The sequence below is a fragment of the Nelumbo lutea genome, chromosome 6 (genome assembly GCF_056320005.1).
Source record: "Nelumbo lutea isolate HS-2025 chromosome 6, American lotus-T2T, whole genome shotgun sequence".
Lineage (NCBI taxonomy): Eukaryota > Viridiplantae > Streptophyta > Magnoliopsida > Proteales > Nelumbonaceae > Nelumbo > Nelumbo lutea.
In genome coordinates this window covers 31,262,938-31,388,811 of record NC_142689.1, presented here as the reverse complement: position 1 = coordinate 31,388,811, position 125,874 = coordinate 31,262,938, and the positions used below count along the sequence as shown (strand labels likewise).

General features: G+C 36.4%; 5 protein-coding genes and 1 pseudogene across 10 annotated transcripts in view; 5 read left to right on the top strand and 1 right to left on the bottom strand.

The window, feature by feature from the left end:
• The first annotated feature begins 12,956 nt into the window (after positions 1-12,956).
• Positions 12,957-14,791, top strand: LOC148848347 (ATP-dependent caseinolytic protease/crotonase family protein). Its single transcript, XM_088951201.1, has 4 exons — positions 12,957-13,131; positions 13,283-13,319; positions 13,442-13,719; positions 13,879-14,791. Exons 1-4 carry the CDS (start codon positions 13,060-13,062, stop codon positions 14,572-14,574), a joined length of 1,083 nt encoding a protein of 360 aa, XP_088807327.1. The 5' UTR covers positions 12,957-13,059; the 3' UTR covers positions 14,575-14,791.
• An 11,591-nt stretch (positions 14,792-26,382) lies between these two features.
• On the top strand, positions 26,383-32,412 carry LOC148848346 (ATP-dependent caseinolytic (Clp) protease/crotonase family protein). The gene is made up of 8 exons (XM_088950670.1): positions 26,383-27,573; positions 28,374-28,543; positions 29,115-29,189; positions 29,471-29,561; positions 29,667-29,718; positions 30,705-30,808; positions 30,898-30,974; positions 32,094-32,412. The coding sequence occupies exons 1-8, from the start codon at positions 27,354-27,356 to the stop codon at positions 32,268-32,270; spliced, it is 966 nt and encodes a 321-aa protein (XP_088806796.1). The 5' UTR covers positions 26,383-27,353; the 3' UTR covers positions 32,271-32,412.
• A 5,209-nt stretch (positions 32,413-37,621) lies between these two features.
• On the top strand, positions 37,622-86,246 carry LOC148848345 (protein VASCULAR ASSOCIATED DEATH 1, chloroplastic-like). Its single transcript, XM_088951651.1, has 18 exons — positions 37,622-37,999; positions 38,172-38,231; positions 41,727-41,777; positions 49,439-49,504; positions 67,492-67,587; positions 67,801-67,902; positions 68,419-68,516; positions 68,610-68,800; positions 78,328-78,368; positions 78,522-78,609; positions 79,236-79,319; positions 79,431-79,485; positions 81,691-81,757; positions 83,559-83,658; positions 85,055-85,116; positions 85,212-85,254; positions 85,334-85,632; positions 85,735-86,246. Exons 1-18 carry the CDS (start codon positions 37,805-37,807, stop codon positions 85,975-85,977), a joined length of 1,941 nt encoding a protein of 646 aa, XP_088807777.1. The 5' UTR covers positions 37,622-37,804; the 3' UTR covers positions 85,978-86,246.
• A 17,293-nt stretch (positions 86,247-103,539) lies between these two features.
• On the top strand, positions 103,540-111,751 carry LOC148848344 (serine/threonine-protein kinase D6PK-like). Of its 6 annotated transcripts, none has more exons than XM_088952227.1 (4): positions 103,805-104,039; positions 104,785-105,147; positions 105,220-106,289; positions 110,794-111,751. In XM_088952227.1, the coding sequence occupies exons 2-4, from the start codon at positions 105,040-105,042 to the stop codon at positions 111,671-111,673; spliced, it is 2,058 nt and encodes a 685-aa protein (XP_088808353.1). In that variant the 5' UTR covers positions 103,805-104,039; positions 104,785-105,039; the 3' UTR covers positions 111,674-111,751. The 6 variants fall into 6 exon arrangements, with proteins under 6 accessions (XP_088808349.1, XP_088808348.1, XP_088808353.1 ...); XM_088952226.1 differs by having other exon boundaries at positions 103,805-104,044; XM_088952225.1 differs by adding an exon at positions 104,520-104,665 and having other exon boundaries at positions 103,825-104,039; positions 104,785-106,289.
• Positions 111,752-114,586: 2,835 nt separating this feature from the next.
• Positions 114,587-115,573, top strand: LOC148848343 (AP2/ERF and B3 domain-containing transcription factor At1g50680 pseudogene; annotated as a pseudogene).
• A 7,460-nt stretch (positions 115,574-123,033) lies between these two features.
• LOC148848342 (nitrate regulatory gene2 protein-like) overlaps positions 123,034-125,874 on the bottom strand; it is a 6,340-nt gene continuing 3,499 nt past the window's right edge. Inside the window, exon 4 of the mRNA XM_088948429.1 lies at positions 123,034-124,128. Within this exon, the coding sequence (XP_088804555.1) occupies positions 123,279-124,128 (850 nt within the window). The 3' untranslated portion in view covers positions 123,034-123,278. The remainder of the gene's footprint in view (positions 124,129-125,874) is intronic.

Sequence of the window (125,874 nt, the reverse complement as noted above, 5' to 3'; positions counted from 1 at the left end):
AATGGTTACATAATTCTGTAAATCCACAATATAAAAAAGCTTCTAGGAATACTATTAGATCAGATGCTTTTAAAATTTTTTATTCATATAAACAAAATTTAATTTATATGTTATTAAATCTTAATTCAAAAGTTGCACTTACTTCTGATATTTGGACTTATAAATTTAACATAACTTATATTAGTGTTATCGGTCATTCTATTGATGAAAATTGGCTTATAAATAATTTTTTTTTAAAGTTTTACTAGGCTTGAACGGCCACATACTAGCCCAATTATTGCTTCATGTATTTTAAATACTATACAAGCTTATGAAATTAACAACAAATTATTTTCTATTAGTTTTGATAATGATAGTAATAATGATTCAGTAATAAATATTTTAAAATCTCAATTAAAATCATGTTTAAATAATAAATTATTTCATATTAGATGTGCATTTCACATCTTAAATTTATGTATTCAGAATGCTTTAAATATTATTTTTATTCGTATTTCAAAAGTTAGAAATTATATTATACATATTAAAAGTTTTGGAGCAAAAAAAATAAGAATTTAAATTTTTATGTCAAAATTATGGTTTAAAATGTAAACATTTTATATTAGATGTTAAACATAGATGGAATTCTACCTATGCTATGTTACAAAGTCGTATTTCTCACAAATAAATTCTTAGTGATTTTTATAATGCAAAAATGCCTACTAATATTATATTTGATGAAGATTAGGAAATGGCAATTTGTATAAGAAATTTTTTTTAAACATTTTTATGATGCAACTAATGAATTTTCGGGAATTTATTATCCAACTAGTTGTAATTTATCTTATCAATTAATGATAATTAGCTATTGTTTTGCAAAATATAGAAAGAATCCACAATTTAAAAGTATTGTTGAAATCAAGGTTCAAAAATGCCTACTAATATTATATTTGATGAAGACTAGGAAATGGCAATTTGTATAAAGAGATTTTTTAAAACATTTTTATGATGCAACTAATGAATTATCGGGAATTTATTATCCAATTAGTTGTAATTTAGCTAATCAATTAATGATGATTAGTTATTGTTTTGCAAAATACAGAAAGAATCCACAATTTAAAAGTATTGTTGAAATCAAGGTTCAAAGTATTGATGCGTATCGTATCGATAGCTTCTTGATACGCCCCTCTAGGGGTTGTATCGGGTTAGCCACTAGTTTAGAGGGTAATTGGGCTTGAAATCGACCCCTCTGAACCGATTTCAAAAAAAAAAAAGTAAATCCTAAAAGAAATACCAATACAAGTGTCGTATCGGCCTGTGTCAATACTTTGAACCTTGGTTGAAATAATGAAAAATAAATTTGAAAAATATTGGGAGAATGTTTCTCCTCTTTATTGCTTAGTTACAATATTAGATCATAGGATTAAGAAAGATGGTTTAGATATTGTACTTGAAACATAATGTAAAAATATGAATATTGAAATTGGAAATAAAAAAGAAGAAATTAATAGTTTATTATTTGAAATGTATACTTTATATGAATCTAAAGTAATAATGAATAATAAAAATTATACAACTTGTACAGCTGCATCTTCCACTTATGAACTTGAGTCTAGTAGTGGAAGAAAAACTTTTTTATTTAATAAGAGGTAGAGATCCACTGCTTCAATGACAAGTTCATTTACTAAACTTAATTTTTCATAAACAAATTTTTCTACTTTAGGTGGTTCTTCCTTCACTTCAGATGGAACAAATAATTTTGATATTTTATCCTGGTGGAGTGAACATGCAAAAGATTTCCTAGTTCTCGTCGCCATGGCACATGATCTTCTAACTCCTCTGATGTCTATAATTCCACCGAAGTCTTGTTTTAGTGCATGTATTGGGGTGTTGGACGACAATAAAAACTATATGAATGATGAAAGTCTAAAGATGTGCATTTACTTTAAAAGTTGGTTGGATGCTGACGATAGGTTACAAGACAAAGGAAGGCATGACACTACACCTGATGTTTCACCTGAAGTAGATGATCAAAGTCACGAACAATAGGAGAAAATTATGAAGTAAATGTTTTTTGTAAACTCAATAGTTGTATAGCATTTTTTAAGTTATTGTAAATTTTGTTTTAATTTTATTTAATTTATTTGATATTTTCTAATAACGTAATTTTTTATTTTCAATTTGTAACTATATTATATTTTTTATTTTATTAATTTATTTCATTTTCCAAGTTTCATATTTCATATTTCATTCATCCAAACAAGGTATGATTTGTACCATTCAAATTTAAATGAAATAAAATTCTTCTTTTTCTTTCAATTTGTTATTCACTGAATCTTTGTCTCTTTGACTTCTTATTAGGTTAAGTATTTTTTCATTTTTTTGTTAGATTTCTTATTTTTTCAAATAATTCCCAAAGGAAAGTTAAATATTTTAGTTTTACTTGGAAAAGAAATAAAAATAAATAAAAATGTCAAAAAACAAAAAACAAATAGTCCAGCTCGGTTCGGCCCACACCCAAGGCCCAACATGGTCTGTAGCCCACTCACCCAACCTAGGCCCGTGGCACAGCACAAGCTAGTATAGGCTTGGGCCATGCCGGGTTGACCCCCCAAATTATCCCTAGGGAGGGTGGCACAGCCCACACTTTACACAGGCCACATGGCCCGTTTTATACATCTGACTCTACCCTTACTGGTTTGACTATTGCCTTAAAGTATCATCACTATTTTTGACAATTGATTAGCTATACCCTTGTCATTAATATTTGTTAATGGTCAGTTAAAATCCATACACACATGACACCATGTGACGTATAAATATTTTTAAAATCCAATATTACCCTCCATCCTCTTCAACCTCAGAGATTTCCATCCTCGGCAACACTAGAGACTCCTTCTATTTTACCACCAGAAACATCAATAAGTCGGGAGAATCCATCTTCTGACAATAAGACCTAAGAACTTCTGCCAACCCAAATTTGTGGAGGTGAAGCAATTGATGTTGGGGCCACATGCATTTCCAACTTCTTTACATGTCTTTTGCAAGATTACAAACTCAAGTACCGTCGAAGCAGTTCTCAATCTATCACCACTAGACAACAGGTTTGGCCTTGAGAAACTGAACCAATCTTGGTCAGCCACGAGGGCATAATTGCATGGATTGAAATGAAAGCATCTCATGTGGTTATAGATGCTATGGAGACTTAAGGTAATATTGTTGGGTTCCATCGAAATTGGTGTCTAGTAGCACCCAATACCAGAGATCCGTTACGTTGTCAAGGTTGTTGCAAATAGAAATGCACCCAGTCACTAAGTTTTCATTGAGCGATGGTGTCACAACCTTAGCTATGAATTTATTGCACTTCTATGAGTGCATGAGCAGGTCGCCATGTTTGCAAGCGTCTCGACGATAGGGAGAGAGACAATATACCATGTTGAGAGAAACAGGGGAGCTACTAATACTAAGTTATTGCAAACCCAAAAGAAAGGTTTTGTCTGGTTGTCTCTCTGGTTTTCACTGCCCTTCTCGGCATCAACTTATTGTTCTATAGGTCACTTCGGTCACCATAACCGAAGAAACAATGTGTTCATTGCTCACACAAAAAAAAAAAAAGAAAAAGAAAAAACCATGTTCCCCTTTCCTTTTTAGTAGTTGGGTTTTGTTTTGAAAATTTGAGAAACAATGGGGAGCAAATTCAATATTTTATTTTTTCGTTATGATTTAACGATGATGACAATTGTTAGAAATAATAGGGGTATTTAAAATAATACTGGAACATAAGGGGTATAATTAGTCAATTTCCTAAACCTTAGGGGTAGTTTAAGAAATTTGCCTTCATTTGAAATAAACAGGATGGTGTCAAGGCATCACCACTTGGTCGACAACTAGAGAACTAATTTGAAGGTTAGAATCAAACCTATGTGTCTTATTATTTGTTCATTCTTTTTGTTGAAAATAATTTGGGCTACATTTGGAAACGATGCAAATATGTGTGAATGCAAATATGTGTAGTGTAAAACAGTCCATGTAAATTGCAAAGTTGGGTTAGTTTTGCACTAACAAATTTACCTTTTTACCAAATAGACTTTTAAGTGTAATGGATGCAAAGATGAACTCCAATAAAGCATATGCCTTTTTTATCAAATTCCCACTTGAATGCAAATGTACTTCTTTTTTATTTATGTACTTTACATATATCCATTGGAAAATGTGTTTTATGTCATTTGTCAATGCAAAAATGTGGTATTGTCAAAAACAAGCAAAAGTGAACCAGAGTGCAAATTTACCTTGAATCGGGATTTACACTCCATTTGCATCATTTCCGAACGTAGCCTTAGTATTCAATAAAGTTTATAAGAAGGGACTATTTTGGCACATTTGATTGAGGTTTTAATAGAACACTGTACTTATATAAGGCTATGTTAGGCCAACGCTCACACAAGTGAGCAAGGGATGAAATTCTCTCTCCCTCACATACACACACACACACACTTGCTCGCTTATTAATACTCAACTAGTGAATGACCCCGTACTAAGTAAGGGGAATCGGTAATATTAAATTTACATTATAAAATCAATAAGGTTATATTTATATTTATTAACATTTTAAATAATTATTAAAATAAAAAAAATGTTTATTTCAAAAAATAACTTTTCAATAATTATTAGAATATGGATAGTTTTATTCTGTTATGATACATAGAGGGTTAATGATTAACTAAGATTAATAGAATGTAGGCAAAAGTGGTTTTGGATAACCACTCTTGCATTTTCTACATTTTTTAGGAATGGATTGAAAATGGTGGTAGTGAGTTGTGGGCTTTAGCATCAAATTCTCAAAAAATGCCATGTGTCTAGCTTTCCAGAAAAATGAGAAGGCCATGTGTTTGAATGGTGATAGGTTGTAACCTAGTAGTGGGTTGTGAGATGTGTTTAGCTTTCTAGAAAATGAGAAGGTCACCTGTTGAATGGTGGTAGTGGATTATGAGTTTTAACAACTTCTTAGGAAATGCCATGTGTCCAAATTTGAAAAAGCCACATGTATGAATGATGGGGGTTGTAGCCTAAAAACCTTTCTTTAATATATATATATATATATATATATATATATATATATATATCAGATGTTTGGAATCGCATCCCTCTATTAAATTCCACTTTCCTCTTAAATCTCTTTGAATCCCTCTTAACTCTAATGAAGTAGAGTATGAGGATTAAGCTGGTTTTCGTGTCTACCCAATCCAATCCTAACCTTAAAGATATGGACGTCATGTCTAAATCTAAATCATGGTTAAAGCTTAAACATGCCAACCCAAATCTTACTTAAGCTAAATCTGACACAATATGCATGCGATGGGCTTGGGTTGGTTGTTACAACTTTTGTAAGCTATTTATTAGAAACTGGGCACAATTGTAAATATACAACTAGAGTTGGTTATGAGAATTTATGTTTTTCTTTTTCTTTAACTTTTTATTTATTTTAATGTAAACACTAGTGCGAACCCATGTGATGCATAGGATTTATCAAGGAAAGTGAAATAACCAAAACTTATAACAAATGAAAGAATGCAATGTTCTTTAAAATAATTGAATATTTATTTTAATAATTTGTTATAAAAATGTTTTACTAATTTAGTAATTTGAATAATTATATTAATATTTTTAACAAAAAATAAATTATTGCTAATTACTTAATAAAATAATTATTTTTTCATATTATTTGTTAGTGATCTATTTATTTATTTTACTTTATTAATAATTAAATTTTTAATTGTTTGTAAATATCACTTAAATATTTAAAATACATAAATATCAGTAAATATGTAAAATTATGTTATAGTCATAGTTAAATTAATCTACAGTTAACTGTTTTAGTCATAATTAAATTAATCTAAGCTCAAACTTAAGGTTTAAGACTTTGGATTAGACTTTGATTGATCCTAATCTTACCCAACCCACCCAAGTTTCATGCATCGTAACATTTGTAATTGGACTGAACCAAAATATTAAAAATCTTGGGCTAACTTTTGATAGTGCATTAGTAGTTTTTAAGGTTGTATGTCCTAGCCCAGCCCACAACTTAAGTGTAATACTATTTGTTTGAGCCTATAGGGTTGTCCGTGTTAATTATAAAACTATGATTTTGTTACAAATTAAAAATCTATATTTTTTATATTTTTACATATGTTAATATAAAATTTGTTATCTAAATATTATATAATAATATTTATCATATGTGCATATAATTTCCACATTGAGCTTATTACAGATTGTTTAGTTTGGGCCCTATCTGCATTGGATTTCGAAAGTTCATACTCAATTAGACTCCAAATCCAATTATCTTATATTTGGATGTTAGAACTTGCACCTAGTTAATAATTCAGTTGAATGTGGATTTAACCCGATCCAATTTGATTAAAATAGATGTCTAATAAAAAATGATTATTTTGTATATGTAGTATATTTATTGTATACACATAGATATTAGTATATATATATTTATACTTTAAAATTCAAAATCCAACATATTGATAATCAGATGTGGGTGCAAATCTAAAAATTTCATAATCGAATGTTGATGTGAATGTAGCTGAATTTGATTTGAATCTAATCCATTTATAACCCTACTATCCACGTTATGTGTGGATCTGGTGCATCTTTGAACTAGACCTAACTCAAAAAAAATGCTTGAGCATGGAAATTTATAAATCTAATCAAGTTAGGTTAAGTTATAAACGATTTGTTACTTATTATTATTAATTTTAATTATCCTATCATTAATAATTTTTATTAATTTCTTGATTTTATTAATTTTGCAACCCTACAACCTGCATTTTTTGCTTGAGCCCAAAGTTGGACTAAGTTATAAATGGTTTTCCCTAAGTAGGAGTCTTATGACATAATTAATTTTTACAATTTTTTTATGGAATGAAAATGGTTTATTTTTACTATTTTTCATAATTGTTTACTTTTGATTATTAATTTTAAATTATCATAACTTTTGATTGTTAATTGTTTACTTTTTATTATTAATTTTAATTATATTATTAATATTAATTATATTCAAATAGAATTAAGTTGTATTTTAGTTTTTTAATTTATGAACTAGTAATCTTTATTAATTTCTTAACTTTTAATAGTTTCTAGATAAAAACTTGTTAAATTATTATTATTATTATTATTATTATTATTATTATTATTATTATTATTATTATTGTTGTTGTTGTTGTTGTTGTTGTTGTTGTTGTTGTTGTTGTTGTTTATTTATTATATAGATAAATCGGAAGTTCGGAACTATTTTCGAAAATGGGTCAATATAAACTTGTTTAACTTGTCTTCTTTGTCTGAGTAATAAAACGGGTTCTACATTTTAAGTTTTCATTAAAATTTATAAGTCTCTTGTGTAGTATAGGCATTATGCATAGTAAAGGTCTCAACTCATAAAAATTATTAATTTTAATAATAATATTAATTAATTAATTAAAATGCATTAATACAAACAAAATACAACATTAGAACATGGGTTCTATTTGCAATATATCAAACCCATGTTTAAATCATAATATTATTAAAACTATAAATTAATATTTTTGTATTTAAATTTATTGTTTTTATTAGTATTTATTAAGTTTTAAGTGGAATTGAAATGTCTATTAGTTTTAAGTGAAAGATTAGTGGATTTTTAAATTAATAATTTTTAAGCATTATTTTTGTTACTATTCTCTCTCTCTCTCTCTCTCTCTCTCTCTCTCTCTCTCTCTCTATATATATATATATATATATATATATATATATATATATAAGAGTGTACAACTTTATTGATCTAATTAAAATAGACAATGATTACTTTTTTATATTTTCAAACAAAAAAATAGGAAAATACAAAAAATTAAGAAAATAGATAATATATATACCATTATTCCTCCTTAATTATTTTATATCTAATAATTACTTGAAAACTATAAACAATTGTTGAATACTATTTTAATAAACTTACCAAAAAAAATGAGATTTCAATACTTTTCCTTAAAATCTTTCATAATTCTCAAATACTTCTATATTAATTGGTTTGTATTCAACTCTATGCATTGCACTGGTTCAGTTGTTATGTATGTCAACTCTCAAGATGAAAATTCAAATTTGTGAAAAAGTCCAATAAATGGTTGGACTTGGATATAGGGGCAAACGTAAAAAATGCAAGAGGCACCCGACCCACTATTGTAGATTGTCTAGAGACATGGTTCAAAGTATTGATACGTGGAGTGTCTACAAATGTGGGAACACTTCCTTTATTTTTTTTTAAGGGTGTCAATGCACTGGTTTTGGATTGAACCCCGTCTAGTCCAAAATTAATTTGGACGAATTGGATGGACTAACAAGACATATTGGATTGAACCAATCTGGTCCAAAATATTTATTAAATTGGATTAGACCTGGTTCATTCATAATAAATTTATATTGGATTGGGTTGGATTAAGCCAACATCTAGTCCATTGATATAAGATAAGAATATGTGTCAATGGACTAGGTTTGGATTGAAACCAATGTAAATCAAAATAAATTTGAATAGATTGGACGGTCTAGACATTGAATTGGACCAGTCCAAATTGGTCCAAAACATTCATTGGATTAGATTGGACCCGGTCCATTTATAATGGACTGGCATTAGACTAGATCGGATTGGACCAAATCCAGTCCAATTGACACCCTTGGTTTTTATAATAGAGAATGACCGTATACTAAATACAAGGCTAATTTTTATTTTATTTAAGTAAAAGAATGTCTAACTTTTTATTACTATTTCTTTATTTTTTTAAAGATTATTTGTATTGTAATATTTAGTTAATTAATTATTGTTTTTCTTATTATGTATTTAATTAATGGTTTTATTATCATAATAACTATATAATTAAAATTTTTACTGTAAAAATTTATACATGAATCAAAATGTAATATTTTCTTAATTATTTAATTATAGATTAATATTATTTTTAATTAATAATGGTGATTATTATTTTCTTATATTCTTATCAACAATCAGTATTTTATTACTAATTATTATTGTTATAATAGATTTTCTAATTACACTAAATTTTGGTAATTTACATAACTTTAATGCAAAATCAGTTTTTGAACCGTAGGGATCTTAATTAAGATTAAAATTAAAATTTGTTTGTGATTGAGAACAAGCACTCTTACAGTTTTTTAGGAGTGGATGAACTTGCTCTCAAAATGGGAGATACCCACTTTTCAGATTTTTGTTTAGACTAGTTATTAAAGGTGTGAGAGTGGATAGCCTTTTGTATGAGTGGGAGAAACTAATTATTATGTGTGTAGTCAATCGATTTAATTCTTTTTGAGGAGTGGATTTTCTATTTCAAAACCATGTATAGACGAACAAGGTTCTAAATATCGATACAGGTTGATATGCTAGTTGGGACGTATAGGCACTCTGTATTATTGGGTGCTTTTCTATTTTTTTTTTTCTAAACCAGTTCAGCGGATCCAGTTTAAAGCCCATCTACCCCTTAAATCAGGTCAGACCTCGAAACACCTATTGTAGGGGCATATCAAGGGTCGCCGATACAATACATATCAGTCAACACACCTTGATACCTTGCAAAATTTAAATCCTTATAGACGAGCATGATTGACCCAAGTGATAAAACCTTTATGTCAAAGCTACAGGGTGGGGTGTCTTGGAGGAGCTGCCTGAAAGTCTATCTTGAAACATCTGGTGACTTTTCCCTTGATATTAGCCATCTTGATGTAGCCTTTATTAAAAAATTAGACAAATTTGTAGTCATCATTTGGTGTTTGGTCTTTCTCCCCTACAAGACTCTAATTACTACTTACTACTTGCGATTGATTTGAATATATGGATAATATTTACTATGTAGGATGAAAAAGAATGGATCCAATTGCTAGAAGAGAGGCCGCTGACCTAATAGTTAAGAAGATTAGTCGGCAGTCGGCACCCCTCCAACATAGGAGGCACTAGATTAAGCCCACGAAGCCACGGGCTTTTGGTGATATGGCTAGTGGGTCTTACATGCACCCTGCTCTATCCCCATACCTGATTCCCTTCTCTTTGTGGGACAAATGGAGAAGAGTAATTGATTTCAAATAGGAAAATGGTGAAAAGAAAGAGTCAAAGGACGTAGATTATCGCTATGTTTGGTGGAAATGTAGACAATGTAGAGTATAATTGTGTTGCTTTTGGTTATAAAGAAAATGGAATAAAGAATGCAAGGAACAAGAAAAACAATGGAGAGTGAGATGTAGCAAAACTCTCTCTTTGAAAGATTTTTTTTTCCTTATTTCTTTTTCTCATTCATGTTTTTTATTTTCTGCTGTTTGCTTTGCAAATGTATGAGCGCCACATTGGAAAATGGTGACACATCAGCATTACGTTGGAAAAATAGTGCTCCAGGAACCGCTTGTTTGTTTGGAATTGTTTTTTCATAAAAAATAGTACTCCAAACCACGCCTTGAAAATCGAGAATGCATGGTTTGGAGCAATACTGAATTTGGCATTTCCTAGAGCTGCAGCTCATTGCTGCCAATAGGGACATGAGGTGGCAGTGACAGGAACATGACATGGTACTAGATAATAGGTACCAGTGCTGAAAACATTTCTTAGAGTATTGTTACCAAACAGAAAACTTGCTGTTGCTCCAGGAAACATCATACTTGGCAGCAACATTTCCAAATAAGAAAAAAAAACACCATTTTTTTCAAAAAACAGTGCTTCCAACTCACATATCAGTAGAAACGGTTCTGCATCTACAACATCGATGCCAAACATATATATAGTGTTAGGGTTTTACTTGTTTCCTTGCAGTATCAAATGGATAATTACACAAAGGTACTATTGCATATATTTTGTTCTACACATATTACCAAGATAAAATTACATTTTATTATATGTACATTCATCTAATTAGCATATATGCTTACTCGCATATATGTAATTATGTACCAAATTCTTCAACCCTAATTTTTACATGATAGATAGATTAAATATGAATTTATTATTACACAAAATTTCATCGTATTATGTTTATATGCTCAAATGTTTGACCATATAAATTTATTTTCATTGTTGAATTATACACATTTTTCCTTACATTGTGGTTGGTTTGAAAGGAAGGGAAAAGTAGGGAAAGCCAGAATGGTAGTATACCTTTCCCTACCTTTTTCTTTCAAACCAAACACAGTATTAGGAATAAAGGTGCAAGATACTTGTAGCCAATCAACTGGTAGCATAAAGGTGCCAACTAAACAGATGTATTTCAACTTAACATGCAAGATAATTATTTATTAGACAATTTTACAAGTATTAATATATAAAGTTTTATTATATTTTGATTAAATGTAGAAAGATATAATTTGGATATAAAATTGTATTTAGATTTAAGGAATAATGAATATCAGGGAAATGATAGGACATGTTTATATAGTCTAAGTTCAATGGATAAATGATTTTAAAAACGAGTGTTAGTAAATTTTGTTTTTCTATTTAAGCATATTATATTTTATGTAAAACAATTGAAAAACAATGTTTTTTTTTAAGGAAAACAATGATGTTTATGGATAAATTTGACAATGGATTCATGGATCTAACCTGATTTATGTTTTACCCCTCTATGATATAGATGTTGAATGGGAAGCTTCTCACGTATCATTAAAAGAAAATCTTAGGAAAATATAAATGTACAGCAGTTTATTCTAAAACCATTGGAAAAAAAAAAAAAAAAAACTCATGAATCTCATAACAAAATTGATCCATAGATCAATGAGAAAATCATTAGATGCATGTAATATAAACAATTTCCAAAGAAAACCAATGCACTAATTTGAGATTCGTTGAAGAAAAATAGTGAGAACTACGGGTGTATTGGGCGGGTTGGGTCGGGTTGACCCAATTCTAGGCTTTGAACCTTGGGCTCAGGCCTGGACCAACCCGAGGTCGAGACTGAGTTTGCTAACCCAGGCCCAACACAAATCAAGCTGAGCTTGAGTTATTTTTAATCTCTTTTATGCATCTATTTTTATTAGCATTTATGAATAGAATAGATTAAAAATATTTATAGACGCCTTAATAAATATACGTGCATATGTTTAATTAAAAAATATGCTTTTATTATAAATAAAATGCATAAAATGAGTTTAAGAAAATCTTATACATATTATAACAAACTAAACATATATATTTTTTTGGGTAAATTACATATTGGTATCTTGTACTTTGGGGGTAGTGATAGATAACTATCCCGAACTTTCAATTGCAACACTTGAGTATTCTGAACTCTCAAAAATAGACATTTGGGTCCATCCATTAGTATTCTGTCAGTTAAACATTATATAGTATCAAAAATACCCTTCTTGTGCATTTTTTAGATCATTCTACAGAGTAAAATCATCACCAAAGAATGTCCTTGTCGGAAAATTTGAATCTATTATTTATCACCCATGTGAGAATGTCATCATGGGGAGATATTTGGTTACCTGAAAATGATCTTAGAAATACATGAGAAAGGTATTTTTGACACTATATAATGTTTAACCGAAAGAATACTAACAAATGGACTTAAGTGTCTATTTTTGAGAGTTCAGAGTACTCAAATGTACTCAAATGTTACAATTGGAAGTTTGAAGCACCTACTGTCACTACCCTCAAAGTACAGGATATCTATAATTTACCCTACTTTTTTTATAACCATGTCATACATGATACATCATCGGGCGGGCTCGGGTTGGATAGGGCTTAGATAGGGCCGGGTCAGGCCGAGACAAAGTTCGGCTCGTGCTACCGAGGCATCGACCCGAATTTAGGCCAGGCCCAAGATTTTTTGGCCCAGGCCCAGCCCGTGTAAAATCTCGGGTGTCGGGCTGTCGGCTGTCGGGTTGAACTGAACGAAATATCCGTACTCAATTGGTGTATCTCGCGCCCAATACACCCGGTAAATTTGAAAAGAAAAGGATGACCACTGCAGATCTCAGGGTTTTCTTGCTATATGACGAATATCTCAAACTTCTCACTGTATTTGCTAGTTTCGATTTTCGAACACTACCATGGCGGAGGAAATTGGAGAACTGAATATTCACAACTGCTCCAACTTTATCGTCAACTCCTTCGATTCCCAGGTAAGAACCCCATCCCCACCTGTATAAATCTTCCATTTCTCCCCTCTATCCCTCAGTTTTCTTCTTGCTTTTTGATGGGTCAATGCTCTGCGCTAAATGCTTCTTGTTTGTGCAACTTAATTTTTCTCGGGTTTTCTGTTGTTCATTGTAGATTCCAGGTTCCTCATACTCGCTTTCACTCCCTTCTGGTTCGTATTGAATATTTCATTTTTTTTTTGGGTTGCTTCCCATTTGCATATAAATTTGTGTATTGAAGTAATTGAGCCCGTTTTCTTTATCTGTGCTCTTCGTCTTTATTTTGATCTATCAGAGCCTCCCGACATCAGAAACTGGTTCTCGAGATATGTGTATGAATCTCCGGGTTCAATTAACGAGGATTTTAGTTATGAGGGGATTGGAAGTCAGAAAGATAAGGGTTTTGCTTTCGAGGAGACCAGCGGAGGGAAAGAGAATGGTTTGGGGAAATTTAAGAAGAGAGACGAAGAAGTTTCTGTAGAAGGTGAAGGTGGGTGGAAATGTTTAAATGGGTTTGCTGAATGCAGGAGATTAGTCAGGAATGACAAGCAGGAAAACCAATCAGCAAACAAGGTACTCTTCTTTCTATTTTTTTCAACTGTGTAGTATACATTCAGGAGTTTTTCTATTTGTCTTAGATCATTTGGCCAAGCTGTTCATCTAATAGCATCTGTGGAAATAGTCAATCTTCTAAGTGGATATGCTAGCTTAGTAATTTCCTTAAAATCACAGGGAAACCATTTGGTTGAAAGTACTACTGGCCTATTATTTAGCGAGATTGGTGAAGATGAAAAATTGAGCGACCAACAAGTGCACTCCCATAACTTTGGTGAAAGAGCAAGATTCAAAGGTGGGGATTCCCTGCAAAGGCTGCAAGGAAGATTAGAGGAAGAACACAGTCTTCTTTTATCGAATATCAACAAAAGTTCAAGCATAAACCATGGGAAATCTTCACGAGATTTGCTTGAGCGTAGGTACTCCAAAGAAGAAAGCTTGGGAGCCAAAGTTTCAACAGAACAACTCGGTTATATATCGTCAGAAGCTAATGTTAATGAGAGAGGAATTAGTGGAGCTTCTACCAAGGAATCAAATCCAACAAGCAGTGATAAAGAAAATCAAGGAACATATATTGCTAATGATGGTTTCATTTCAACAAGGAAGAACAGAAGTACAAGGCAAATTGATGGAAATTCTATGAAAAGGAAACAAGAAGTGAATGTTGAGTGTTCTAGAACTATGTCTATGGCGTCCCCAGTTGGTGGTGATCATTCCGAAGCAGGAAGAAAGCCTTTATCAGAAAGCACTAATTTTCAGAGTGATGCCGTGACCGGAATTGTTGGAAAATGGAGATGCCCCCAGGAAAGGAAGTCAAATCTTGGGCCTCCTTTGAAGCAGCTTCGACTTGAACAATGGGTTCGTCGTGTCTAAAAGCATTCACTGGAAATGAGTGACCTCAGAAATTTATCAAGGATTGATGAGAATCACTAGTTAATCGCTTAATTCAGCTAGTAAGCCGCACCCCATCAATCAAATGGTGCATATTTGGTTCCTGTAAGTTGTAAGCAAGCATATTGTAAGACAACGAGCTAAGGGAAATCTGTTGGGATTTAATGATCACAATCGGTCTGCTTCAGAAAAAGAAAAATGGAAATTTCAGAAAACAGATAATTCAAAATAATGTCTTCTCTTAACGTGGAGAGCAAACCAAAGACCTTTCAAGATGGAAGTGATTTTTCTCCAATGAACAAGACCATCTCTACCGTTTCTCTTCCATGTGACCCTCAACATGATATCATGATACCAACTTATCAAGGCACAACTCTGGAAGAGCTCATAAGAGAGCCTTTGAAAAAAAGCTTTGCATCCACATTCCGGGGCAACTTATGGGTTGTGCCTTGTTCCCTAGCATGGGATGGTCTCTAGCTTTCACAAACTGTCTGTCTGCTAGTCTGCAGCAATCCCCTCATGTCTACCAAAATTTCAGCCACTTCCTCCGTGGCTGCTACAGTTGTTCTTAGGCCTTAATTGGTACTACATCTCTCACTTCTTGGTTTGCTTTGGAGTTTGGCGGAAGAACACCTCCTTGAGGCGCAGAAAATAACCCTCTAGTAACCATGGCCAGATGAATTCACTCCTTTATATCCTTAGTCTAAATATTTTTTTGTTCATTGATACTCTCCTCAATCACCCCCTGTGGAACTGAATTTTGATGGTCTTGTCAAGGAGCTATCATACCAGGTCCAGGTCCTGCTAAGATTTCGAGCATTATATTTTTGGTGGAAGCATTTGTGAAGTTACTAGAAGCAAAAAAGCTGGATTTCTCTTATATTATTTGGGTGAAACTGGAAGTTGATTCCCAGTTGGGATCCCCTTTAGTGCGATGACTTTTGATGCAATGGCACATTAATCACATATTGGGATTTTTGCAAAATTGCAAATTGTAAGCTGTGAGTTTTGTGAAATTGTAAATCATAATTATTGCGATATGCAAAATTGCAAATTGTAGATTTTGCAAAATCTCAAGGTATGTGAAATCGCATCTGGTTTTAACCATATATAAAGGTGTATTTGGTTTTAAGGTTGAATAATGACCTTCGACGTTTTAAGTTAATCCAACGGCCATGACTTAATCGGGTGTGATTAAGAGACATTATTTAAACATTAATTATCACTAACCATTAACTAACTAAGAACAGTCACAAAGTTTGAAATCGTGATTGTACAAAGAGGCTCTTTAAACCTACGCACTCCTCTTCATAATGACTCTCCAAATTTTATATAAAGGATATAAACTAAGCAAATTAACACATAAGTTTTCAATCACTTCTCACTAGAATTCACCATTGTCTCTTTTAGTCCAATTTGCTACTGTCTCACAAAAGATTTCTTTAGAGATTCTTTAATTTTGTTAGTTGTAGTTTCTTATTCAAGGTTCTATTGTATCCAAAGAACAAATTTGCCTGTAACCTAATAGTAAACTTAGTAAAAATGAGTAAGGGTAAATAATGTTCTAAAGCTTCTCCTCCAAATCTTGTGACCCCATTAGGGGTGATCATGGGCTAGGGTTTCGGGCTTGAAACATAAGCCCTAGCCCAGGTCTATATGGGCTCAGGTGGGCCAATGTCACTCATATATAAAACATTACATATCTATATATTAAATGCCATAACATGCATATAAACTTATTTTATATATCATGTAATATAAAATATTACATATAATATAAATTATACATGTATTGTTATAATATTTATATATAAAATATATAACATAATGTAAAATAGCATGTATGCATATGTATACATTATACATAAAATGTGTAAGTTTAAATATATGCAAGCCAAACCAGGCCCGAGCCGAGCTTGAAATATTAAGCCCAAGCTCGGCCCTAAAATTTGTGGGCCTAATGTGGGCCCAGGCCCGGGCCAGACCTGAACACAAAACCCAGGCCTAAGCCCAAAATTTTTGGGCTGGACTTATGCAGGCTAGGCTGAAATGATCACCCCTAGACCCCATTTTCCCAACACAAAATACCACTATTTACTGAGAATCAACAAGAAAGCACAAAACAATATTGCCACCAACATTCAAGAATAAAGGATGAAGAATCCTAAATGTTGTGGACAACTCCCTATTGCAATATTCTTGACATTGCAACTTGCCACAAATAGTTGACATTGTCATTTGGACCAAAAGCTTTGATGGTTCTTGTTGCTCTTAATGGTTAGGACTCGGGAGTATAGGGTTTATCATCAATGATTGGGGACAATAGGGTTTGAAAATGTGAAGTTTTCTCTTGTCATTTTTACTTATCCCTTCAAGTCCAAGCCCATTGGACCGAGAGTGAATTTGTACATAGTAGAAACAGAAATAGAACATATTATGGAATAAGGTAATAAATCAATCATGAAACTAGGAGAAATTATAGCAGAAAAGGATAGTACAAAATGGGCTCTGATATGGTTTTCCATACTTCTAAGGCTTAACTAGTTTAGGATTCTGATGATGCACGATCCGATCGGTCCTAGCTGCCAGTAACCTTGCCTCTGACGGAGCAGGAGATGCCTGAAACAGGGAGGAAACAAGAGATTCCGGGGGAGGAACCCGGTGGGAATGCTCTGATGCTCAAGTTAGTACTCTTGAGAAGGCAAGGAGAATGAGAGATTCTGAGACCAGAAGGCACAAAAATATCACTTACCTTTACTCTGGGGGAAGAGGGACTTTTATAACCACCCTAGTGCACTCACTTTCAAACCTTTGCCAGATCAGGTATAACCGCCTCTGTGGGGGGTAGGCATAACCGCCACTGTCTTCTCTGTCAGGGCCATCTCTGCAACAACTGAGATGGCGGTAGCCGGTGGCCATTGGAGTGCACTTGTCATTTGTCAAATCTCTGATCAATTAGGCGCGATGCCTCAGAGTATGGGCTTCTTTGTCAGGTACGATTTATTCAGTCACGCGACCTGGAGCCGAGGTGTCGGAGTGGTGCACGACATGAAGTCTTGAGTCCAGATAGGAGTGTGGCCCGGACTGAACCGAGGTGGGTTAGTTTGGGCTTCACTCTTAGCAGGGTTCCTTGCAAGGCTCGGGACTTCTAGGGGGAGCTCGGGTTCCACCTCTTGGGAAGCGCGGGTTCCTTTCGGGGAGCTTGGGGTCCTCTCCTTGGGGAGCTCGGGCTTCTTTTGGGGATATGGTTATGTCGCTATGCCGAGCTGACACTCCTTCCAGGTCATACCCGATTGCTTCCACGTGTCGCACAACCAAGGGGTTGGGCCAAATCTACCTCCATTAGATTCAATGAAAGAATTTTCCATACTTTAAAGATTTGAATGAGGAGACTGAATTTTCCTACATAGAGTTAATATGGTTTCAGTCTATTGCAAGCTCACCTTATCTCAACAATCATTGACATGACAAAATTTTATTGGGTTCAAAGAGAAGATCCCTTCAAGTCCAAACACATTGGATTCGGAGTGAATTTGTTTATTGTAGAAGCAAAAACTGATCATATTATGGAATAAGCTAATAAATCAATCCTATATCGCTAGAAACAAACCTACTCAGATTTCGTGCATTTGGAGTTGAAAGGAGTTGCTCTTTGAGTACAATAATGGTTGCTGAGTTGGGTTGAACTTGCAACTGACTGAAACCTTTAATTTTTATACAATCCATATAAGTTTTCTCAGTTTCAATATAGTTTTACTAAATTCATATGGTTAATTAATATAAGATTCAATGAAAGAATGAAAGTTAATACTCTAAATATAAGACTTAATGAAAGGGTTTTAAATGAAAAGAAAAGTGGTTGTTCAAATGACATTTTTGTCATTACAATTAGAGAAGGACCAAATTCAAAAATTGGGATGTTTTAGTTAAACAAAAATTTTAATAAAAGAGTGGCACAAGTTTTCATTCTACCACCGGTTGACACCTCGTGCAAAGCCATTGCCTGCCACTATTGTTGTCGTTGTAGAGCCACCACCTTCCGTGGTTGTTAGCATTGTAAAACCACAGCTTGCCATAGTTGTTACCATTTTACCCATAACTGAAAAAACAAAGATTGTTTCTCTCCTCTCAGCCTCTTAGTTCTATATCCTTTACAGCCCCCAAAAGGGTTATTTCCAATTTGTCTATGTCGTACATGGATTCAACACCAAAATAGAGGTTTGGCCACCATTTATTTATCATATGTGAATAATAATATGGGTTTGACTATGATATGAAAAAGATATGATATTGAAAAAACAATTGACCAATAAATTGGAATCATAAACGTGGTAGTGAATCAGGTGTCATTTGTCAAAATTTATGGGTGGGTTTTGATTGGTCAAAACTCTTTCCATATCATATCTTTTTGGTATCATAGATTTTCCCTAATAATATATAGTATGCTAAAAATATAATATAATATAATGTGTGAAAGTACCTATAATATATTAATATGTTAAAAAGCATATATAATTACATGTTTTTTGTGTATAAAATATGTATTGCATTTTATACAATATAGAATATGGCCTATGATACAGAATCACTTGGTCATGTCAATCTTCTTTTTAAAGAATGTGACTGTGTTCAAAAAATTATCTTTCATAGTGTTAAAAAATGAGGATAATTTTTCTTTCTTTTTTTTTTTTTTTGCCAAAAGAAATATAAGGAGGTTCATTTCAAAATATCAGACATACAAACTAACATTTTTAACAAAGGAAAGATCCAATACGTGGACTAGAGAAGCCATTCCCCTTTACATTATTCTTGAAGAGCAAGAAAGTGAGCAATAGAATTTAGTTCCCTAGAAAGATGATAGATATAAATTTCATAAAAAAAAACAAGTTCCACCTTAACATCCAAAAGAAATTTAGACTTTCCAAGGAAGGAGAGAGAAATCATTTGCTATAGCCTGAACCAACGTGTAACTGTCGAATAAAATATGAAGGTACTTCATGTTTAACCTTCTAGCTAGATTAACACCAATGAGCAAAGCTTGAGCTTCAACAAAGATGGGTAAGCTTTGATCAACACTAGATGAGAGAGCACCCTTAAATCTGCCATATAAGTCAAAAAGAACTGCACAAATACTAGCATACCTCGAAGAAAAAAATGCAATGCCCACCATTAAGGTCTTAAAACGTACGTAGGTTGCAAATGGACAAAGAACACCATTAGTTAATCTCACGAACTTGCTCTGCACACCTTAGATTGGGAACTTGATTCTGCACTGCTAACTGGTTGAGATACTTGTTATTGGAGTACAAAGTAGATTGGGGATTCAGATTCTAGCCATTAAAAATGAAATAATTCCTATTATTCTAAATAACCTAGACAACTATTGCAAGGTTTAAACACAGTTTCTGCTTCTCCAACTTTGATAACTTTGCATCATTAAGTAGAGACAATAGAATGGATTTAAAATTGGTACATATTTCCTTCTAACAAGAAATGACAACCTAGCTGGGAACCGAACTAGATAATCCTAGCCATTTCACAATGGAGTAAAGCATGTCCCACTGATTAGCTACAACTAAAATAAACAGGGCACATGTTAGTTGGTCTGATACCTTTACTATGGAGATTAGTAAAGACCGGGATGCTATTGTGGAAAACCCTCCACAAGAATAGTTTAATCCTTGGGATAGTGTTTATACCCCTATAAAATGCTAGAACACACTATCATTGTTGTTAGTAGTGCCATCATTGACCAGACACCCATTTCTAACCAACACAAGACCTTCTTTATTTGCCACATGATTGGTCTTTTCAAAGATCCAAATCATCTTATACTCCATTTCTACAAAGGGATGTAGATCTTCACAACCTCTCAAGTAAACTGTTGAAGAAAGATGTAGTTCAAACTTAGAAAGATCCCAAGTTCAATTCCAATGGTCAATGAGATTTGAGACTAGCTCCAAATCACACCCAAGATGCTTTTCAATTGGGATTTTAAAATTCTATAAGAAAGGAATCTAAGGGTCCTTCCAAATGTTAATACTATCTCCACAACCAAGTTTCCAAATAACACCTTTTTCAAGAACTTTTCTACCCATGGTAATACTTTTCTATCCCCAAGATGCATTCGGTGAATCTAAGCACCAAGAGAGCCACTATTAGAGTAGTATTTTGTTTTTCTTAACTCGAGAGAACAAAGAAGTTGGGCTTTGAAGAAGGGACCACCCTTATTTTGCAAGAAGAGCTTGATTCATACTTCTCATATCTCTGAATCTAAGTCAACCTTCCTTTTTGGCTTGTAGAGGCTATCCTAATCGAATCCATTTCACTCTTCCACCATTAGTTGAACTATCCCACCAAAATCTTCTTTGAACATGTGTCACCTCCTCACGCAAGGACTTAGGTAGGAGAAAATCCAAAAAGGTATAGACTAGAATAGCATTTAGAACAGATTTAATAAGAACTTCTTTATCATTAAAGGAGAGAAGTTTCTCTTTCCACCCATGGGCTATATTGGTAATCCAATCCAAGAGAAAGCTAAAGGTTTCTTTTTTAAACTTGCCTAAACCAGGTGGAAGCCCCAAGTACACATTTGGTTTTGTTACCCTCCAAACTTTCAAAGTTTTTGAGAGCATTCTTTGGAATCTTAGAGGGGTATTTGAGCTAAAGAATGCCTTTGACTTGTTGAGATTAACTTTTTGTCCTAATGTCCACTCATAACTTTTCAAAAAACTTAGGATTTACTCCCTATTTACCAAATTAGCTTTACAAAATAGGTTGTTATCATTAGCAAACAGTAAGTGAGAGATCAAGGGACTTCTTCTATTGATTTTAATTCCAAAAAATCCTTCTAGAGAGTTTCGCTTTTGTCAAATTGGCTGAAAGAGATTCAATCACAAGAAGAAAAAGGAAGGGAGAGAGAGAGAGAGAGAGAGAGAGAGAGAGAGAGAGAGAGAGAGGAAGTGAATGACTCTCCCAAAGAAACCATTATCGATGACTCAATATGAAACAATGGAAAAACAATGCATGATCCACCTTTCCACTTAGGCTGTTATATCTACTTACTATTTGGTTGTATTTACATGCCTGATAGGATAGTTCATGAGCAACTATATGGAAAGATCTACTAATATGTTTAATACATATTATATCAAAAAATTTTAAGAGACAAATTTTCTCCTTGATCGACATTATAGTCTAGTCCACATTCTCAACATCATAGAAAGTATTCACAACTTCCATAGAATCAATCAACACAGTTAAATACTTTATATGAAGTCTGAGGGCTTCCTCTAACCCATGAAGGAGGGCTCACTACTCAGTTTGGAGGCAATGGCATGCTGCAACTTTGCTATTTCTTGCATAGATCATCACATGGTTAATTGAATAAATGGTACACCTCATGCCTACCCGTTGCAATTAAGAAATGAAAGAACCACCAATGTGCATGATGAATTTCATAGTGTCAAATAATATGTGCATGAAGAAAACATGCTTGGTGTTGAATGGATAAAGGATCTCTTGGCAAATAAATTTTGGCTCTACCTATCAGCTAGGCTGGGTCCAAGACCTTTCCATTGTGGGTTAAGGCATTCCTCATGTCCTAAATTAATCTAAATCGAATAAAAAATGAGATGTGAGGAGGGGTTGATCTTCTTGTGACAGTAGAAAGCGCTTTTCCTTTCTCCAATCTTCAAAGATTTTGTGCAACATTGTATTATGAGCTGCATCTGGGTTTATACTAATCTAGCCATGAATCCAAATGGCTCAAGCATAATGACTGTTGAAAAAAAGATATTCACATGTCTCTATTGCCTAATGATCACAAAGTGTACACTAATACATCTGTTTATGACTTGTGTTGGTTATAACCGACCTTGCTGACATGGACATCAAACTTTGTATCTATAAATAGATGTCAAGTCTAATAAGACAATACAATTCATTCTTTCTTTCCCATCTCGGCTTCATTTATCATGGTATTAGAGCCATGATGAGATGCGCTTCCGTTGGTGCATCGATCTTTGTTTCTCTCCAACCTATTTTTTCTCATTTCCAGATCACTGATCTTTGTTCTAGTTTCCTCTTTCTTTTTTTTTTTTTTTTGTTCTTGAATAGACTTCTTCATGAGCCAGGTCGGGTCGGGCTTTGCCTCTATATTAACAGAATATGTTCAGGCTCAAGCCCGAGCTCAGCCCGACCATCGGGCCTAGGTCTTGAGTCGAGTCTGACCCTGATATAAAGCCCAAAGCTAGGCCCAAACTTGAGCCCAACTAGAAATTTGGAAAAAAAAGATTTTTTTCCTTTTAAATTCAATTAAAAGCTATTTTATTTATACTAAAAGACCTCAAGACCTAAAAAAACAATGAAAAGTCTCATTATTACTTGAAAAAAGAGAAAAAAAATATATTATATATATGCTTTTTTATTATATAAAATATATTTTTATTAATATAATACATTATCAAGTTGGGTTCGGGCTCGAGCTTGGGCCAAGCTTTTTTGAGAAAGCCTGAGCCTGGCCCAAAAAAATGTCGGGCCCGATATTTTAGGCCTGAGCCTGAGCCCGCGAGCTTGAAATCTTGTCCAAGCCCAACTTAGATCTGGCCGGGTCGGCCCGTCGGGCTACCCGACCCATGAACATGTCTATTCTTGAATAAAATAATAGATTTCAGGTTTCTTGATCCCTATTCAAGAACCCAAGAATAGAGCAAGATCTAGCTTCACCACCATATTTTTTGTATTCTGTCATGTCAAATCAAGATCCATCTTTACCATAATTTCTTCATTCTTCAAACAATCCAGGAGCTGTATTGGTGTCACGTCCCCTTACAGGATACAATTATTTCACCTGGAAATGAGCTATGCAAAATGCATTGAGAGCTAAAACCAAGTATGGGTTTGTTGATGGCTTTGTTCAATGACTTGCTCCAAGTTCTATTGTAGAACGATCACAGATGAAATGGGACCTTTCATCGCTTCATCAAGGTGATTTATTTGTAGCCTCATATTTCACCAAATTCAAAGGCATCTAGGATGAATTAACAAATCTTTCTGTTATTCCTAATTGTTCATGTGGTGCAACAAAGGAGATGCATTCTAAACACAAGAGGAACAGATTACACTAGTTCTTGATGGGTTTAAATGAGACTTTCAATAGTGTTTGCTTCAGTATTTTAGCAACTGACCCACCTTTGAGTGTTAACTGTGCCTATGCATTCATGATTCAAGAAGAGAAACACCAAACCATGGTTAGTCAAAGGAGCATCTCAGTACCAGATGTTGAATCCTTTCACACCTCTATCTCAAAGTTTGGTAATAGGTGTCCTCACAATGGAAATTCTCATCCCAAGTACAAATGCGACCATTATAAATGGCAAGGCCACACCAAAGATCATTGTTATGATCTCATTGGCTACCTTGAAAGATGGGAGAAAGGTAAGAACAATCATATTAACAAAAACACAAGGCCCAATTTCACTACTTCTTGTGTTCAATCAAATCCACTTGGATCCCCCACTTTGGTCTTACATCAGAACAATATTTTCAACTCCTATGCCTCCTAAACAATATTTCCAATTAATTATCTTCCCTCTGCTCCTTTATAAGAGAAAACACTATATAAAGTGCTCTTTGGAAAACCCCCTACATATGGGCATTTTCGTACATTTGGGTGTTTATGTTATGCCCAATACCAACCACTTTTAGGTGATAAATTTGTTGCTCAGGTTGATCGTTGCTTATTCATTGGATATCCTAATGCTCAAAAGGGAAATCGTGTCATCCTAGACACCAAGGAGGTGTTCACATCTTGGGATGTAACCTTTTATGAAGATGTATTTCCTTTCTTATCTACCCCACCTAAGACCCAAAATGATGAAAGGCCTCAGCCCAACAACATCGTTGTTCCATTACCACAACTTGATGATGGGATTGATATGGTGACACAACCCAATAGCTCAGTTGTAACTGAATTCAATGTCATTGAATCACCCACTAGCTCACACCATACCGAGCCCAATCTCAATGAACACACAACTATTCAATCTCATGTCCTCATACAGCCCCAACGTGTTAAAAAGCCATCAGTTCATCTTCATGATTACATTTTTCATGGACCCACTGGCCCTTTTGCAAGTCAGACTGTGGGACAACAAAAACAAAATCCTACTTTGAAGCATCATGAGACCCAAACTGGTGTCAGGCCATGCAAGATGAAATTGCCATTTCGGAGCACAACCACACTTGGTCTATTGTTGATCTTCCACCAGGTAAAAGACCCATAGGTTCCAAATGGGTCTACGAACTCAAGTATAAGGCTGATGGCACAATTGAGTGATATAAGGCACATTTTTATGGCAAAAGGGTACACCCAAATTGAAGGGTATGATTATCATGACACCTATGCTCTCGTTGCAAAACTGGTTATGCTCCACTATATTCTTTCTTTGGCAACCGTTCAAGATTGGGAATTACATCAACTCGATGTTAACAATACTTTTCTACATGGAGATTTAGTTGAAGAAGTTTATATGGGCAATCCTCTTGGCTTTCCGAAGCAAGACAAAAATAAAGTTTGTCGACTACATAAATCCTTATATGGGTTGAAACAAGCTTCTTGTTATTGGTTTGAGAAGATCTCTTTTGCCCTCAAAAGAATTGGTTCTAGCATTCAACTGACGACTATTCTCTATTTACCTCCACCCAAGGAGAGTCTTATATTGCCATACTGGTCTATGTTGATGACCTATTGATAACTAGTAATGATCCTCCACGCATTTAGGCCCTCAAATCCTACCTTAACGAGTGTTTTTGTCTCAAGGGTCTTGGCCCCTTGCATTATTTTCTTGGCCTTGAAATAACCAGATCCTCATTTGGTATTTTTGTCTACCAACCTAAGTATGCCATGGATATTATTTCAGAGTCAGGCATGTTGTCACGCAAACATGTCTCTCATCCTATGGAGTAAAATCATCATTTCAATGATGAAACCAGCCCATTACTCATTAATCCTGGTATCCTACCACCTACAAACACCTATGGACCAACTAGTCTGTTTGACCATCACCAAGCGAGAATTGAGTTTCCCGTTCATGTTCTTACCCAACATCTCAGTGTTCCACGAGAAGAACACTTATAGGCTGCCAAGCGAGTTATTCGTTATGCTGCAGCTAAACCAAGTCAAGGTATCTTCTTTCTAACATCCAATGATTTGACTTTGCGGGTCTACCGTGACTTTGATTGGGCCTCATGTCCTACTACTCAGAAATCTATAACCAATTACATTACTATTCTTGGAGTTGCTCCTTTGTCATGGAAAACAAAAAAGCAAATCATTGTCGCATGATCTTCTTCTGAAGCTGAATACCGCGCTATGGCCATTGCATCTAGTGAGATTTTGTTGGCTTTGACGTGTTCTTCAAAACCTTGGTTTAACCATTTCTGCTCCAGTGCCACTCTATTGTGATAGTCAGGCTATTATGCACATAGCCACAAACCATGTCTTCCATGAAGGACAAAGCACATTCACATTGATTGTTGTTTTGTTGAGAGCATGTTCTATCAAAAGGCACTTCAGCTTCACCACATATCCACATCTTCTCAACCTGCCGATCTACTCACCAAAGCCTTAAGCGCTGAGCAATTCCATTTTCTGATCAGCAAGTTGGGCGTCAAAGACCCTAGGTGTTAACTAATACATGTGTTTATGACTGATGTCAGTTATAACTGGCCTTGCTGACGTGGACAACAAACTTTGTATTTATAAATAGATTTCAAGACTAATGAGAAAATACGATTCATTCTTTTTTTCCCGTCTGGCTTCATTTATCACAAAGAGAGAACATTGCTTCTTTTGACTCTTTCAGAAACATTAGTTTTTCTTTGGTTGAAAAACTGTTCCACCAAGCTTTCCACATGAAAAGCTGGAATAGTAGTGGGACTTTAGTTTGCCATAGAAGACTCCACTTTAGGGAAGGACCAGAAGGCCAGGGATGCTAACCCATGAAAAATTGATAACCAGACTTCACAATGTAAATTGCAGTCTTAGATCCCTTCCACAACAGGCGATCTAAAGGCAAAGTAGGTTAGATAATAGTCTAAGCAATATGATTAAAACTCTCATCAGTGAAGAGTTGTTGTAATTTTCGTCTATCCCAATCCCCAGAATTACTTAAGAGATCATGAACCTGCAGTGTCAACAACCTGCTTCCACCATCTAGAATCAGAGGGTTTTTTCTTCAGACTGAAGAGAGCCATAAGCCATATTCTCCAGTGAGCTATCTCGAGATTTGCTTAGAGAACAGAGCTAAATAGAATTCCTTCCATCTTCCTGAAATTTAAACCCCCCTCTTTTTCTTAGTCTACACAATTTGTCCCACGAAATTGTATGCTAGTATAGCCTGGAGGACAGTCTTAACCACTGTAGTTCTTCGAGCTTGTGAAAGAAATTTTGTTTTCCACATTCATCTTGTCCACCATGGCTAATTGATTCTTCTCTCGACATTTTCAAGATGGAGAGTAGCCCCTAGATATCTCTCTTGAAGTTTACAAGATGGAAGATGAAGTTGTTTCAGCAACAGCAACAGTTTTCTCATCTCCAGTCAATCGATAGTTAAAAAAGGTAAGGGTATATTTGTAATTATGGCTCCGGGTGCCGTTATAGTTGACGAGGGAACACCGGAGCAGTGGAACTGTACAAGCCTCGTCTCTAACGATCCACGCCTATCTCTGAGACTCTGACACAAACCCAATAATTCCATATGGGTCCTTTTCCGGTCCTTGTCCGGTCAGTCGTTCATCACGTAGGAAGGAAATCGAATCCCTTCTTGTCTCAGCTCTTTGGTCGAGGGAGTTATACTCGACGAGTGAGCCCGGTTTCGGGGAGTTCTTATCAATGGCTGAATCAGAGCTACAGAAGTCTTATTCTGCAGTCTGCTTCTGAATCTGTGAAGATAGAGAGACTCTCTGGTTCCGATTCCGGTAATCAAATTTCTGTTTCTTTTCATTTGATATCTCTTTTGTTAAATTTTCCCGATAAATATTGTAATTTTTGGTATTTGACATTAGTGGTTCATCCCAAGTGAGTTTCATAGTTTGTTAATCCAATTCCAGTAGAGCTTATGCTGAATTCTAACTAGAAAAAAAAATTTGCGTGAAAATCCGTATTTTATGCTTTCTCTATATGGAGCTCTACCCTTTTGGGGGTTCCTTGATGAAAACCAGTCCACTATGAAGGTTTGAGCTTTACGAGATACTAATTTTTTGAAAGATACCAAATATTAGTTAAAATGCAAATCGTGTGAAAAAAATCCATTTAAGATAGCTGTATTGCCTTTACTACCATCAAGTTGAAGGTGTTTCTCCTTGGAAAACCCTCTTATATATATATATATATATATATATATATATATATATATATATATATATATATATTGTAGTTTTTTAGAGTTGATAATGTTGAGAAACATCAGTCTCGTGCAGTGATCCTCAAAAATGGGAAATGAATGGTTTATACTACTAACTAATTGTGAATTCTAGAAGTATTTTTCCCCTTCTTTAAGGGAAAGAAAAGAACCACTTCTATGCATACTGTTAATTATAACTCTGACTATTAACTTCCTAATTGTGTCATATAGTATGCACATTTTATAAATTTATATATCTGTAACATCTCGGTAAGTTACTGTCTCTTTTGTCACAAAGAGTTTGCTCATCTTGAAATTTAGCACTTCTCTTTTTATCATTTTCTCAAATTGAAGTGTATTTCATTTTCCTTACAGGAATTATTGAGGTGAACTTGGATAGACCAGAGGCTAAAAATGCCATTGGAAAGGATTTACTGAAAGGCTTACAGCATACTTTCGAATCTATTAACAGGGATTCCTCTATTAATGTTGTGATGATTTGCAGTTCTGTTCCTAAAGTTTTCTGTGCAGGTGCTGATCTGAAGGTAGAGTGTGCCATCATTGTTCAGGTTCATTTATAATGTTGGTTAAACTTGCTGTAAAGTTCTAGACCAGAATTGATGTTTTAATGGGGAAAGTTCTAGACCAATGTCCAAAAGCCCTAGCAGACTGGGTGGAATAGATCTTGGCCTTTGAATGATGTCAAACAGAGATTTATATCAAACTGAATTTGCATTACACCAGAAAAACTTATTGGTTGAATTGCTGAAGGGAATGATAAATGGCCTTTGATTTTTTCCCCTTTGATTTTAACTCTATAGTTAACTCTCATTATGTTGATAAATGGTTCAATTGATTGACACCATTTGCCAACATGTCAAAAAGTGATATACACAGCTAATATAAAAACAAAAATTGTAGTGGTCTGTGGTCATGTTACATGGAGGTTTCAACTCTCAACTCCCAAGTAAATACACTACCTACTTACCAAGTGCAAGTTTGTCAAAAGGCACTCTCTTCTTATTATTCAATCTTCTTTATTTATGCCTCCCTGTATGCATATCCATGCGATGACTACAAAATACTGTTAACCATTTCCATGTGATAAATTGGCAGGAACGCAGGACGATGAATCCATCAGAGGTCCAATTTTTTGTTAATTCTTTGCGTTCAACATTCTCATATTTAGAGGTTAATGCTCAGAATCATGAAGTTCTATGTTTAAGCACTGTATTTTCTTCCAGGGAAATCAAAGCATGAAGTGTTTAAAAGACATTATCATCAGTTACAGAATGCTTCTTTTGACAGCTTGTGACAAGAACAAGAATTGATTTTGATCTTTCTTCCAAGTCATTCTTCCCCCCTTCTCTTTTTAGTTATCACCTTTAGATGGTGGTCTCGTTGCATGCATCCATTTCTTAATTTTTTCTTGTGTTTGACTAGTCTGCTGAACATGGCTTGATTTTGTTCAGGCACTTCACGTTCCTACAATTGCTGTCATCGAAGGGGCAGCATTGGGTGGTGGACTGGAAATGGCTCTTTCCTGTGATCTTCGGATTTGTGGTACCCTTCAATTGCACAGAATTTCCTATTGAACTCCCTTAGACTTCTTAGTCATGGATGTTATATAATTTCTGTAACTGATTTCTAAGACATTGAATAATTTAGGAGAAGATGCGGTATTTGGCTTGCCAGAGACAGGACTTGCCATCATTCCTGGGTATGTACTGAAATTCTATTTATATTTATAGAATGAGTGAACATTTATCCACAATTTGTTTGACTTATATATGACTAGTGTAAGGATATGTGCAAGTAAAGGGTAAAGATATAAGTAAACATTATATAATCAAATTTAACTTTTATGACCTGCACCAAAACCTAGGCAAGTATCTATTTTATATAGTACAAGTGTAAGAGCACATGCACGTGTGCAAGTGAAGGGTAAAGATGTAAATTAACACCATATAATCAAATTTAACTTTTATGGCCTGCACCAAAACCAACGCAAGTGTCCACTTTATATAGTATAAAGATAATATCAAGGTTTTAAAATTTGTCTACATCTTGAAATTTTGAGATTTTCTTTTGGTATCAACTGTGAGTGGAATGAAATATAGGTAGAATTTGGCATTATACAGTTTGAATGAAACAGAAAATAACTAAATAGATTTAGATAAGGAAAAGGAGAAAAGATAGGAAAACATATGCATGAGAGAAGAAATAGGAATAAAATGAGAAAAAATGGGGAAAATATCATATATTTGTGAATCAATATTATTTTTTCTCGTGTTTCATACAGAAGATTGAAATTCTGACAACATTTTGGAAAAAAAAATTATTTAGGAGGATGTCAAAACCCATCTAAAAATGATTTAGTACCTTGCACATTATTGCTTGATGTGTCTCTGCAACCAATTTGCTTTGTTAATGTTTGTTAATGTAATAATACTTGGACATAATGTAGTGCCCTGTTAGTAAAATGTGATTTTATAGATCAAGCTGCACCTACTTTTATTTGGAGTTCTCCTTTCACAATTCAACTGTAATTATAATATGCATGAATTCTTGGCTCCGATGTTTTCTACAATTTCTGAAGTGCAAGTGTTTTTAACCTACAAGGTCCAGTTCCATATCCTCGTAATTGAAAATCATTATATTAAATTGATCTTTTAGTTTCTTTAATGGAGTTCTAGTAATTTGCAGTGCTGGTGGAACCCAACGGCTTCCTAGACTTGTGGGAAAATCAGTTGCAAAAGAACTTATATTTACTTGTCGAAAAATTGGTGGAAAAGATGCAATGTTAATGGGTATAATTTTTTTGCATCCTGCACTGTCTAAAATTCTGGTATTCCATAATTAGCTATTCTGTCAACCATGAAGATGCACTGTGACACAGGTCTGGTTAATTACTGTGTTCCTGCTGGTGAGGCTCACCTAAAGGCTCTTGAAATTGCTCGACATATAAATCAGAAGGTATGATTTGTATCTCTTTGGATGTTTTTACCTATGTGTTTGTGTGTATCTTTCGTGGTTGTTCCACACTGGATTACTTTTCACTTTTGGTTGGTAATATATGTTTGAAGTTGAGCATACATTAAGTGTGGGGTTTTTTTTTATTTTCTTGTGTGTGTGTGTGTCTGGGGTAGCATACACTAAGTGAGGCTTTTTCAGTAGTTCTATGGACCAGCCATATAATGAATATATGTAAAATTTTGTTACTTTCATTGTATTTTTAAATAATCTAGGTATAGGTAAACTGATGGTGGAACAAATTGTTGCATTTATCTTTATTAGAAGAGGCATATAGCTTAGCACAAATTGATGTTTTGTTGGCCTTGTATTTGATGTACTTCAATTAGAGCAATTCATTCAGTGAAGCACCTCAAAGATAACCTACTAATTAAACCTATGGACCGGATGGCCAGGATTTGTAGACAAGTCTGGTTCATCTATGAGATCCCATAATCAAATGGTAGTACTTTTCTACTATTAATCAAACAATGGTTTTTGTTCATTGTTCAGGCACACACCATTCCTGTTACTTGTTTTTCTACAATACGAGGTTAGAGCTTCTTTCTTCTTTCCTTTCTTTTCTCTCCCCCCCCTTGCTGGATGGATGGGAGGGGCACTGAAAACTTCATCTTATGCTCATATCAGGACTTTCTAGCACCTTGTCATCAAGTTGGAGCATCCAACTGTTAGACCAGCATGTGGATTGGTGACAAACCAACTTCACATGGATCTAAGGATCCTTTTTCAATGTTGAAATATTTCAATTGCATTGTAAACTAGAGCTTTTTTCCAAAAATCATGGTTGTCTAAAAGATCTCAGTTAATGCTTGAATTTACATAACTCTGATCTTTCTAAATTTAGGACCTCGAAGGCACTTGATTCAAGTTTTCCATAGGCTGCTTGTTCTTTCATCCCCATCTCACCAATACTTCATCTGCAATTAAATATTACTCTTGCTATCCATTGGAAAAAAAAAGTTAAAAATCTTCCGTAATGCTTGTGTTCTATGTGCAAGGCTAAAAAGTGTGCCTTTGTGTCAAGACTGACAAATAATAAGAGTTTGAATTTATCTTTCACAGGGTCCATTGGCAATTAGGATGGCAAAGCGTGCTATTGATAGGGGTATTGAAATAGAGTTGCCATCAGGTTTGGAGTTAGAAGAAGGGTGCTATGAGCAGCTATTGAACACAAAAGATCGCTTGGAAGGTTTAGCAGCATTTGCTGAGAAAAGGAAACCAATATATAATGGCCAATAAGAATCAAGTATTCCTTTTTTTGTCACTTTGTAGTGTTCAACTCCATGTCTTCATTATTATGAAAATAAAATCAGAAAATGTTCTGAAAAATTGATTGTATTTTTACAAGTGTGTGCTATAGAGGAATTTTTTCAGTTCTAAATTGCATATCAGGTAGCACCACCGTAACTGGGTGCAATTTCCCATTGCATTGGGTTGAATTTGATGAGTTGGAGTGTCGAAAGCAGGCCTCCCTTGTACAGTTGGAACTGCTTCGGGCTTAGGACTACAGTGTGGGACTGCAGTGCCATTTTCAGAGCAACTATCTGAAAGGATAATCCATGGTTCAATACAGTTTCTTGTACCTGTTTGGCTCTTATGGAATCCTCTTACAGGCACAACTTAATCTCTCAACCTTATGCTGTGTTTAGTTTTGAAGGAAAAAGTAGGGAAAGGTAGGGAAAACTTTACAAACCGTATATAGGTTTCCCTACCTTTCCCTTCCTTTCCCTACCTTTTCCTTCAAACCTAACATAGCCTTAGTGAAAACTACTTGATGGAATTTCTTGTCTTTGTGATTAGAAAGTATCAAGGCTCCACTGTTAAAATTGTAGCCTATATGAACCAAGATTATGGATTTCAATACAATATAACGGTCTATGATCCTGAGGAATATATACGATTGACCACACAAGTTCCAAATTAACAGTTTTAGCCTATGGAGTTTCCAAAAAAAAGCCTTGAAAGGTTGATCTCAGCTGTTAATTTTCACAATGTTTAAGTTCCTGTATGAAATTATGAATGTAAAACTGACTATTAAATGTTATATTTTAAGGTTTTATGTTTTTATAATATAATGAAATTAAAGTAGTTCAGAAACATGATTATTTAAAAAATCCTAACATATTCATGCATATCCAAATCATTCTATCACATCCATGCATATCCAAAGCATATCACTATATCATGATATATATCCTAAAATCACCAGTGTTATTATGAACGATACAGCTTAGGGGCATTTTTCTTTGAAAAAAACCACATATCTTATGGAAAACAATATATTAAATATCAATTGATACCACTATTCTAACAATAGAGTTTCTCCATTCATCTATATCTGTATTGTTATGAAAAGTACGAATAAGGTTTTAGATTTTTGGATTCTTTTTCACTAAAATAACCCACTTGTCAAAGTATAGCCAGTTAGCCACTCTTTATTGTAGAGAGAGAAAAATGTAATTTGAATACTATTATTCAATTTATTCAATCCCCTTTAATTAAGTCCCACATTTAAGCTGTTAATTCCTATTCTCCCTCATTGAGCCATATATCTAAGGCATTTTATTTCTCATCATAAAATTCCATTTATCATATCCATCTATAATAGTTTTAATAGTATAAAAACTTATGTTTTTTAAAATTAACCCAAAACTGAAGTTGTATTTCGATCTAGGTGGTGGTAAGAAGTTCAACCATTTTGGGTCAAATGGGCTAATCCATGATGATATGATTAATAAAAGTAAAAATAGATAAAATACAAAAATAGAAAATAAAGAAAACTGGTAGAAAATTTTGGTCAAATCTTTACCATTATATATTCATCATATTAAACAAAAATAAATGATAAATAAGAAATATATTTATTAATGGTGGAAATGGAATATAAAATTTAAAGCCATAAAAAAATGAAACCATTTTCCTATTCTCTCTCATTAAGTCCCAAATCTAAGGTATTAACTCTTATTCTCTCATTAAATCCTATATTTAAGATATATTTGTTTCTCGTCATTAAATTATAATAATTAAATCAATAACATTAATTTTAAAATAGTGGTGGATAAGCAATTCAACCATTTTGGTAAAAATGAATTAACCAATGATGCCATAATTAAATAATAAAAATTAAAAATTGATGAAATATAAAAATATAGAAAATTATAAATATTTTGGCATATCTCTAATATTATATATTCATCATACAAAATAAAAATAAATATGACTTGTAAAAAGTGTTTTTTTATTTTTTATTAATATAGAAATGAAAAAAAAAATCTAAAATCAACCTAGAAATGAAATGATATCATAATCAAATAATAAAATTTTAAAAATAGAAAATACAGAAAATCATAAATACAGAAAGATTATAAAAATTTGAGCATATTTGATGTTAAACAAAAATAAGAATTAGACATAAACAATTTTATTAATGATGAAAATGAAATACAAATTTTAAAATCAACCTAGATTTTAAATGAATTAGCCCATAATGTGAAAGTCAAAAATTGTTTTTTTTTTTTAAATAGAAAAGTATAAAGAATCACAAAAAACAAAAATCAGATACATCTATAATATAATATTATACATTAATTATATCAAAGAAAAGCTAAGTAACAAGTAAGAATTGTTTTTATTAATTATGTAACTGAAATATATATTTGAAAACAAAGTTGTTTTCCTATCTAGATGGTGGGTTAATTATCCAACTTTTCGAGTCAACTCATGATGCCATAATTAAATAAATAAATAATTTAAAAAATATATAACACAAAAGAAATCAAAAAGTAAAGAATTTTGTAGAAAGAATTTGAGAACATCTTTAATGCTATATATTCATCATACTAATTAAATAAAAATAATTATGAAAATAAAAAGTATTTTTATTAATGATGGAAATGGAATGCAAAATTCAATACCATCCTAAAATCAAAATGGTTTTTTCCATCTAGGTGTGGGTGAGAAGTTCAATCATATTAGGCCGAATGAGCTAACCTATGATGTCATAATTCAAGTAATAAAAATTTTAAAAATAAGTAGAAAAACAAAAAATTTATAAAAAATAGAAATTTTGTAGTAAATGTGAATACTTTTTTATTAATGTATTTTTGTCCTATTAAAAAGTAAGTGTGATAAACGGTACTTATTTTTTTATCAATGACAAAAATAGAATAAAAACTAAAAGTAAAAGAGAATTAATATTTAATCTATTATCTATGAGCCCATTTAAAAGGTTAAATGGTTTGGTTAGCTATATCAACATGCCAATAGTTTTTTTTTTCCAATAGGTAAGTAGTTTGGTGATAAATGGACCTAAAATTTTGGTCTTTGAATAGTTGATTTGAGCACAATATAGAAAGCACTAATAAAAAATGAATGTTCTAAATCAATTGGATATGTATTTTCCCTCCTAATTTAACAAGTCAATATGAGATTCATATAACAATCTTTATAAATTTTATAAAATAATTGAGAATGCCGTTAATATTACATATTCATCATATTAAACAAAAATATGCGTGAAAAATGAAATCTATTACTATTAATTATGAAAGTTGATAAAAAAATTAATGTATTGCTCATAGCTTATTGAACTGGTAAAATAAGCACATAGTTTAACCAATAAGGTCATCTAGTTGCTAATGAAGTTAATGGTTCTTTTTTTATTTTATTTATTTATTTTTTGCAATAGTTGCATTGAAGCATATTCATTTGTTTGGTTCAACCAATAAGGTCATCTGTTTGGTTCAACCATGAGTTAAAACCATTAACATAAAATACAAACAAGAAGTTAAGTTTTAGTTAAAAGGCAACAAATCCACTAGTCATGTTTCCATTATTTGTCTTTGTTGCCACATGATCTGTTGTAAAAACAAGTGTATGAAGCTGGTTATATGGAATGACGGAAAATATACGGGAAAGATATGGTATGGGAAGAGTTTTGATCAATCAAAACCCACTCATGAGTTTTGATAAATAACACCTAATTGGCTACCACGTTTATGATACCAGTTGATTGATAAAAAAAAAAAAATCAAATATCATCTTTCTCATATCATAGTCGAAATGATGATGTTGTAATGTGCATCATAGTCACCTATTAAATGAATTTATACTATTATTAAAAATATGAATAGGGTCCCATATATTTAAAATTTCTTTTTGACTAAAATACCCTAATTTTAAATCTAGCTAGGAAAAAAATGTAATTTGCATTATCACTTTTTAGTTTATCCCATTAGAACTATATTTTAGGTATTAGTTAGTTCTTAATCTTTCTTGTTGAAATTTATATTTAAAGTATTTTTATTTCTTACTATTAAAACTTACGTTTTTAAAATTGTATAAAAAGGAAACTGCATTTCCATCTAGGTGTTGTTGGTGGTTCAACTAATAAGGCCATTTTATTGTTGATCAAACCATTAAGAAGATTTGAAGCCAAGTATTTAGGTTGGAAAGCAATAAATCTATTTGCACACCATATGTTAGTATATTATCATCATCATCTTCATTATTATTAGGGAAAATTACAAATAACGCCATATATATATATATAGGCAAGTAGGTCAACCAAACCCAGATTTGACACAAGTTAAAAGAACCAAAACCCTAACCGTACTCTATACTAAAATCAATAAACCTGACCCTAATCGGATCCTAGGATTGGGTTCAAAGGCAGATTTACCTAACCAACCCATTGACATCATTATCATTCCTCTTTCATCTTGCACATGCAGGACTATCATTTAATAAGGAGGAATCTATTTAGGTAGTGAGAAGTTGAGAATTTAGGAATAGGGATGGCAAATTTCCCCAATTCCCGCTGAGCACCGAGTGAGATCCCCACTAATATATATGTATATATGTTAATATATACGCATATGTTTATATATGTACATATGTACACATATATCTATATATTAGTATTTTTAAAAATATTGTAAAATTTAATTATTTTATTTTTATTTTTTAATAAAATAAAAAAACAAAAACAAAATGATTGCCATTATAAAAAATCATGAAGAGTGGGGGTCCCCATGAGACGGGGATGATGATAACTTTGTCCTTGGGGACAGGGATGGGGATTTTCACGTGAGATGGAAATGAGAAGAGACTCCCTATCCCCACCCCACCAGTTACCATATTCAGGAAGAAATACAAGGGGATTAAGTAAAGTGTTCATTGGCCGCTTATCTCAACATCATCATTAAGGCTATGTTTGGTTCGAAAGAATGTATCCTCAACCGAATAAAATATAGATCCGTTTAGATTCCTTCATATGTGCATCCGATTCATGCCCCAAATAAATAGATCTTGGCCAATAGAATTTCACTTTTATTATCTAAAAAATATAAATGGATCTATGTAGACCTATCTAATTAGGATCCAAATGCACATCTCAATTCTCAACCTATTTGTCTCATGGAATATGATTCTGGGTCTGGATGAGATCCGACCAGTCTCATGTCTTTCCCGGATACCGACATACACCAAATTCGGGCTCGGATTTGGGTTTTAAGTCCCCGGGGTCCCAGGCTCCCAGGTGGCAGTCTAGCAGGTATGCGTTTAAGTTAAACAAACCAACACGAATGAATGGGACTATGGGAGTTGAAATGCCGCATTCATTCATGAAATCATGACGCCTTTCTCTCTCATCTCATTTCATCAAACCGTAAAACCGGCAATGCTTGAATTCACGTCTATTTAAAGTCAGTTCATTTCAGACTCTCTCTCTGAACTCCACGTCTGTTTGGTCACCGACGCCCTAGATCTCTGCAATGGCCGTAGCATCTCCGAGCAAAGAGAAGGCCGAACCTTCTCAGTCAATTGAGTCCATTCCTTCTTCTCCATTGGTTTCGAAATCGGGTTCAGACTCGGGTTCTGAAACCTCGTCTTTAGGTGTTGTTGATCCCTCTGATCGTAACGAGCAATCTGATTCGTCGGTTAACCACCGTAAAGATGTTGAAATCCAGGTACTATTGATACTTTTTGACTGAGGTTTCCATCCAATTTCTGCTGTTTCGGATTGATTCTGCGGTTGATTGTGTCAACGATTGTCAAATTTCGAACTATTCAATTTCTTGCTTGAAGTTATAATAGCTATTGATTTTACTGTTCATTTCCGGTCCGTGTGTTTTGTTACAGTGTGCAGCATCTTTGAGAAGTGAAGAGTATCGGCAACTGTTTCGTCTTCCACCTGACGAAGTAAGCTACATTAAGATTAATATGGCAAAAAAATATTTGATTTTTTTTAGGAACTATAGGTTCTCTTATTAATGTTATTTACCTTTTTTCAATAGTTGATCATCTTATAACCATAATGGCTGCTTGATTTTTTTTTTCTTGTCGTGTATAATTATGATATTACTGAAAGGAGTTAATATCCATTGAATTAAGATTTATCGAATAAAAATTGACGCCAAAAAAACTATATGAAATCTCATTTTGACCATTTATGCCATTACCATGTTAGAGATCTTGGAGATGGTGAATTTAGATAAATGTCCATTCACCATTGAGTCGTCAAGTCAATACCAATTAAGTTATATATATATATATATATATATATATATATATACTTTTGAGGGTTATGTCAATTGGTGTGGGGTATAATTTTGAGGGAAATGTTATGAAAAGAATAAGGGATAGAAGCAAAGGATGTTGCATTCGATAGAATGAGCCTATCAGGAATTGACATCCAAAGCCCCACAATCAACCTTAGCCAGAAAAACACACACAAAAAAAACCCAAAATTCAATCTATTTCACAAAAATAGAGAAAGCCAGTGCACAATGATTCTGTAATTCCACCCCCAAAACAAAAGATAGCCAATAAAAGCATGTACCACTTGCAGACCCCAACACAACTCTAGTTGCATCTTGTTCCTTAGACACCCCAGTGCATGAATTAATGTGTCTCTTTTATGTCCATTCCCTTCTCTTACAGTACATTCTCTTCTTTTCCTACCCTAGTTACATTATCCATCACCTTCAAAGTAACTTCAACATGTGGGGCTATGGCAGTAAGATTATATTTCCTTCCAGTAGTATAGGATTAAAAAAATGAAACTAATAACTTGGATTTATTGCCCCTGCATACCTCTGCCTTTCTGGAGTACTTCTGCAGCACTCAACCTTGATCTTCTCTTGCATGAAGAAAAGGTAATTCTGCAGGAGCACTATATCAGCCCCCTAGTGACCAAGCATCCACTCTCCACTCTCCAGCCATACTATTACCATCAATCACATGAATGCTTACATTCAGCAATGTTGAATGTTCCAAAACTCCTCACACAAGAAAATGAATCACCTTCACAGGTATTAATTTGATTGGAACCATCAAAATAGAACTTGGTAAGGTTGCTCCTGGAGCCTGACATGGCGTTTCAACAGATTGGTTCATTTTAATGCCCTCCTCTCTCTTTTCATGGTTCTTTCACTCAAGTAGATAAATGGAGTCTCAATAATCAAGATCCTACCCAGAAATAATGATTTGACAGTGAATGGGTCCACATCTGATTTGTGAAACCAAAGCAAGCACCTGAAACACTCAAAACTTTGACATGGGATCCCTGGAAAGAAAACAAGCCATTGGGACTTTTCACTCCGTTTTCTTCCCAAAACAACCATCCCTTTGCAAACCTCTTTTTCTCAGCGTCCCCCTCCTGTAAATCACCAAACTACTTACCCTTGAATTGTAAATTACAAATTGTAAGTTCCTACTTTCCTTCTGTTCCTGTTGATATCACCTTGCAGGCCTTTGGCCATTTGACATTGTCTGCCTGGTCCAGATTCTAGTTTCCCACTCGCTGCATTCTGATCACCAGAAGGTAATTACTGTGGTCACTGTTGAGTTCACCCTCTTGGAAGACGCACCCAGTGATGATGTTCCACATGTATTCACTGATTATACCTTGATTGATCATCTCAGTGGACAAGTACCTGACTTGATTAATGCACTAGGTTATGTTGAGTTTCTATTCCTATGGAAGTCTTAAAAATCCATTCCTTCTGTTTCCAGTTTCAAGAATTTAGGATATCCTTTCAGGTTGACTCCAACATCTTTTTGTTTTTTTGGCTTTTTTACCTACTTCCAACTTAGGGATATGCAATTTAGCCTCTGTGAAACAGTGAAACCTCTACATGCATCATTTTAACTGCAAATGTTGCAATATCAACACATGTTGCAGCAGCAACCAGAAAACCATAACCTATTGTTTACATGCCCTGGAGTCTGCAGTCACTAGTCAGAGCAAAGCATCAGGCACCAGAGTCCCAGACACTGATTCTGAATTCAAGCCTATTGAAACCTCTTCATTCTTTTCTCACATGTGGTAAGCATCAATTTCCCTTATCAAATAAATATAGAAGAAAATTCCATCTTTTTTACACTATGGTTACCTTAGATGGTGTTCTGACAGAAAAAAATAATAAAATGAAACCAATTTTTGATTATCTACTGATTTTGTTCTGACAACCAATCAAATACCACTTGAGTTCTTATTATCCTAACTCTATATTTAAAATCAATATGTGGCACATGCCAAACAGTCCTTTATTCATGAGAAGTGATGCATACATATTATCATCATCATCCAAGCCTTATCCCAATTATATGGGGTTGGCGACATGAATCCTGTTTCACCATTCCATTCTGCTTAATTAAATTATGGGTGCAAATGATGGATAAACATATACTATTAAATTCTGTTTGTAGTTACAGTGAGGAGATATACTTTTTTTGATCAGCAACACAGAAAAGGATTCATTAAAATTAGATAAAATAGGTACAACAAGAAGTTGTGGAAAGATTCAACAGACTCAAGAGGACATTTTTAACCCAGAAAATTACAAGTGAGCCCAATACATAGACTGTCTCTGAACCCCTTGCTTAGCTAGCCCATCTGCCAAATGGTTTGCAGATCTTCTCACCCAGTTGACTTGAATCATCATTTCTTTATATAGCCATTTGAGCCTTCTATAACCATTCCTTAAATTCCAAATTATTCCTTCTCCCCTTTTCAGCCAACTTACAATTGTTCTTGAGTCCCCTTCAATAATCAGCCTTTCAATGCCCAACTCTTTTGCTTTCTCCACCCCATAAACTGCTGCCAAAAATTCTGATCTGAGTACATCACCTTGCCCAATTGGACCTGAGTACAATGAGAGTATAACTCCTTTCTCATCCCTAATTACACCACTAATGACTGAGCCAGTTAGACCCAGATTACCCACACAACTACCATCAAAATTTAGTTTCTTCCATCTGCAACTTGGTGGTGTCCATTGCACACAAACATTTTTTCTTCTAGAGGAAGAGTTGGCTATTGCACAGTGAGGAAATATACTTGTGTCTTTGCCAATATTGATTTCTTGTTGTTTATTATTAACTTCTGATATTATATTGAAAAAACATCAGTGATATTAACAACTGATTTTTTACTTCCATTTGCAAGGTTATGGGAGCTGTATTTTTATGCCTTTGCTAATACTGATTTCTTGTTGTTTGTTATCAGCACATTCTATTATATTTGGGAAAATCTTTAGAAACTGCCAATATTATATTTGCAAAGAGCTTTACCACTGCAAATATTGAATCTCATTATAGATAAGCACTGTAGAATTCTATAGTGCACGATTTTCGTATTATTCTAAAATGGACTCCATCTACTGTTTTTGCTTTTTTTGTCTTCTTATAAAGGTCCTTGTTCAAGACTTCAATTGTGCCCTCCAAGAGAATATCCTTCTTCAGGTAACTCTTGATTCTTGTGGAAGTGTAAGCATCCTTTTTTTGATAATAGCTCTGTCAAGAAATTTGCATCAAAATAGGTCATGTGTGGTTCAATTCTCATTCTTTCTCATTTTACCCAAGATGAAATTCTAAAATGGACAAGAATGGGTAAAAACAGGAAGAATGAGAAAATATTGCTATGAACCAAGTAGAAAGGTTTGGACAACCTGTTTTGATATAAAAACTGTAAAAGAAAAAAGAAAAGAAAGAGGAGAAAATGTTTCAGCTAAGGAAGAGAGAGATGAGAGATAGAAGAGAATGGGAGAAGCTTACGATTAGGTCTGGCCACCCCTTTCATTAGATTATATACTCATAAATAAAAGAGTACAAAAACAAGTATGCCCTTGGTAAGTCGGCTACTTGTGAGAACTTAAAAACACTCTTAACTTAAAACATAAACTAATGGGTCTAAGGCTCAATAACTCCCTAACTATGCTATGTAAATAAAATACATGTTATATCAATCCAAAACTCAACACTCCCCCTCAACAAGTTGGGAATAAATGTCGCACATTCCCAACTTGCGTAGATCATGTTCCAACTTGTTTCTTGCAACTCCTTTTGTAAGAACATCAGCAAGCTGCAAGTAGGGGTGAGCAAAAAATGCCAAAAAATTGAACCAATTGGAAAAGTCGACCAAAACCGAATCGAAAAATTGGTTAACCGAACCGGTCGGTTCGGTGTTTTTAAAAAACCGAAGGGTACCAGTTCAGTTTCGGTTAACCAATATAAAAAGACGACGGTTAACCAAACTGACCGATATACATATATTTCTATATATTTTATATATATTTATGTATATTATATATTATATATATTATATATGTTTTATATATACTATATATATAAATATATATTTATAATATATTATATTATTTAAAATATAATATTATATATATTTTTAAAATTTTATTATATATTTAATTATATTTTTATAATAAATATTGTAAAAATTTAAAAATTGAAAAATTGACAAATCGAACCGACGGTTAACCGAATTGGTCAACTGGTTAACTGACCGGCTTTGGTTCGGTTTCAGTTACCAGTTTTCCAAAAACCAGTAGTACTAGTTCGGTTTAAAAAAACACCCCATGGTTCGGTTAACCGAATTGTGAGCACCCCTAGCTGCAAGTTAGATGCAACATATGGCAAGAAAACTTCTCCGGATGTCACCCTTTCCCTTATAAAGTGTCTATCCACTTCTATATGCTTCGTCTTATCATGCTGAATTGGGTTGTGGGCAATGTTAATTGCTGCTTGATTGTCACAATATAGCATCATAGGTTCTTTGGCCTCAATTCCAATCTCCCTTAACAGGGAACAGATTGAGAGGAGTTATGAAACACCATGTGCCATGGCTATATATTCAACTTTTGCACTTGACCTTGCCACAACTGTCTGTTTACTCTTCTGTGAACTAAATTACCTCCAACAAGAGTAAAAATTCCTGATGTAGATCTCCTGTCATCTAGGCACCTTGCCTAATTAGCATCTGTGTGAGCCTCTAATTTCAACTGTCAATGGTTAGCAAATAATATTCCTCTACCTGGGTGTCCCTTCAAAAAGGAAAGTATCCTATCAATAGCCTCCTAATGCTAAACTCGTAGGGCATGCATGTATTGACTCACCACTCACTGCATAAGAGATGTCTGGTTGCGTCATACATAAGTATAGTAACCACCCCACTAACCTCTGAAGCATTTATCCTGTGGTTCTGATCAATAGGTGTATCGGTTACCTTTGCCCCAAGCTTTCTTGTCTCCTGTAGTAGATCTAGAACAGAATTTCTCTGTGAGATGAAGATCCCATGCTTGGACCTTGCCACTTCAATGCCCATAGAGTACTTCAGCTCCCTAAGATCCTTAGTCTCAAACTCTTTATGCAGATTCTTCTTCAAGGTATCAATCTCACTCAAATCATTTCCTGTAACTACAATGTCATCTACATCTACATACACTATCACAATTGACACAAGTGAACCCCTCCTCTTTACAAAAAGAGTATGATTAGATTGAGTTTGAGTATAGCCAAAAACAACCAATGCACTTGGTGATTGTTTTAATCCATATAGGGACTTCTTCAACCTACATACCTTTCATTTTTCCACATTATTGTAGAAGCCAGTTAGAAGGTCCATATACACCTCCTCCTACAAGTCCCCATTGAGAAAGGCATTCTTCACATCAAGTTGGAAGAGTGGCCAAGAGTATGTAGCTACTAGTGATAGAAGAATTCGAACTGAACTCATCTTTGCCACTGGTAAAAAGTTTCCAAGTAGTCTATGCCATAAGTCTAAGTATTCCTTTTGCAACTAGCTTCGCCTTGTAGCTTTCTATACTCCCATCAGCCTTGTACTTCATTGTATAAACCCATCTGCATCCAACAATCTCCTTGCCATCAGGCAAATCCATAATCTCCCATGTTTGGAGAGAGCCTCACTAACACTCTTGGGTATAGACATAGAGTCAAGGGAGGAAAGGAAGGCCCGATAGGAAGGGGATAATCCACTGTAGGAAAGATAGTGTGAGATGCAATGAGTAGTACACTTCCTCTTCCCTTTTCTGAGGGCAATAGGTAGATCAAGGTCATCTGCAATGGCGCTAGGAGCAAGGGTAGTAGTATTAATAGGAACTAAACCATCAGAGGAAACAAGAGGCATACTTGGGTCTGTGTTAGTCGAACCTAGAACCTCGAATGAGCCGATAGGGAGTGGCGTGGGTTCCTCTACTGTCGAATCAACCTCCCTGTGTTGTCGTAGGCGCTACACTGAGAGACAAGACACAATGGAGGTGGAAAAGTGGGTGAGATAAGTAGTTCAAACACTGGAGTAGACAAAGGTGTTGGAACATGAAGTTGTATAGATTGTTCACTTCCTTCTCCAAAACACTTCCCTTGAAAAGAATCCCTAAAAAAAATGGTGTGGACTTAAAAAATGTGACATCCATAGTAACATACCGACTCCCGGAGACTGGATCATAACAACAATACCCCTTCTAATTTCCTGCATTGCCCAAGGAAGACACACTTCTTTGCCTTAGGATCCAACTTTGAGCAGTGAGGACTAAGAACATGGATAGAGCACACACATCCAAACATCCTTAGGAATATGGAATGTCTCCCCCTTAGGAAAAAGAAGGCTGAATGGAGTGCTATATCCAAGAACACGAGAAGGCACTCGATTAATCAAGAACACTTCTGTAAGAACTGCATCACTCCAAAAATGAACTGGAATTGTAGAGCTCAACATCATGCTTCTTGCTACTTCCACAATGTGTCTGTTCTTCCTTTCTGCTACACCATTCTGTTGTGGAGTGTATGTACAACTACTCTGATGGATAACTCCATGCTCCAAAAGGTATGATGGCAAGTTTTTTTCAAAGTATTCCTTGGCATTGTCTGATCTAAACACTTTCTCTTGTACCCCAAACTGTGTCAGCACCATTTGATGGAATTGTTGAACCAAAGATGGTAGGTTCCTCATCACAGGATCTCATCAAATATATCTAAGAGTAATGAGAATAATCATCAACAAACAGAAGAAAACACCGATAGCCACCCATAGAGGAAACATGGTATGGCCCCTCACACATATCAGTATGACCAATATCAAAAACAGAAGAACATCTTTTATTACTTGCTTTAAAGGAATGTTTACAATGCTTTCCAAGTTGATAGCCCTCACACTCCAAACTGGACAAACTGACAGACAAACAATTTGGGAAACAAACACGCTAGGAAGCAAAAGACAAATGTCCTAATTGATTATGCCAAAGCATAACCTGACTCACTGACTCTAACTCAATACTCCTGCTGACATGACTCTAATGACTAGGAAGTGCATCAAGAAGATATATTCCATTCACCTCACAACCACTCCCAATTGTCCTCTTTGATTCTACATCTTGCAAAACACAATAACCAGGAGAAAAAAGCACAGAATAGTTCAAATTCTTTGTCAAGCTAATAACAGATAAAAGATTAGTGCTCAGTCTAGGAACATGAAGGACAGAAGGTAGGGTAGTGGTATCAGTTATCCTGACAGACCCTTTCCTAGCAACGGTAACATGTGATCCATCAACTGTGGAAATTCTATCTCTACCAGAGCAGAGGTGGTATGAAGTGAAAATGGTGGAAATGTTGTTCATATGTTTTGAGGCTCCTGAGTCTATAATCTAGGGAGGTCCCCCCTTACTTGTAGTGGATGCATAATTTGCAGTGGCATGTGAACTACCTGTGTGTGCAAACGAGGTAGAATGACTACCTCCTGATCCACTTTCACCTTTTGTCCACTTGATACTGACTTGGAACTGGTTGATTCTTCAAATTTAGGAATTGCCCATATCTCTCCAACTCGGCCCTCATTGCAGTTGCTGCAACAGATTCTAGAGAGGCTGTAGTAGGTGGCCCTGATAAATCACCAATCACTGCCATATTCACATTTCCTTTCTTATTTTTGAGCCAACTCGGTACAAGGTGTAGGTAAAGCTTCCAACAGGTATCTCTGGTATGTTTGGGTTTCTTATAGTAGTCAGATTAAATCCCTTTTGTCCTCCCTCAGTTCATTTCCGCCCTTATCCCCACTCGGCTTAGGCTTCACTGTGCTAACCATAGTTGATTGCTCAAGGTCTGGGTTCCTCATCATCACATTTCTCCTACTCTCCTCTCTAGACACAAAGGCATATGCTTGAGAGAGAGTTACACTATCTCGGGAATGAATATGTTGGCATGCAATATCATACTCAGGGTTAAGTCCAGCTAAAAAACTCAAAAACCTTATTCTTTTCTACTAGCTTTTGATAAGTTGTTACATCTTTGCTACTTTCCCAAACCACAGCCTCCAAATGATCTATCCCCTGCCATAAGGTTTTTAGGGTTGAAAAATAAATAGCAAAAGACTTATCTCCCTAGTTAGTAGTAATCACTTGGTTTCTCTGATAGGCTCTAGCAACATTTTCATTCTATGAATAGGTTTTTGCTACTCCATCCCAAATCTCCTTAGCTGTGTTAGCCCATAAAAATTTCTTACTTATATGGGGCATGGTCACATGGAATTACATAGCCAAGTCATCACCATGTAGTTTTCTTGTACCCATCGGGAATGGTTAGTTTCAGGTTTCTTTTCCTCACTGGTGACATACCCCAATTTCCCACAAGCAAGAATGGCTATCTTTGCAGATTGTGACTATTCTAAGTAGTTTGTACCATCAAACTTGACTGTAGTGATGGTTCCGGCTCCGAAGAGGTCTCCAACACCTCCCCCGGATCCCATTTCTTCTGAAAATTTGTTTTCAACTACACAACCCTCCATAACTCTCAGAATAGGTTAGGAAATCAATTTGAGATGGAAAAGAAGGTATTTATCTCCTTTAGAAACCTCAAACATCCTCTTGGAACCCTAGAAGCCTCTCTCTCCAAAGATTCCTTTTTCCGTGGGAGCGAGAGAAGAGAGAGAAGAGGCTGTTGCAACCTCTAGAGACCTCCAAAAAGGCTATGACTTGAACCTCCCCCTTCAAGAAACCTCAAGGAACCCTAGAAAACTAGAGTGCCACCTAGGTCAAAATTGAAGAGTCCTACTAAAATAGGACTCTTCCCCTTTCTCCAGTTCTTCCTGATTTTGGTGTAAAACCCTAAACCAGCGACAAGGGATTGCAATTCCTCCAGAAAATCCAAAAACTGGGCTTACTTAAAGTCTTCGATCATTCCTTTATCTTATCATGCAGTCAGTCGATCTAGGGCTGCATGATGGAGCAACTCAAGAAATGTTTAAACTTGCTCTGATACCATGTAGAAAGGTTTGGACAACCTGTTTTGATATAAAAACTGTAAAAGAAAGAAGAAAAGATAGAGGAGAAAAGGTTTCAACTAAGAAAGAGAGAGATGAGAGATAGTAGAGAATGGAAGAAGCTCAGAATTAGGTTTGCCCGCCCCTTTCATTAGATTTACTCATAAATAAAAGAGAGTACAAAGACAAGTATGCCCTTAGTAAGTCAGCTACTTGTGAGAACTTAAAAACACTCTTAACTTAAAACATAAATTAATGGGCCTAAGTCCCAAGAACTCCCTAACTATGCTATGCAAATAAAGAACATGTTATATCAGCCCAAAACCTAACAAACCAAACACTTTTTTTTTCCTAAAAATGAATTCTTTTTAGACTAACAAGTGTCCTATGTTGCTCATTTTCATTCTTCAAAAAAAAAAAAAAAACTGCTGGTATTCATAAACCGCCAGCTAGGGGTGCAAGTTGGGCGGGTTGGGCCGGGTTTATGGTCAACTTGGGACCAACCCTAAAATTTGGGCTTAAGGCCCGGGCCCAAGGTCAAGCCCGATTTTCCCAACCTGAGCCCAATCCGCACTGTAATTTGATGAACTCGGGTTGGGCTCGGGCTCGGGCCCAGGCCGGGCTTGGGTTGGTCAATAAACCCACTTTAAAATATACATATATATTTATGCAAACATGTATACATATATTTATGCATATATGTATGCAAAATATGTATGTAAATAGGTAAATAAGTATACAAATATATATATATATATATATATATATATATATATATATATATATATATATACACACACACACACACACAAATATGTATGTATATATATGTAAATATGTATGCAAAATTAACATATATATACATATGTGTATAGTTGGGCCCGGTTTGGGCTACCTAAGGACTAGGCCTAGGCCTGACCTGAAAAATAGAAAAGCCCGATTTCTTGAGCCCAAGCGCAGTCTGAGGACTGAAATTCCAAGCCAGCCCGTGTAAAATTTCGGGTTGGGTTAGTTTGGGCTCGGGCTAGGCCTGCCCAAGTTGCACCCCTACTACCAGCCTAGGTCTCCAAAACTGTTGGCATGGATGTTTACTGGTGGATGGTAGGCAGTTAATGTCTGTTGAGGTGAGTTTCCACGATAGTCCGCTAGTAAACATCTATGCAGTAGTTTTGTAGGCAGAGTTTCCTCAAAGAATGAAAACGAGCAAGATGGTGCATGATTGTTTTTCATGCTGCAGGCTACCTCAAATTCTGTGCTATGGGCTGATCTTTCATTCTAAAAAGAATGTGGCATGTAGCAAGAATTTTGTAACCAAACACATGTTATTCATTCTTGCTCATTCTTGCCCAAAATGAGCAAGAATTAAAATAATGGGGCCCATAGTAGTGAACCAAACACGGCCATATTTTCTGCACTCATTTGCTTCTCCTTATTGTGAATAATCTATAGTTGTTAGGAATTCCATGGTACCATAATTTTCTTTTGTGATTTTCTTAACTTTAAGACAGTAGTTAAGTCGTATGCCTAGAGATTTATAAAATTACACTATTATAATTTGCCCAAGGTTCAAAATATCGATACATCTGATACGCCGGTAGAGGCATATCGGACAGTATCGGTAGTTTTTTTTCAGTTTTTTTTTTTCAAATCCGGTTTAGAGGGGCCGGTTTAAGGTCTGTCCACCCTCTGGACTGGTCAAAACCCCGGTACACCCTCTATAGGGCGTATCGGGAAGCTCCCGATACGATATGTCTCAGCTGATACGGGCCGATACGTATCGATACTTTGAACCTTGAATTCACCCTTCTTTTAATTTCCCTAATTTTACTTTAATTTGCAGGGTCATATGTACTTGTTTGTTCATCATATTTGCTTTTATTCTAACATTTTTGGGTTTGAGACAAAGGTATGTTGCCAATATTGCTTTCTTTATTTTGTTCATTTGAGTCCTTATAGATTTAAATCCTTTTGTGGTTAAATGATATAGCTTCCCTTTGATGCACATAAGTTAGTAGCTCATTTCTCTAATATTTTCTCTATCCCTATGGTGTATATGTTCTTGAAGGTCTTATCAACTTAATTTTCTTGAACATGCACTTCAGATTTCAATTTAACCTTTCTCTTTTGTCTTCTTCCTGGCCAACTGATCATTATAATAGGAAAACAATCTTCAAAAGAATAGGATGAACTATGGTATTACTATCTGGTTATGAGACTCAAAAGGATGATACTCCATTAGTTCATTTAACAATACTACTGATGTATGGTAATCTTTACTTGCTGATCAAAATAAAAAAAAAACTACTGACATGGTGTTGCAAAATCCTCATTGATTGGTACAATTTGGTGGAGCCCACTTCCTCCAAAGGTAGAGATATTTGCATGGCTTGTTGCTCTTGGGACTGTTCTTATAGATGATATTCTATATGCAAGGGAGTAACAGATGGCTGTTGGATGTCTTTTGTCAGTAACAGAAGTATTTCATTATCATGTAGAAATTGAAATTTATAAAGGAGGATAAGATATCCTTGAAGGGAAAAATATGTCTTCAGAAAATAAAGAAATAACAAATTAATATTATAAATCTGATTTCTGCAGAAAACATATATTATTGACAAGAGGCTACCTTGGTGGAAGAGAAATATCTGTCTATGGGATGGGATGAGGGTAGGGATGGAAAATTTCCCCATTTCCCCGATCCCTGTGGAGACCCACCCTGAACGGGGCAGGGATGGGGATGATTTTCCCTCCGGGGATGGAGATGGGGAAATTTTCATCCCCGTTGGTGGGGATGGAGCAGGGATGGGGAGAGCACTCCCTGCCCCACGGGAACCCCAATCCCTGCTAATATATATGTATATATGTATGCATATGTCTATGTATGTATGTATTTATATTAATATTTTTAAAAAGATGGTTAAATATGTTTGAATCCTTTTTAAGAGTAGACCTATTCATGGGCCAGGCTTTGGGCTTGGCTTTTGCCAAATTTTGAATGGGGCCCGACCCGAAGTCCGAGCACAACAAAGTGTAAGTCAAGCCTGAAACCCGGCCCATGAACAGGTCTATTTAAAAGGATTGTAAATTATAATTATTTTATTTTTAATTTTTAAATAAAATAAAAACAAAAACAAAATAGTTGACATTATAAAAAATCACAGGGAGTGGGGATTCCTGCGGGGATGGGGATAACCTTGTCACCATTGGCGGAGACGGGGACGGGGGTGGGGATTTTTGTGGGGATGAGGATGGGGAGTGGCTTCCCATCCCTACCCCGCCCCGTTGCCATTTCTAGATGAGCATATAACTCTTACCATAAGTGTCTTTCAAGTCTTCCCATCTATTTATGCCATCCTTGTGAGTTAAGGCACTAGTAATTGTAGAAAGTCTAAAAAAAATTCCTATGAAAGGAAAGGGGAAGTTGAAGAGATTGGAAGGTATGGGTTTCAACCATGATTTAAAAGGCACGCCTAGGTGCATAGACAAGGCACATTTTAGGGTATGTGCCTTTCCTAGGTCCTAGGCGCAACACTTTCAAAGGTGTGCGCCTTTTAAAATTTGCACTTTTTGTTTCTTGAACCTAGCGGTTGGGTTAGAGGCTCCGCCCCTAGACCCCCAACCAAGCCCCTCGTGGCAAGCCCAAACAAGCCCATGTTAGGGTCTTATATTCTTAATCCTTACAGAAAAAATAACGATTTTATAATTTTAATTGCCTTTTAAGAAGATATTTTATTAGGATGAATGAATGAACAACATTAGCAATTGCCTTGAGGGGCTTGGTACAAAGGTGGCTTGTAGAATCAGGAATGCAATATGTTTTACATCACACTAGCTATTTGAAGTAACGCAATTGAGGAGAAAAAGAGATTGTGGGTTTTACATGCTTGAAAATGTTTATATGTTTGATTTTATTTAAAAATTTTTCATTTGAATACGCTTTGCATGTTATGTTTATTTATTTTTATTTTAGATAATAGGTTTTTTAAAACATTTATTCTAAAATTTAAGTTTATATTTTTATTAATATCATGTTGAATATATTTTTTAATTATTTTGGCATTTTTTTGTATTTTTGTGCCTTGCTTAAAGGCACATGCCTTGCCTTGCACCTTGTCCCTTGGGCACAAATTGACCCTTGTGCTTATTTTTGTGCCTTGCACTTTTTTTTGCACCTTGCACTTTTAAAACCCTGGGTTTTAGAGCACGAGACTTTGAATAATTCTGTTTTAGCCAAGGTTCCCTTGTGTTATCTTTGTATTATGCCAATCTTGTTTTGATGTGAGTTGTGTTGATTGTGTGGAGCTCTTTAGTGTCTGGAGCTCCAACAGGTGTCTTGTTGTATTATTATAGCTTTTAATCAAGAAAAATTTCCTTAAATCACTTCGAAGGAAATGGTTGTTGTGTTTTGATAATGAAGAAGTTGTCTGGTCTTTGAAACTAAGAAGAGAGCTTGCCTCAACACAATAGAGCAAATTGATAGGCCTGAAGGGGTAGGGCCAATCTTGGAGGCCTTGAGGCAGAAAAGAAGCCACGCAAAGTGATTTTTGACAAACTAGCCATAAAAGATCAAATTAAATGGAGGCAGAGGGCTAAAATTTGGTGGCCGAAGTCGGGGGACAGAGATACTCAATTCTTTCACAAAATGGCAAATGCTCAGTACAGGGCTTCTTTAATTAGTAAGTTGGAATGGGATGGAAACTTAGGAGAGTCGACTACTAAAGTTAAGCAGATTGCTACAAGCTTCTATAAGAGGTTGAATTGGTCTAGAAGACCCTTTCCATCAGGTCTTCCCTTCAAGCAACTGAATGATGATAAAAAGAAGTGGTTGGAGAGACCCTTCACAGAGGAGGAAGTTAAGGCTGCACTTGGTATGTTGGAGAATGTGAAATCCTCGAGTCTTGATGGGCTGACAAATCTTTTTACACAAGTAGTTGGGAGTTTGTTAAGCAAGATGTGATGAATGTTTTTTAGGCCTTCTATGAGAATGCTTCTTTGCGAAGGAGCTTGAATGCCACCTTTATTACTCTAATTCCGAAGGTAGAGGGCCACCTTTAGAGGACTATAAGAGATCCAGGAGAAGAGGTGTGGTGTATAAATTAGATCTGGAAAAGGCTTATGACTTGGTTGATTGGTCCTTCCTATTGGAGGTGATGATTAACTTTGGGTTTGGAGACATCTGGTGCAAATGGGTGATGGGTTGCATTAGGGATAGCCAATATTCCATTTTGGTGGGACTATTTCCCAGCTTTGAGGGGGATTAGACAAGGTGACCCCCTATCCCCTTTCTTGTTTATGTTGGTTGCTGAAGTGTTGGGGGGACCAATATCCAAAGCAGATTCTTGGGAGTTAATAAGAGGATGGAGAGTTCGAAGAGATAATATACCACTTACACCTACAATTTGCAAATGACACAATTCTGTTTTGTGAAGGAGGGGATATCAATTGGATTGGAAACTTGAAGTTCACTATACAACTTTTTGACCAAATGTCAAAACTTATAGTGAACTTTGAGAAAAGTTGTATAGTTGGAGTCAATATGGGGGAAGGGGAGATTGGTGAGTATGCAGACATTTTGGGATGTGTAGTTTCTAATTGGCCCTTAAGTTACCTTGGTTTACCTATGGGGGATAATCCTCAGAAAGGCGATTTTTGGGCCCCAATTGTGGATTTGAAAAGAGACTTGCCAACTGGAAGAAAATTTATTTGTCTCTTGGAGGGAGAATCACCTTAATTAGGTCTGCTCTAGCTAACCTTCCTGTCTATTTCTTGTTAGTCTTTAAGATTCCGGCTAAGGTGGCCAGTAGGCTGGAAAAACTAATGAGAGATTTTTTGTGGGATCCGGGGGAGGAGAAGAAGCACAATAGGGTCAGGTGGGAGGTGGTTTGTAGGGGTAAAAAGGAGGGAGGTTTGGGAATTGGGAACATTAGGACTAGGAACCTAGCATTACTAGGGAAATGGCTATGGAGATTCTCACTGGAGAAAGAAAGATTGTGGGTTAAGATAGTGGGAAGTATACATGGGCTGGTAGACAATGGATAGGATTCTGGAATTCTAGCTAGGACTACAAGAGCTTCTCCTTGGAAAGTGTTGAGTGGGCTGACTTGTGTTTAGTTTATTTTCTTTTAAATTAAGATGTTGTTGGGCCTTGGGCCCATTGGTTTTTATTTTTTAAAGAGCTGTAATTACTTAGTTTGAGTTGTCGCCCTACTAAGGGCATCCTTGTAATATCTCATACTTAAGTTAATTATAAATAGAATGAGGGGCTGGCGGCTAGGGTTATGTTAATCTATCCTAGTCGACCTTCTTCTCTTTTCTCCCCTTTCCTCTTTTGCTGAAATCCCCAACTTTCTACTCTTCCTTTCACAAGAAGCTTGGCTGAAATCAGCACATAAGGTTTTCTACTTGGTATCAGAGCAGGTTGAAGGTTCTTGAAGAGATTTATTCCTGCAGCCCTAGATCGGCCGACTGCATGGAGTTTTAAGAGGCTGATCGAAGCTTTCAGGTAAGCCCAGTTTTTGGATTTTCTTGATGGATTTGTATGCCCTGTAGCTGGTCTAGGGTTTCTCATCAGAATTAGGAAAAACTGGAGAAAGGGGAAGAGTCCTGATTTTGTTGGACTCTTCATTTTTGACCTAGGTACTGGCGCCTATTTTTCTAGGGTTCCTCTGGGTTTTTTTGTAAGGGGCGATTCAAGTTCCATGTGGTTTGGAGGCCTCTAGAGAGGGCGGTTGCTTCTTCTCTCTCTTCTCCCCATCCCATCGAAAAGGAATCTTTCGTGGGAAGAAAGTCCAGGACACCAAAGGAGTGTCGTTGGTTCCATAAGGTATTTTATTTATTCTTGTTGCATTTTTTAGCTGTTTTCTGGACCTCTTTGAGACACATGGAGGGACATAGAGTTGATTATAAGCTCGGGAATGAAATGAGACCAGTGGGAGGAGGTGCTGGAGACCCCTTCGGAGCCAGAACCATTACTACAGTTAGGTTGGATGGTACAAATTACTTAGAATGGTCCCAATTTGCAAAGATGGCCATTGGGGCTCATGGAATATTGGGGTATATTACTGGTGAAGAGGTAAAACCCGAAACTGGCAACTCCCGGTGGGTGCAAGAAAATTATATGGTAATGACATGGTTGTGTAATTCTATGTTGCCACATATAAGTAAAAACTTTTTATGGGCAAACACTGCTAAGGAGATATGGGATGGGGTTGCAGAGACCTATTCACAGAAGGAGAATGTTGCTAGGGCTTATCAACTGAGAAATCAGATTATTGCTACTAGGCAGGGGGATAGATCTGTGGCAGGATATTGACCATCTAGAGACCTTTGCTTGGGAAACCATCAAGGATGTAGCTACCTATCAAAAACACTTAGAGAAGTATAGGGTGTTTGAATTCCTTGCTGGCCTTAACCCTGAGTATGACATTGCATGACGGCATCTTCTTTCCAGGGACAGTGTCACTCTCTCCCAAGCATATGCATTTGTCTCAGGAGAGGAGTGCAGGAGGGATGTAATGATGAAGAATCTCATGTGTGATCAGTCTGCTATGGTAAGTGCTGTGAAACCTAAACAGAATGGCAATGAGAACAAGAAGGAAGACAAAAGGGACTTAGTCTGTGACTACTGTAAGAAACCAAAGCATACAAGAGATACTTGCTGGAAGCTTCACCCACATCTTGTGCCGACCAAATTGATGAATAAGAGAGGAAATGCACATATGGCAGTTACTGGTGACACTCTGGCCCCCCCTACTACAGCTGCCTTGGAGTCTGTTGCAGCTGCTGCAGTAAGGGCCGAGCTTGAGAGGTTTGGGTTACTTCTGAATCAGAGGGATATAGCTAGTTCCAATTCAACCGTAGCCGAGCAACAAGGTACAAGTAGCACAGGTAGAACTCACTCTACCTCCCTTGCCCACACAAGTAGTCCACATGTCACTGCAAACTCAATCCTAATTGTTTTTGGCTACACTCAAACTCAATCTGATCACACCTTGTTTGTGAAGCGCAGGGGATCCTTGGTGTCAATCCTAATTGTTTATGTGGATGATATTGTTGTCACTGGGAATTATCTGAGTGAGATTGATAGTCTGAAGAGGAACCTGCATAAGGAATTTGAGATTAAGGACCTTGGAGAACTGAGATACTTCTTAGGCATTGAAGTTGCAAGATCGAAACATGGAATTTTTATCTCTCAAAGGAAGTATATCTTGGACCTTCTCCAAGAAATAGGGAAACTTGGAAAAAAGGCAGCTAGCACCCCCATTGATCAGAACCATATAATCAGTGCATCAGAAGGTGAACCAGTAAAGGACCTTGGGAGGTACCAAAGACTTGTGGGTCGGCTACTATACTTGTGCATGACAAGACCGGACATCTCCTATGCAGTAAGTGTAGTGAGCCAATACATGCATGCTCCACGAGACCAGCACTGGAAGGCAGTTGACAGGATCCTTGCTTATCTGAAGGGACATCCAGGCAGAGGCATATTGTTTACTGATCATGGACAGCTCAAGCTAGAGACCTATACAGATGCGGACTGGGCAGGATGCCTCGATGACAGAAGATCAACTTCAGGAGTGTGCACCCTAGTTGGGGGTAACCTAGTCTCATGGAAGAGTAAAAAACAAACAGTTGTGGCAAGGTCAAGTGTAGAAGCCGAATATAGGGCCATGGCACATGGAGTTTCATAACTTCTCTGGATCCATTCTCTGTTGGAAGAAATTGGTGTTTAGGCAGAAGAACCTATGATGCTATACTGCGATAACCAGGCAGCAATTAATATTGCTCATAATCCAGTCCAGCATGACCGAACTAAGCACATTGAAGTAGATAGACATTTTATCAGAGAAAGGGTAACTTCTGGAGAAGTTTGTCTTCCATACATTTCTTCTAATCTGCAGCTTGCTGATGTCCTCACAAAAGGCGTTGCAAAGAATAAGCTGGAGCATGATCTATGCAAGTTGGGGATGTATGACATCTACTCCCAACTTGTCGGGGAGTGTTGAGTGGGCCGACTTGTGTTTAGTTTATTTTCTTTTAAATTAAGATGTTGTTGGGCCTTGGGCCCATTAGTTTTTATTTTTTAAAGAGCTGTAATTACTTAGTTTGAGTTGCCGCCCTACTAAGGGCATCCTTGTAATATCTCATACTTAAGTTAATTATAAATAGAATGAGGGGCTGGCGGCTAGGGTTATGTTAATCTATCCTAGTTTCTTATCTTTTCTCCCCTTTCCTCTCTTGCTGAAATCCCCAACTTTCTACTCTTCCTTTCACAAGAAGCTTGGCTGAAATCAGCACATAAGGTTTTCTTGTCTATTCAAGCCATCTTGCCATTGTTCTCTCCATGGATCAGGTACGACTTGCACTCAGGTAACCTCATTAAGTTTTGGGAACATGTTTGGGTTGGGGATTCCTCTTTGAAAGATCAATTTCTAGGCCTTTTTGCTATTTCTACCCTTAAAAATGAACCAGTCTCCTCCTTTCTTCTTCCTTCTAATTCACCTTCTGGGTTTGGATGGAACTTGAGTTTGAGAAGAGATGTCAGGGACATAGAGTTAGCCTGTACTTTAGCCTTACTATCCATTCTTGAAGGGATCTTCATCAGTTCATTGAGCCATCAAAGACAGATAGCAGAATAAGGAACACTCATTCCCTCGGGTTCCTACATTTGTGCTTCTTTCTTCAAAGCACTATTACCCTCTCCTCCTGTTGGATCATCTTTCCCTATTAAAGAAGTGTGGTGTCGACCTATATTTCCAAAGGTTGGGAGTTTCTGTTGGGAAGCCTTTCTAGAAAGAGTTAATACAAGGGATCTACTCCAAAGGAAAAGACCCAACAGTTGTTTGTATCCTCACTGGTGTGTTCTCTGTAAATCCGATGGTGAGTCTGGATAACGAATCCTGATCTCTTGCCCACGAGAACTCTGCCCACGTTCATCGGAGCCACACATGGAGAACATCTCATCCTCTGCATAGTATTATGTAGGGGGAGATGTTCCCAATTCACGGGGGGTAGTGTATTGTGGGTAGGCGTGGGCAGAGTTCTCATGGGCAGGTGATCCGGACTCCTGGATAACATTTACTAATTTCTTGTCAGTTTGTTATAGTTATTTGGGAATGGTTTACTTCTCTGTTTGGGTGCAGGTGGACTCCCCCTTTGAATGTGCAAAGCTTATTTAATTGGCCAACCAAAAGGGCCAAGATCATGTGGAGGTGTGGTAGGGCTGTGGTATGTTGGACTGTTTGGGAGGAGAGGAACTCAAGGATATTCTCAAATAAGGAGAGAAGTGTGGAAGAAATCATGGAGATTATCCACATTAGGATGATACATTGGTTGAGAACATTGGAATTGTTTAAAGTGTTCTCAGTTGATGAGATGATAAGGAGCTGGAAGGAGATTGCAGATTCAGGTTCAAGTAGAAAGAATTTAAACTCTTGCTGGACTCATCCACTTCATGGGTTTACCAAACTGAATTTCGATGGTAGCAGCATAGGCAATCTAGGACCTTCCGGAGTAGGGGGAGTGATAAGGAATGAAACAGGGAATTTGTTAGCCATGCACTCTGGTTCGATTGGGGTGGGAGATTCTGATTTTAGGAGCTATTGAAGGGATTCAAAGGGCCAAGGAAATGAATATTAAAAAGTTGATTATAGAAGGTGATTCTGAAATTGTGGTGAATTGGCTAAAAGAGGACAGTTCTGTGCTCTGGAAATACAGCAATGAAAAGAGGAAGTTCAAGTGGCTCACTAAGGACATGGAAATTCATTGTACATGGATAAAGAGAAGTGCAAATGCATTGGCAGATGGTCTAGCTAGGCAAGGGGTAAACAGAAACACTATATTTTGGGCTGTTTTGTAATTGCTGCATGGTCAGGAAGTTCCTTGGGTAGTTGGGACTTGGGAGTTAAGATTTTTTAGCTCTTTCCCTTGTAATTCTGATTCTCTCAATCATTAATAAAATTTCATTGTTATTGATAAAAAAAAAAAGAAAAAAATCTGAAGGTAGAGGGAGCTATAAATATAAAAGATTTCAGATCTGTAAGCCTTTTGAACAGTTTCTACAAAATCTTGGTAAATGTGTTGGCTGAGAGAATGAAAGCAGTTATGAGTAGTGTGATTTTAAGCAATCAAAGTGCCTTTGTTCCCGGAAGGTAGATGTTAGATTCAATCCTTATTGCCAATGAACTTACTGATTCTAGAAGAAGAGAAGACTCCCCTAGCCTGATTGTAAATTAGACATTGAGAAAGCTTATGACCATGTGAGCTGGAGTTGTCTGGACTTGGTGCTGGAAAAGATGAGTTTTGGTCAAAAGTGGAGAAATTGGACGAAGTTTGCATTTCTTCCCCCAAGTTCTCTATTTTGGTAAATGGTCAGACCGCAAGTTTTCTTTTGAAAGCTCTAGAGGGCTAAGGCAGGGTGATCCCCTCTCCCCTCTCCTCTTCATTTGCCTCATGGAAATTCTTACCCAATTTTCCAGAAGGGCTGCTGAGGCTGGGCTTTGGGAGGGTTTTGCAATTGCTCCAGGTGAGGAAAAAGTTAATATTCTCCAGTTTGCAGATGACACTTCGTTTTCTTGATGCTGTTCCTGAGCAGTTAGAGGTGTTACTTGGAATTCTGTGTTGGTTTGAAGTGATTTCGGGTCTAAAGGTCAATTTGAGTAAACGCATGACTAGTCCGGTGGGTCATGTTGCAAACTTGGAGGGCTGTGCTAGAGTGTTGGCTTGTAAAGTGGATCCCCTTCCTGTTAATTATTTGGGCCTCCCTTTGGGGGCAAATTGTACTAAAGCTGCATTGTGGGACCTTGTGGTTGATAGGTTAGAGAGGAAGCTTTCTTTATGGAAAGCTAAATATTTATTAGTGGGGGGCAGAGTGACTCTCATTAAAAGCACATTATCTAATCTACCCGCCTATTTTCTTTCCCTCTTCTCACTCCCAGCTAAGACTGCCAAAAAGATTGAAAGTCTTCAAAGAAACTTCCTCTGGAGGGGTTGGGAAGAAGAAAAGAAAATACACCTCATTAAGTGGAATCAAGTTTGTCTTCCTATTGAAGAAGGGGGACTGGGAATCCTGAAATTAAAAGTGTTCAATACAACTCTCCTTAGCAAGTGGATCTGGAGATTTGGTACTGAAAGGAACACTTGGTGGAAAAGCCTTATTGCAGCCAAGTTTGGTGTAAATTGGGGGGATGGGCACTCTCAAGATCCCCTCCAAATTGGGGTTTCTCTGTCTGGAAAGGAATAATGAAGTGCCTTCCCTATTTTTGTTAAGGGGTGAACTTTAAGATAGGGAGAGGGGGCAGGGTAAAATTCTGGAAAGACCCATGGTGTTTGGACAGCTCCTTGGCAGAGGCCTTCCCTCTTCTCTTTCAATGTGCATCCAACCAAGATGTATCTGTGGCTGATTCTTACATTTTATCTGAAGAATCTATAGTTTGGGCTCCTATTTTCAGAAGAGATCTGTTTGATTGGGAGTTAGGTGAAGTAGTGGAGCTGCTGAATCTGTTACAGAGACAGGAAGTTATCTGCAGCAGTGAAGATGAGTGGTTTTGGAAATGGAATGGTGATAGATGCTTCACAGTTAGATCTTTGGCCTTAAAGTTAAGCAGATCTGGTATTTCAGATTCCCCCTGGAAGCAGATTTGGAATCCTATCTCCCCCTCAAAAGTGAATTTTCTGGTCTGGGCAATGACTTAAAGTGTCTTACAGGGTCAAACTTGGAGAGAAGGGGATTGCAGATTTTGGATGTGTCTTGTGGGCTTTGTGGTCTTGTACCTGAAACCACAGATCATCTAAGTCTCCACTGTACTGTCACCTCTAAGGGGTGGGATCACTTTTTCAAGGCTGCTGGTCTGAGTTGGGTAATGCCGAAATCAGTTAAGGAGTTGCTGCACTGCTGGAATGTTCAAGGCCTGAAGAAGAAAGGAAAGATTGTGTGGAAAGCTATTCCTGCTGCTGTCCTTTGGTCCATCTGGGCTGAAAGAAACAATAGGATTTTCTGTAACAAAGTGAAGAACTCAGAGGGTCTTATTCACTTTGCTGTTTGCAAACTAATTTCTTGGGTCTCTGTGAATGCTGAGTTCAAGAATCTGAATGTATCTGAGTTGTTAAGAACACACTCCATTTGGAGTCTGTAATCTGTAACCTGATCAGCTTTCTTGGCCAAGCCTAGTGTGGCTTGGGAGCTGATGTAATGTTTGTGTGATGTTTTTAATAAAGCTTTACCTTACCTTTCAAAAAAAAGGAGTTGTAAGAGGGTGGGTGGTACACAATTTAGTCCATTTTACTAATTAAATATAAGTGCTGAATATTCCAACACAATAACAAAATTAATAACTCAGGGATGAATGTTCTAGAAACCAAAAAGTGCATTCTTGAATTAGAATAAACATGTGCATAATAAGCGAACATTCTAGAAATAAATCCATCTAAGCACATTCAAGAATGGAAATAGACATGTGATTTAAATGATAAAAGGGTAAAAATGGAAATGACAATTGACCAGATAATTCTAGAAATAGATTTAATCACATCTTCCAAAATAGGAAAAGCACAACTTAAGAAACTTTTGGAATGTGCACCCAAAACCTTCAAACAGATGCTTCCCATCCATTTCAAGGGCGGCCTTGGTATGCCACTCCTACTCCATCTCCTTGATGTTAGCCATTTCCCATCTCCCTATGCATCTATCCATCGTTCTCTCCCTTTTATCGCCGGAATTCCAGCACCAGTGAACTACATTGGTCTGATCCCTCGTTGGAGAGTATGTAGGCAGCCCCTCCGTGAGTCCGGCCACTTCCTTTTCTTCCCCTTTTCTTCCCCAATGTGTGAAATTCTGTATTTGTCCAAGAGTATACTGGTTAAATGAATAGAAGAATTTTACAATTTTTGAGCATGCAACTATTGAGTGCTATGAGGTTAGAAGCAGGTTTTGTAATTCAACCTTCAGGCAGCTGCTTCTTCAAAAGGAAATTGATTCATGCTCTAGTCAAACAAAAAGTGAAGAGTAAAGAACATGGTTGGGTCGGAGGACTCCAAAAGTATGCTTCAAGTTGCTCATCTAATAAGTTGATCAGAGTGGTAAGAGACATTGTTAGGAATAGGAAGAGTTAGGGAGAGTCTTGTCTTCCTAGGGTTGAGGCATTACTTGGCAGTTTTAAGGAAAAAACTAATGGTGGGCCAACTGAAGGAACAAGAACATCTGGAGCTTCCTTGTTGATATCTTAAAGTCAAAGTAGAGATCTTGTATTGAGTTGATATAGTCGTAGCCACCATTCTCATTCAAAGCTACAGGTTGAATTTTATAGAGAATGATGGATTTGGAATTCTTAGGGTATACTGAAAGTTGAATAGAAAAATCTTTAAAGTCTTACCAAGACCTTGGGAAGGCATTTGCAGGTTGTGAGGAGGTGGTATAACATGAAAGAACATGATTTTTTTCTTCGATCTTTTTTTAATATTCTTTACTAAGGATGTTTCATCCTCTGTTCTTGTACATCTCATCTCAGTACATCAATGAAATTGTTTTGTCATCAATAAAAAATAAAATATTTTTTGCAATATAGATGGGAACATTGACAAACAACATCCTTAAGGATGATTAAATCCTCCACAAATGATGGGATAGATGGAAGAAGGTAAAAGCTTAAGAAAAGAAGATAGCTAAAGAAGTTTCGCCTCTTTTTCTAATCAAGGTAGGAGTCATACTAAACTCAATACCAAGTTCTTGATATCTTCAAAGTATTAATATCAGTAAATGGATGTAGAAGAAATGTGAACGTTGACATGGATGAGTGGGAAAACTAGAAGGATAGGATCAGAAATGAACCATCTGGAGGAACCTTGGAGTAGCTCCACTAGGTGATAAAATGAGGGAAAGCAAGAGAGAGAACAATAACAGTTGCAAGACACATCATTTTACAAACTCACCTAGGTATCATGTGTAGGGAAGGTGACAGGACATGATTGATGGTGTGTTTGCAGAACTGAATCTTCACCAGATCAAGCTGAAGGATCTGGTATCTTCAAGTGATACAGAAAGTCTCAGCAGAAGTGATCTGTGTCCGAGCACTAAGGTCAATTGGCAGCATTGTGGGGTTCATGCATTGGGTGAGCCAGATGGCTTGGAGATTGGGGAGGTAGGAACTCTGATAACCAGAAAAGGATAGGCACAAATTGTGCTGGGCAACTGGACAAAGGGCAGGGGGCTTGGCTGGGCAATAAGGTCGTTAGAGTATCACATTGGATCAGTATCCTGACCACAGTTTTTTTTTTTTTTATTTGTGCAAGGTAAAAGGTAATTCATTAAAAAGAAAAAGAGGATTCAAATAGGAAGGTGATAAGTTATCACCTGAGAGAAAGAGAAGAACAGTAGGACATGACTTACAACATTGACATCAGACTACAAAACTCTAACAGAAACAAAGATCGAATAGCACCAGAACTCCCAATGACTCCACACTCCACCACCTCCTTTGAAACCAAGAAGAACCTTGCAAAGCCAAGATCCTAATCCTCCCCCTCAAACACTTCCTCCTGGCCATCATCATCCTCATCCCAAATCTCTCCTCCAATTACAACTTTCTTCATCCTCTCTTCTTTCTCCTCTCAAACTCCTCAAAGGCTTTCCTAGAAAACTCCTCACCACCCCAAAAAAATAAGCCAAGGATTTTGCCGACCACTACATCTTTCTCAACAATTTTCTCAATAGGTTAACCTCTAGACCTCCATCCTTTTTTTAAAGGCTTCTATCAATAACTCTCGCTGCAGAATTGAAACCATTGTCGATTTTTTTCTTGCTGGGAATTCCCCAATTGAACATCCAGTTTGGTGTAAACCCTAGAGTCCTCATCACAGCAATCCAAGTTTCAATTGAGAGAAAGCTTTGGTAACGTGAACAAATTTTGAATTCCTTGCTCCATGAATTTTTTTGGAGGCCACTACTTCAGCTGCATTGAAATCCTTCTCTACTACCCTCCACCTATCCAAATCCACACATATCCTTCCAATCACCACTTCTCAAATAAATGGTGATCAAACATCAGTACACTCGACTAGGGAAAGAGTCACCTGGTCGATTAGAAGGAAAGCATGAATTGAGTTTCTTATAAGGAAGGGCACAAGTTGACGAAAGGGCTAGTTAAAGACAAGAAGAGCAAGGGGGGCCAGCTTTGACCTCCGAAGAAAACTTTCCTCATTCTTTCAGCCCCAATTGTCTTCCTTGGTAAACCTGATTTCAAGGCCTCTCTCATCCTCTACAAAAATGGTCTTGGCCTCAGACTTGAAATTGTTTTGCCTCACAAAGATCAGAAGTGAAGTGGAAATCAGTGCATTCGGTTTGGACACCAATAGCATCAGTGTTCTGCAGAAACCATGGGGAAGGCCCAAATTGGCTTGACTTGGTTTGCACTGGCCTCTTAAAAGAACCCACATTGACACTATTGGACAGGTTAGATGGGTTAACAATTCACTGTTAGGGTTGACAGTAGACCTATTCATGGGCCAGGTAGCTTGATGGGCCAGCCGGTTCTTTGTCGGGCTTGGACATTATTTCAGGCCTATGGGCTTGACCTTAGGCCCAAAACACTAGGCTTGACTTTTTTTTGGGTCGGGATAGGGCTTTCTCAAAAAAGTTTGACCCGAGCCCAATAATATTTGATATTATAAAAATATATAATATGTTTTTTTCTTTGTTCTTCTCTTTTCTCAAGCCATGGTGAGATCTTTCAACATTCTAAGGTCATTTAATATAAATAAATCAGTTTTTTTTTTGAGTAAAAACAAAAAAAAAAATGTTTCCCAATTTATAGCTCAGGCTTCGGGCTTTATAATAGGGCCGGGCTCAGGCTCAAGATTTAGTCCCAATTGTCGGGCTGGGCTTGATTTCGGGCATGGATGTATTTTGCTAATAAAGAGGCAATGCCCAACCTGAACTTGGCCTGGCCCGTGAACAGGTCTAGTTGACAGTTCATTTAACTGAGTCATTTTTTTTCCATAATATAGAAGGCTAGATGTTGACCTGAATTGGGATTGTGGCAAGGAGTGATCATGGACTCAGCTGGGCCTGATTGTGGGCCTAAGACCTTTATGTATAAAATAAAATAAAGTATAATATGTATATATGTATATATATATTATGTCATATAACATGTGTATAAATACATTATAACATAAAATATTACATGTAATATGTATTATAGGTGCCATATTATAATATTTATATATAAAATATAACACAAAACATGTATGAATATTATATATGTAAATATGTGCAGGCTGGGCTGTGCTGAAAACGATCACCCCTAATTGTGACTGGGTCACCAATCTGATTGGCCGACTCAAGGATGGGTTTAAAACACTGGTTACATGTTGAAGGATCTAGAAGAGCTGGGGCCAGACCAAAACAGACATCTGTTGAAGTAGTTAGAAATGATTTAGGTTGTGTTTGTTATCATTGATGTTTCTACCTGAAATGTTTTGAGTTGATCAATACAAATTGGCATACAATTGTTATTTGAACTTAATAATTGAAACAGGCATACCTTTAAAATGCATATGTAGGACTGGTCATTGATGTTTATAGTTTAAATGTCAAATTGGCAAAGTCTTATCTTTCTAGCTGAAGTGACTCTCATATGTGATGTGACAAGATATTCTCAGTCAACCAGCTGTTGTTGGAAACAATTCAGCCAGTCTTGGTGGTCTCTGTGAAGAAACTCCCTGATGTACCATATTACTGTAGTTCCTATTGTATTTTATCTCTTATTTTCTCTTCAGCCCTGCAAGGCCCTCTTTGTAAATTCTCTAATATCAGAAAAACTTTAGCTGTTGGGCGCGAACAGCCTATGCTGTTGAGAGAATTTCTGGAAATGCCACGTTACCATGAGAATGGGTAAATTAGTAATTACATCTTAATTTATTTGATTAAAAACCAAAGCATGGGTGTGAATAGGGGAACTGCCAGGACGTGCCCAGCCTAGAAACTATCTCAACAGCCTATTCTGTTGGGCCCCAACAGCCAAAGTTAACCCCTCTAATATCTGTTGCCCTACAAGGGCCTCTCTGTAAATTCTCAAATTTCATTATCTATATAAAGGACCCTTGGGATAGGGTCGAAGTATCCATTTCTTCACCCCAGAATCCCATATTCTTCTCTGGGTTTGTTGGCAATCTCGAGATATAAGCCACCTGCCAATCTCTTCCAAATCATTCACTGAAACACCTCTGAATTCATCAGACTGAAATCCAATGAGCCACCCTAATCAAAATAAGTTTACATACCTCCTCTGGTGTCTTATATTTTTCTTCAAGAATTCTGACATTCCTCTCACTCCACAAACCCCAGATGTCTCCTCTTACACACTACCATAAATTTTTTTGCCTCCTAGTAGTATATCTCAACCAGCTTGGGTTGAAGAGGATATAGCTGTTTAACTGAAGTAATAGCCATTGCCCAAAGAAACTGGATATAGCTGTTTTTTCTTCCCTTTTCCTTTCTTTCTTTTTTCTATTTTTTTCTTCTCTTTCTTTTTCTTTCCCTTTTCTTTCTTTTTTTTTTCCTTTCCTTTCCTTTCCTTTCCTTTCCTTTCTTTTTTTTTTTCTTTTTTTCTTTTTTTCTTTTTTTCTTTTTTTCCTTCTTTTTCTTTTTTTTTTTCTGTCTTTTTATATGAAATGTGCATGAGGCACATGAGGTGTACACCTCTAGCATACCTCATGAAAAAGGTGTATGAGGTGTACGCTTCTTGCACCTGAGGTGTATGCCTCAGAGGTATCAGCGCCTCTGGCATACACCTCAGGGTGTTTTGGGGGTGCCTCGCCTGGAGGCACACCTCCAAGCGTGCACGCCTTTTAAAACACTGAATCCAACTTATAAACTAAATCTTTCTTCCCTGCTCTCTTGCACCTCCATTGCCTCATTGTCTATTAAAATTTGATCAATGATTTGTCTATCTTTGACAAAAGCCCCTTTTTCACTTTTTTACCATGAAGTGGATCACATTCTTTTAGTCTGAAGGACAAAACCTTAGCCACAATCTTATATAAACTAGTTGTTAGGTTTATTGGTCTAAACTCATCCTAAGAAACCGCCCCAGCACATTTAGGGATTAAGGTGAAAAAAGTGGCATTCATTCTCTTCCCAATCTTCCCTCTTCTATGAAACTCATCAAACACCTTTTTCAAGCCCTCTTTGACAATCTCCCAGCACTCGTGATAAAATGCCAAAGTAAATTCATCGAGACTAGGGAATTTATCTCCTTCTAGGAATGCAAGAGAGAGAATAAGGAAAAACTGAAACTGGTCAGAGATGCGGTGGCAATGCTAATGATAGCAACAAGCCTATTTGGCTTCTGTTGGACATCATTCCCTGTCCATGCCTTTTTCTCTTTGTCTTTGATTACTTTATTAATTTAAGGTTTAACCTTTCAGTGGATATTATGAAACTTCTTATATCATGGAAAATGTTTTAAGTTTTGGAGATTCTCCTCCAAAGCATTCACATTACGTTTCCATTGCACTCAACGGTTACAGAATTTCTGGCATTCTTCTACATATTGGCAATTATATTCTATAACTGTTTGCTACCATTAGCTGCAACTGCTACTTCTTAAATCTATACATTTTACTTTTTACATTCTTATTTATTGTCTTGTAAGTGCATCATATCTGATGTTTAAAATATAGTTTCCTTTGATTGTGGGCAATAATTTGTTGATAAGCAAGACCAGGTGAGCAGTAACATATATTAGTATTCATTCTTTTAACTTTGTTGGCTATTATTCTTTAAAGCTTATTGAATAACCTCTGTTATTTGTTATGTTTTCTCGAACAGATTAAAATATTGTGCTATGGATGATTCAAATGGAAATATTGTAACATGAAGTTATATCTTATATGCAGAAAATAATCACCTTCCATGAGGTCACATGTGTACGGAAAGCAAAGACAGCAGCAATCTTCCCTAATGCCATAGAAATTCTAGCTGGGGGGAAAAAGGTAAGCTCCCCAAGGTATCTAATTTCCTGCATGTACCAAAACTTTTTGGTAGTTCTCTAGAGAAACCACTAGGATGAATGTGCTGACCAACGATGAACCTTTTTCCCTTGTCCTATGTGGTTTCATTTTTGTTGATTGAATAGATTATCTTATGTTCTGCTTTTAAGGTACAGCACTTGCTGCAAGGTCTTATTTCTCTTCTTGCTTTGATAGTACTTCTTTGCATCTTTTCTGTCCCGCGATGAAGCTTATCGTCTGATTGTTGATGGATGGGCTCAACATAATGATCGCGTGAATGCCCAGATAGATTGCCAGGTATATAATTCTTTTACATATGAAATGGTCTCAAATAGGAATCCCACTATAGATATGTCTGCTGTTCTTAATTTTAATAACCAAATCCATTGAAGTTCAACTTTATAGTTGTTGATTCATTAGAAAGTTAAATAATAAGAGTTTCAAGTGTCATTAGAATTGGTGCATATGCAGAACTTGTGTTCTTAAAATCATAGATCTAAATAGATTGACGAGATTAGGCTTCTTAAGAAACCTTGTACTATTAAATAAAAAAAGTGCTTATGCAGATGTAAATGTATCATGAAATCAAACTGCATAAAAACATTTTATGGCTTTAATAACTTAGCTGGCCTGTGTTACTCTTCAGCTCAAATGAGCTGCATTCCTTGCTTCACTATCATTATCAGTTGCAACATGCTTTCCTTACCTTCCAAATCTGTCTTCTGAGAGCAAAGTGATGTATTCTTATGTGGAAAGAAATTGACGAATTTCTTGTTTTGTTGTCATTCCTAATGAGCTAATTTTTTATGTTAGGAGTCAAAATCTGACAATGGCAGCCAAGATGCCCTTGTTATATTTGAAAACTCCAAGAGCTTCAAACGACAAACTAACGACCTTCATTCCATGGACAGGTATTTTCATGTCTATCTTAAGAAATCTCAAGTTATACATTGTCTTATTAAGTAGGAATTTATTCTGGTCTTGGTTACTTGTATTTGAATCAGAAACAAAGATTCTCGGGTTCTAGAAGAATGTAACCGTCTATCCAATGGTGAGGATGATATATGTGTATCAACAAGACATTCAGAAACACTAGAGAATGGAGAAGAAGATCTAGAACCTGTTGCAAATGCTGAGACTTTGCTGTCTAGAAAGCCTTTTATATGGAAGCCTGAGGATGCCAATGCCCCTAAGAGTTAGTTGACTACTATCTTTTTTCTTAAATCATGGCTCTTTTTCTTTCACGTTTGTTTTCATAGGAGGTGAACTGTTGTTTTAGTACCCAGATGGAGGATCATCAAGTAATAGGGTCAGATTGTCTCAGTTGGACTTTACAGTTTTCCCGGGTTTATCACCATTCTCACATATTTAAATATAAGGCTATCACAAAATAAACAACATAGACATGGAACAAAGAGTTGAATGCAGTTCATCTGTATTTGTTGTATTCTTTTTGTTCCTTTTTGTTCTCCTCCTTTGTCTTAACCAGCAACACTCCTTTCTCTATATGTGTGATCTTTCATTAACATTGACAACGCCCTTTCAGATCACCTTATTTGACAACTCTCTAATCTCCTTGACAATGGCATGATTTCTCTTTTCCTAAGATGAGAATCCCCAAACCTGAATACCTGATTACCATGATGACTTATTGACTATCCTATTTTTTCTGCATATTGTACCTACGTAAAATCTCCTCTTTTCTTATAAATTGTTGTTCAAATCTCATTCTTTCACAAAAACACATTTTGTGTCTCAAAGTTCAAACTTTCTTTGCACTCTTCTTTTCGCCTCGTTCTTCTCTAATAATGTTTTGTTCAGTTACCGATGAAAATATAAATAAATAAATAAAAACAAAGGAAAAGAAAAGGATTCAGAGTAACAAAGATGGTTACGAGCTTTTTGCACATTGACTCATTATTCACCATTTAAACTATTATATTGGCTATTATAGCAATTAATATATTTTCCATTTATACTGTTCTATGTTTGGTTACTGATTGATAGATCAGTCGAACCAGGTTTAGAGAGAAAAGAGAAAAAGAGAAGAAGAAGAAAAGGAGTGAAGAAAAGAATTATCGATCTGAGAAGTCAAAAAGACTCTCCTAGCTGACTACATATATATATATTGTCGATACAGGTTACAATATCTAATATGCCCCTACTTAAGTATGGGACATGCAACTTAAAATAGTACCAAACCGGCAAAGCACAACTTAACTTATGATCAAATGACAGAAATACCCCTCAGCCAATTCTAGCACTCCCTCTCAAGCTGGAGAGTATATGTCATATAGTCATAGCTTGTTACATATATAATTCACTCTTCCTGAACTCAACCCATTTGTAAACAAGTCTGCCCATCGATCACCTGTCCTCACATGCTCTATGCTTATGGCACCAGTAAGAACTTTTTCTCTTACAAAATGGCAATCAACCTCTATGTGTTTATTCCTCTCATGAAAATTTGGATTAGATGAGATATGAATTGCAGCTTGGTTGTTATAGTATAGTTTCATGGGTTTTCTTATTGAGAACCCGACTTCCTGCAAAATATTTTTCAACCACACAAATTCACATGTAGTGTGTGCCATGGCCATGCATTCTGCTTCAGCACTACTCCTTGTCACAACAGTTTGTTTGTTGCTCTTCCACGTCACTAGATTTCCTCTAAGAAAGGTGCAATAACCTGTAGTGGATCTCCTATTAGATATTGAACATGCCCAATCTGCATCTGTATAGCCAACTATTTCAAGAATTCCTCTTGGCTTGTACAATAGTCCATGGCCTGGAACCCCAACTCGGGGGTTTTGCATGAATTGGCTTACCACACTGACAACAAAGAAGATATTTGGTCTAGTAATAGTTAAGTAATTCAATTTTCCCACTAGCCATCTATACCTTCCAGGATCATCAAATAATTCACTTGTATCACTTCCCAACTTCACACCCGGTTCCATGGGTGTTCCAGTTGGCTTACCACCTATAGTCCTGTTTCTTCCAATAGATCAAGATCAAATCTTGAGAGGAGATGAGTGCAGATTTTGGATCAGTCTTGTGGTCTTTGTGGCCTAGTACTTGAAACTATAGACCACCTAAGTCTTCATTGTACTAGCACCTCGAAGGTGTGGGATCATTTTCTCAAGGCTACTAGGCTAAGTTGGGTAATGCCAAAATCAGTTATGGAGTTATTGTGCTGCTAGGATGTTCAAGGTCTGAAGAAGAAAGGAAAGCTTGTGTGGAAATTTGTACTTGCTACTATTCTTTGGTCTATCTGGGCTGAAAGAAACAATAGAATTTTTTGTAACAAAGTGAAGAACTCAGAGGACCTTATTCACTTTGTTGTTTGCAAACTGATTTCTTGGATCTCTGTGAATGCTGATTTCAAAAATCTGAATGTAACCAAGTTGTTAAGGTCACATTCCATTTCTTGTCTGTAATCTGGTAAGCTGTACCGGCCAAACTTAGTGTAGCTTGGGAGCTATTGTCATATTTGTTTGATGATTTTAATAAAGCCTTATCTTACCTTTAAAAAAATATTTGTCCTTTGATACAAGTTTATACCTTGCTTCGATTTGGCAACTTCTATATCCAAGAAATACTTCAACTTCTCAAGATTTTTTGTCTGGAAATGATCTTGTAGAAAGACTTTCAGCCTATTAATCCCAAATCTATCATTGCCATTTATGACTATGTCATCCATGTAAACCACTAGTAAAATCTTCCCGACTTCAGAATCATAGTTGAACACTAAGTGGTCAACTTGACATTGTCTCATTTTCTGAATTCTTTCACTACTTAATTGAATTTGCCAAACCAAGCACGAGGGACTGTTTGAGCTCATAAATTGCCTTCTTGAGCTAACACACCTTACCATCCTCCCCCTGAGCAATAAACCCTAGTGGTTGCTCCATGTACACTTCCTCCAAAAGACCACCATGGAGGGAGGCATTTTTAATATCAAGCTGAAATAGGAGCCAATCATACATAGCTACTAATGAAATCAAGACACGGACTGAACCAATCTTAGCAACAGGAGAAAAAGTTTCCACGTAATCTACACCATGTAACTAAGAATACCCCTTAGCAACTAATCAGGCTTTCACCTTTCCACTCTCCCATTTGGTAGATATTTAACAACATACACCCATTTACAACCAACAACATGCTTACTTGGAGGAATATTGGTGAGTTCCCACATGTGATTGTGTTTAAGCACAAAGAGTTTCTCTTCCATAGCTTGACGCCACCCTGGTGAGGTAAGAGCTTCCTAAACATTTTTAAGTGTAGAAACAATTGACAGTAGAGTAACAAATTGGTAATATGAAGCGGAAAGGTGAGATAGAAACATAATTGGATATAGGATGCAAAGTACAACTATGTTTACCTTTCCACGATGCAATAGGAAGATCAAGGTCAGAAGGAGAAGGCAACACTGGTGTAGAAGAAACTGGATTCGGCGACGAAGTAGAAGCTAGAAGAGGTGCTGGTGTTTGTTGATGAGTATACACTTGCTGGATCAGTGGTTGTTCGGTACGGTTCTGCACTAGAGGAGGTGGAGACTCATTCACAGCGGGAACAACAAGAATGGGATCATCAACCGGAAGAGGAAGAGGGACCACCGAAGAAGGGAGGGACATATCAAGACCCGAGAAGAATGGCACAAACTCAAAAAATGTAACATTAGGGCAAACAAATGACCTCCGAATAATAGGATTGTAGAACTTATACCCTTTCTGAGTCCTAGAATAGCCAAGAATTAATGAAGAACGACCTCCAAGAATTAATGAAGGCATTTGATTAATGAGGAAACAAGTCGTAAACACCGCATCAGTCTAAAAATGTTTAGGAACATTCATATGATGAAGAAGGGACCAAGCTGTTTCAAGTAAATGTCGGTTCTTCCTCTTAGCCACCCCATTTTGTTGGGGGGTGGATGCACAAGAAGTTTGATGAATAATGCCATGTTTCTCCAAATAATGATGAAATGAGGTAAGGAAATACTCTCTGTCATTGTCTGAATGAAGAATTTTAATTGGAACACCAAACTGTGTACATATCTCAGTATGAAATTTTTAGGAAATAGAGAATAATTCACTCATTTCTTTCATTAAATTAATCCATGTCATTCTTGAACAATCATCAACAAAAATAACAAAATACTTGTAATCATTATGGGATTCAATTCCAATTGGACCCAAACATGTGAATGGACTAAAGCAAAAGGACTCAACATACGACTATCAACTTTAGGACTAAAGGAAACCCGATTGTGTTCCCATATTGACACGACTCACACTACAAAAAAGACAAACGACTCAATGAAGGAACAAGTAGCTTGAGAACTTTGAGAGATAGATGACCAAGTCTACAATGCCATTGGAGAGGAGTCAAGGAAGTCTAAAGTGCAATTGTAGATCCACCATTGTCAAGATAATACAATCCACCAGCTTCATGCCCTCCACCAATCTTCTTCCCCATCTTAAGATCCTAAAAAACACAAGAGGAAGGGTAAAAAGTGATAAAACAATTGAGAGACTTGGCTACTCTACTAATAAATATAAGATTGAATGGAAACTTGGGTACATAGAAAACAAAGGATAAGGAAAGAGAGATGCAATGTCAACATTACCAACACCACAAATGGGGGAAGTAAAACCATTGGTTAGGGTAATAGTATGTGATGTGGAGGTTTGAGAAGGGAGGAAAACACACTTGAAGTCTCGATCATGTGATTAGAGGCTCCAAAGTCAATGATCCAGTGAGAAGGTTTTGATGCCAAACAAGCCATACCTGAATGTGCATGGCAATATTCTGTTGTGAAGTAGCCTAAAGGAACTTCTCATACTCATCTTTTGGGACACTTATCATCTCCTTCTGGGAAGCAGTTGTAGATGTAGAAGGTGTTGTTGGATCAACATGCTGATTATCACTTCACTACCACCAACAACGCCATGATTAGCCAATGTGGAAGGTGGCCCATGTAGATCATAACAGAAATTAATTGTGTTAGTCCTTTCCATTGTGTATACACTTCCTATTAGTGCTAGGATTGGATTGGATTGGACCAATCCGGTCCATAATATTTATTACATTGGATTGGACCTGGTCCGTTCGTAACAAATTTATATTGGATTGGGTTGGATTAAGCCAAAATCTGGTCCATTGATATAAGATAAGAATATATGTGTCAATGGGCCAGGTTTGGGTTGAAACCAATCTAAATCAAAATGAATTTGAACAGATTGGACGGTCCAGACATTGAATTGGACCGGTTCAAATTGGTCCAAAACATTCATTGGATTGGACTGGACCTGGTCCATTTATAATGGACTCACATTGGACTGGATCGGATTGGACCAAATCCAGTCCAATTGACACCCCTACCTCATCCAACCACGACGACTCAGTACATGAGATACCACTTAAACACATTCAGCTACCTCTTTCAACACAAAAAAAAAAAAAATGATCATGACTTCTTCTAACACCACAACACTGCCATATGACTAGAAACCCCTCTTGAAACTGCTTAGTAGAGGGTTCAAACCACCACAGGCATCACCACACAACCACTAGGGCTGTCACACATGGTGACAGCAGTCTAGAAAACACCAATTAGGGCTGCCACACCTCTCTCTCACCTGTAATCCAGACCACAGTAATTCTGGGAGCACCAGAATAGGATACCACAGCCCTCTATAGATTGCTGCAGCCTTCTCTCACCTGTAATCCAGATTGTGCAGCCCAGAAAAAAAATAAAAGGACTGATTGCAGTACCAAGGACTTGAAGCTGTAGTCTTATTTCCTCCTGTTTATTGCTCTAATACCATGATTTGATAGATCAATTGAACCAGGTTCAGAGAGAAAAGAGAAAGAGAGAAGGAGAGAAGTACAGAACTGTCGATCTGAGAAGTCAAAAAGACTCTCCCAGCCAACTATATATATATTGTCAATACAGGTTACAATGTCTAATATGCCCCTACTTAAGTATGGGACATGTAACTTAAAATAGTACCAAACTGACAAAGCGCAACTTAACTTATGATAAAAAGACAGAACTACCCCTCCTTAGCTGACTCTAGCAGTTACTTGTATATATATTTTTTCGATTAGTAACAAATTCAACAAAACTATATTAATTAATTAAGAAAAAAAGTACTAATAGATAGAGAAAGAATACTTGAGATCAGTTCTTTTGAACCATTGTCGACCTGGATAATCAGACCGTTTGGCCCGGGAACCATCCAGGCAACTGGTTCCGTTTTACCCTTAACCCAGTCCTTGGCCAAAAACTGTTGACCTTGTTAGCGACCCATTGACCTGGGCAGTCAAATCGTCACCCCGTTTGATCCAGACAACGTTTTTTGCCTTTTTTTTAATTATTTATTTTTTAAGTTGGAATGGGTCGTCCCTTCGAACCGGATGGTCGAACCGCTGACCTGGAAACTGGTGGCCAAAGTGGTTCTGGTTCCGGGTCAGTTTTTAAAACCTTGCTTGAGATGATACTTAAATGTTAAAGTGGTGGCCCAAAGAAACTGGATATAGCTGTTTAACTGAAGTAATAGCCATTGTTTTATGGATGTTATTACATATTGAATACCACTACTAACATTAATAAGTGAAAACCATTGCCCTCTAGCCTTTCCAGGGCAAAGATGTGAACTTATTTTACTTGTATTTACATAAAGTTGTCAGCTATTCATCAATTTCCCCTATCCCCTGTTCAGTGGATGATAGGGAGTGTACTCTTAATATTATTTTCTTAAAAAATTTCTTTTTGGCTTTTACTGAGAGGGAAAAGAACTTCATCCCAACCCTATCCAAAGTGACTACTGTGAATCCATTTGCTAACTGACTAGATTTTAGTGGTTTGATGATTTGCCTGTTCATCCGGTCTCCATTCACCTCTTTAGCTGGCTGTAAGTGCATTTTCAGGTGAAGGGTCATGCTAAACCTTTTAGAATCATTATTGGGTTCAGCTGTCATGTCTTGATCTTCACACATCGAGATAACTTGTTCCTGCATTACAATATATTTCAAATGGATATTTTTATAATAAATTAATTTTTAATAGAAATAAAAAAGCCTATTAATAAAAAAAAAAGAGAATGTATAATTAAGATGTCTTGGCCCAATAGACTCAATACCCTGTATATGAGGTAGGAGACTATATATAGTACTGTTTCACAGTTTCAAGGACATTGTGAAAAACTGCTCCCAAAAGAAACTTCATCTAAACCCTTAGAAATGCAGCCCCTTCATTAACTCATGGAAGGGGCTGGATCATGTGTCAACCCAGTTGCATTGAAAACTTTAGCCCTACAGTTCACTAATCAGCAATGACTAATTCCTAGTACTAGCTGAGTTGAACCGTGCTCTTAAATAAGAGTAAGAAAACTCTCCATTGTCTGAAGCCACATTGCATCTTGGGAAAAAAGGTGTTTAGCATCCCCCAATTGCACGCATAACAGTACTCATCCTACTGCTGTATTCTCTCTTGAAATGATGAATTTTCTAAATTCTATCTAGTGATTATAAGTTAATCACCACAGAGATGCTTCAACTTTTAGAGGATATAGATTCACAATGCCAGTTTAGATTGCGCTATTCTAGGACATTGAAGGTTATTTATTCAAGTCCTAGCAATGCCACTTTGTTCATTTTTTAACCTTGAGTTTTTTGGTTTTCTGTTTATTACCACCTTCCAACTTACCAGCCTCTGATTCCTTCTTTTATAAGCCAAAAGAAGATTATTTGACAACATATTGTCACATTCCCTTGGCTGAAGGGATCAACACAAAGCTTGGCTGTTCCCTTACCGGAGAATCATTGATGGTTCAAATATGCATGTAGATACATGTTTTTTCATGTTAACAAAAATGTATGTACTTATCTACATACAGATGTGCATATGAATCAAATCATGCATGATATTTTATGGAAATCTTCCCTGATTTTGGAAAGTGTATCTTTGCTTAGGAGTGATTACAGGAATCCATATTTTCTTTTAAAAAAAGTAAACTATTCTATTAAGAAGGTGGGATCCCCTTTTATGAGACACAAGGGCAAAGGACTGAAGAATGTCTATTAGGTTGATAGGTTCCTTTGCAAAAGATTGAGGAAAATGGTTGAACTCCTTTGTAGCTAAAGCCCAAGAGTTGACAAAAAAATATGATTTCTTGGTGTTTCTGAGGAAGCGAATTTGCCTTAAAAAATTCCATTTATTTGCTCCTTTCACATACCCTCTGTTATGGTTGTTTCTTGTTTCTTGTTTATTCTGTCATGCACAGATCCATGGTAACTTTAATTGATATGTCAGATGAGAGAACTTACATCAGAGGCTCTACTTATAATAGAGCAGAAATGACTCACCTGGCTGTTGACCCCTTGCACAGCATCCCCTGCCAAACCAGAATTGGCAGACCCTCCAAACAGCTCCACCTGATTTACTCCTCTTGGCAGTTCATCCATTGTGTTTTCTGAAGTAGTGTCTTCATTTTCTTCTCTTTATTTTTGTTATATAAATGGAGGTAGCAACAAAAGCCAGATTATTTGTGCCCTTAAAAGCCTTCGGTATTCTATCCTAATCTTTAATCTATATTTGGAAATGTGCCCATTATGATGAATATATATTATGTATGTACATATGCTATACATGTATACTTAATGTTCCTTTTATCATTGTTACTCTCAACCCTAAACCTAATAATGCAGGAGCTAATCTTTAATTTATATTTGGAAATGTGCCCATTGTGATGAATATATATTATGTATGTATATATGTTATACACGTATACTTATGTTCCTTTTATCGTTGTTACTCTCAATCCTAAACCTAATAATGCTGGAGCTAAAATTAAAAGAAATCATGGTGCTTGTACAGTTAATTTCATTCTTCTAGAAATTTCCTATTCTTAGTATTTACTATTTTTATTAATTTCTGATTTCTTTGGATTAATTTAGCAGTATTTACCTCTTTTAAAGAGTTTGTGTGAGATTCTAAATTTCTTTTTTTATGTCCTTTTCTTTGTTATGAAGTGTTTGAGTTTGTTATGGAAAGCATAGGTTTAGCCTACCTAGAGCTTTATTGATATATTGTAAGTCTCCAATGAGTATGAATTTGATTTGAAGTTGTGTTTTGTAACTTGTGAGGTACATTAACCCCAATCCCCCTGGTTCTTTCTTTTCCACTTTTCTTGTCTCATGACCACAAGTACCTTGTGCTTCTCCCTGTTATACTTGTTTTCTCCTTTATCTGAGCACCTACAAAGAATTCAATTTTTCTCCATCATAAGATCACCAATTTCTTTCCTAAAATATACTATAATCATCCTAAATTTACTTCAAAGCATTCACTAGCATGTTTTCCTTTATAATCTAGAAATTCCATTGTTTCTCCTCTACTTATTCAGCCCATTGCAAATCTAACTTGTAGGACTTTCTCCTATCTGTCCTACATCACCCAAGATCCACCCCTAGTGATTGTTCCAACTTCTAAAGATACATTTTTAAAAGACAAAAGCATCCCTGTGATTTGCTTCTTATCATTATAAAAAAGGGTTGATTTGTATTTTCGTTAGGGATGTGCTCAGTTGATCATAAAATGGGATGTGCCAAATTACTCCCCAAGGAGAACTTCCTGTAGTTTACTCTTTTTAATGTGTTATGATTTACTGTTTCATCTACTTATTTTCTGAAATCTTAGTTCTTTCTCTGCAGTACCTGAGTGTTATACATTGGTTGCAGAGTCAAAATTTCCGGTAATATTATTTTTTATTACTTTTTTTGGCATATTTCTTTATTACTTGCATGGTTTTTCTTGACTGGTCCATGCTTCAGTGAAGCGATTTCACTGAGATATTGGCTTGTTGAAAAAGCCAAATTGATTTACATTAAAATTTTATGGGCCACAGATTCAGCTAGAGGAGTTTTTCAATCTCTTTTTCTCAGATGAAGCTGTTAATTTTCTTGAATCATTTCATACAAGATGCGGAGACAAAGGTATAGCATCTCATATGCCATAAAACCGTTAGGGGGTGTTCTACAACGTCAATTGTTTTTCTTGTTGCCGGTTCCAAAAAACAAATCAAAACCATCTTGTTTGAAAACATATTGTTTCTTAAAACAAAAACACAGAAAACATGTTCTTGGTTGTCTGTATGTTTTTTTGTTTTCAAAATTGAAACCAAAAACATGTTCTTAAATATGGCTTCAAAAACATGTTTTCATCTGATTATTCAACATCATGTTCCATAAATCATATAATTTTTATACTAGAAAAATTGTTTTTCTGTAAACCAATATTCTGTTGGTTCCAAAAACCTGTATTGTTTATTGAAACAAAACAACCTGTTTTTTTTTTCCCTTTGAAAACAAAAACAGAGTTCAAGAACATTTTTGTTTTGTTTTTTTCTTTTTTTTTTTCTGATGCAGCGATTCCAAAACCAAATGAAAACAAAAAATTCATGTTGCAGAACACCTTAATTTATGTTTTTCTTCATTTTGTTTAGCTAGCTGCTATTCATTTCAACCATTTCCATGATGACTAAACTAATGTGGACTTCCTTGTGATGTCCTACAATACTGTACATTTGTTTGTCTACATGCTTAATTCTTGTACCTTTCAGAGTTTAGGTGCACTTCATGGTATGAAGAGCAATTTGGATATGCACGTGATGTATCATTTCAGCATCCAATAAAACTGTATTTCGGTATGGCAATCTTATTTGCTATTCAGTTCCAGATGACTTGTACTTCTTTCCTATAGACATTACTCTGGATTGAGTTCTACTGGCATTTAATTTCTGCGTGTTGCATCTAAGGTGCGCGATATGGTCACTGCCAGGGGATACAGAAAGTTAGAGTTTACCGAGACAGGTTGGTAATCTATTTTCTTCATGGACCTATCTTAAGATTATGATAATATATTCTGCAATACCTTTTTATTAGTTCTATAACTTCCATTGTTCTTAGTTCTCTTTCTTTCTCTTTTTTAGTTTTATTTCATAAGAGAGCATTTTACAATTTATACTTAACCATGTGGTCCATGTCTTACAGTAAGTTGCTTTTTATTTCTTATCTTCACTGATTTACGTGGTGGAAACAGTTGTTAAACTAAAAGTTTATCATCTATGTATGCTAAAGAATTTAGAATCTTTTCTTTATTCATAAAAAAAAAATTGAAGAATGCTCCTTTACACTTATTTATAGGCCTTTCTAATCAAGATGAAAGCAAGCTACTTAATTATCTAAAGACCAAGCTACTAATAATTGTCAGCCAAGAACAAGAACACTTACGAAAAAAATGTCAACCAAGAAACTGACAAGGCATGGAGGGCTGCCTTGCCTAATAGCCTAACTATTTTGTACATGGTGCTATCATATACTTTTATATTCTTAATTTTTTGAGATTATAATAATAAAACATACATTTTTTATGAATAATGAGTGGATTTATTAATAGATTAAAAGCATAAAAGATACACAGAGAAAATTCCCAAGATGAGGCACGAGATACAGCCTCGATTAAAGCAAAAATTACTGTTTATCCCAAAACATCTGATTCCTATGCACCCCTTGTTTAGCTAATGAATCTGCTAACCCATTTGCTGATCTTCTTTCCCATTGGAATTGGACTGACATTTTTGTAGTTAGCCATTTGAATCTTCGTAAAGCTCCTTTATAGGACCAGGCTGCTGTTTCTGGTTCTTTTAACCACTGGATCACCAGCTTGGAATCACCTTCAATTAACAACTGTTCACAGTTCAGTTCCTTGGCAAATTCAATAAAACAGACATTATTAACCTAAATTGTTCAGTTTGTGAGTTAAAATACTATTTTTTATATTTTCTTATTTGTTAGGGTTCAATCAACACACATGTTGGTTTATGTTGTCTTGAACCTTTGCAGAATTCAAAACCTAAACAAATAAGCAAGGAATAACTTGAAATTTTGTCAACATCATCGTTTCTTTTCTTCTTTTTGTAGGACAAAAACAGGGGATCAATCCCTCTATTTTCTAAATTTTCTTCTCTTTCTTTTTTTTATCATGAATATGTTGATTTTTTATGTTTTAGTATTAAGGTTGAACATATTTTATGAAAATTATAGATTACTACTAGTAAAAGACGGTTGCTTGTTGCCATGGAACCTAGGGAATTACCCTAGATTGATGATTTTTACTTAAAAAATCCATTGAGTTTATAAAAAAATCAATCGCCTATGCAACTAGGCAACTAGGCACCTATTGCCTAGCCTCACCTTGGTGCCTTGAAAACTAAGTTAACAACTTGAACTTTTAACTAATTTAATACTTGTATTACATGGACTCAAGTGTGGGTTTGTGAGTAAGAGAACCTGTCTGATCCTAAAATCTTGAAGTACAGAGATATGGCTAAAATTTGCCTGTCAATTGATAAATATATGTGGACATATCATGCATTGGATACTAAATATTTAATATCCAATCATGCCAAGTCATCTTTAATATTTAGATGCATTCCATTACCATTATTCAACAAAGGCAGCATTAGAAAGAAAAGAGTCAATAAAGGATTTGATACCATGTTAATGACGTGGCATGTCTGAAAATCATGCTTTCCATAGTCAACTAACCTGTGGAAAGTTACTAGTAGCTTAATTACTTTTTAACTTGCTTGGGAACAATGTAAGATACATCAGCTGTATGTAAATGATGTGAGTCTTGGTTTTGTGTGGGAGAATGGCAAAAAGATTGGATGCAGCGACAGGCTAGATCCAAAATTCTGAGATTACTTTAGATGGCTTGCCTTCCTTTATTTTATTCAACTTTGTGTATTTTGATACTCTGCAAAACTTAATTATGTAACATTTTCTTATGAGTCCCATTATGGTACCAAAAAGGTATGGTACCTAAAAACTGATAGCTAATCAATTGGTATTCATCCAAGTGGTAACCAATTAACTAGTATTATCCACATTCACATGGGATTCTGATTGGTTAAAGTTTTCCAGGTACCATTACCTTTCCATCTCTACAGAAATTGCCTTTTTTAATATATGAAATTTTTACCTGCATTGGAATTGATTTTTTTTTTCTATCAGACATATGGTTGTTGAGACATCACAAGAAGTCAACGATGTACCTTATGGGGATTATTTCCGTGTTCAGGTAACAGATACAATCTTGATTGGTATAATAGACAGATACATTAAATTATTTTAAATGCCATTGCAGTTTCTAGCTATCTTTTTAAATGTACTATTAATTCTATGGTTGGATATGTAACTTGGTAATGTAGCACTGGATGACATTTTTAATCTTAGTTTCTGCTATATCACCTTTGGTACAAATTATAAGCTATAATATAATGTTAGGTTGGTTGTATTTTTGGGACAAAGAGGAAGTATGAATTGGCTTTTTAGACAGTATAATTAGTAGATAAATGTCATGCAACATATGGTTCTCAATTAGCTAATTTACAAGGGCAAGATATGCAAGACAGAATATCATTTGGGAACTATAATGCAGGATTTCTATTGTTTTAGTTAGCATTTCTAAGAAACATAAAAAAGGGGTGTGCATGTGTGTGTGTGTGTGTGTTATTGGCTGACTTATATAGTGTAATATGGGCAAAAAGCAAAAAACTTTTGACATAATTTTCTTCACCCATGCTTCTGGACATGATGTATACACTGATGGTTGCTTATACTTGCTTATATTGCCTTTGTTATGAATACTCCATTGGAAATTTTGAAAATATATAAACATATTCCTGTTTCTTCTCCCCTTTGATTTTATTTCTTAGAAGTTATCAATTTCTATTAAAGACTTTTTGTTGCCAATGTATCCCCCACAATTTTCCCCTTAATTATAACCTAAAGTCAACATAACGATTTTGGTACTTCATATTCTGATTCAAGGATTGGAGAATGTTAAGTTTTGATGTTGCAATCTTTCTTACCTTAGTGATCAAGAAATTCTTAAAAAAGTCAAGTATAGTATAGTCTGTAAAGATTATTATGATTTTCTTCAGGTTTTAGGAATTTTTTAGATGAAACTTTTGTTTCGAAGAGAATCAAATAGATATATGACATTCCTTTTTTTTTCTCTATCTTGTAGATAATGAGTTAATTTTAAATCCTTCAGGTTTTCTAACCACTCCATATGTGATGTTGTGAGCAGTTGTAAAGATTAGAGGCCATAACATTTTTTTATTCAGGTTCTGGTATGGTTTGGCCCTGCCCAAATTGAGTATTGCACATCGACATGAAAAGAAACTGCTAAAGAATTAATCCATGCATGCACCACAATTTTCTCTTAGCTAGGACTCCTTGATGAGGTAACAAATACAATTCAGTAATTTTGTTGAAAGGGGTGCATACAAAGAAAGGTCTTGTTACATGGTGAAAGAAAAGGGAAACTGTTTTGAAGAATAAGTTACACAAATCAGAACCCAACTAGAATGCCCCAAGAAGGTACCTTGTTTGAAGAACGAATTCATGCATCTAGAAAGAACTATTAAGGTTTTATCATATCTTCTATCTAAGCATTTACCATTTTGCCCCTAATTAGACCTAAACCAGATAATAACACGTAATAAAATGGTCTTTCTGTGTTCTAAAGATAATCTGTCTAGAATTGGTTTCTCTTTCAACCAGATAAATGTTTATTAACATCTTATCTTGTAACACAGATCTGTTGAACATTAGACAAATTTATCACCAATAAGTTCTCTTCCAGAGCATTCTTTAAGTGAAACATTGTTTTCATACAAAGATTGCCTATTGTAGTGCATTTTGGAGATAAACGAGGGAGATGTTCAAATTTTATTTTTTTGTCATAATTGTTTTATGGACCGTAAAGTTTTTTATGATGTCATTAGAAATCTATGCTCCACAGTTAGAGAATGCAATCTTCTTTTTCTTAGACAATCTGGTGGTATATATCACTATATATGTTTCAACCTCAGGGACTTTGGGATGTGAAGAGCACTGGTGATGAAGGAAATAGTTATTGTATTTTGCATGTCTACATAAATGTGGCATTTTCTAAGAAAACTATGTGGAGAGGTATGTCTTTGATTTTATTTGGAGCATTCTTTTTCTTTTTTCTGTGTGTCTTTCTTGATATGGACATTTATGAGGCATGCTAATCTGTATATTCACCATTATGAAGAGATATACTGTCTTAAGATTAAAACCAGTGTTGTTTAAAAAATTGGTGATCTGGATCATGTATCATCTGATCCAGACAGAAACTTCGCACCAGGTCTCCTAGGATCAGAACCTGGTACAGCCAATCCTGTCAGAGCCCTAACTTGGGCTGCTTTTTGGATTGCCAGATTTGACAATAGATGAGGCAGATTTGGTGATCCTGATTGCTTATCAGTCAAATAATGAAATAAATTAAATAGGGAAGGAAACCCTTGTTTGACAGGGAAGATGATTTGATCTTCCATTGTTGAATTTGATTTTGAAAGCCATCTTCTTTGTCTTTGAATATGTAAAAACATGCCAAAAACTGAAAAAGGGGATAGTTCTGTAACCCTGTGCAAAAATAGGATCTCTAGCTCTCTTTATCTATCTATAAAGAGGTGGATCTCTAAATAACCAGGCCTCTACTTGAATCTTTCTCCTTTCCTCTTTGAAGTTGAATTGTAACATAGGAACCCCACCTTTAATTTTATAGTTATCATCGCTCATCTTATTTCCATTATCATGGTTGCATTTTTACTCTTAGAGTTTAACCAAGTTTCCTGGTGTTGAAACACTCATCACCTAAGCCTTGCCCCAATTATATGGGGTTGGCTACAGGATTCCTGTTTTTCCATTCCATTCTGTTTAGTGCCATATCCTTTGTTAAATTATGAGCATAAGTTCAGTTAACATAACTTATTGTTTTGGTTGACCATGAATGATGTGAAAAAAAAAAAAATTCTAGAAAGGAACAAAGATTTAGGCATCAGATAATGCTATTAGCTTTGTAATGCTGAATGATCACCATTTTTTTTTGCCATCAGATCAAGAAAATAATGATTTTTTTTCTTTTGGTTGCCAATTTTTTGATCTTCTATTTTTAGTAAAAGTATAAAAACCATAAAGTACTAGCTTTCTTAGATGATTGTGGTAGCCTATGTATTGTTTGGGGATGGGTATGGGAAACAACAAAAAAATTTGAGATCCCAAGTATATTATTTCCTTGATTCAAGAAAACTATGGCATATCTTCCTTGTGTTTCTGTAAGTTAAAGATGGAAATTCAATTTATTATTTACTTTTGAGGAAAATCTCCTTCAATGTTTTATTGACAAGACTTTATTACCCATCTCTAACATATAGGTTGCCATGATGAGATTCTATTTATGTTTGTCCAAGTTTCTTCCACTCGTTGAAAATATCCATTATACATGCATACTCCTAAAACTTGGATACAATATTTATTGCCATGTGGACAAACACTGATGCAGGGAAAATAGAGCAGTCCACAGCAGATGAATGCCGAGATGCTTATTCAATTTGGATAAACAATGTATATCTTTTCACATCACACATCTAACTTTTTTTTTTCTGAATCTTGCAAGTTTTTGAGGTTAAAACTGACAGCCAATTGTCTAATTTTGCCAGGCACATGAATTGTTGAAGCAGAAGCACCTTACGAGACAAGAAGGTAGATTTGTTGAAAGGCTGAGTATACTTCAATTTTATTGATCATCTCATGATTTACTCTTCTATCTTCTTATATGTAGATCGGGCTGCTAATGGAGTTGAAACTGATGCTGCTCAAGTGGATAGGCACACTAAAATTGAAGAATCTTCAGAAGGGTTACATGATGCAAGGAATCATGCAGGGCACCCACAGTTGGCTTCTGAATCTATGGACAGTAGGCAATTTGGAAATCCATTGCAAGGAATTTTGAATGACACAACCTCCGTTTCATCTTTATCTAAAGAATTGTTGGCAACACTATGTTCCTATTTGAGAAGTCGAAGCCACCTTCCTCTAATTTTGGTTATCACCTCAGTTTTGATACTGCTTTTGATGCAGGTAGGCAAGATGTGTGAGCCATTAAACTTTTCATATTATATGTTGTTGGTTCTTGAAGGAATTAATGGTGTTTAAGGAAGATCTTTTGCTCCTTATTTGCAGCTTAGCATAGTTGTGCTATTAACTAGAGCCCCTCAAGTACATATTATTCCTCAAGTGGATTATATAAATTCTATTGGTAGTCGTGGCAATGGAGTGAAGGAAATTGCTTTGTTAGAGAAGCGGGTTCACCTCCTCAGCGATGAAATGGTTGTGGTTGGGACCCGATTAGAGAAGTTGCACCAGGAGTACCTAGAGTTGAAAGCACGCCTACATGACCTTAAACAGTTCAAGAAACAAAGATGAGTACCGCCATTGTGAAACTCAACTGTATATATAATATAAATCTTTCTGCATGTAAAATCCAATGGGAATTGTTCCTTTTCTTTTGTAAATCAACAGAAAGGGTGCTCCTCTAAAAGATCTCATTGATTATTGACAGAATCTTCTCTGATAGTATTCTATTTTCTCTTTAATTTTATTTCCATGGCCTCTATATTGTATTACAAATAATGAACCATTTTTCGGTCCATCATTCTCTACCCAAATGAACCTGATTTCATATCTGAGATCAATGATTTTGTTTATTTTTTTATCTCCTAGTTTCTTTCGTGTTTGCCTCTTTAATTCAGACACTTTCAACATCTAGATACAAGCGCCGTAAGTCGATTCATCTCTAGTCTGAAGACCAAGGTAACTCTACTCTAACACCAGTCACAGCTAAAAAGCTTTTTTTGGCACAAAATACCTCTCAGATTCGAACCCGTTTTCTCAGGGCTCAAAATTTTACCAAACTAAGTAATGGTCCCTAGACATGAGTCACACAGGTCTAATTTTTCAGAGTGCATTACCACTAATCGAGTGATAGAGTCTAAGTTTCAGGTAGCCAGGGGCGAAAAAGTAAAAACACGACGTGTGCAAGGCTGCAAAACGGTAAAGGTTATTAGTGGAACCCAGAAATCAGTTCCAGAACGAAAGCATTTTGAGTCGAATATGAATCAGAGAAAACAAATCAAATCAGAAAATGGATAGCCATTCGGCGAGTAGGGCGGAGGGCCTGAGGCAGTGAGGGGTTCCATAGACGCTTTTCTCCAGTTGATTGGTACAGTATTAGGGTTATGACAGACAAAGTGAGACTGCAGATCTGCAATTGCATTATGCGTTGCATGAAGTCCAATTTGCGTAGATTTTCTGCACGCGCTCTTCGGGAAGTGGGGCACCCCATTTATATGGTACACTCACTGCGTATCTCTGTCAATTTCAACCTGATTAGAGATGGAGTTCAAAGATACATTGATTGCATACAGACCCTGTCATGCAGGGAGCAATGTTTGTGTCTGAGTGTGACGAACATTGCTTATGGAAATGCTTTTTGAGTTTTATTTATTATTATTTTTAACAGGGTAACCCATCCCCAAAACCCATAAGGGATAATAACCACCCAACCCTGCTGGTGCAGGTTGTATATTCAATAAATCAAAAGACAAAATCTACTTCCAAGGTGAGCATGTTTTCTATCTTTCTTCTACCTTCTTTTAATTGATGCTTGATTTGATTGCCTAGATGGTTGGTACTGGACCTGTTTATGGGCCAGGCAGGGCCAGGATCGGGCTGGGTTTTCATTCTGTATTAACTGATTTTTCTAAGGCCCAAGTCCGAGTTCGGCTCTCATAAAAAGCCCGAAGCCTGGCCTTAGGCCCGAGTCCGAAATTTAGTCCATGTTACTACTGTTGAAGCGGCTAAATAGAGATAGAGAGAGAAGGAAAAATTATAAAGAAAAAAATGTATATATTAAATTATAAATATATACATTTCAATAAATATTATATTATTTATATATTTTATATAATATATAAAATACATATTATGTATTTTATAAAATATATAATGTTGAGTCGGGCCGGGTCGGGCTTTTTTGACAAATCCAAAGCCCGGCCCAAAACACAGTCAGGCTTACTGTGTTAGACCCGAGGTCAGGCCCATGGGCCTAATTACATGACCAAGCCCGACCGGGGGTGCGGGCCGGGCCATCGAGCTACCTGGCCCATGAACAGGTCTAGTTGGTACCTATATTGGGTAATGGCCTTTATTGATGCTTCATTTGATTGCCTTCGTAAAAGATGTGCAATGTGCAATGGTAGATGGAAGTCTAAAACCTTGAGTTACGGTTGATCATTTCAGCCTGGCTTAGAAATTCTAGGCTTGGGCCTAGGTTTTGTATTCAGGCTAGGTCTGGGCCCAACTTATGTATATTTAAATATATGTATTTTATATGTAATATATACAATGTATATAGTATGTATGTATGTGTGTGCTATTTTATGTTATACTATATATTTTAGATATAGATATTATAATATGATACTCACAATATATATTGTATAATATTTTATATTATATAATGTATAAAATAAATTTATAAGCATATTTAAAGTCAATAGATAGGGCATTTATGTTATGACTCTGAAAGTCTAATGCAAAGTTCAAAATTTCAATATGATATGCCTTGTATTGGCTGTATTGTATCGTATCGGTGACTTCATGATTAGACCTATTCATGGGTCGGGCTAGGCTGGGTTCAGGTCGGGCTTTGTTTCTTTATAAACAAAAAATTACTAGGCCCGAGCTTGAGCCCGACCCAACCATTGGGCCTAGATCTTGAGCCCGAGCTTGATCCTATGTAAAGCCCGAAGCCCAACTTTGATAGGTATTTTATAACATATTAATTATATTTTATTAATAGTTTATTATATATTATATAATATTTTATACATTTAATATATATAATACTTTTTTGCTATTAATTTTATTATTATATAATATATTATTATGTATTCTTAACATTTGTGTTATATTTCTGTTATATATTTAATATTATCAGGCCGGGCTTATTTGGGAAAGCTTGAGCCTGGTTCGAAAAATAGTTGGGCCCAATTTTTAGAGCCTGAGCCCGAGCCTGAGCCGGTGGGCTTAAAATTTTGTCCAAGCCCAGTTTAGGATGGGCTAGGCCAGGCCAGCCCGTCGGGCTACCCGGCCCATGAACAAGTCTATTCACGATATGTCTATTTATAGGTGTTTTGGGAATCCCTCTCTTTTTAATAAAAAATATGATTAAAAATAGGCCCAAAAACTAAAATTTGAAAAAATAAAATAAAAACATATTATTTTAAGTACCAATACATCTTATAGCCGATATACAAGGGCATATCAATATTTTGAACCTTCGTCTAATGAAATGATGGTTTAAACTAAGAGGAACATGGGATAAGGGGGAGAGAACGGCTCTCAAAAGAGCTGCCTATATACCCTTTGGCGAGGGATCAGATCGTTATAATTCACTAATGGTGAAATTCCGATCGAGAATAGTGGAGAGTAATATCAGTGATTACAGAGGAAACCGAGCTGGGGCTAGGCGAGAAAGGTTATGGCTCAAATGGAATCAGAAAGAGGAAAGACAAAGAATGGAAGGAGAAAGAGAATGTGTGGAAAAGAGAGAGAGAATCTCTTAGGCGAGATTAACCGAATAACCACCCTGCATTCGGGTACGAGACTTCTATTTATAGAGTTTTATTACTTACCCAAGTTCTAGAAAGCTCTTCCGTTGACCTTGTCTCTCTGAAATCTAGATTGCCTTAAGTATTAAAGCTTCTTTTGTCTAAGACAATTTGTTTTGGCCCGGGTTTGCTATGGGTTCATGCACTTATATAAATCAATTGGTTCATCCAATCCATTCAAATTAATTTTGATTTGGACGCATCCAACCCAAAATTGATCCATTGACACCCATTGGGGGCTTCTCTGGTGTGTGCTAAATTTATTTTGATATTACCTAGGAGGCACTAAGAAAAAAAAAGTAGACGTCCAGCTTCTTCATTTAGTGGAGTGAAGTAATAAGTAATAACCGTGCATGGCTGAAGACCCTCAAAGTGGTAAAGTGAGAAAGGAATCATGAAAGAGGGACCCTTTGAGTGTCCCTTTTTCTAACTCCAATACACACTCCTCAAAAGCTTAGACTGTGATAAGCTCTTTAGTTTTGAACTTTTGATAAAGCAAAGATAGGAAACCCATAGTTTTACCCAAAGAGAAAAGAAAATAGATATCTGGGTGGATAAGCTAGACCCCATAAGTAAAATATTGAACTAATCATTGCATTCACTACAGACCTAATCACACTGACCAAGATAAAATATATATTGTTTCCATCAACTTTCATGGTTTTAGAGGCGCATATGTATGCCAAAATTGTCCAATTGATCATCATCATAATTATTAATAATAATAATAATAATAGATAAAGGTAAGCTAGTTATGATCCACATCATCATCCATTAGCTTGCCATGTCATCTAAATTTTTTTTTGTTTCTCTACATGTTGTCAAGGCATTATTGGCCTTCCTTTTATATATGTCTACCAATACCAACTCTGAGTTTGTCATCATTGAGCTTTTCCTTTTTTTTACACCTTCTCCACTTCTTTATTTTATAATTCAGAAAATACTTTTCTAAATGTCTTGAGAGACTGAGGCCCTGACGGGTCAGATGGTCAGTCAAACCACTTGGACCCCTTCCCCGAAGTCTATGGTTGCCGGAACCAAATTCCTATCCATATGGGAAAAAACCAACATACCAACTGAGTTGGCCTGCCCCAAGATATTGGGGTTTAATGCAATTGAATTGAATGTGTTAAAATGTTCTTCTTAGGCTCAGTTTGGAAGGAGTACAGATACAAATATATAGAGTGTAAAATTTTATATTTTGTATTATTTTATATGTATTTATAGCGTACATATTTATATTTATACTCTTTTCAAATTGAGCTTTAATTTCTGTAACTTTTTTTTGTTCTATTTTTCTATTGTATTATTTGCATTGGTTGAATGATAGAAGGGAAATTGGAGCATTCAATTGTGTCTCAGTTTTATTAGCGGATTGATCTTCGGTCTGGGTTTCATAGATCATACCATTGCAAGGGAAGTGACAAACAGAAACAAACTAGAACAACTACTAAAACAGATAAGAGGAATTTATGATATGACATCGCTAGCTTGGAAGTTTTGCCCGTGGCTTCCATTTTGACCATTTGGGTGAGGGTGACCATCAGGCATTTAAGGTGGTGTCGGTACCATCAGAAAGACTTTGACTGTTGGGGGCCAACAGCCTATGCTGTTGAGAGAATTTCTGCAAATGCCATATTATCATGAAAATGGGTAAATTAATAATTATATCTTAATTTATTTTGATTAAAAATCAAAACATGGGCATGAATAGGTGAATTGTCCAGAACGTGTCCAGCCCAGAAACTGTTTTAACAGCCTCTACTGTTGAACCCCAACAGCCAAAGTTAACCCGGTATCATCTTATGTTTTATATTACAGCTAGTTCCACAACACGAGATTGATCTCGCACATGGCACCTCATACTGACTTTACAGATACATCTTACCATGCATTGGGAATATCTCCCTATTTATATGTTATAACGGGAGAATGACCGTTTAACACACCTCAAAAAAAAAAAAAAAAGCATCATACCACACTGGGGCCCAGTGGATTGAACACATCAAACCTATTTAAGAGTATGGTACATACAAAGCGCCTCCTAAGGGATTAATAGCATATAAGGCAACTTTTTGTCCTTAATATCAATAAAAAAATACTATTTTTATATATAACCAAAACCGTGTATCTTTTTTGGGAAAATATCAAACAAAGACAATGTTCTAACACACTGCATACATAGTAGATCCCCATCTTCTGAAATTGGGACCTACTCTTCATAGAGCTCTCCTCACACCAACCTCACAGTTACATCCGATCATGAATTGGGACCTACTCTTCTGAAGGGCTACACAATGAGGTAGTCCATCCCCAACACAGATTTTAGTGGGATTTAATCCTAAGTCTCCACTATGACCAACAAGAAACCTTACCAACCAACTGGTTGGCCCCTTGCGAAATAGAGGCAATATATTTTTTTTGGACCTCTCAATATCTCATGTTGCATTACACGTAAGGGGAAATTGACTTAATGGAGTATGGACATTGGACATGTGTGAAATACTTGAGAGACATACTTTGCTTTGCACATATGTGGTCTGTATATATAGGGATATATGCGCTCTTTCTAGAGATCATTTCTCCTCCCCACAAGGGGCCGCCCACAACACATCCCCACTGTGTATTGGGAACATCTCCCAATGATAATACTAGAATCGATGATGTTATCATCGGGAGATGTTCTCAATACACGGCGGGGATGTGTTGTGGGGCGTTGTGGGATGGCCCCTCGTGGGGAGGAGATGTGAACTCCTCTTTCTCTCTATACAAAAGACTCTTCAAGTGACTCTAACTAGATCTAATATTTATAAATAGGTGTAAATAATAGTAAAGTTTACACATCAAAGCTTATTTCTTAAATCATCTCTCTCGAGCCAAATTGCTATTGTTTCTTGGATTAATGTTTATTTGAATTCTTCATGAAGGCTCTATCGTATTTTGGGAGTGAATTTTTCTACAACATCAAAGGAAATTCAGTATGTTAGATATCATTTTTAAGACAATATCTTTAGATATGCCTTGTAGCTTTGACTACCATCTTATATTATTCATGAAAATTATATATTATTCCAACAATTATTTAGTTGAAACATAAATAGATGAACATGGAAAAATATCAAGTTCCATAGAAAATTGGATCAAATCCAACATGAGCTCACTTCAAATTAATTCTAACCTTACCCATTTCGAAGAAAGATATAGCAAGGTTTTTTAAATTGAATCAGACAATGAATCAGTCAGGGTTTGGTTCCTAGGTCGAATGGTTTGATCATTTGAACCGAATGGACAGCCCATTCTGACAAAAAATAAAAAATTTAAAAAAATAAAAACGGCCAAACCATTAGATGATTCAAATGGTCTGAATGGTTCAACCATTCGGGTCATCGGTTTGCTGACCAAATCAACGATTTTTGACGAAATAATGGTTCTGGGGTAAAACGGAACCAGCCACCTAACTGATTCCCAGTTTTTTCAGTCTGACCGTCCAGTTCAGTCCGATTTTGAAAACCATAAGATATAGAGAATGAAGTAGAATCATACTAAACCTTGATCTCACATGCATTAAAAATAGTATTTTTTATATTTTTTAAGCCACAATAAGGCAAATTCGAGATAGACTTCTATATATCAGAGCAAAGTTGTGCCCACACCATTCTTACAGCCATTTTCACCCTTGCATTGGGAATATCTCTTCATAAAATAAAGCATACGAAGCATGGAGATATTCTCAATGCAAGGCAGTAAAGGGTGCTCGAAGCTTTGCCCTGAAGCCAAAGTCGGCAAATTCATTGCATCGTATCTTCATCCAGTACTACAGGCCTTGAGAAAATCAGGAGGATGGGACCAGGTGATGGTCCTTAATGAATTACAACCATATTTTGATACTAAGGCTGTGTTTGTTTGCGTGCACTGATGCAAAATTATGGTGATGCAAATGATCTGTATGCAATTTTTGATTTATTTGTGTTTTAAATTTTATCTTATTTTGTTTGGTTGCATAAATGAAAGTAAAACATAAAACAAAATTAAACAAAATTCACAATTTTTTTCATTTGCACTTCTATACATTTGTATTAGTACAAATAAAATTGCATTGCAACCAAACACAGTATAAGACTTAATTTGAAAGAAATACAAATAAAAATATAAATAGCATAAAACTTTATATTTTGTATGTATTTACATCATACATATTTGCATTTATATTCTTTCCAAAATGTGAGAGCCTTAAATGAACAGCGATTATCCGTAGGAGGAATAAAGCAAATTAAACTTTGATCAAAAGAGTTCAAAAGGTCCCTGCAGTCGGCCACAACAGAATGGAGCCAGGGAACGTCAACATTGGCGTTCAACAGCAGATTGACAACCATTTGAGCATCTCCTTCAAGATAAATGTGAGAAGCACCCAAGTCATGGGCCATAAGTACACCAGCTCAGAAGGCATTGGCTTCTGTAAGGTCTGGGTCTGTACTCTCTATGGTGATAGCTCGAGCAAATAAAAAACCACCAGAGTTATTTCTTATCACCATGGTTTTCAAAACCAGACCGGAAAAATCAGAACCGGTCAGGTGATTAGTTTCATTTTACCCCAAAACCATTATTTCCTCAAAAACTATTAATTTAGTTAATAAATCGCTGACCTAAGTATTCGAACCGTTTTAATGATTTGGCCAGCTTTATTTTTTGTTAGAACAAGCCATTTATTTGGTTCAAATGATCAGACTGTTCAACCCAAAAATTAAAACCTTGACCGATTCGTTGTTCAATTCGATTTTAAAAACCTTATTTATCACTGTACCAAGAACAGAGGCAGAAGTCGCATTTGCTCCATCAACATTAACTTTGGAATTTAGATGAAGGAAGTTTTAGTGAATTGGATAACCAATCAAAACCATCCCATGAATTTGATGAATTTAGGAGATCTGGACTGAGCGTTGGTGCAACCCAACCTCGGTTATGCTTCTACAACCAAAACCAGCTTACTTGACCCAACCATGCATTCTAGATTTTAGGATATATACCACGTACAATTTCTCCAACCTTCAAACGAGTTGGGTAAACTGTAAACATAAACCTTGGCTGTCCACAATCCACAGCACACGCTGTTTACATGTATCTTCTCTCCAAGTGGCATTTAATCCATATAGTCATGCCTTTGACATTGTTATTATTGCATGCAGTTTATATATAAATACGTATCATGCAGAGAGAACCAACCTTATGGGAATAAACCTTCCGATTCCGACTGCAAATCAAATGGACCCTAATAATAACCTTTGACCTATAAAAGAGTTAGGCTGAAATAGAGAGTTTCAATATAGCAAAACTCTAGATATTTAATGTTTTTACATCTAGACTATCAATACTATGAAACTTGCACATATCATGATCCTACAAATAGCCAGCTCATTGACATAAAATGGCTCCACTAGCTAGCCAACCAGTTGGAAAGGGACTTCCTCATTAACACACCATGCCTTATTGAACAAATGACACACCCCCTCTTAAATAGGTTGTCCAGTGTGAGAGAGAGAAGAAAAAGAGGATGAAGAAGAAGAAATTATGAAAGTGATGAGGGGTCTAGGCAGCAAGGGGATTCTTGAGATATAAAGCCCATGAGATGAGACTTATCACAATTCACAACTCTTGCTTGTTCGTACAATATTGGAGTATTGTTTATTAGGGCTGATAATATTGACCTCAACCCATTTGACCCACCCACCTTGGAACCCACCCATTCTATTGCCGGGTCAATATGGGTTTAGTAACCCATTAGGATCAGTGGAAAAGGGTCAGGGTGGGTTGGATCAAGGGTACTCATTAGGGTCAGTATGGGTTGAGTCAAAGTCATGCGTCTATCTATACTCGCCAAATATATATTAAAAAAACAACAATTGAAGTGACTCGAATTCAAGCCTCCCAGCACATCCACAACTCATTACATTTCCAAACCACCATCCCACATTTCATTTTGTGATTAAAAGTGAAATAAAACAGATTTTATTAACTTTCGTGTTCAAATACAATTTTACACAAAAGCACTTTTACAAAAGTATTTCTACACTAAAGCACTTTTATAAAGTACTTTTACACGAAAACACTTTTATAAAAGTACTTTTACATGAAATCACTTCTATAAAAGTGCTTTTGTGAAAGCATAATAGTACTTTTATGAAAGCACTTTTATAAAAGTTATGCATTTTTTGTGTTTCTGTATTGTTTTGGTATTTTTCTGCATTTTTTGAAATTTTCTGGTATTTTCATGCATTTCTTGCAATTTTCTGGTTTTTTGCAAATTTTTAGTTTTTTTTTGCATTTATCTACAACTTTTGCATTTTCAAGTATACGAGTTGCCCTGACCCATTTCTGTCATGTGGCAATCTTGAGAGATGTTCCTCTCAAAAAATTGTTATTTTTCGGGTATACGGGTTGACCCGACCCATTTCTACCATGTGACAACCTTGAGAGAGAGAGAGAGATAGAGAAATGTTTCTCTTAAAAATTATTATTTTGAATATATGGGCTATCCCAACCAATTTTTGTATTTATAGGTGAGGGTGGTTAAGGGTCAATATGAATGGGCTAAGAGTGTCAAGGTTAGGGTGGGTTATGACCCTTTAACAATGATTGATGTTGGGTCATGGTGAGTTGGGGGTCAATATGAGTGGGTTGGTATTCAACCCTTACTTAACCCAACCCACCCATTTGCCACCCCTTGTTTACCTTCTCCAAAAGTTGGGTTCACTGGTGTGACCCTAACTAGCTAGCTCATTAATTACATACAATTCTCAAATGTTTGGTATTGCTTTCATGTGTGTTGTAGCAAGCCTGTGTTTTGGGGGTGGATGTGATGATCCTCATCACTACTCTTTCTCCTCTTTATTTAGGCCAACCATTGCATTAGGGTAGTCAACTCATCACTTATCCCTAGTCCTAGTTGGATCCTTATAATTTGATATAGATACGCTTTGTAAATGTATGAATGAGAACGAAAATTATGAAAACACTTGGATACACTAGGAAAACACATGAAAATTTCATAAATACATCAATAACACTAAATTTAAGGTCAAATAACAATAAATAATGTATAAATAAATAAATAAATAAATATATAGATAAGAAATATATATTTAATGTTGTACCAAAAATATATTACAATTAATATAATAGAATACACAAATATCATGCAATGCATTAATTAAGAGCCCAAAATGGACCTATTATATTTATCTTAATTATTATATCAATTATTTTCTATTTTATTATTTTTACTTTTTAACATAAAAAAATTAAATAAATATTAAATTCTCAAATATAAATTGAATTATCATTTAATAATTTATAAAAATATATAATTTGAACTTAAAATATAAAATCGGTTAAAATTTCTAAGATATATATCATATGCAAATTTTTTTTAATTATTAAAATAATTATTTCAATATTAAAATTTTTATTTTTATAATTTTTTTGAAATTAAAAATCATTTTTATATAAATGTAAATTAATTGAATTGATAGATTCAATTTAATATTATATTCTTGAATATCTTGTAAAATTTTTTTATTTTTTTGTAAGTAATAAATATATTATCATTTAATGTAAATTAAAATATTAATTAATAATTACAAAAAATATATAAAATTTGTAAGATATATATCATGTGCAAATTTATAAATTTTAATTAGTAAGGTAATTATTCTACTATTAGTATTTTATTTGTATAAATTTCTTAATATTAAAATCATCTTTTGATGTAAATATAGAATTGATATATTATTTATTGCATTTGGTTTTAAAATACAAATTTTAAATATTATTTATTTTAGTTTTTAGTTGGAGTTAATAAACATAACTATTGATTATTTGTTTGGATAAACATTAATAAAAATAATGTTATTTTGTTAAATATCATAATGGATGACTTGTCTTAGTGGTTAGAAGGTGGGTTTAAGACTTTTGGTGCCACGCTAATTTTAATAGAAGATGTGTATTAACCAATACAATGCGATACAGTCCATATGCACCCATATATCAGCCTCACATATATCTATCTATCTATCTATCTTCATGTTACTCCGGGGATGTATCTCCCCCAACCATTGTAGATTCCTTTTGTTGGAATTTAGTACAAAAAAACCCTACTCCCCTCTCTCTCTCTCTCTCTCTCTCTCTCTCTCTCTCTCTCTATATATATATATATATATATATATATCCTACATCAGTTGGAATAGAGAAATTACCTATACCTAACTTCTCATGATTGGCATTCCTAGAAAGAAATAGCATAGTACCAAACACCACCCAAGTGATCAAAACCATCCAAAACCCTGGGACCCGGTCAGTTGTCCATCTGAGTGACTGGTTCGACCGAGAGGTCAACATCAGATTCAACACAGTACTCCATCAATTTGCACGCAGGGATTCAGCATGGACTACTTCATCCTCTGCAGATGAGGTCATTGGTGGTCATCACTGTACTAATGGACCCCCAACCTCACACGGACCGGTCCAAACCTGATCCATGGTCCGACCCAATTGGGTTGCATGCCATGGTCACAACTCACACACACCGATGACCCACGAGAACAAAAACACGAGATATTCCTTCAATTCCAAAGGCTATAGGCCGACTGCTGCCCACTGTCGTGTATCCGATAGGGACCTCACAATGAACAGGTTTCACGGTACGCGTTTCTACGGTCCTGACGTGGCATGACGTGATTGGTCCAGTATTACAATTTGTAGCTCACATTGAGATATTGGTAGATTCGGATATTCCTGAAAATGTACAGACTACAGACTACAGAGTGGGGTGGGGCCCTCACACTCACAACATTGACCACATCAGAATCACGTAGCTCACAATGACCACGTAAATGATTGATTCTCCTTTGAGGGCCCCACAGGAAGGAAACCATATCTTATTGGCACTCCAGAAATCTCACCGTATGTTTTGGTCTCTGAACACGTGGCAACCATCCGCAGGGAAAGCGTCATATCGTAACTGTCACCATCGAATCCCTACACCGTGACCAACAAGGAGCCGACCACTCTCTGATCTCGATTCCTCCACTCTCCCACCCTCTCCGTCTTCACTCGCGCGATTTCTCTTTGCGACGCTTGAATATGTCGCGATAAATCGGCGTTTCTTTTGTTCGTTTTGTCCTTACTCGGCTGCGGACTCTGATTCACCACGCACGCGCGCCCTGTACAGCATCCGGGATATCTGTGATTCTACCGTTGGATGAGTGAGTCATGGATCTCAAGATCATCGGACGGTGAAGAAGAGGAACAGTACGGTAAAGAGAAGTCAGAGGAAGAGTGGTGTGGTGAGAATTGAAAACATAACGGTCATGTTTTTCTCCGGCAAAAGCAATAAAAAGGGAATATAGGTGCTGGTGGTGGTCGTTTTCTGTGTGTTGGAAAAGGACAAAAAAATATGAAGAAGAAATGATGGCTTGTCATTTTCTCGTGGAGACACCACTGAATGACTCACTGGCTATCTCATAAATCACTTATTTTATTTCCTTTTTTTATTTTTTTCAAGTTTATAAATAAACATGATAAAATGCATTAATAAAATAATAAATAAATATTTACGAGGGCACTAAAGTAAACCAAGCATGGTTTTAAAAGGCATACGCCTAACCTCAAGAGAGGCGGCCAAATTTCGCCTGTCCTCATCACTCTAGAGCAAGGGGCATAAGCCTCAGATTTAGTGAAGCGTAGGCCTTTGGTCTTTCTTTTTAATTTACAATAGCCGGTAGCCTTAAGTTAAAAAGGGTTTTGGGTGGAGAAAATTAGATTTTAATATGGACAATTTTTCTATTTTTGTTTTTCAATCGAATTCAAGAAGACCGAAACTGATTTCTCTTCTATTGTTTTCTGTTCTATCTTTTATATTTTATTTTTCGGGCCGAATTCAAGATTCAAGAAAACAAGAATATCGGACGAAATTAAATTGTGTAACTACATACAGGTCCTCCTCATTTTTCTTCTTCTTCTTCTTCTTCTTGAATCTTGATCTTGTGTAGTTCTCCTTCTCCTCCTTTTCACTTTTTTCCTTTTTTTTGTCTCAAACTATCAGCTAGGTGGGGCGACAAATTTGTGGGAGGTTAGAGACTCAGAGGTGCTGGCGTGCTACTTTCTTTTAGTTTCACTTTGGGATGGTAAGTGTTGTGATAACTGATAACTGGTGAGATGGTTGAATACATGTTGCCATGTTATCATAAAATCATAATATATATTGAATTTGGATCCATTTTGTCATCTTCCATGAACAATTCTTATCACAATTGTCAATGAAGTTTTATCATGATAGCCATGGAAATGAATCTAATTCATTTCAAGATTTGTCTAAAACTTTCGAAAAGATTTTAACAATAAACAATCTTGAAAAGATCTAATTCATAGTTCATACAAGTTATCTTGAAAAGATTTGAACAATCAACAATTGTTAATCCATTGATACATTAAGGGATAAATAATTATATAAAACTTCAATTATTTATTTTTTCATAGTTTTTAAGTTTTTAATTTGAGACTTACACCTCAAACCGCCTCAAGGCTTATGCCTCACCTCCACCTTTAGCCTTTTAAAACCTTGAAATGAAGGTGGTGTTTGGCGCCATACATCAGAAAAAAAAAAAAAGAGTGATGCTTCAAAAAATGACCTCTTATATGGTATTTTTCTTTTTTCAAAAAAAAAAAAAAACATTGCTCCAAACCACGCTTTAGAAATCGGGAAAGTGTTGTATGAAGAAATGCCAAATTCAATGTTCTCTCAGAAAACAACATATTGCTGCCAATGGTGCAATGACATGACATCATCTTGGGCTTTGGATAATGTAGACCAATGATGAAAACGGTTATACAGCATTGGTACCAAACAAAATCAGTGCTGTTTTACCAAAAAAAAGCCTATGTGGCAGCATTGATGCCAAACAAAAAAAAGGAGCCGTTTTCTGAGAAAACGATGCAACAGACCCTCATGCATAAATCATCGTTTTCTCATAAAACATCTTTGAAGCAATGGCATCAATTGCCTGATCAGCTCTTAGGTCAAGCGGTTTGACTATCTGATCCGATCCAATCCGTTTTTTCAAAATCATGGATTAAACTAAAAATTTCCCTAATAAAAAATAATAGCAATTTATGGTGTGGGGTCTGGGTCACGGTTTTAAAACCATTGTTGACCCAGATGGTTGAATTGTTGGGCCCGAAAACCAGCCATGGTATTGGTTTTATTTAACCCCAAACCTTTTTTTTTTCAAAAACTGTTGAATAGTTAGCAAGCCATTGATCTAGTTGGTTGAAGTGTTGAACCATTGACTCATTCAACCCAAACAACAGTTTTTGGAAAAAAAAATATTTTAATTATTTTTGTATTTTTTATTTTTAAAGATCTCATAAGCTAATTTAAACTAGACAAATTGAACTGCTAATCCAAATACCCAGCGGCCAAAGCGATTCAAATTCCAAGTTGGTATTTTAAAATAAAACATTATCACGTGGTTAGGATGGTTCTATCAATTAAGATATGAACATTTGGAAATAAGTAATTATCACATGGTTAAATTCAAGTGAGGAACTAAGTTCCCATGTACCTATAGTTTCAAATTCTGCCAACTTTAGGCATGGGTATTGGTTGAACCGAGAAAGTTGGGAATTAGACCCGACTAATAACTTCGCTTTTACTTGAGTGAACCAAGCCAAATTCAAGAATCAAGAGAAACATATATTTTTTTTTTTTCAAATTTTGATTGGCTTACTATGATGCGGGATCTTATTCATGAGAACTTTGTCCATGTCATTCACACACATTATCTCTGCGAATTGGGAACATCTCTCCCTGCATAATACTATATAGGAGGATAAGATATTCTCCATATATGACTGTGATATTATATGGATAAACGTGACTACAGCCTAGTCTACACCGCCGCTTAAATTGAACTCTATGCTCCATATTGGTGGGGTTAGTTTAGATTAGGGATGGGATAGATTTGGATAATAATTGATGGAAGTATTTAGTTCATCGGCCAATAATTTTGTTTTCGTGGGCCTGTTTTGCCGGCCATAATGTGATTTGGTTTTAGGTTTTTTTTTTTTTTTTTTTTTCTTTTTCCTCTCAAACTGAAAATGTTGGCATGGTCTTATTTGTTACTGTAAATTATTTCATTTTCTCATTTGGGTTATTGTATACTATACATAGGTAGCATGCAAATTTGGTCGAATTTGGATCATTCCTGGTCGGATCTCAGATTGGATTCGGATTACTCTATCCAATTCGATATATGCTATATATTTATTTTATATAAATATATATTAAATATATATATATATATTATTTATTTATTTATATTATATTTTTCTAAATTTGTTATATTATTCATTTTTTTATACAAACATGTACATATATGATTAAAATATTTAAAAATATTTGTATTTTTTGTTTTTTATTTAAATTGATATATTTTATTTTTCTTTTAATACTTTATTAATTTTTAAAGAAAGCAAGTCGGATCAGATCACATCTGAAGATCCAACTTATCGATAGGATTTGAATTCAGATCAAGGCCTATCAGGTCCAATCGGATTCGATCGGCTATGAACAATGTTAGATCGAATACGAATATACCCTTACTCAAATCCAATCTTATTTGTTTGCATCCTTAAGCATGGGAACAATCAAAGTTTTTCCGTTTAATAGGCGGTAGAGCCAATGATGAAGTTCTATGCCAGTAATAAATTCATGGGCCCCACTGTGAAAGGTGCGGGTCCTATGTATTTTATTACTAGCGTGGAACCTTATAATTGGTTCCACAGCCCTCTGAACAGCCACCATATTCAGCCAAGCCTTGCTGAATTGAAGGAAGGAAACCTCGATTGTAAGCCAAACTCAACCCCACCCTAAGAATAAAACCCAAGTATCCTCATTTTTGTAACCAGTTTTTTTTATAATATATATATATCTATATATATATATATATAATCAATTAGGCTCATATTGGGTTAGCCCAATAAATATAAAACAAAATTTTAATGTTATTTTTTTTTTCATTTAAGTCTCATTTGTATAAAATAGTTGTTAGGTCAGGTATATTGTATGAACAAAGTGTTGGACAGTTGAGAAACAATATGTCCGACAAAAATGAGTAACGGAGAAATGTATAAATGGAGCCACACAAAGTAAATCCAACAAGTGATAAAATGAAAGAAACTAGATCGATATAGGCCTGTTACAAGCATAGAAAACCATCTAACACCCATGAAAATAAGTAATCTATTACAACTTAAAGAAGGTGAAAATAAAAAGAAATGATTAAAGCACCCATAATCATAGATTGAGAAACAAGATTCATGCTTCCAACCCCATGTAGTTGGGACTAGGGGTATCAATTAGACTAGATTTGGTCCAATCCAGCAATCTGATCCAGCCCAATGTGAATCCATTACAAATGGACCAGGTCCAATCCAATCCGATAAATAAGGACCGGTCCGATTCAATATTTGAACTGTTTAATCTGTTCAAATTCATTTAAATTTAGATTGGTTTCAAACCAAACCTGGGTCTATTGACACCTATATTTTTATTTTATATTAATGGACCAGATAATAACTTAATCCAAGCCAATCCAATATATATTGTTAGTCCTTTCGATTCACTCCAAAACCGATCGATTGACACCCTTACTTGGGAGTTGGAACAGGTTTATATGATGATGACTTTCTTTAATAATACTGAAAGATGCATATAGAGGCACAATAATTGATGTATGATTGATTGATTGGATTTGGGTTGGGCGGCCGGGCTGCCTGGGGCCTCAACCCTGACCCATCAACCCAAATTCGGCCAACTCAATTTCTGAAAATCCCAACCCAATCGACATCAGGGTTTTAGGTTAGGCCACCCCAAGTTGCAGCCCCTACCGCAAAGACAAAGAGTATGTGTCTGGATTTCAAAACCTCACACTAAAAACATGTGTTTGGATTTCAATACCAACCTAGTCCAAGAATAAATCGTTCTAGCTTTGGGTGTCGTTACACGCTACATAGCTGTCTTATTTGGGCTAAATGATTGGGTTTAGGGAGAGAGAAAAAGAAAAGTAAGGCTGTGTTTGGATTTGGGGCAGAAGTGGAAATTGAATCAATAACTCTCATTACCCAATACCCATTGAATGAAATGAATAATAATAAATAATGAATTGCAATTTTGGCCGTGGGTAATAAAGACTATAACCCAAACAGAGGATTTTGCTTAAAAGTAGAAAAGAAAAGGAAAAGAAACTGCTCCTCCTCTCCTGCCGATAGACTCGGAAACATCGTAGTCGACGACGATCAATATCCCACCTTCCTTCTCCCAATCTGCTGATCTGCTCCTAGACCTTGAAAAGATGTGTTGGGTAAAGAGGGGTACAGAATTGGGCCCAACAGATGAGAGCTGAAATGACTATTGGGACCCTACGACGTTGCCAAGGCGTCCGGTTCGCCGCTATTGCCCCACAACTAGCCCGAGCTGCCCACAGCCCACCCACTATTAACACATGACTCGGCAAAAATAAAAAAGCACCAAAACTGACAAAGAGATGAAGGAAGAAGGCACACAAAGCAAAAGCGAGAACTTCAGTCTCCAGCTACACTGTTAGGAGCTCTTTTTCTTTGTTCTACTTCTGTCTCTCCCACCGAAAGTAACAGAGAGAAGGAGAAGAAGAGGAATAGCAGCTAGAGCTAGCTTGACTTGTCTTAGATCCTACGCTTTTCTTCAAGGAAGGAGAAGGAGCCGTCCTGATCCATTGTCCACTGGTGCGGTGCGGTTTTAATCTGATTATATTCTTCTCTTCATCAAATCCCGGATTTTTCTTTTCTGTTCTTCCCCTGCATTCTTCTGTTTTGTGGATCTCACCTTCTTGGGTTTTTCAATGTGAGATTTTCTGGTTAAAGTTATATTCTTTTTTCTTTTTTTTTTTTTTTGTTTTTTATGTCAAGGTTTTGGCGTGGTTTTGAAGGATCCGGTGGGAAATGTACTTTACTGGGTAGAAAATTCTGCGGAGGGAATTCAGCATTTTGCTTTTCTTTGTCCGCGGTTTTGTGTATCTTCTTTTCTGGGCTTTGTTCTTTTTTTTTTTATTTATTTAGTTTCAGTTCTTTTACTTCATTGTGAGCTTGTGTTAGTTTGGGGAGGCATGAGGTTGTTTATTTGTTTGTTTCATCTCCTAGTACTCTTGGGAAGGCTTGCTAATTAGGATTTCTTTTATCATGTTTTGTGATTTGAAATGCCTCAAGGTCGGTGAAGATAGTTTCTACTCTGTTCATATGCGCTTTTCTTTGATTTGTATAGCTCCTGCATTTGGAAAACATTCATGTGTGGCAAGTATCCAGATTGCCATGCCAGAAGTTCTACATTTCGTTTGATCTGGACTTATTTATTGGTTAGATTTTTTTTTTTTTTTTTTTGTCTTTTATCTCTACTGAGTAGTCAAGTAAATAGAAACTCGGATTCCATTTCTTTTAATTTTTTGATGGACAATTATTGGTTCCTTTTTTGCAGGTTTGTTTATCTTAAAGGTCCGTTTACTTTCTGAGACATTACAGAGCGACTACATTGTCCTGAAAACTATGAAGGATGAACTATAGTATCCCGTTGACTGGGGAGGCTAGACAATTTTTCTTGCAAGTTCTACTCGATTGGCGGAAAGAAAAGAAAAGAAAGGTGTTTCCTGGTGTACTCTTTGAGAGAAGCTTAAACCCATTTGTGAATCCACCAAACTGAGATAGCTTATGTGATGATATACAAGCATCTGAAATGGAAAATAGTCCTGAAATCAAGACACTTCGGGAGCAGTTGGCTGTAGCAAGTCAGGCGAAAAATGTACACATTAATGCGGCAAAAGCAGCAGAGGGTCCATCCAAGGTAGGAGGATCATCTCAAAGTTCAGATTCATCTGCATTGGTAAAAACATTAAAAGGAAAAAACTCTTTCCAGGAACCAGAGGAAGCTATGCCTGATGCTGTGTCATTCAAGAGCAGTGGGGATGCCTATGAAGAAGGTGACCCTAGTTCTTTCTCTGGCGCTAGTCATCCTCCAGAACCTGTAGATACAGATTTAATGACAACAGTCTATGTGCCAATTGGCCAGAACAAATCTGAACCTGGGTGCTTGGTAAAAAGCTTGTCTATGAAGGGTCCTTTTATAGAGGATCTATCGATCCGGGTTCCTGGTGTTAAACCAACTACAAGTGTTCTTTCACCTGCAGAAAGTCTGGTTGAAGAGCCTAATGATTTGGCTGCATCGTCATCTCCATTTTCAGTTGCCCGTGCCTCACAAACTACAGAAGGCACAAATCTGCCACCAGAATCTGATGAGAAGGAATGTGTTTGGGATGCTTCTTTGCCTCCCAGTGGCAATGTAAGTCCACACAGTAGTATTGATAGTACAGGTGTTGTCACTACTATGAGTATTGTCAATAGCTGCACCAGTACATACAGGAGTGATGGGGTTACTAGTGATGGTATGCTTAGTGTAGAACGAAACTGCGATAGCACAAAGGGGAGTGTTAGAGGAGACTCTCTTGAAAGTGCAAAAACTAGTGTTAGCAGAGCAAGCGATAGCAGTGGTCTTAGTGATGACAGTAATTGGAGTAACATTACTGGTAGTGCTAATAAGCCTCATAAAGGGAATGACCCTAGATGGAAGGCTATTCTTGCTGTTCGAGCACGGGATGGAATTTTGGGTATGAGTCATTTTAGGTTGCTCAAAAGGCTTGGTTGTGGTGACATTGGTAGTGTCTACCTCTCAGAGTTGAGTGGGACAAGGTGTTACTTTGCAATGAAAGTAATGGACAAGGCATCCCTTGCAAGCAGGAAGAAGTTGACAAGGGCTCAGACAGAAAGAGAGATTCTTCAGCTGCTTGACCACCCATTTCTGCCAACTTTATATACACATTTTGAGACAGATAGGTTCTCATGTTTGGTGATGGAGTACTGTCCAGGAGGTGATTTGCACACTCTAAGGCAGCGGCAACCTGGGAAACACTTCTCTGAATATGCTGCACGGTATGGTATACACATCCTCTGCCATCCTGGGCATTCATATGGTTCTTGTCCAGCCCCCATCTCAAGCAACTCAATTGATATTCCTATTTCATTTTGCATCAATATGCACTCGTAGTTCTTTCTCTTGCCCTGTTGTTTTTTTGCTTTTCTTTAACTTTTTTTGCTAGAAAGCCTCCATGATTCTATGTACCCTGTATTTATGCATGCCCTCTATCTAAATGCTTTTCTCCCTCTACAGTTATATTGACTTTCATGATTTTTCCTTGATAATTGCTTAGTTTCTAAACCACTCACCATGCATAACGTGAAGAATCACAGTTAGATTTTCGTACAGCTCTTCCTTTTGTTCCAGAGTTAGAAAAGAGAGTATTATAAGTCATTATTTAGGGTCTCTTTGGTCATCAATACTGATCAGGATAATTTTATTATCATGGAAAAGACCCTTGCTACTAAGAGCTAATAAGAGGGAATGTTTGGCCAATATATTGAGAACAATAATAAAAAATAAAAGCCAGCAAGTGCTGGCCATGCCCTCTACTTTTCTGTAGACAATGGTGATGTCTACAATGAGCCGATTCAAAGTTCACATACTGTAAAATTATTGCTATCAAGGAGAATTCAGTTTTTGTTCTCCTTTCTGTTTGCTGAGGCTTCTCATCTTTGTTTTCAGACTGTACATGGATGCTCATTTTCCATTACTTGATTCTTTTGATTTCCAATCTTGCCAACTTTTTGGAAATGAAATAGCCACACAAAATAGCAGCATTGGAGGTTTCATGTACTATCATTTTTTGGATGTTTAAGAATGGATACACAAGCATGGTTTGCATTAGAATGCATTCTATGTCTTGGTATAGAAATATAACATTGGTACCATTTCATGTAAAAAAGAAATCAAACATAGGAGATGGAATGCAAATGATAAACTGGAACTTCCTGAATAATGACTTGCATGAAGTCTGTTCAAGGTTTTACCTATTTCATACACTTGAAAATCTAGACATAATCATGTTTTTCACTTTTATTTTCTACATATAGTATGATAATGTGAGTGGGAGAGAACAAAAGGCATTTTATTGTCCTTTCTATTTCATCTCTTTTACTTTTTCACCGTCAAGTGTCAGCTTAGTGCCATCTGATCTGAAACATTTGACTTGGAACCCTTGTTCTCGTTGCAATGTTGACAAAATTGACAATAGGGAATCTCTACCTTGCAAGTATTTTTTTCGCCGAAAGCCCTGAGTTTAGCTCAGAGAGCGTAAAATGAAACTGAAATATTAGCCTCTTTAAGCGCCTTATTAAGTTGATTCTTTAGATTGGACATTCTTTGATCTTGACTTTTCACTTTAAACCATGGTTTTTGGCTATTTTAGAATCTCAAAGCAATTCGCAACTCATTTATCGACATTAGTTACTTTTATTGGCTCAATGGGAGGTAGGAACAGGCCCCTAAGAATCATGGAGAAGTTGGGTTTAGCTCAGAGAGCATAAAATGAAACTGAAATATTAGCCTCTTTAAGTGCCTTATTAAGTTGCTTCTTTGGACATTCTTTGATCTTGAATTTTCACCTTAAGCCATAGTTTTTGGCTATTTTAGAATCTCAAAGCAATTCGCAACTCATTTATCGACATTAGTTACTTTTATTGGCTCAATGGGAGGTAGGAACAGGCCTCTAAGAATCATGGAGAAGTTGTCTTATTAGCATGTTATCCTTTCTCACTGTTAATGCAGAAAGACAAAACAATACAAGAAAACGAAAAGAAGATGATCATTCTGTTGTTCAATATAAGTTGGTGCTGACAAGAGCAAGATACTTGCAGTTACAACTACTCCTAGATGCCAAGTTTGAGCAGTAATTTTTTGTGGTCAGATGAGTGCTTTTTCTTGTGTAATATTGAAATTGGTTTAGAAATTTATCCGACAGTTTGGATTGATAGTGTCTTGGATGGTTGAGTTGCAGAGACCGGTTCTTTAGGAATGGGCTTTATGTTAGTCCTTGTGAAGAAGAATCTAATTTGGGATTACAAGTGTTGGACAATTGTTTGATTGAAAATACCTGCTGAGATAGAAATCATCAAATAATGTGACCCGGGAGAGTCACATCCCTAGCTCATGGTAAGTTTAACAAATCTTTGGGGGAAGGGGGTGCTAGAGGTATGGTTTTGGAGATGTTGAGATGAGTTGTGTGTGGACAATGGTGGGTGCATCTAATTTAGTATTGGCCCTCGGTTAGATTTAGATGACATTGATCCAAAGAAGATTATTGTTGCTGGAAATTGAGATGACTGGTTTAAGAGGAGAAAAGAGATCTCCGTAGATCAGATATGAGGGAGGGGGGGGGCTTGGGATTAAGCCATTTTAGTAGAGAACGCCCTTTAGAAATGTGAACAGTGATATTTATGCATTTTATTTTCCTTCTTGAGGTGTCAATATGACAAGTTCATTATGACTCTGTGTGGTTACACCTAACCTCCCAATGATGACTAAAATGTAAATTTATAATGTGTTGGGCTCTGTTAGGGGATTCTCTCTTTTGCGCAAACTGAACAAAAAACCCTAGCATCAAGCTCTATAAGTTAGCATTGATGTCAAATACAAGGGGCCTCTTACTTGCACTTGTCTCCTTTCTGAGTAGCACTGGACCACCCCAAGTGTATATTGTAACGTATTTCAGCTTTACTCTGCTCTGTGCCTATGTTTGAAGCTACCAAGAATGTTTATAGTAACTTGTTTGTTTATTGGTTTGGATGGGCATGTTATATAACTTTATATGAAAAATCATAATGTAAATAATTTTTGCTAGATGGCTGCTGCCTAGGCATCCCAAGATTTTTAGGAATTAATAGGGATATTCATAGATCATATCGTCTACATCCTTCTTAGCCTTTCAAGCCCTGCTGGTGAATGGATATCCCTTAAGGATGAACTATTAGCCTTTTTTCAAGGCTTACAGCTAGCCTTCTTGTGAGATTGGAATGACTTGTTTGTGGATGGTGATTGGCAAGTAGTGATTGGATAATTTCTCCATGGTTCAGATGATTTTGGGCTTACAGATGTATTTTTTGGGAAGCTAAAGCCCTAGCAGCAAGCCTGAACTTGTTGAGGTGGATTTGAAGGGTGAAAAATGGTATGGCAGATGCTCTAGCCATGTAAGGGGCATCAAGGGATGCATTGAATATTGATTTGGAGGGGCACTGGAACAGGGGCAAATGTGTAACACTGTGATTCCAGGATGTCGGTTCTTTCTCTCTACATCAATAAAATATCTATTTAGTATTGCTGAAAAAAAATAAATGAAGTTTTTACTGAACAACTTTAACAATAAGTCTCTCCAATGCCAGGAGAAAAGGCAAATTCTTCCCTTAACTCTAGTGGCATTTGACAAATTATGGCAAGCAATTTGGTCATTGGGTCATAAATCCATGATGCAGAGAATATAGTGAGAAAACTTTTTTTGCCATGATGCAGAGCATAGATATAGTGATATCGTATTATCGTTTCTGCCCCATTAGTAGAACCTCATAATTCAGACCAACATTCTAACTGAAGTTAACCAGGATTTAATTGCTAGGATGTAGGGAAGTTAGAGATAAACTAACAAGGTTACGTAGTTTTTCTCAGTCGCCAACCTTGGAGAAACTTGTTTTCAATCCAAAGAAAAGTGATTAAAATGACGTTATCTTTTAACATCCCTCCCCCATCAAAGAAAAAAAGAAAAGGAAAAAGATGATGGTGCCTATGAGATGATAAATCCTCCCAGCACCTTGGCATCACCTCAGTGAAACGAGTCTCTGGTTGCTGTTTCTCTGGTGTTTTGTTGGTACTTTGCTAAATAATGTTCTTTGTTGAATAGCAAATCATGGTTGAGGGCAGTTGCTTATCATCTTAAAGACAACACAAGAATACCAGGAAGGGCTAATTCTATCTACTTGATGAACAGTAAGCACAATTCTCCTCTGCACAATAGACAAGGCAAGGTGAACTTTAGTTCTTGATTGACAGTATATTCTCTTGTACTGATGTGACAGCTGATTTGAGTAAAAAGAGAAAAGAAAGAAGCTAAAAGAGAAAAGAATATTTATGCTTTTCTTCATCTCTAATAAACTGATAGTCTGAAACCTTTCCTTCTTCCTCATTTACCATCTAATGTAATCATTTTCAATTTGTTGCTGATCCCCCCTTATTTGAACTTTGAAGGATTCAAAAGCAAAAGATGTGTTATCAACTTCAGAAGTTTCTATTCATTTAACATGTGCTTACTGAGTTGGACATGTTATGGTTCAAAGACAGTGGACCTGTCTTAGTTTCTAATGATTATTTATTACTGAATATATCTATATTGCTGGAAACAAAGCTTGGGACTGCTCAAAGGGAAAACTTGTCTTAATGTTTCCTATGGTGTGTTTTAGATCATTTATTTGTGCCTATTTTTTGTATTTATTTATTTATTTCCTTAACATGTTTTTCTGACCTCATGATTATGTTTCTTTTCTCCTTGAGCAGGTTTTATGCTGCAGAAGTTCTCTTGGCCCTGGAGTATCTTCACATGCTTGGAGTTGTCTACAGGGACTTGAAACCTGAAAATGTGCTTGTCCGTGATGATGGACACATTATGCTCTCAGATTTTGATCTCTCTCTAAGATGTGCAGTTTCACCTACCCTGATAAAGACCTCATTTGAATCTGATCCCTCCAAAAGGGCAACTGGAAGTGCATTCTGTGTTCAGCCTGCCTGTATTGAGCCAGCATCTGCATGCATCCAGCCTGTGTGCTTTATTCCACGGATCTTTCCTCAGAAGAACAAGAAGAAAACCCGAAAGCCTCGGCCAGAGCCTGGTCCACCTGCCAGCACGCTCCCTGAGCTTGTAGCAGAGCCAACGGCAGCACGGTCCATGTCCTTTGTTGGGACACATGAATACCTGGCCCCAGAAATAATCAAGGGAGAAGGCCATGGCAGTGCGGTGGATTGGTGGACATTTGGTATCTTTTTGCATGAACTCTTGTATGGCAAGACTCCATTTAAGGGCTCAGGCAATCGTGCAACACTGTTCAATGTGGTTGGTCAGCAGCTGAGATTCCCAGACTCGCCCGCAACCAGTTACTCGAGCCGAGATCTTATCCGGGGCTTGCTGGTAAAGGAACCACAACATCGGCTTGGGGTAAAGAGAGGAGCAACTGAGATCAAGCAGCACCCATTCTTTGAAGGTGTTAACTGGGCACTAATACGGTGCAGCACACCACCTGAGGTGCCAAGACCAGTGGAGCCTGAGCTACCAGGAAAGCTTGGGGTGGTTGATACAGTTGGGGTAGGAAGCAACAGTAAGAGAATGGTAGGGACAGACATGAAGTCCGGTGGCAAATATCTGGACTTTGAGTTCTTCTAGTTTGAATTACATGATTCATAATTTTTTTGTATTACTATGCCTAGTTAATCATATGAAAACTTTCATGCTTTGTGCTAACCTCCTAATGCTTAGTGTGTACTGCCTCTGAGTCTAATTTGAAAGCTGCATTTGACTTGAAGGTTTTAAGTGATCGTTCAATTAAAAGTCAGAGGCCTTTTAAATGCATTTACCTGGCAGAGGTTCCAAAAAATAACCTGTTATATTTCTTCAACCTTCTCCTTACAGGAATACCATACAGTTTACTCCTAAAAAGATGTGAATTTGCCTATCTTGCAAGAACACCATTCAAATCTCAGATGATTTTTAACTAGTTGTCCACCAATTGGGTAGGAGGCCCCTTTACAATAAATATGACTAGGCCTATTCATACAGTTCATCAGTTCTGTTCTGTATGGCTAGAAATCTGTGTTGGATAGGAACAGAGTGGAAGATGGGACGAGTGAGCAGAAGACTCTTCCGGCTAGATACATATGTTTATGTTCTGACAAGGTTCAAAATTTCGATATGATATGTCCAATTTGATACACATGTTTTCGGTATCCCACTCTTTTTTAATAAAAAAATGTTCAAATATCATCCGAAAAACCAAAATTTGAAAAAAAAAAACTAAAAACAAGGTATTTTCGTTTGTATCTAAGTACCAATATGCCTCTGCCGATACACAGAGGCGTATTGATACTTTGAACCATGTGCTTTGGTGGTACCTCATAGCTTTCTTGGAACTTAAAAGTAAAATGCCATGAACTGTGATCTCTTTCAGGTGGCTCATCAATTAATCAATCTCTGAAAGTAGTGAAGTTGAACATAGAGGATAAATCCTTTAGTTGGAAGTAGACAAATGCCTTTGCTTTGAGGCCGTTGACAAAATGTGTTCTCATTTCATGGACCTTCTGGATTAATTCAGCTCCCCATCCGAATACTTGAAACCAGAATTCCAGCCTATCTTATCCACCAAAATTACATAAAAGTTATGTAATTTTACATATAGAAGTAAAGTTCTGACCCAACAAACAAATTCTACAAATATGTATTTACAAGAACCTAAAATAAAACAAAAACTGTCTTGCTGTATTGGTGGTAGCTATGCACTGGAACAAAATCAAAATAAGCCAAAAATTTCCAAATTTTCTGTGACAGACATCATTTCTTTTTTTTTTCGTTTTTTCCATAATTAGAAATTAGTTAGACTTGGAAGTACCAACGAGACAACGACCCAGCAGGACTAAGTGCTTACTCTCTCTCGTAACACACACACACAGGACTCGTTACCCTTTTGATTTTCTTGGAAATCTATTGCAAGGAACCCACAGAAAATTGGTCTAAGGGGGCGGCCTGAATAACGAAATAGAATCAAATATTTTGTGACAGCGAGTTCCCATTCTCATCTACTTTCCAATTAATATCCATACGTAATTTTATTTCAAATCTTAAATTTCCTTTATTAAGAGTACTCAAATATTTATTTTTTCTTCCTTAAATGGGTTCTCCACTAATGAAAGTTTAATTTTTTGTTCTCTCTCTCTCCCTATATATCTCCATGTTTGTAGCACGATGAACTGTTGAAGGCTTGTTCAGAACCTCTTCAGCATTCAGGTTCTCCTCTGAGATGGTTTCTGGGGTTCACAACTTTCTTGTATTTCACTTCTGATTAGTTGGCCCATTTCGTATCTACTCTTGAACCTGTGTCGGTTCAATTTAGCTTCGATTTCTTTTTACTATATTGTTTGGCTAACTTTTTACGTTTTCTTATGTTTATGATTTGGTTTAGTTATAATTAGTTTCCGGTGTAGATATGCTCTTGTTTTTTCTAACATTGTCTTCTTTACATTATCTTAACTTTGTCTGAAGCATTGCTTCTGACAATTTCTCCCCCAAGTGTTTTTTCTTTGTTGTTTTTTGCTTCTTTTAAGTTTCAGTTTATTTGTTTAGTTATCATGGATATGTGCATGTGTGTAGGTTCGTTGAAGAATCGAGTTTGTTTTAACAACTCTGTGGGAACTCTAATAAATGCTTTTAGATCTCTCTCTCTCTCTCTCTCTCTCTCTCTCTCTCTCTCTCTCTCTCTCTCTCTGTTAGTAATCCATATTACCAGTGGGTCATTACCAAAGATCAATTAATCCACATTATTAAGCTATAGCAAAAGGAGGTGATTAATTAATTTCAATCAGGCTTCAAGAACATTCACATTTCGAGTACAAAAAACAAATATTTAAGGGATTTAAATTAGTAGAAATAAAGCAATCTTACAAGAGAAATCATATATTGAAGAGAAATTAATTAAAGCATTAGGCCTTTGGAGGCGCGGGACAATCACCACCATATATATAGAAACTCAATTTCCAGTAATTTCCACCTCAGTTCATATATGATAGGAAGAAAGCTAACCTGTGTATAGTCCTACTTTCCTTATTTAGACTTCTCTGCAGGATCCTTTTTGAGATTTTTTTCATAGCTTGACAAATTAAAGCATAGATTGGGTTATTTTTTAACCACCGACTTAATATATTTATATACAAAAAGAAGAAATACATGGAGAAATTTCAATACTAATTGCTTGCTTGGTTTTAATTAATCCTAGCTAGAAGTTAGCTATTCAAATTCAAGCTTCAACAACAATCACATTTGAAGTACAGTGAGATGGTAAGACCTTCATCAGTCATAACGTAAAACATGCATCAAGCCTTTGAAGGGATGGATAGATGGCATTTTGCATATATAGCAATGCAAGAGCCATGGCTTTTACAGAAAATCAAGCTAGGATTAGATATACATGTTAATTAGGAACAAGATCATCTGTCTTACTATATTTTCTTATTTTTCTGCTTCTTAATCCTTTCTTTTTTACTGTACTATATCTTTTCTTAGTACCCCTTTGTTCCAGAAATTCAATTAATGGAGGAGATCTTGAGCACTGTTTCAAACCCAGGAGCATTTGCAGCTCCAGAAGGCTCAGATGCAAACAGTAGCAGCAACCTGGACCGGCCGAACAAGCGTCAACGAGATGAACACTCCACATCCTCGGCCTCTAGATTTAAAGGCGTAGTGATGCAGCAGAATGGGAACTGGGGTGCACAAATCTACGCCAACCACCAAAGAATCTGGCTGGGAACATTCAAAACAGAGCAGGCTGCAGCGATGGCCTACGACAGTGCTGCCATCAAGCTTCGCAAAGGAGATTCGCACAGGAATTTCCCATGGACTGACATTGCCGCCCAAGAGCCTTTCTTCCAGGATCTCCACACCACCGATAAAATCCTGAACATGATCAAGGATGGATCGTACCACTCAAAGTTGATGGAGTTCATCATGAACCAATCTTCACAACTGGGTAATCCGTTGAGCATCAAAGGCGGAGCGAATGAAAGAGGTATATTACGTCAAGAACTCTTCCACAAGGAGCTGACACCCAGCGACGTTGGTAAGCTGAACAGGCTTGTCATCCCGAAGAAGTATGCTGTGGCATACTTTCCTCTAGCTCCCGAAGCTACATTTGAAGAAAATGAGGATGGTGGCAAGGTGGAGGCGATGGAGCTTATAGTCCGTGACAGTGAGCTCAAACTGTGGAAATTCAGATATTGCTACTGGAAGAGTAGCCAGAGCTTTGTGTTCACGAGAGGGTGGAACCGGTTTGTCAAGGAGAAAGAATTGAAAGCTGGTGATACCGTTGTCTTTTACATGTGCCAATACACAGAAGCCTCCAAAGAAGTAAGGTCATTTTGCATGATTGAGACTCGGAGTATTGGAGGTGAAAGAGATCATGGACAAATTATGGATGGAGAGAGTTCTGAGCGTTCATTGGATGGGGATGGGGAAGGTCATGGAAGAGTGGAGAAGGGAATTAGACTTTTTGGAGTAGAAATCAGAGAGAGAGAGATCTAGAGTTTCTATCTTTCTTTGCTTTAATTTCTTTTTTTTAAAAGCTAAACGACCCGTATTTTTATCTGAATAATATGCTATGAAATGATTTCCATGGTGAAGTAAAATACCCAGTCAAAAGTAAGTCTTAAGGATTTTATAGCCTATATTAAACACAGCTTGCTGCTCATATCAGCAACTCACACGAAGGATATATAGGCTATGTTCGGTTTGAAGAAAAAAATAGGGAAAGAAAGGGAAAGACAGAAAAACCTATAGAAGATTTGTAAAGGTTTTCCTACATTTTTCTTCTTTTTCTTGCATTTTCCTTCAAACCAAACATAATCTTAGGATAGTGATTGATGTGAAGAGAAAATTTAGAATTTTGGTAAAAAATAACTGTATGGGTATTTTGGACATTTTCATGCTTTTGTTAATAGATTTTAACGGAAGGAGGGCCACTTGCATTTGTGTTCAAAAGTTCAGAGGAGGTAAAGGTGATTGCTACTACCAAACTTTAGGGGAGCTTATAGCAATGGTCAGAGTTTCAAGGGAGGTTTTAATAATTTATCTTATTGGAAATTCTCTTATACTACCCCTAAGGTTTAAGAAACGAATTTATTGTACCCTCTTGTTTATATATTCCCTTAAAGTACACTTTAAGTTTTCTTACAATATAATTGACTAATTCCTTTCCTGCCCTTAGTGTTCCATCACAATCTGCTCACATGCTACACCACATGATTCTTATATTTTGAGAAAATAACAGTAATATCCTTTAATGGTTGAAAATGCCCTCTTTGTCTCATATGCACCTAGATAGGCCTCAGAACAGCCAAGACACTCAACGAGATTATTCTGATGAACAATGGTTCTGCTCATGCGTTCAAAAAGAGACTGGTTTGTTCAATCGTTCCTAAGTGGATCTTGGGGAACTTTTTCCAAAACCTTGAAAAAACTAAAAATTTTGGAGCATGAACCCTGTGGACCCTTTGGTTCATGGGATGCGTGCACCTGCCAATGGAAAATAAACACATCGTCTTAGTAAGTTAACAGGAGTTTAATAAGGTTGCTCGATTAACAGTGGTCCATCTAATTGAACCAGCCACTAAAAGACAAAAACAAAACAAAAACCCAATAATATTTCCCTCTCTCATTCGAATTCACCTCTCACCGTCTTTCAAACTTAGGGTATGTTCATTTGCTCTGAAGTTTGACATCTGAAAGTGTAATAATTACATTAAGAGGTATATTGGTATTAGTGAATTTTTCTTTCCTTTTAATTCTAAATTTTAAAAACTATCAAATATCTATTTTAATCCCATATATAGGAGTTTTTGTTTATCTTTTTAAGAATATCATTAGAGAACAAAAAGTTGTATAATTGCACTTTAAGAGACAAGTGATAAGAGGAAACGAACAACCAATTTTTTCTTAAAGTTAAGAGATTTCTCTTAAGAAATAAGAGTTAAAAAGGAAACAAACGGGCCCTTAAACCACCAGACCACCACAACAACCAACATTCAATATAAAGCATCAAATGACGACCAAAGGCTAATGGTAAATTATTCTTCTTTTTTGTCAACAACAATCCTCTGAAGTCTAAAGGTTGTGTCCCAAAAGTCAAACACACGCTGGTTGGTCTAACAGCAAAGAATCAACTGCTACCGGTTGCTATCGGAGTAAAGTAAGCCTAACCTTCAAAATTAAGATCATTAAGTAGGCTGAAAAGCATGAAGCTTGAGGTATTAGGAGAGAAAATCCATCTAGGGACAACTAAAAAAATCAATTGCTTGTCGCCACCTTCATTTCTTGCTTTCTCCTATTCCCTGTAAAAAAAAAATAAAAAAAAAACAAAAACAAAAATAGCGCAATCAAAACTATACAATTAACCCTCATTTGTGGTAGCTTTTAAAGAATTCCCAATCCTTGCTAAGTACATGTAGATTTTCCAAGAGTATTTAAACGTTTGAAATTATGGACTGAATAATAGTACATTTACATGAAGTTTGGATTACTGTCGAGCCGATCCCAACACACAGAAGTTGGTAGCAAATAATATGCTGGTGACAATGCAAGAGTGAGTGTTCCAATTGATTTTGACCTTCTTCTTTCTTTGTCTTAGAATCTAATTTTTCTTTTTCTACTCACATTAGTCAATATGAAGAGAAGAAGAAGATGATGATTTTACTGCTGGTCACCGGTCATCGGTCTCTCAACTTGAGTTGTGGTTTGATGCTGAAAGACGATAGGAGGGGAGGTGTCGTGCTCATTTTTCATTCACATGTGCATGGTTCCTGTGAACCGGAGGGTAAACAGAAGTCGAGCTCAAATTTTGGATGGAAAACTAGAGGTAGTTTAATGGAGCTTATTGAAAGGGGTCAAAACTCAAAACAACTATTCCTCATAAAATGTAGTAGTGTACAATGTATTGTACAAGAGAAACGAAACCAGCAAAAAGAAAATAGTCAGTATCTTCCTTAGCCATGAGTCTGGATTTCCTACACAATTCTTCCTCTACATATTAAATCGAAGAGTGCCATGTCAGTATTCATATGTAAATTTCACATGTGCAAGTTAGAATAACAGATGTTTACGAACGTCTTTCCTATTTTTAGTATATTAAAATTAAAAAAAAAAAAAACATATTAGAGTTACTTCTTCCTATTTCATTCAAATAAAAAACAAAGAAAAGTAAACAATCGAGACTAAGATTTTTTCCTTGACTTTCGATTTCCGAGAATTAAATGCATGAAAACTGAAACTCTATAACCAACTAGAATAAAAAGTCGAGGTAAAGTATTTAATTGACCTTTTTCTGCCGATTTTAATATGTAGATTTTTTTTTTTTTTTTGCTTCATGATTTTAATATGTAGATAGACAGTATTTAATTTACCTTTCTCTGTCAATTTTATTATGTAGACAGACAATAAAACATTCAGAAGAACATAGAATCTATCACCAGTGGTAGTTTTATGTTAAGAAGGCTAGCCACCGATTTGAAACTTTATACAGTTGATCATTTATAGCTTTTTTTGAGATTGCACGTATCACCATCGTAAAGTCGTCCTCCACTGGATATTAGACTTAGAGACGCCGAGGACATCCATATAGAATACTTACGCCTTGGGTTTCGAGGATGTCGATGGGGATGCTTGACCCACCTCCTTCGGTTGCTGATAGTTTGGACGAGCGGGAGAACGAAAGGAAAATGAGCTTCTCTATGCTGGTCTCGAGGGAGTTAAGCAACTAATTCACCACCAATGCGAGGTTGTCGTTAAAGAGCATTGGCACTACTCTCATCTTGGCTGCCTGCCTTTTTCAGATCTAGGGTAAAGACGGTTAGATTAGATAATGGAGAGATCAAACAATAATAATGTCCGAAGAAAGTGGAAGTTAATGGCCGACCTGACCCAAAAGGCCAACACATTCTTCTCTGACCACCATTGCCGCCTAGTTTCTGCTGGTTTCATGTCAGTTGGGATCAAGGACTTGACCTTACAACTTAAGCAAAATGAGGAATAGGAGTTAATCTTCTTAGGTTAGGTTTGGTCTCCTGGGTTTCGTGATCTCAGCCATTAAAGTTTGAGAGAGAAGAGGAAGAAACGCTAGACCTGTTCATGGGTTGGGTAGCCCGATGGCTCGGCCTGTACCTCGATCAGGCTTGGTCATGTAATTAGGCCCGCGGGCCTGATTTCGGGTCTAACACAGTAAACCCGATTGTGTTTCGGGCCGGGTTTGGGATTTGTCAAAAAAGCCCAGCCCGGCCTGATTCAGCATTATATATTTTATAAAATATATAAATAATATAATATTTATTAAAATATATATATATTTATAATTTAATATATACATTTTTTATTTTTTTCTTTATAATTTCTCTCTCTCTCCCTCTATTCAGCCGCTTTACTAGTAGTAACAGTATGGACTAAATTTTGGGTTCGGACCCAAGTTGTAGACTCAATGGTAGGGCCGAACTCAGGCTCGGACCTTAGAAAAATCTGTTAATACAGAGTAAAACTTCGGCCCGGCCCATGAACAGGTCTACTTACATGGCATAAAGAGGATATTTGAAGGTACAAAAGTCTGAAATGGGGTCGTCATGGAATCTGAAGCTGGAACCTGTTGGAACAGTGGAGTGACTTGGAAAATGAAATAGGAAAAAGAAATCCTAATCCGTATTTTTTATTTATTTAAAAATTTTAATATACTAAAAACATGAAAGACGTTTGGAGCATCTGTTATTCTAACTGGTACACATGAAATTTTAACATGAGAGAGTATTGACATGACACTCTTTGATTTGATGTACTGTTTAGAAGGATTGTGCAGGAAATCAGGGAAAAGTGGTTTTTTACCTTCAATCGATTATAACGAACTCTAATGGGCCTCCCAGCTCGAATTAGATCTTGGTTTGGAAGTTGAACCACTCTCCCTGCAATTGTAGCCATCATAGTGCACTGGTCATGCTCTACCTAGTTTCTTGGCATGTATTAATGGACTTGATGCCGTTAAAGTGGATTAACCAAATACTATCAATATTTGTTCTAAGGAATCCCAGAACGGGTCAAATCCTGTTCCAGACTACTGAACCTGCACTCCCCAGGCTACTGAACCTATAAGAATGTGGGCGCGAACTTGTTGGGCTTGTATAAAAGAAGTTGCCGCTGGGTTTACATGGCGTAATATGCAGACTCGAAACAGGTACGCCGTGCAGATCTAATTGGGTTGTTGTACGCTACTACGCTGGATTGGAGATAGCGATGATGTTGTTAAGTTATATATCAGAATCAAGTTGTTGAATTCAATCTGTTGGGTTTTATTTTAAAAATTTGAAGAATAATAGAAGGCAAATTCGACATCTCATTGCTTTCGTCAATATTTTTGTCAATTATCAGAAATTTTAAGAGTATTTTAAGAAATTTTATAAATAGTAAGAGTAGGATTAATCCATTTCCTAAAACTTAGGTTAATTTAAGAGAATTCCCCTATTTTTAAATATCAAATTTGCCATGATGATTGATGAATCGTCTCACACCTTGAAAAGCAGGGCATCGACTGTAACTCCCATCCCTACTCTCTCTTTCAACCGACTCTGAACACTTCTGAGACCCAAGGTCCTCTGAACTGACTATGAAATCTTTGAAGCCTCGAGTTAAGAAAGACTGCATGCAACTCTCCGCCTCTTGGAGTATTGTTCTCTCCGGTTTAATTCTGACTGCCTTGAACTCTGGACTTCTCTGATTGTCCATCGCTTCAAGAGGCCGGGGAACAGAGTTAAGTCCACCCTTGTTCTATTACCTCTAAATTAAATAACCCAAAATAGTATTGTTTAAATTTGTTTTGTTACTTTTAGAAATTTCGATGACTTTCAATATATGAGTATCTTGCTTTATAACCTATGGATTTTCTTTGTAATTCGATTTTAAGCAAAAACCAAATGGGAAAAAAAAATTTCTTGAAATTTCTTAACCGTTCGTAGGAATACTCCGCTTATTATCAAATAGATTGAGTATCTGAGTCTTGGTGGATTTTCATTCACATCATCAATTATTATTATAGGGTAGACATCATAGCATGCATGGTAAAAGGAGGAATGATTTGGGAGTATTTTTTAAAATTATGAGTATTATTTTATTGTACATGATGTACATTAAGGCTATAGATAAATGGGAACGGAACACTCTTAATTCTTTTTAGGTTTCGTTTGTTTTCTGAGAAATGGAGGTGGGTAAATTGGTAGGTTTCATGGAAAATAAATAAATCCATATTCGTTTTTCGGTATTAGTGAGTCCCATGATAAAGAATGATTTCAGAACGACTCATTTACTTGCGGAAGTAATATTCTCCTTACAATAAATTGTTTATCCATGAGCATCAAAAATTGCTAATATGTGATGTGACCATTGTTTATCTTTTCAGTTGAAAGGTGGGAGACGATGAGCAGAGTATATGGGCCTTAAAGATATTAAGAGAACATGACATCAGCTTTTTCTAGTATCTTTTCTATGGAAGGTGGGGTGTAGATGAAACAGCTTTAGAAATTTGAAGGGAGTCAACTGCCACTAGAAAACAAATAAATAAATAAATAAATAGGAGAGGTTTCAGCAACTGACAGAAGCTTCAGGGGTGATTTTAGTAATTCACCCCTACTATTTTTGTGCCTAGAAGTAGCATCTGGTTCTGTGGGTGTTTATTGGGAAAACGCCGCCACATCAACGTTAAATAGGCATTGGCGTTTGTTGTATATGAAACCACTATTTGGTTTTAATATTTATCAAATAAATACTAAAAAACAAAAATGTTTGAATTTGTGTGCACAAGTCATTGTGGCAAATAAGAATTTGAAGTTTCCCTCAATACCCTAGCGTTTGTTGAAGTGAAATGCTTATGTGGCATATCTTAAGATCAGGTGAAAAGTAAGCTTATTGGGTGTTACCTGAAACCCAACCAAACAATAAAAAGAATTAACATTTAAAGTAATACTTTTTTCAAATAAACGTTTAAAGCAATAAGCACTCTATCTACAAACGCCCATGGAACCAAAAACATACTTGGTCAACACATGAAAATGAGATGGGTTAAGGTGAATTCTTAAGCTTCTGACCATGTTCAAGTCTAGATTAGCTATCAGCTCTATGCTATGCCCCTCCCTAACCTAGGTGACTTCTTACTTAGAGGTGTAAATCAAGTCATGCTGCCTGCAGCTCAGCACGACTTGACACAATTTTGAGTCGGCCCTAAATATATACATATATATAATATTATATAAATTATAAATTATATAATAATATATAAAATATAATATATTAATAAAATAGACAATTGTATACATCAAAATTCATATAAAATAAAAAATTTGAGATTATTTTAATTTTTTAAATAAATAACTTTAACCCGATCTATGGCTCCAACCTGGCACAACACGGGCCTGCATGGATTGGGGCCGAGCCTACCCCCAAAATATCCCTAGGGAGGGAGGTAAAACCCACAGTTTGCATGGGCCATACCGTGCCGTCCCAACATGGCCTGTTTTACAGCTCTATTATTACTACTATTAGTGCTGCATTCAAGTTTCAAGCTTAGATATAAGGACAGGGGAGGCGATTGGTCTGATCCATTGGAATCCAAATTGAATTGATATGCAAAGAAAGAACCTAAGCCCAGGTTTAAAATTTTGCAATATATCAGCTTGAATTGGACTATATATGAAGGATATATTTTAACCTATGCCTACTTTAAAATTTTGCAACATATCAACCTGTATCGGCCTATGATATCGTATGCAAAATATGATATCAACCCCACGAACAGGTTTGAAAATAAGAAAACTAATAAACAATATAAAGCGCCTCTAGATACAACTGATACACCATCTGATATGATGAAAGAGAGAGGTTTCTACTTCTCTTACTTTCTGCCAAACCAAACACATGGTAAACTAAACAAACTACAGATCCGGAGGAAGGAAAAAAGAAAGAAATAGGAGGGAAAGGCCATATTTTTATCAACCTCTCAAAAAGTCAACTTCTCTTACAAATAGTTCAAGTAATTTCCTGTACAACAGAGACATCCTCTTCCCTTGCAAAGAAGATAAAATGGCAAAATTTCATATATCTACAGAAGAAATAAAAGAGGGAAAAGAAGACATATAGTTTTCCCAGAAAAAAAAAATCCAGCCTTTGATAATTCTAATTTACCTCAAAAAAAGCATACCGAATTCTATAATTATTTAATAGCATAGGGACGTGTACAAACCCCCTCCAGAGCCTCTGTGAACAGCCCTGAGAAGGCAGTCATTGCCTGGAATACTCCTGGCAACCCTGTTTGTATATTATTCAATGTCATTGCCCTTGTCACCTCAACTGCCTTGGCATGCTTCATCATCTCATCCTCCACCCGCCTCTGGCAGGATGCAAGCTCCAACTTCTTTTCAGCAAGGGGGTCTCGTGCATCCAAAACCTGCTCATCGGCTGCTCCACCATCTGGAGGCCCAATACCAACCATCGAGTATGAATGGTAGAACTTTTTCTCAATATTGCGGAGTGCCGAAGCCTTCTTTTCAAGCTCTTTTGAGGCAGTCTCTGCCCGTTTCTTACTCTTGATCTCCTCAGTTTGCTTCACAGCAATGACATGAACGACATTAACAAAGCTCTTGATGGCTTCCGATGCTACAGTGTCTGGGAGTCGGTCAAGGGCCAATTTCCACTCATCGTACAAGGGAAGGAGATCAGAGGAGGTTTGGACAGCAGCAGATGCATCTTTGCTGCCAGTGGTGTAGGTTTGGGCAGCAGTAGATGCACCTTTGCTGCCAGTGGTGCTGTCATTGCCAACATGAATCAGAGAGAGTTTGAGCCATCCATGGAGAGATCGGATATAGTCCCGCTGATATTTTATTAGGCGGCAGAAATTGGAGTGCCAAGCAGAGACAGCAGACTCAAGGTGGCGAGTTGCCTGCCGGTGGAGTTCAGAAGTTGATTCTCCCTTGGTGGATAGGTTCACAAGGCCTCGTACTTGTTGCACAATGTGGCTCTGGACCTCATGGAACTGGTTCATAGATCTCCACATGTACATTAACCTATATGACATACAAAAGCAAACACACAAATGGCTTACATGACAGAAAATGGATGCAATGCAGATGTAAAAGTGGGCTTACTTGCCAGAATTCCGGGAGTCTCCTTAAAGCGTGTAATTATGACCCAGATATATTAACGGGAAAAATATGATGAATGCAACGAACACACAAAGAGTCATCAATTTAGGGTCTGAGCTCATGTATTCTGATGAGGGCAAATTTGGCCCTCTAGTGAAATTGTGACATGTGGCACCTCGTGACAACTAGGAAAATACCCAGCCAACAAATTTACAAAGTTGGTGACCCACCCGGGCACAAGTCTGGCCGGCCTGGCGCGACCTGCGCGCGGCACACGTGACCTGCGCGGCGCGCGCGCGCGGCCTGCGCGAACTGCACACGGCACGTGCGACCTGCGCAGCGCGCGCGCGGCCTGCGCGAACTACCCACGGCACGCACGACCTGCGTGAACTGCGCATGGCACATGCGAACTGCGCGGCGCGCGTGCGGCTTGCGCAAATTGCACGCGGCCTGTGCGAACTGCGCACGATCCGGCCAAGGCGCCCACCGACGAACCTAGCCTAGACACTGACCCGCCGACTGACACAAGCACCAGCTTGACGACCTGGTCTAGACACTGACACACCTACTGACACAGGCACTGACCTGACGACCTGGCCTAGACACTGACCCACCGACTGACGCAGGCACCCCTCTAACAACCCGGCCCAGGCGCCGACCTGGCCGCCTGACACAAGCGCCAGCCTGATGACCTCAAGGAGTTCACCACCGTACCCCGGTTCTGACAGGATGCGACGAGTCTTACCGTTTGGAGGCTTTTCACCCACCTAACCCGCCAGGACTCTGGTATATAAAGACCTCACCCCCCAAAGGGGAGGGATGGAAAAAAGGGAAGTAACCCCTGCTCTCTAGCTCTCTCATATTATCTTCAAAGCTCTCTACAATAAGAGTGCTAACTTAAGCGTCGGAGAGCCCCCCACCGGGAAAATACCCCTGGGACCTCTGATTCAGTTCTCGCAGGTCCTTCAGCTCCCGCCACCTACAAAGAGGAGGAAAAGATGAAGTTCTCGCAGGTCCCTCATCTCCCGCAGCCTACAACGGAAAGAAGACCACCTCATAATGAGGGCAGTCGGATTGCGCCACACCAGGGAGCTCCAGCATTCTCTAAGGCATCGGCCGCCTAGTAGGCAGTTCTCCACCAGGCAGTTCGCCACTAGGCAGTTTGCCACCAGGCAATTCGCCACCAGGGAGTTCGCCACCAAGCAGTTCGCCACCAGGCAGTTCACCCCCAGGTAGTTCGCCACCCAGCAATTTGTCACCAAGTAGCTCTCCACCAGGGGGCTCGCCACCGGGCAGTTCGCCACCAAGCAGTTCGTCACCAAGCAGTTCTCCCCCAGGGAGTTCGCCACCAAGTAGCTCGTCACTAAGGCACGCCACCACCGGGTCAAATAACGAGGTACTTAGCCAAAAAATTTTACATCACAAAACATTGGTACGTAGCCGAAAACGATATTCTAACATATTTCCCAACCTCCACTCCAATTATTCTCCTAGCTCTAACTAATTTTCAAAAGGTTAATCAGGTCTATGTTCCACACTTAGTTGGATCAGTCTAAAATCTACATGCCTAAACAGGAAAGGTTTGGCAGTCCACTACGAACAACCGCAGCAGGGCAGCTTGTTGAATCAGGAAACTATTTGTTAACATAAAGACCCAATTTTGAGAAA

Bases quoted from the DNA above. Each gene is read 5' to 3' on its own strand.
- LOC148848347 (XM_088951201.1), top strand. From the start codon at position 13,060: ATGGCGGAGGAAATTGGAGAACTGAATATTCACAACTGCTCCAACTTT. The intron at 13,320-13,441 runs GTTCGTATTGAA...TTGATCTATCAG, and splicing joins CTCGCTTTCACTCCCTTCTG to AGCCTCCCGACATCAGAAAC. The intron at 13,720-13,878 runs GTACTCTTCTTT...TTAAAATCACAG, and splicing joins AAAACCAATCAGCAAACAAG to GGAAACCATTTGGTTGAAAG.
- LOC148848346 (XM_088950670.1), top strand. From the start codon at position 27,354: ATGGGTCCTTTTCCGGTCCTTGTCCGGTCAGTCGTTCATCACGTAGGA. The intron at 28,544-29,114 runs GTAGAGTGTGCC...ATAAATTGGCAG, and splicing joins GTGCAGGTGCTGATCTGAAG to GAACGCAGGACGATGAATCC. The intron at 29,562-29,666 runs GTACCCTTCAAT...TGAATAATTTAG, and splicing joins CTGTGATCTTCGGATTTGTG to GAGAAGATGCGGTATTTGGC.
- LOC148848345 (XM_088951651.1), top strand. From the start codon at position 37,805: ATGGCCGTAGCATCTCCGAGCAAAGAGAAGGCCGAACCTTCTCAGTCA. The intron at 49,505-67,491 runs GTATGTTGCCAA...TCTTATATGCAG, and splicing joins TTTTTGGGTTTGAGACAAAG to AAAATAATCACCTTCCATGA. The intron at 85,633-85,734 runs GTAGGCAAGATG...CCTTATTTGCAG, and splicing joins TGATACTGCTTTTGATGCAG to CTTAGCATAGTTGTGCTATT.
- LOC148848344 (XM_088952223.1), top strand. From the start codon at position 105,040: ATGGAAAATAGTCCTGAAATCAAGACACTTCGGGAGCAGTTGGCTGTA. The intron at 106,290-110,793 runs GTATGGTATACA...CTCCTTGAGCAG, and splicing joins TTCTCTGAATATGCTGCACG to GTTTTATGCTGCAGAAGTTC.